This window comes from Musca vetustissima, unplaced genomic scaffold (assembly GCF_032173495.1).
Source record: "Musca vetustissima isolate MV318-11 ecotype Yass unplaced genomic scaffold, APGP_CSIRO_Mvet_v1 utg38036, whole genome shotgun sequence".
NCBI classification, from domain to species: domain Eukaryota; kingdom Metazoa; phylum Arthropoda; class Insecta; order Diptera; family Muscidae; genus Musca; species Musca vetustissima.
This window is the reverse complement of record NW_026874353.1, coordinates 1,172-145,350: the sequence shown is the minus strand read 5'-3', so window position 1 is coordinate 145,350 and position 144,179 is coordinate 1,172. Positions and strand designations below refer to the sequence as shown.

The window sequence follows — 144,179 nt, the reverse complement described above, 5'->3', positions numbered from 1 at the left end:
CTCATATGTACATCTACATGTGTGCTCTGCTCATCCTCAAAATGCGGGTTGGAGAAGAAGATGTTTTTAATGGTTGTGCTCAGCACAACAGAACGAGAGATAAATCCGCTTTTAAATATTCCGTTTGACAATTTAAATTTTAATCATGCACAACACATTTTTACTGTTGCTTATTTGCCATGTCTTCGTATTTGTCTATCCTTTGGATGTACATATGATTCTCGCTCTCGTTTTATGTGTATGTGTGTGTGTGAGCAGATGTTTGGTTGTAAATATACAAAGCCCAGTTTTCATATGCAAACACATGAGAGTATGTATGTGTGTCGTTTTAATGGCGTTTACTCAAGGGGTAAAATTTCGTTTTGGTGGAAACAAACACACATGCCCACACACACATGCACACACTCACTCAGCAACGTTTAAATGTCGTTTCCATTTCCTCGTTGTTTTAGCGCAATTCATGAATTAAACATACGCTTTCGCTCGTTGCCGAAGAATATACAAAAAAATCATCAACCCTTTTTGAATTGGTTTCCTTTCCTTTTGGTTTTCCATGCATCCATTCTTTTTTTGTCTTGTGTACAAAAAAGGATTTTTTTTTTAGCTGAACGAACGAACGAGCGACACCTTTCACCAAAAAAAAAATGATTCCCCCGCTTACTAAGTACTGCTGCTGGCGTACCAAACTTAACCATTGTCGTGGGTTTGTTCGGGGGATTTCCCCCACTTTCTTTCTGGGAACTGACATTAACATACTCAGCCTGAGACTGAGAACGTTTTTTTTTTTTTTTGGGCTGGCAGTGACAGTGATGCTCACGTTGAGATGGCATGGTGGAAGCGGAGATAATAATGGTGGTGGCGGTGGCGACGGTAGTGCCGGCGTTAACCGTTTCTGGTACTTTGCACAAAGTGTATATTTTAGCTTTGAAGTGTTGATGTAAAAGAGGGAATTCTCCACAGTTTTTCAAACCCCCCTTTCATTTACCCTTTTTCTATGCAACAAAGTCTGTCATTGCCAATGGCGTTTGTCGGTTCTGCTTGAAAGCAAAACACTAATATGTGTTTGTACGTGCGTCTGTTTTATGTGTGAAAGATAAAAATCTCAGAATTCATTTCATTTCTGAAAAAGACGACAAAAAACAAGAAATTATTGAATTAAATACAACATTAGTTTGGGGACTGTGCCATGCAAATAGCTGTGAACGTCATGGCATGCCTTAGCAGCAAGTGGCAGAAATGTTTCAACAAATTTTTATTTTCATTTTTTCACACACACACAAAGTAGAAAGGGAAAGGATTTAATGAAATGTCGGCAATTACATCAAAGGACCTAGAATTGTAACACAAAAAATAAAAAATCCTGGGAAGAAAATTAACTTAACTGTCTAGTCAAAATATTCTACAAATTTTCAAGTGAAAATCTCAAGAACTCTTAAGATATAGCCGATTTATCGTGTCAGCATCAAGTGACGGCTAAAGGGTTTCTCAAACTTTAAACGCGTTTTTCTCTTTTGCGAATGGCGGGCACGATAACTCAAAAACTAATAACCCAATCGATTCCAAATTTTTACACGTTTCTCTGTGAGTGTATAGCTATCGTATGAACTAGGATATAGCCAATCGGTGAAGATCTTCTTTAATTACAAAAAACAACAACAAAGCAATAACAAAATTGTTTTGTAAATTATTTTTCTTCTCTTGTAGATCTTCAAATATATATGTGCAAAGTTACAAACCTTAACAAGCTTTGGTATTGATTTACCAAATTTGAAAAATTAAAATCGAGAATGGGTGGGGATCCCTTAAAAAATATTTTTTGATATAAAAAAATGTGTTTTAAAGGTATCAAAAAAGCGTAGATTTTTAAAGAATATTTTTTCAAGGACTATATAAGACGTGGATTTTTAAAGACTATTTTGGGACAAGGACTATTTTGCAAGGACCAACACAAGGCGTGGATTTCGAAAATAATATATTTCAAAGACAAAAACAAGGCATGAAATTTGAAAATAATATTTTTCAAGGACCAAAACATAGCATGGATTCTGAAAATAATATTTTTCAAGGACCAACACAAGGCGTGGATTTTATAAAGAATATTTTTTTAAAGACCCAAACAAGGCGTGGATTTTTTAAAGAATATTTGTTCAAGGACTTTAACAGGCGTGGATATAAAATAATATATTTTCAAGGACTATACAAGGCGTGGATTTAGTAAAGAATATTATTTAGGGACCACAACAGGCGTGGATTTTTAAAGAATATTATTTAGGCACCACAACAGGCGTGGATTTTTTCTTAAAGAATATTTTTTAAGCACCACAACAGGCGTGGATTTTTAAAGAATATTTTTCCAAGGACCAAACATGGCGTGGATTTTTAAAGAATATTTTTTCAAGAACCAAATAAAGAATATTTTTTCAAGGACTCAAACAAGGCGTGAATTTTTTAAAGAATATTTTTTCAAGGACTCAAACAAGGCGTGGATTTTTTAAAGAATATTTTTTCAAGGACTCAAACAAGGCGTGAATTTTAAAAGAATATTTTTTCAAGGACTTAAACAAGTTTTGTATTTTTAAAGAATATTTTTTCAAGGACTCAAACAAGGCGTGGATTTTTAAAGAGAATTATTTCAAGGACTATACAAGGCGTGGTTTTTTAAGGACTCAAACAAGGCGTGGATTTTTAAAGAGAATTATTTCAAGGACTATACAAGGCGTGGTTTGTTTAAAGAAGATTTTTTCAGGGACTATACAAGGCGTGGATTTTTAAATAATATTTTTTCAAGGACTATACAAGGCGTGGATTTTTTAAATAATATTGTTTCAAGGACTATACAAGGCGGAATAACAAAATACTATTTTTTCAAGGACTATACAGGGCGGAATAATAAAATAATATTTTTTCAAGGACTATACAAGGCGTAATAATAAAATAATATTTTGTAAAGGACCATACAACTCGTGGATTTTTGAAAGAATATTTTTTCAAGGACTATAAAAGACGCGGATTAATAAAATAATATTTTTTAAAGGGCTACAGTTTTGTATAAGGAGTATACAAGGCGTGTACTAATAAAAAAATATATTTGAAAAGATTACAATGTTTTTCAAGGACAACATTTCATAGCTCCTTCTACAAAAATCCCTTTACTTCATATTAAATTGTGAATATTAATATTTTGCTGTCAGTAATTAACTATGGTTAATGATACTTGCTTACACTAATAAATGTCTTATCTGTCAATCATAATCTGTCAAACTGATGTCATTTTTGGTAGTTAATATAAAATCATATTAATATTCATATTTATCTTCGGAGAATTAATTGATAAACTTTTCGACTTTTAGATGAAATATTAAAAGTGATTTTGAAATGTTAATAAATTATTTTCACTGAAGTTTATTAAAAACATTTTGCAAATTCTAATAAGTTGTATTAAAGATTTTGATTGATAAGTTGTCTTACAAATGATTCCATAAATAACTTTTTCCGAAAAATTGAAGGAGTAATTAAAAAAAATTCGCTTTTATACAAAAATATTAACAAAATACATTTTTATGTAAATTTAAAGCCATTATTGTGCAAGGGCACTGGATTACGAAAATAAGAGTTAAAATCATATCTTCTTAATTTGTTTTAATTTAATTTATTACCACATTCCTTTAACGACTTATAAGTAATAATTTATTTTCTTTTTTATATTTTCAGGTAAGATTTCAAAATGAGAAGCTATTCGACTTAACGCCATATTAACGATGCCAAAGGATAAGTGAGTCATTTTTAAATATATGTACTAACTAAATTTTTAGGCATAAATAAAAAACAATTCATATATTTTTTGAAAGTACCATAATTTTTGTCTAGTTGTTTGTATCATTTCGAAATATTGGTCCCAGAAAATTATGGTGTAATTAAATGTAGCAAATTACTGAACCAAATATTTTCACTGATACTTCGGTTGAAAAATACGCTCTTGCATTTTAGCCATTCAAGAACCAAATCTAATCAGAATTTAAATTTCATGAGGATCCGATTTATATTTACACCCTCAGACTTAAGCCTAATCTGTTGTTAGGAACACAAAATACTTTCATACACTTTAGTATATATTCAGTCTGACTGGTGGGTACGATATAATTTTATTTCATTGAAATTATATCGTACCGATTTAATTCACACGCTACACATCCACATTTAAATCAAGTTCGGAGGTAGTGAATATAGATTTAAAAATTATCTACCTCTTCCACAAATGGGCCCTAGTTCGGTTGTAGGCCCCCAAGACAACGGCAGTACCAATTTTCGGCGTGTTGTGCACAATTTTCAACCGATTTTACTATGGTTTAATATTTTAAGTTTTCATTCGGTGTCAAATCTTCCTACCAAAAATATAAATATCGACCGGCGTTATGGTTAAGCCCTCCTACAATAGTACTTTCAAATTTCGGTATTTTTGGGAGAGATTGGAATCATTTTCGAACCAAATTGACCGTAATTTTAGATTCTTATTTGGTAGTAAATATCCCCATCAATAAGTATCAATATTGACACAAGTTTCGGTGTAGCCTTTATATACGTAATTGTATCCATTCGGTACTTTGAGGCATTCAGATATATGTTTCAACCGAATTGCCACAAATTTCAAATTTTCATTGAGTGCCAAATCCAATATCGGACCATGATCAGACACCCCTCATTTTCGTTATTTTGATAATTCCAGAAATGGTATCAATCTACTTGACTCTAAATTGATATTTTAAATCCTCATTGTCTGGCAATTTTCCATATCAATAATTAACAAGAGAAAAAGATATATTGACAGGTACTAGAAATTGACAGGTACATAGATATATTGACAGGTACTAGAAATGAAAATCTAGGGAACATACCAAAAAGTGGACCTATACCGACATTTCTAACAACGAAATATTTAAACCATAATACAAATTTTAGAAATTTTTAAAGGATATGGCTAATGAGGGTGTATACACTTTAGCACGGTGAAAATGTGCCTCATCGAAATATTGGTTCTAGACCCCATGTTTCTTTGGTCCAAATCCATTTCAGAAAATTTAGATTTCATCCGAACTTTGTCCATCTTATTATTTCTTCCAAGCTTAGTTCAAATTCGAAGATGAGGGAATATCGGTCCACTCCTTCTGGAACTTCCAATCGGGAGCTAGGACTAAATGCGGCTATAGTTCATTATCGAACCTTACGTTCTAATCTTTTATCTCTCTATCCTCCGCAGGTGAAATGATTACAAAAGAGTCTTAGAACCAAACTCAAAACGCGGAACAAATCAGATAACTATATATATATATATATATATATATTAATAATTTTTGGTAGGAAGATGTGTTTCCATATACGACTACAAAATACCAAATTGCAGCAACTTCGGTTGAAAATCGCGCTCAAGAACCCCAAATTACCGAAAATTGGGGGTACTCTTATATGGGGGATATCCAAAAAAATTGACCTATATTTATAATTTTATATGGAGAGATTTGGAAATACTAAATTGCAGCCAATTCGGTACAAAAATAGGATCAAAACCCCCAAAATACTGAAAATTAGGAGGTACGGTTATATGGGGGCTACTAGAAAAAGTGGACCCATATTTATAATTTTTTGTGGGAACATTTAGTACCCAATAAGAACCCAATGTACCAAATTTCAGCATATTCGGTTGAAAAACGCGCCCAAGAACCCCAAAATACTGTTATATGGAGCTATGATTAAACGTGGACCGATATATCCCATCTTCGAACTTGACCTGCCTGCAGACAAAAGACAACCCTATGTAAAATTTCAGCACCCTATCTCAATTCCTTCAGAAGATAGCGTGATTACAACATACGGACGGGCGGACATAGCTAGATCGTCTTAGAAATTTACCCTGATGAAGAATATGTACTTTATATGGTCGGAAATTAATATTTCGACGAGTTACAAACGGAATTATTAAATTAATATACCCTCCATACTATGGTGGAGGGTATAAAAATATCGGCTTAACTTTGGATATAGCCACCTATATTACCATTATAGGTATTTTGATGGTCCTAGACGCATTTTCCATATACTCATTCATTTATATGACAGTGACTATATTTGAGCATAAGGCAGGTTTGTAATTTGACATTCCGGGTAAACATAACATAACATTTTCAATATAAGGCAATGGTTCTACGTAGTTCCCATACAAATGCCACACATAATTTTGGATATGTGCAAGGACCTAGTCTATTTGCCCATTTTGAATGCCTGTAGTTTGGTATTTAGTTTTCCGGGCTACGATTGGTCGTATGTCCACCTAATAGTGGAGGGCCGAACATAATTTCCGCCCACGTCATTGATATTTGAAATTTCTCACTTAATTTTAAGGACAATACCGAATTCACTACCTACTTTCCTCAAGGCCTCCTTTTACTGCATATGAATTCATTATACTCCAGTTTAAAAATGCGTTTTACCAATCTTTATTACACCATCCAATAGCATTTATTTAGTTGTAAGGCTATTACCCCCCTTCAAAAACATATGAATATGTCATAAACAAAATTAATATTTATATGGTAAACATTTTTATGGTCAGACATAAAATTCATAAACAATTTTACATTAGAATGCACACACGCATAGGCTAGCATCCAGGCACACACACTCACACCCAAACAAACAAGCCAACTAAGGCAATTGTCCTGGCTTATACATATTTTGGTAATTTTAATGTCGGCATAAATAAATCTAAAATATTTTGGAGAAGATGTAAAATTTTTTTTTTGAAAGAAAAAGACATTAAAAGAAAACAGACTTTCCAAACACCACTTCACTCCCAGTTCCTGCATATAAAGAAAAATAAAGAAATAAGTCAACAAAAAGGAAACAGAAAAAAACATTAAAATAAACTTAAAAAATGTATTTGAAGCTTTATTATTATTCCACATGTAGACACACATACATACACGCAAAAGGCATACATGGCAAGCCACATGGCCAGACAACTCATGTCTATTTTTAGGAGGAAGACAACAACAACCTTTCATTTTTGGCAATAAAAAAATAACAAATACCGAGGAAAAACTTGTAAACTTCCTGCCATTTCCTTCATTTTAATGCTTACGTATAACAGTTACGTCGATGTTGTTGCTTTTATATTTTCCAAAAGAGTCTGATAAAATTTTGTTTCCATTTAAGCATTAAAACTTTAACACATTTTCCTTGGCTATAGCTCGAGTCTTCAAAAAAACATTATTTTATGCTTGTCACTGAGCCAGAGACGAATGGACGCCGTCGCCGCCCCCAATATAAACGCATTACTTCGTACTAAGCATACAATGTGTAATGCCTATATAATGGATTTGCTGTTACTGCATTTTTATAACATCGGCCAATCCATCCCCCTGCCACTTTACTTTATGACTGTGGCAGGACAATCATTTAAGAAGAGTTTATTCTTCCGTATTATTTTCTTTAAAAGCCACCACCCGCAATCTTACGAATTGGAAATGAGCCATATAAAAAGAAGTAAGGAGCAGGGAAACTGCGGAGAGAAAAACAAATATTTTTTGAAAGTAATATAAGTTTTGGAATAAATATTGGCTGCATTTTTTGATGAAGTTGAGGAGGAATTGTGGTGGTGTCAAATAAGTAGGAAAATATATTCTTTATGATTCTAAAGTTTTTTTTTTATGATACAACAAACATATATCCATCTGACAATACAATGCAAAAATCGAAAATTGTAACCCCAGACATATATGAAATTTAATACATACCCGATACTATATATCATGCAAAATTTGGTCTCAATCGGACAAACCTTATGAGTTCTGTGCACTATTTACATCAAATCGAAAATACATATGAAGCCAGTATGAAAAACTGAACCGATTTCAACGAAATTTAAACGCGTCATTGCAGTCCCTATTCGATAAGCTATGTAAACCGGAGCTTTATCTACTGGCAAAATTTTCAAAACGTTTTGGAGAAGACAATTTTGAAATTTGATATGGATTTGAGTACAGCATACGTAATTTCCAAATTGATTAATAAAAATAGCTTTTTTTGTCAAAACCCTAATGGTTTTGGATGGGTTTCCGACGTTTATAACGTATGTATGTCATTTACGTCACGGTTTCTGACGGACCATCTCTGCAGTATAGACTCAATTAGGTACGTTGTGCAAAATTTTTTGTTTAAATGGGATATATGAAGACTTGAAACTACCATATAATGGAGCTATTTCACCAATTTCAATAGGATTTGTCCCGGCGCCTAAAAAATGGAATATACCAAATTTCATCCTCAAAAGTAAATATGGGTATATTCTGATTCCTTATGTATTTTCAAACACATACCCTGTACCATAATGTGTTTAAAGGTATAAAACCATGTAGTATGCATAGCAAATTTGTTAAAAAGTTCATGACCCTAATGGAGAGACTACGGCATTGTAAATTGCTATCTGGTTGGTTATCTATTTGGAAAAATGAACCACTATCTTACAAGCACTTAGGTTCCATGCAAGGTAACGCAGCGAAGCCTTTGTATGGAAGTCATGTAAAAAAATGCACCTATATTTATAATATTCTTGAATGTAATTTTTTATTCAGCAGGGATTGGAATGCGAAATTGTTACCACTTCACGGCTAACTACTTCGAAGATAGGAGCGTGTGCTTCTTTATGAGGGCCTTGTCAAAACATAGCCCCGGAATGTCAAATTACAGCCACTTCGTTGGGAAAATTTTGAAAATATTAACAATTGCAAACATAGGTGTAGGCCTCCATGTGGTGGCTATATCGAAACAGGGTGCGGCACCTATGTAGAAAAATATCTGCAAAACTTTGTTTAAGATGATGCGACTAAAACATTCACAATACCGACAAGGGTGGTGCCTTTATGTGGGAGAATGTCGTATCATCCAAAATACTATGTCGAATCATCAAAAATATTGTGGCGGTCATTACAGGTGGTTATGTCAAAAAATACGAATGTCGCCCAAAAACGGCAGTTATACCACAGACCATTGATGCCATGCGTTGTATGATAAAGTGAGATTGTCATGTGAGAAAATGGATGCTTGTTTGCCCGGCAAAACTGGTCAGTGGCGACTTCTTTACTTGAGCGTTGTATGCTGGCCCATTCTGATTGGTACACAACAATTTGAGACGAATTATAGTGAACTTTGGTAATTCGAGATTTCAAATATAGGCTCAAACCAGCACCTTTTTGACCGGTCAAAACATGGAATTGAAAGGTCACCGGCCGCAAAGCCCTGACTTGGCCCCAATGATTTCTCTTCATTCTCGCACACCAAGAAAATAAATGTGTGGTCAGCGATTTTCTTTGACAGAAAAAAATCGTTGTTTTGGAGGTGTCTCGATCGGAGCACATAAAAAAGTTTATAAATACAGGGTAGCTGCTTTATAAAAGTCTACCCCTTAATTTCGGCAAAATTGTACCTCATCGAAATATTGCAATTTGGAGTCGATTTACAGATGTCCGTCCGTCTGTCTGACTGGCCGGCTGTTGAGCGGAATAACTCTCGAAGTTAGTAACCGATTTCATTTGTCCAAACTTACTTCAAATTCAAAGATGAAGAATATCGATTCACTCCTTCCGATACCTCCCCATATAAACGTCAAAATTGTGCAAAAAATACACCTATTACCTTTAGCAAACATAGATCAAGTACGGGATGGTACACTCTGGTATACTCCTTCTGGCACATTCCCCAAATAGGTCTACATTTTCAATATTTATAAATTCAATATTAGGCGAAGGGAATGTCCGATTTGAACCAAACTTTGTACAACATATAATATTTACCAATTCTAGATTAAGTCCGAAATGACATCCATTGGTCCATTCCTTTTGGTACCTTCCCTACAAAGGGTCAACATTTCCAATATTTATAAATTCAATACCAAGCCTAGATCAAGTTCGAATAGGAGACCTATTGGTCCACTCCTTTTGGTACCTTCCCCACAAAGGGTCAATATTTTATAAACTTCTAAAATTAATTTGAAACGAGTTGAATTACCGATTTGATCAACATTAAATCAGAAAACTTATATGAAGCGAATAATACAACTTGGGTGAAACTCTGAAGACCCCTACAAATCATAGGCAGAGGGTATATATCTGTCGGCTACACCGACTGATATTTTTATACCCTTCACCATACTGTGGTACAGGGTATTATGTCTTCGTGCATATGTTTGTAACAGGCAAACGGAATCGACATAGACCCATGGTTCCGTTTGAGAATATGCATAGACTCACTTTCTGAGTCGATTTATGCATGTCCGTCCGTCTGTTGATGTTAAATTGTAAACAAAGTACAGGTCGCATTTATAATCCGAATTGGATGAAACACAGGTGACTTATTCGGCCCAAGGACGAACCCTATTGAAATTGGGAAAAATCGGTTCAGATTTAGATATAGCTCCCATATATATTTTTGTCCGATTTTAGGTAAATAGTGCACCAAAGTCCCTATATATCCTTCGATTTGCACGAAACTTGGCATAGCGCACTGAATTAGGTCTTGAATGATGTGTGTTAAGTTTCGTGAAAATCGGGCCAGATTTAGATATAGCTCCCATATATATCTTCATCCGATTTTATATAAATGGTGCACCAAAGTCCCTATATATCCGTGGATTTACACGAAATTTGTCATAGCGTACTAAATTGTGTCGAGAATGATGTGTGGTAAGTTTTAGATCGGTTCAGATTTCTATTTAGATCCCACATATTCTTATATATTCCTCCGATTTTACACAAATGGCCCTCCAAACTCCTAATGTTTGTCCGATTAACACGAAATTTTGAAGAATGTATCAAATTGTGACTTGAATGACGTTATTGCGTTTTGTTGAAATTGGTGCAGATGCAGCCATAGCTTCCACATGTATTTCGAAATGATTGAAACAAAATTATTATCAGTGCGGCGTTCCGAGTAGCTTGTATAAATTTTTGCTCTAAAACGTTTTCCATAAATTTGTCCCATGGTACGCAGGCGACTCTAAATCTGCCCGAATGAAATTAAATTTATCATAGGTTGCAGAAGGACATGCGTATGTTCCTTCGAGACATGTTCCTTCCATTGACATGCAAATGTTAGGATACATATGCGCAATATATCCAAAGTGGTAAAGGGTATCATATAGTCGGCCCAGTCCGACTTTACCTCTTTCCTTACTGGTTTTACTTTATATTTCCATTGGGAAGGAAATCTTCATACCAACAATAATAAATATTTATCGGGTTAGCCCTCAAAATTTCCATATTTTGTAAGGTTTGGTTATCTTTTTCATCTATATCGGATGTAATTTGTTGTTTTGGTTACCATTGGTTAACAAATCTTCCTACCAAAAATTATCGATATCTATTCACATTTTGGTAAACCAGGTATACAACGATAACTCAAAGGTTTTGTATTTTCAGGGCTAATTTGACTTTACGAAACCTTAGAGGTTAGATAACTTCTTCATTATTTTTTAAATAGTCTTCAGAGAAAGTTCACTCGTCTTTTTCCGTGTGCCCAAGGTCCTAGCACAATTTTACAATTTACCATGGCATAGCCCCTGTACTAATATCCCTTAAAGTCTTTGTTGGATAGTCGGAGTTTTATGAAAATATTTTATTTTGTATAAAATACCTGTATATAGAACAAATCGAGCAGGAAGTCTATATATTTAAATCCTCTAGAAGATCTATACAGTATATTTTATCTGTAGAAAGTCTCTTGTGTGTAAAAAACCTTTAGAGTGTCTTGTGAATATAGAACACTATTTGAAAGATTTCTATCTACATAAGTGCTGTGAAAGACCTTTATAACATGCTATGTAGGTAAAAAATGTATAAATCTAATCTATATATTTCACACCTCTAACTATCTCCAGTAAAGATCATCATGCATTATTTAAGGTTGTTGTTTAATATCTACGGAACTGCCTATGCCATCATATACACGATTTTCTAGTAAATTTTCAAATCACATGTAAATAATATTCTCAAAAATATCCTTCAACAAACGCCCATTTTAAAAAGTGTCTATATTCCTTTCCATCCCAAAAAACAATTGATTCCCTTTGCAAAATATATATGTGTACAAGAAATAACAACGGCATTTGTTCATTGTATTTCCAAGAAAATTGGCTGATAACACTAAATGCTTTAAAAAAATACAAAAAGGAAATTTGCATTTAGAATTTTGCCAAACAATATACAGGAAATTACTTATATTTTAAACAAAACACAATACACTCACATAGAAAATAATAGCATCACTGATATTATATACACCTTCTTCGTTCACAATACCAATGACTTCTGGGGTCCCTCATTTTTTTCTTTTTTTTTATCGCACAGACAATGGTCCTTTGCCGTCGAGTCGGTCGCCTTTTGTTGATGTTGGCTTCCTAAAACAATTTTCTATTTTGGCATTGCTTATTTTTTTGTGTTATTTGATAATATTTTCGTTTAGATACAGTCAACTCTCCTCCGCATCCTTCTTTACCTCCCTTTTGGAAGGGAGATGATTGTTTTGTTTTCCATAAAGTTCATATATATATGGTATAAAACTGCCAGTCATTGGCCTGATATCATAAGAAGGAACGAACCTACAGAAACATATAGAATTTGAGATGTTTTCGTTTTTCTCCCTACTTCCTTTTCTTCTCTCTCGTTCGTTCATTCATAGATTTTATGGGAGTCATGGCATTATGTTTGGGTGTGTGTGTCTATATGTTGTGTGTTCTGTATGGTGTGTTAAATGTGCTTGTGTATAATACTGTCACACTTAATAATATTGCCAAAAGGCGCCCGCATGACTGTCTTCACAAAATGCCTGAACAACCTGAATTTTTTTGTCTGTCAGTTGTCTTGGTGTCGGTGGTGGTGTTTCTGGCGCTGTTGAAGAAGGTGTTGTCATTTTGGTAGATTTTTTAAGGGAAAATTGGTCGAAAAATGTTCTGCAAAGGAAATTGATAGGAGGATCGTTTGTATAATGAAGACCTGGATAATGTTTTTTGGTTATAACAAATCTCCGTATTAAGATTAGAGGTGTTTTGTAAATAGAAAAGTTATAGAAATCCGAATGGAAATCTTATGTCTGTAGAAAGCTCTCAAGGAATACCTACATCCTTGCATAGATGGTGTAAATATGTTACGTACAAATGCCATTCTATTTGTCTTTTATATATTAATTTCTGTAAAAGGAAGACCCGATCTTATTCAGGATTTCTAAAGAAGACTTCCACGAAGCCTTATTTAATTTTAGCAGGGTCTTTGGAGGGTCTATAGAAGGTCTGTAGAGTGTCTTCAGACCATAATATGTTTTCTGGAGGTACGCGATTCTGCAGAAAATCTTCCGAAAATGAATTTCTGAAAATAACAGACCTTTTTTGAATTATTGTAGAGAAATTTTGTCTATATTGGACGTGCAGAAGGTATTCTGTTCATAAATGACAAGTACAAGGTATATTATCTACTGAGGCTTCATAAACCGTGTTTCTGCAAAAAGAAGACACAAACTTACTCAGTTTTTTTTTTTTTTGAAAAAAGTCCTTTCGAGTCTTTATAAAGTCTCTAGAAAGTCTGCAGGAAGTCTCATGTCTAATTCAGTTCTTCTTAAAACGAATTTTTGAATAGAGAAAACCATGCTCAAAATCTCTGTCCATCATTATCAGGTATTTCGTCTATCCTCTATCCCTATTAAATCTTCTGTACACTTAATGTAAGTGTTCGGTCTCCAGAGGTCCAGAGAACCTCTTCAGAGAGGTCCAGAAGAACCTCTGGACCTCTCTCCATCCTATTTGAGATATTCCGACACCTGAAAAGAAATTTCAGTCCTAAAGAGAGTCTTTTTTCTTTAGAGGAACGGAAAATATCTCTATGGAAACGAATGATTAAAGCTCCCTCTACCTCTATCAAATCTTCTATATACTTATAAATGATTTCTACCTCCAGGACAGAACCTCAATCCACCTTTATGAGGTATTCCGTCTATAGGGCATCTGAAGAGATTTTTTCAGTGAAATGATTTCTTAAAGTCCTCTGTAAAACTATCAAATTTTCTATACAGGTATAGAAGATGTTATGTCTATGGAAATACTGTATAACATATTTTGCCTTTAGATTTTCTAAATAAGGTCTCTGTCTATAGTAGGGACATATGTACGATTTTTTTTCCATTTCTGGTGAAGGCCTCCATGTATCCTGCATATAAATCTTTCTGTGCGTTTTCAGGAAAACCTGAAAAATGTCCTTTGACTATAGTAGATATTTATGGAGCTTTGAAAAGGCCTCCAAAAGGTCATGCTATATGTATATTTGAAGATCTCATGTCTATTGAGGAACTAAAGATGACCCTCGGTCTGACAAGTAGGCGGTATTTTTGGAAATTTTCTAACTATAAATGACCCTCGGATTACCTTTAGACCTCTAGAGGCAGACGAGCGGAAATTAGGCCCTATAAACGAACAGTAGGGTAGTTCGTCGGTAGGGCTTCACATTTGTCACATCTTCTCATCTTTAGGGACTCACTTCTGCTCGCTATAGGCACTCACCTCAATACATATCTTCAGCTCGTATGTGGAGACAAATTGTGGTAAGTGCGTAAAAAAGACCCCTCCAATAGACTCCCTTCAATTTGTCGATAAAATCTGCATTTATCTCGTCGATAGAGACTTCCTTCAGCTGGTCTATAGAGATTCACTCCAGCTCGTCTATAGAGACTCACTTCGGCTCGTCTATAGAGACTCACTTCGACTCATCTTTACATATTTATTTCTGGTACAGTCTATTTATAAAATTCACTAGTCTTCCGAACAGGCCCCTATGGAGGATCTGCATATAGTCTTTTGCTGTTAGAAGACTTTCTCATTCTATATAGTATAACTGTATAGATCTATGAACGCCTACGAGGCCTTCTTTAGAAGATTTTTCTGCCTATGATTTTTCTCCCAAGTCGAAGGCTTTTTACTGGCTTTTATATTTTTTAACAGATCATCTATTAGTAAAAGACTGTTGGTAGGATGTAGGAGACCTATAAAAGGTCTGCGTTACATTGAAGGCCTCTTGGGAGGTGATCCATATATGAAAGGCTAACTTCATATTTAAGGCCTCACAAAAGTCCTCCATTTTTATTTTGTTCGATAATTCCAATTGTTGATGGCAACCCGCTTTGTCTGCGTCACCTTTGTTGTCGTCTTCCAATTTTCCATTTCCTTTGAATTTTCCACACTGATATTATGCTACTCATTGTTGTTGTTATTTTTCTTCTTCTTCTCAATTTAACTTTACTAAAAGTCTTCGAAATGTAAAGGGAATAGCAAATTCGTGAATATGTCAAACAGAAAAATAAAGATAACAAAGTTACAAAGTTGACTAGAATTTTTTGCCGAACATTTGGGGAATTAAAGTTCAGTTCAATGTGTGGATCGGTGGACAAATAACAGTTAGAATTGAAAAAATAGGTAAATAATGACAAATACTTACAGAAATTTAACTAGAGCGGAAATTGATCAGAGCAATGAAGTCAAATCTTCTCATATAATGTCTATCTTTAGTTCGCTCATAAAAACTCAATTTAGCTTGCCTATAAAGGCTTTATTCAGCTCGCCTATAAAGCTTTCCTTTACCTCTTATGAAAAGGCTTCCCTCAGGTTCTCTATAAAGGTTATAAAAGCTCCCTTAGGCTCACCTATAATGGCTTAATTCAGCCTCTATACATGCTCCCTTCAGCTCTCCTATAAAGGCTCTCTTCAGCATGCTTACTAAGTCTCCCTTCAGTACGCCTATAAAGGCTCCATTCAGCATATAAAAGCTTCCTTCAGCTCTCCTATAATGATTCTCTTGAGCTCGCCAATAAAGGCTGCCTTCAGCTCGCCTATAAAACCTCCTTCAACTCGCCCAGAAGGGCAATCTTCAATTTTATTTTCCTAATTAATTCCCTCATGTCCCTTCTCTCCTCAAATTGTCCTCGCAATAAATATTCAAAACTATGTCCATATTAAAAAATACCACTTGTCTTTTCGATTATCCTCAATATCCTTTAGATATTTTAAACTGATCATCAATTACGAATTTGTATTTTGCCGGTAAAAGTAATTTCCTGCTACTATTTTGTAGAAAATTTGGTAAAACATTTTCAGAGACCATCACCATGACAAGTCATTTGTTAACTTTGCCACATTCCATCCATGGCCATCACGGATATAACAATTGCTGAGAGAAACAAAAGGGAAAAATTCATTTGAGTCAAGCATCAAACTTGAGTCACAGCCCAAAAGATGCATTTAGCATTCCGGTATACAATCTGCCCTCATCCTCTTAGTGCTGCCAGCTATCCAATGATAGTGGCAATGGCAGGAGGAATACTACATTAGAAATGATTCTATTTCTAAATCACTTCATTAGTTAGGAAATCCTGATCAAAGCTGTCACAGAAATGAATCAAATGCAGCGACCACACAGCCAACGAATCAACCAACGAGGCAACCATTCGTTCGTCTGAGGTAAAAATCGAAATTTTTGGTTAGAATTGACAAAAACAAATGTCATGACAAAAACACACAACGTACAACACTGCCAACAAATTGATGCTGATGGCACTAACACCTTTACACACACAGACACAAATGGTACGGAAATCGAATCGAAAGGAACAAACGCATCGGACTGACCGGCCATCCGACAATCCCCATTGACTGGTTTTTTGGACATCCATTACCACTGTCATGGTCTCGACATCAACGACATTTGTGCGCAATGCCATAGACAGCAAATGGACATGATGGTTCACATCTAAGTATTAGGGGACTTCTGGTGGTGGAGGTGGTGGCGGTATGAATATGACAAATTTCACCTGATGTTTTTTTCTATTTTTTTAGGATAGGATAGGATTGGAAGCATATGTTGGGTTATGTGTGTATGTCTGAAAAAATGCAGATTTATCAATGACTGCAAAACCATCATGTTGCCGGAATATCGAAAAAGCTATGACAAATCTTTGATGACCCCAATGCCAATGTGGAGGGTGGAGGATTAAAATATGGGACACAGCATACATGAAGAAAACAAGATAGAAAGTAGTGAAGTATAAATTCTAGAAAAAAATAATAAGACCAAAATCCTCAAACAATCCATGCAAAATATTCAGCACGCCTATAGAGAGGCTCCCTTCAGCACGCCTATAAAGGCTCCCTTCAGCACGCCTATAAAAGCTCCCATCAGCACGCCTATTAGGGTTCCCTTCAGCTCGCCTATAAAGGCTCACTTCAGCTCGCCTATAAAGGCTCACTTCAGCTCGCCTATAAAGGCTCACTTCAGCTCGCCTATAAAGGCTCACTTCAGCTAGCCTATAAAGGCTCACTTCAGCTCGCCTATAAAGGCTCACTTCAGCCCGGCTATAAAGGCTCACTTCAGCTCGCATATAAAGGCTCACTTCAGCTAGCCTATAAAGGCTCACTTCAGCTAGCCTATAAAGGCTCACTTCAGCTAGCCTATAAAGGCTCACTTCATCTAGCCTATAAAGGCTCACTTCAGCTCATCTATAAAGGCTCCCAGCAACTCTTCCATAGAGACACCTTTCAGCTCGTCTATCGAGACTACCTGCATCTCTTCCATAGAGACGCCTTACAGGTCGTCTGTAAAAGCTTCATAGAGACTCCCTCTAGCTCGTCTATAAACGCCATCAGTTCAGTTGGAATTCTTCCTTCAGATGGCTTATAGAAGTTGCCTAGAGCCCGCCTATGAAAACTATTTTCATTTCGTCTGTAGATCCGATACTAGTCAAAAGAGGCACTGGTCTCCTTCATTAAAAAAACTTGGTCCTCATTAAGTGTATAAGGGTTCCTTATCTATAAAAATTGTCATGCTTGTCTATTACGCTACATGACATTGACTCCATAGTCATTGGAAACGTCCCATATATGTATATAGTTAACCAAAATCCATACAAATACACCCACACTTAACTGTACATATATGTCTATCCACCTGTCCATCAAAAGGATTTCGGCAATGAGCGGTTCGTCTGTGCGGCTTTGAGCAGTCTGATGAAATGTCAATGATTTCTGATATCTCGAATGAAAAGAAAAAAAATACATTTCAATACAGAGAACCTGCAGCAACAACAGCTCTTGTTTTTTTATTTTATTTTGGTGTTGGGTGTAACCATACCTCTGAAATGATTGCGAACAAATCAGTGTCCTCTATTTGGCTAAACGCCGGCAATGAGTTTATGTATGTGTGGTGTGGAAATTGTATGTTAGAGACGATTTTTATTTATATCGTTGTGTACATGTTTTGGGAATGGATTCGATTTTGTATGTGAATCAATTCATTGGAATGCTCTACTGTTGTCCACAAATGCAAATTAAGTTCGGAGCACAAAAACATGTTTGTATGACGCCTAGCAACCGGCCAGCCATTCTGACTGCTAATGGACAACCTCAAAACCCATCTCATTGGAAAATATCAAAGTCAGTTTTTTTTGTGTTAGTTAGATGGTTAACAACGGATAATATTTAATCATGGACCATGTGGAGCCGCAACATAACAAAAACTAAAACGAGTTTCCCTAGGCGAGCTGAAGGTTGTGACAGTAGACGAACTGAGTGGAAGTTTTACACAAGCTGAAGGGGTTCTTTATGGACGAGTCTATATATAGCTTGTCTATATATAGTTAGCTATAGGCAAGCTAAAGGAACTCGTTATAGACGAGCTGAATGAGTCTCTATAGTCGAGCTGAAGGGAGTCTCTATAGACGAGCTGAAGTGAGTCTCTATAGACGAGCTGAAGGGAGTCTACTATAGACGAGCTGAAGGGAGTCTCTATGGACGAGCTAAATGGTTTTCTATAGATATACTGTTGTAAGCCTCTAAAGGCCTTGTAGAGTCGTTGAAAAAATATTCTTTAAAAAATCCACGCCTTGTGGAGTCCTTGAAAAAATATTCTTTAAAAAATCCACGCCTTGTGGAGTCCTTGAAAAAATATTCTTTAAAAAATCCACCCCTTGTGGAGTCCTTGAAAAAATATTCTTTAAAAAATCCACGCCTTGTGGAGTCCTTGAAAAAATATTCTTTAAAAAATCCACGCCTTGTGGAGTCCTTGAAAAAATATTCTTTAAAAAATCCACGCCTTGTGGAGTCCTTGAAAAAATATTCTTTAAAAAATCCACGCCTTGTGGAGTCCTTGAAAAAATATTCTTTAAAAAATCCACGCCTTGTGGAGTCCTTGAAAAAATATTCTTTAAAAAATCCACGCCTTGTGGAGTCCTTGAAAAAATATTCTTTAAAAAATCCACGCCTTGTGGAGTCCTTGAAAAAATATTCTTTAAAAAATCCACGCCTTGTGGAGTCCTTGAAAAAATATTCTTTAAAAAATCCACGCCTTGTGGAGTCCTTGAAAAAATATTCTTTAAAAAATCCACGCCTTGTGGAGTCCTTGAAAAAATATTCTTTAAAAAATCCACGCCTTGTGGAGTCCTTGAAAAAATATTCTTTAAAAAATCCACGCCTTGTGGAGTCCTTGAAAAAATATTCTTTAAAAAATCCACGCCTTGTGGAGTCCTTGAAAAAATATTCTTTAAAAAATCCACGCCTTGTGGAGTCCTTGAAAAAATATTCTTTAAAAAATCCACGCCTTGATAAGGCCTTGAAAAAATATTCTTTAAAAAATCCACGCCTTGATAAGTCCTTGAAAAAATATTCTTTTAAAAATCCACGCCTTGTAGATTCCTTGAAAAAATATTCTTTAAAAAATCCACGCCTTTTAGAGTCCTTGAAAAAATATTCTTTAAAAAAGCAACGTCTTGTAGAGCCTTTTATAATCCTTGAAAAAAATATACTTAAAAAAAATTTTAAAAACTTTAAAAAAAATCCTAAAAAAATATTTTTTATGGAAACCTGAAAATGCATGTCTGGGTATAATTTTATACTATGCAAAATTAGTATTTAATCTGTCGTTAGTTAAGTCGTTTTAAACCTCTTGCAATAGAATATTGTAATAAGCTCATGGGGCGTATAATTGCTGTCACTACTTATACGTCCCTCATAGCCATGAATTTTAAATTAATTATTTGTAAAACTTCAAAATAGTTTTCCAATCTCTAAAATGTTTTAAAATGGGGTTACTACGGCAGATATTTTTCATTAGAAAGTAATACAAATTATAAAAACTTAGTTTATTTTGACAACCCTTGATTTCTAAGAAATCCCACACTGTAATAAATTTTATTAAAATTTTCTATTTTAATTTGTCAAATGTATACAGAATCTAAACACCAAATAATTTTAATTAAAAAATTGCAATAATAATGCCATGCTATACAACTCCCTCCTGTTCTGTGCTTTTCGCCAACCCTATGACAATTTAATTAAAATATAACAATTTCACCTAGATGGAAATCTAGAAAAGTTTATGACATGTTACAAATATCCAATAAACATTAAATTAAAAAACCGAGCATTTTTATCACAAAATACTAAACATTTAATCTAGAAAATTAAACACTCTTACGCACATTCTTACACACACACACACTCACCAATATACATATCCGTAAAAATTACAAGTAAAAAGTTCATAAGCAGAAGAAACAAAAATCCAGTAAAAGGATAAATAAAGACGTTAGCAAGAAACTTAATTAAAAACTTTTACCGCAAATGTGCGTTAGTGTGTGTGAGTGTTTGTGTGTCGACAACACAGCTATCAAAAATCCTTTTTGTTTAATTGAAATAATCCTTTAGCATACACACACACAAAATGTTATCATTCACACTACATCTATATTTTTAAGCAGTTTGAAAAACTTGTATGTATGTAAAAAACAACCTCCCACCATCATAAACAAGAACCCATCATTACACACACACACACACACACACAGATATACACAGTTTATATTCAAAGGCAGTCCATACGTTAAATTTCACATGCATACAAACGTGCACACAAAACACTCACACACACATTGACACTAAAACGGAATTTATGTTAAATGTTCTACGATGCTAGCATTGCCGTAGTAAAAACCCATAGAAATGAAAAAGAACGGAAAGAAATGTGGAAAAACACATGTGAAATTAGTAAAACCACAAACCGACAATAGGAATTACACTCTTACGGTTGTCGGGCTGTAGATGCTGCTGCTGTCGCTACCACTGCCTCTGCTTCAGCCATCATAAAACACTTTTAATGTCAACTCACACCAGAACCGAACACATAAACTTAGATATTCGCGACATAATACCATTGCACATTGAATTTTCTCACATCTCACTCCCATTCCTGCCGCAGCCAACCACCCACTACAATCAAAAGTTTTCCGCTACCATGAAATAGTGTTATCTGTTCGATAGTTTTTAATACGTTTTTGCCAACTCTCAACTCGAACAACGTACAAAAACTAAAGAGCCGTTAAACTTTTCTTGGCATTCATTAATGATATGATACGAAACAAGGCTCAATTTATAGAGGAGGGGTGGGTAGGTGGTTTATCGTGTACTGGTATAAAGAGATGACATTCAAAGTTTCTCATTGTGGTTTCAGATATCTTTATCACACGAACCTTTTTGTATTGTGTATAGATTTACTGTGGCATTGAAACCGCTAAAGCAAATTTATTGGTATTTATTTTTAGACGAATTCCCATGATGTGTGACTTAAAAATATTGGAGAAAAATGAAATGATAAAATACAATTAAGCAAATATAAAATCCACGCCTGTGGAAGGTCTTGAAAAAATATTCTTTAAAAAATCCACGCCTGGTTTAGGTCTTGAAAAAATATTCTTTAAAAAATCCACGCCTGGTTTAGGTCTTGAAAAAATATTCTTTAAAAAATCCACGCCTGGTTTAGGTCTTGAAAAAATATTCTTTAAAAAATCCACGCCTGTGCAAGGTCTTGAAAAAATATTCTTTAAAAAATCCACGCCTGTGCAAGGTCTTGAAAAAATATTCTTTAAAAAATCCACGCCTGTGCAAGGTCTTGAAAAAATATTCTTTAAAAAATCCACGCCTGTGCAAGGTCTTGAAAAAATATTCTTTAAAAAATCCACGCCTGTGCAAGGTCTTGAAAAAATATTCTTTAAAAAATCCACGCCTGTGCAAGGTCTTGAAAAAATATTCTTTAAAAAATCCACGCCTGTGCAAGGTCTTGAAAAAATATTCTTTAAAAAATCCACGCCTGTGCAAGGTCTTGAAAAAATATTCTTTAAAAAATCCACGCCTGTGCAAGGTCTTGAAAAAATCCACGCCTGTGCAAGGTCTTGAAAAAATCCACGCCTGTGCAAGGTCTTGAAAAAATATTCTTTAGAAAATCCACGCCTGTGCAAGGTCTTGAAAAAATATTCTTTAAAAAAATCCACGCCGTTGCTTGTGCAAGGTCTTGAAAATATTCTTTAAAAAATCCACGCCGTTGATTGTGCAAGGTCTTGAAAAAATATTTTTTAAAAAAAGTCGATTAATGCATGTCCATCCGTTCGTCTGTCAATGTTAAATAAATATCTTTCGATTTAGAAGCCTAGAATGATGTTTGATAAGTTTCGTGAAAATCGGTTCAGATTTAGATATAGCTAGCATAAATATGTTCGTCCGATTTAAGGTAAATGGTGCACCGAAGTCCGAACGTATCTTCCGATTTGCACGAAATTTGGCATAGTGTACTGAAATTAGTGTAGAATGATTTGTGCTAAGTTTCGTGAAGGTCGGTTCAGATTCAGATATAGCTCCCATATATATTTTATGTAAATGGTGCACCAAATTCCTAATGTTTGTCCGATAGGCACGACGTTATGCATTTTGTATAAATTGGTGCAGATGCAGACATAGCTTCCATATATGTTTCGCACGAGTGTCTTTTTGAGATTAAATTTTTAAAAGTGCGGCATACCGAATAGAGTGTATTAAGTTTTCTATAAATCGATTTAAATAAGTTTGTCCCATTGTCCGCAAACGACTCCAAATCTGCCCGTATGAAATGAAACTTAGTATAGGTTTCAGAATATATGTAGGTATTAATGTTTGTCGGTTCACATATAGATAAAGATCAGATATTTATGTCCGTTCAATTTCATGTTAACGTTCCTTCGAAAAGACGACGTCTATTAAATATATATGTAGAATATACCAAAATCGTGCGGGGTATGATATAGTCGGCCCAGTCCGACTTTACCACTTTCCTTAGTAGTTTTGTGAGAGTTTGAAAAAATTCTTATACCTTACACCATAAAATATTAGTTAGAATTAAAGATAAAAAAACTGGTGGCATGGACTCATTCCTCTTTGCTACCTCGATATCCTTATACTAAGCTAACTACGTAAGACCTATATTCTCCTATTTGTGTTATAAGCCAAACATCAATAATGTTATTTGTTTACGTCTGAGATATAATTGGTGTGTATGTGTTTTTCCTCGAGTTTATGCTAAGAAATAAGGATTTTCTCCAAAGAAACTACTTACAAACACATACGCGCGCAGACACATTCAAACACCCACACAGATTGCCCTATAAAATTCGCTTGGCAAAAGTTGTTGTTATTGAAATTTATCAGAAAAGTTTTTTTCTGCTAAGGACTTTATTGTTCTACCTTCGTTTAGTTACGTTATGCACTACAGGAAATGGCAAAAGGTTTTGGTAAACATGGTAATATGTGTGTGTGTGTCTGTGTGCACTTGGCTTCATATCCAAAGTAAAGTTTTCACATATATTAAAGGTGTATTGGTGGTTATCATTATTGCCCTGGCAACGAAGGAACTACATATATAGGAAAACAAAGAAGAACAAGAAATAGGAAAAATGATTAATGATTTTATGTTAAAATGGTTTTTGGCAAAGTTTTCATGTGCTGTGCTAAAACACACCCACATGCACTCATACATTTACATACATACGTATACATATATTTGTTTTCCTTTTTTTGTAAATTTCTTGTTAGACAAATCGAACCTTCTTAGTTAAGAAGAAACTTTTTATTTCTTTTTCTGTTTTGTTATTCTTTTGTCTTAGTCCTTGTCGTTTGGCTTTGTTTGCTTCTGTTCGTCTTTTGTGATTCTAATTTAGTTTCATCATCATCAACAACAACATCAATCCTTGGGGTATTTGTGGGTATTCCAAAGCCTAAGTATATTTGATAAAGGCCACTACTACAACTACTACTCGGATTGCTAGCAGTAGTATTAGTTAAGGATTTACCCTTGTTCTGATTAGTGTTATGTGACAATTTATCCTCAAATACTGAAACAGTTTCACTGGGTCATGTTTAGTTTGTGTGTGTATTTTTGTTACTCTCAATTTAATGTTTTTGTTTTTTGTTTCGTATTGTCAACTTTCAAGAGAGATTTTCGATGATTTGTAGTTGTCAAGTGTGTAGCAGATGAATGGGAGAAGGACCTGACGTGGACGAAGGCAGATAATCACGATCTCTCGGTCCTTGGAAAAATATTCTTTAAAAAATTATGCTCTGCTGGTCCTTGGAAAAATATTCTGTAAAAAATTGATGCTCTGTTGGTCCTTGGAAAAATATTCTGTAAAAAATTTATTCTTAAAAAATTTGATGCTCTGTTTTTCCTTGGAATATATTCCCTAAAAAATTGAAAAAATATTCTTTAAAAATCCACGTCTTGTATAGTCCTTGAAAAAATATTCTTTAAAAAATCCACGTCTTGTATAGTCCTTGAAAAAATATTCTTTAAAAAATCCACGCCTTGTATAGTCCTTGAAAAAATATTCTTTAAAAAATCCACGCCTTGTGTTGGTCCATGAAAAATATTCTTTAAAAATCCACGTCTTGTATAGTCCTTGAAAAAATATTCCTTAAAAATCCACGTCTTGTATAGTCCTTAAAAAAAATATTCTTTTAGAAATCCACGCCTTGTGTTGGTCCTTGAAAAAATATTCTTTAAAAAATCCACGCCTTGTGTTGGTCCTTGAAAAAATATTCTTTAAAAATGCACGCCTTGTGGTGGCCCTTGAAAAAATATTCTTTAAAAAATCCAAGCCTTGTGTTGGTCCTTGAAAAATATTCTTTTAAAAATTCTCGCCTTGTGTTGGTCCTTGAAAAAAATATTCTTTAAAAAATCCACGCCTTTTGTTGGTCCTTGAAAAAATATTCTTTAGAAAATCCACGCCTTGTGTTGGCCCTTGAAAAAATATTCTTTAAAAAATCCACGCCTTGTGTTGGCCCTTGAAAAAATATTCTTTAAAAAATCCACGCCTTGTGTTGGCCCTTAAAAAAATAATCTTAAAAAATCCTTGAAAAAATGATCTTAAAAAATCCACGCCTAGTGTTGATCTTTGAAAAAATTATCTTAAAAAATCCAAGCCTTGTGTTGGTCCTTGAAAAATATTCTTTTAAAAATTCTCGCCTTGTGTTGGTCCTTGAAAAAATATTCTTTAAAAATCATACTTTATTCTAGACCTAATTCAGTACGTTATGCCAAAATTCGTGAAAATCGAATGATTTTCAGGGACTTTGATCCACCATTTACCTAAAATTTACCCTGTACCACCACACTGTGGTGTGTTATGTGTTAGCCCTTGAAAAAATATTGTTTAAAAAATCCACGCCTTGTGTTAGCCCTTGAAAAAATATTGTATAAAAAATCCACGCCTTGTATAGTCCCTGAAAAAACATTCTTTAAAAAAGCCACGCCTTGTATAGTCCTTGAAAAAATATTCTTTAAAAAATCCACGCTTGGTATAGTCTTTGAAAAATTATTAAAAAAAACTTATTTTCCTATTTTTGTCTTTCTTATTCCAGATGACGCCGCTGCAATGAGGAAGATCCATTAGCGTTATTGGCTATGGGACCAGAGGCATGGGTATGTGTGCGGACCCTGGGTCTTACCGGCGGTGTCAGGCATTAAGCCGAACGCGTTCAACGTTCGCCACAAATAATATAGGCAACAGTAACAACATAAGAAATTCAAATATTAATATAACGTCTAATAACAATAACACCCTATTATCAAATAATACCACAGCAACAACAACAATTAATCAACAACAAAACCAAGAACACCAGCAGCTACTACCACAGCTGCAACATAACGATTATCAAATACCCTATCAATCATCAGCCCAAAGAACTAAAATCTCAGCTGCTGCTGCTGTTGCTACACTAAAAGCAGCAACACCAACATTACACCAACAACAAAACCGCTTAACCGAATTGTCACTAACCACAACGATACTGGAGACGTTAAAGTATTGTCGTTCCCCGGTCACAGTGACAACGTCTCAACTGCGATATCAAAGGCCGCCACCATCGCCAACATTATTACCTGCAGCGACGACGACAATAACAAAATCACAGCGACAGCGAAAAGTCGCTGCAGCAGCAGTAGCAGCACCAAATCGAACAGCAACAACCTCATCACCAACGTTAGTGACGACGACGACAGCGACGACGCCGTTTGTGGCGGAGTTCGCAGTGACGTCGTCCTATGGAAAATCAACGAATTCTACAATCACCTCAGCAGCAGCATCTTCGCCAGCATCGCAATCGTCACCACTAAGAACATCAGCATCGCCACTATCGTCAGCATCATTGCCAACAATCTCTCTGCGTTGTCCACAGTTGAAAGTTGATCAGCTGTGCTATTGGCTTAAGTCATCGTTTCATCTGACAATTGTATTCTTCATAATATTACTGTTGACAAAATCGGCATATGCCAATAATAATATACCAGGTAAGTGAGGATACCAGAAAAAAATTATCTTTTTTTTATCAAAATAGAGAATGTAGTTGAAAATCATCGATATCAATAGCACCCGGATTTTCAGGGTAATATATGTATACGTGTATCAGAGCCTCGAACTGATAAACTGACTAACAAATGTTTTATAAACACCATATAAAAAATATTTTTAAACAAGTAAAGAAAGTAGTAAAGTCGGACTGGGCCGACTATATAACACCCTTCACCACTTTTGGTATATTTTACATATGTATCCTAACATACGTCGCCTTTTCGAAGGAACGGTGACATGAAATTGAACAACAAAAAATGTGATCTTTATTTTTTTTTTGTAAGCCGACTAACATCAATCCCTACACATGCCTTTCTGCAACCTATGCTAAATTTTTTTAACACAAATAAGTCGAAATTATATATGGAAGCTGTGCTATATCTAAAGCTGAACCGATTTCAGGGAAACTTGCCGGAGATTAATTTATATTTATTAAAGTACGTTGTGGCAATCGGCTTAGCTAAGGGTCTTAAGTGCACTATTTACATAAACTCGGGGAAAATATATATAGGATCTATATTTAAATCTGAATCGATTTCAATAAGCCTAGACCCACTTAAGATTTTACTAACTTTAGTACATTGTACACAATTGTGTGATAATCGGCCGAACTTTAGGTCTTCAGTGCACAATTTACGTAAAATCGGAAGAGAATATATATGAGAGTTATATCTAAATCTGAACCAATTTCCACAAAACTTGACACACGTCATTCTAGACCTAATTCAGTACGCTATGCAAAAGTTCGTGCAAATCAAAATATTTCCAGGGACTTTAGTGGACTATTTACCTAAAATCGTGCGAAGCTATATATGGGAGCTATATCTAAATCTGAACTGATTTTCACGAAACTTTTCACATATCATTCTAGACTTAATTTAGTACGTTGTGCCAAATTTCGTGCAAATCAAAAGATTTCCAGGGACTTTAGTGGACTATCGAAGCTATATATGGGAGCTATATCTAAATCTGAACCGATTTTCACGAAACTTAACACACATCACTTTAGACCTACATCATTAGGCTGTGCCAAATTTCGTGCAAATCGAAAGATATATAGGGCCTTTGGTGCACCATTTACCTTAAATCGGAGTAAACTATCTAATGGAGCGATAACTAACTCTGAACCGATTTTCCCGAAACTTAGAACATATCATTCTAGACCTCATTTTGTACGCTATGCCAAAGTTTGTGCAAATCGAATGGTTTTTAGGGACTTTGGTGCACAATTTATCTAAAATCGGGGGAAACTATATATGGGAGCTATATCTAAATCTGAACCGATTTTAAAAAAAATTTAACGTACATAATTCCAGACCTAATTCAATTCGCTGTGCGAAATTTCCTGCAAATCGAAAGATATATAGGGAATTTGGTGCACCATTTAACTTAAATCGGACGAACATATATGTGGGAGCTATATCTAAATCTGAACCGATTTTCGGGAAACTAAACACATATCATTCTAGACTTAATTTAGTACGTTGTGCCAAATTTCGTGCAAATCGAAAGATATATAGGGACATTGGTGCACCATTTACCTTAAATCGGACGAAACTATATATGGGAGCTATATCTAAATCTAAACCGATTTCCTCGAAACTTGGCACACACATTTACTTAATTCCGCTATGCACTTCAAAAGATTTCCAGGGACTTTAGTGGACTATCAAGCTATATATGGGAGCATCGGATTTTCTTTGCCTAATCATTCGGCTTTGCCAAATGTCATGCAAATCGAAAGATATATAGGGCCTTTGGTGCACCATTTACCTTAAATCGGGCGAAAATATATATGAGAGCTATATCTAAATCTGAACCGATTTTCCCGAAACTTAGAACATATCATTCTAGACCTCATTTAGTACGCTATGCCAAAGTTTGTGCAGATCGAATGATTTTTAGGGACTTTGGTGCACAATTTATCTAAAATCGGGGGAAACTATATATGGGAGCTATATCTAAATTTGAACCGATTTTAAAGAAATTTAACGTACATAATTCCAGACCTAATTCAATTCGCTGTGCGAAATTTCCTGCAAATCGAAAGATATGTAGGGACTTTGGTGCAGCATTTAACTTAAATCGGAGGAACATATATGTGGGAGCTATATCTAAATCTGAACCGATTTTCCCGAAACATCATTCTAGGCCTCATATAGTACGCTATGCCAAATTTTGTGCAAATCGGAAGATATATGGGGACTTTGGTGGCCCATTTACCTTAAATCGAACGAAAAGATATATGTGAGCTATATCTAAATCTGACCTGATTTTCTCGAAACTTAACACACATCATTCCAGGCTTAATACAGTACGACATGCCAAATTTCGTACAAATCCTAATATATATATAGGGACTTTGGTGCCTATATCGGACGAAAATATATATTGGAGCTATATCTAAATCTGAACCGATGTTTCCCAATTTCAATAGGGTTCGTCCTTGTGCCAAACAAATGAGCTGTGCCAAATTTTATCCAAATCGGATCATAAATGCGACCTGTAGTTTGTTCACAAAAATACATGGACGGACTGACGGACATGCGAAAATCGACTCAGAAAGTGATTCTATGCATATTCTCAAAAGAAACCATGTGTCTATCTCGTTTCCTTTTGCCTGTTACAAACTTATGCACAAAGACGTAATACCCTGTACTACAGTGTGGTGATGGGTATAAAAATCCACGCCTTATTGGAGTCCTTGAAAAATTTTTTAAAAAAAATCCACACGTTATTGACGATTAAAAAAATAATAAAATAAATGTCCATGCTTTTAGCTTGTAGCTCCTCTAGTCCTCATGCTTAATTTGATAATGAGCGTTAAAAATTATGTTTCTTAATTAAATTCCCTAACTTCAAATACATCATCATAATAAAAATTCCCTCCGATGCCATCTATCTTAAAGCGAATGGGGAAAAAACAACATATTTACAAAACACCAAAACGAGTTGATGTAACGAGCTAATGGAAGGAGTTGACAAACACTAAAAATGTTCCACTTTAAAGTGACATTTCCTAATTAAGTGATTACAACGTGGGAGAAAAGGAAACGACGAGAAAACCAAACACCAGAGTCACCACCACAAGTGCTACAGTAGCACAGCACAGCATCAGTGGCTTAGGTAGATGCCTTGCCTTTACCCACTTGACTTATGCAAAAAAAAGCTTCAAGTTTCCCCAGTAAGCTAGAAATTCACATTAAAGTTCGTTGTCGTTCCTGCTTCCTACTTATGGTCTCGTTCATTATGTACTTCCTAGTTTCTATGTTTTTTTTTTCACCCACTGGTTCATTGTCTTCAAGTGGTTACATTTCAGCTGTTGCCATTAAGGGAGGTAGGTGGGTTGGTTGGTTGGATGTCCCTTGCAAATTATATTCTGAGAATATTTGCTATACTTAATCCTTAATTTACTTTAATGTAGCTTTTTTCACATTTACTTAACACTCATCTATCATTGCAACAGCAACAACAAACAAGAACAACAAGTTGATATGTAACACTTACTGGGGAATCCTGGGAAATGATGATGGCAACAACTGTGATGAACTCACAGGCACAGCGTGCACAAAATCAGTAACTGCGTTTGTGTGTGTGGGTGGTCGTTTTGTGTTTTTTTTTTTTTTTGTTTAAGGAGACCCCTTTTCCGTTTAAATTTTATGGAAACAAATTTTTTGAAAATTATTTTTAAGAAAAAAAATTTTTAGAAAGGGAATAGGGCTTGGATTTTTTAAAAATATTTTTTGAGAACTGCCACCTTTAAAACCTCTTTTCCTCCTTCCTAGCCTCTATATCACCAATCACCTTAAATGCACAACTTAAGCCCGCCATCCGTATAGTTTGTAAATACCCATACCACACAGCTAACTGATAATCTCCTGCATTTACGAAACCATTTGGATACTTTTGCACTCAGGGTACCCCTTTTGTGGCCATCTCTCACCCACACTATGGGTATCGCACCCCGTGAGCATAAGTGTACATACATACTTTAGAGTGATACACAATTGTTGACAAAGCATTATCAACATTATCCTTTTACATTATCTATTCTCGTCATCAGTATCAGCATCGTCGTCGTCGTCGGTGTTGTTGTTGCCTTGTTTAGACACCCAGACAATGGCATAGTTTAGATAGCGTTGCAGGATATCATAATAGTCCTTGCAACTACTTTGCAACAAAAACAACAACAGTGGCAGCAGCTGCTGCAGTGTAGATGTCGACTTTAACAACAAACACAACAAAAAAAATCAACAATAGCTTAAGCTTAAGTGCATTACATAGAACAATAAATGCAAGAAGAAAAAAAAATAATCATCAACTGTGTACATCATCATCGTGATTATTAACAGCAGCAGCAACAATAACAACAACAAAAAACTATGTGTATAAAAAATATAAAAATAATAGCATCAGGAGGATGAAGAGTCTATCAAGGGTTTAAATAATATTTTGTCTAGGGGTAACATAAATTAAGTGTAGTGAAATTAAGAAAAAAAAACAAGGGAAAAGCGTTAAGTCCGGCCGGGCCGAACTTTGGATACTCTCCACCATAGATATACTGGCAGGTACTTGAAATGAAACTATAGGGAACATACCAAAAATGAACCTATACCGACATTTCTACAAACCGATTATGAAAGCAATATTTTTTAATAGAAAATTATACCCTCAGCCTTATACCTAATTAGTGTGTATACACTTTCACACGTTGAAAATGTGCCTCAACGAAATATTGGTTCTAGACCCCATGTTTCTTTGGACCAAATCCGTTTCAGAAAAATTTGATTTCATCCCATCTTATTATTTCTTCCAAATTTAGTTCAAGTCCGAATTTGGGGAATATCGGTCCATGCCTTCTGGTACCTCCCACACAGGGGCTACGGCTAAGCCTAAATGAGGGCTATAGTTCACATATAGTTCATTATCGAACCGTACGTTCTAGTTTTTTTTTTTTATCTCGATATCCTTCGCAGGTGAAATGATTACAACAAAGTGTTAGAACCAAACCCAAAACGCGGAAAAATCAGATACTTATTTTAATACAAAAAATGGGGTTATATGGGGCCACATTTAAAAGGGGTTGACTATTAATAATTTTTAGTGGGGAGATTTGTTACCATATACGGCTACAAAATACCAAATTTCGAATTCGGTTGAAAAACGCGCTCAAGAACCCCAAAATACCGAAATTTGGGGGTACCCTATATGGGGGCTACCCAAAAAATGGACCTATGTTCATAATTTATTGTGGAGATATTAAGAACTCAAAATACTAAATTACAGACAATTCGGTGGTAAAATGCGATCAAAACCCCCGAAATACTGAAAATTAGGAGGTACCGTTATATGGGGGCTACCAGAAAAAGTGGACCTATATTTATAATTCTTTGTGTAGAAATTTAGTACCCAATAAGAACCCAATGTACCAAATTTCAGTGAATTCGGTTGAAAAACGCGCTCAAGAACCCCAAAATACCGAAAATTGAGGGGTACGCTTATATGGGAGCTATGCTTAAATGTGGACCGATATATCCCATCTTCGAACTTGACCTGCCTGCAGACATGCAAAATTTCAGCACCCTATCTCAATTCCTTCAAAAGATAGCGTGATTACAACAGACGGACAGACAGACGGACGGTCATGTCTAGATCGTCATAGAATTTTACCCTGATCAAGAATATATATATATATATACTTTATAGGGTCGGAAATGAATATTTCGATGAGTTACAAACGGAATGACAAAATTAATATACCCTCCATACTATTGTGGAGGGCATAAAAACAATAGGAAAAGGAGTGTGAATTAGAATTTTTCGACTTTCCGGGTTTTTAAAATTATTAATATTTCCAGAGTTAGTTGAAAGTAATCAAATCCTCTGAGTATTTGAAATACCCTTACAAGGTGTCAGGTTCCTTTAAAAAGAAAAATTTTGAAAACCTTGACTGGACAGCAAACAACATTTCAAATATCAGGACACCTATATCTATTTTCCTTTGAAGGTATTATTCCTTCAGAATTTATTCAGTCGTTCATAATAATATATGTTTTTTGTAGTAAAAAATACAATGAAATAAGTTCCATTTAGAGAGTTTTGTGTGTGTTCGAATAACGACAAATTCCGATAAGAAACTTGTTAACAAGTTGGAAGAGGTCACGCAATTAACAAATAATTAAAGTTTTTGCTACCAATCTTTGTACCCTGGAAGAATACATACAGTAGCTATTATTAAAGATATGAAGTTATCCCTTCAAGTATAATAGGGCCGTCGGCAAAAAAAAAATGATCACGCCATATCACCGAAATTTGACCTATGTAGAATTTTTCCTTTTGGAGTTTTCATATACTTACCAAGGTCTTTAATTTCCAATAGAACATTTCCACCATCAAAGTTGTGTCGCACACTGTTATCTGATGGTATAAGGATAATAGAAGGCGAATACCTTCATAGAACCAAATGGGAACTTCCGATCCAACAAATTTTCTAATTTGAGTACAAGAATGACCACTGTCGTGACCTAAACTAATTTGGGATGAGGGGATACCCATTATACTGCTGGGAATGGTCAAAGCCGAAAAAATAATTCCACCTTTTAACAGCTCAATGGTAACTAAATTGTGTAGGAAGGGACGTTAAGCATAGAGAGGAAAATAGATCCCGAAAAAACCTGCTCGTAAAAATCTCAATGGCTTCAAGGGAAATCAACACCACACAATCTAAAGAGTATGAGGTCTTCAGATGAACATTAAACGGAGTTTCCACGACAGAGGGGTCCACAATCCGACCCAAGTTTTATTCGGACAAAGTCTATTACCTCAGTACAATCAGTAGATCTACTAAAACACTATGTGTCCTACCAAGTGGCAAACCTTAACAGGAAACTCAAAATACCAAGCTGAAACTCGGTGAGCATAATTGCGAATCGATAGCTAGCAGAAGAGCATCATCCTCTCGGACGAAGTCAATCCACATAGCCTAAAGCTTGACCGGATTATTTAAGAAAATTCGGACAAAGTTTTAATAAGATAGGTCATGACTGAATTTCATTTATTGGCGGAGGCAAAAAACTTCCAGATGTGATATAGTACAGGCTGGAGAACTCATGGTCCATATCTCGTTTAAAAAACAGCAAATTACACATTTCTCATTAAAACCCAAGTATTTCCCAACCTATTATACCCTCCACAGCTATGTTGTACCAAGAGTAATACCGCGAAATATTGGTCCTAGACTCAACTTTTAGTACCCCGATCGTCATATCTCGTCTAGCTGAGTCGATCTAGACATGTATATCCTTCCATCCTTCCGATACCGGACACAGGTATGAACCAATCGCCACGAAATTTTCCATATAGGATGGGTTCTGACCAAATAAGACACTCATTGTTTTTGGTAATGATCCGTTTTGTCTGTTTCGGGCCGCACTAGAGGTCAAAATTATGACCCAAACATCACTAATTTAACACAGAGAGAGGGGTCTCGCCATGGAATAGGCATGATGAAGATCGGTCAATATTTAGCGGGTCAAATTGACCTAGATTTTTGTGTGAAAAAAAATTAATGGCGAATATATTTACTCTTGAAGGATATAGACCCAGAAGTTGATAGTATAGACTAGAGGAGTGTTTGAACCTTTAATTGATACAAATTATATTGTTGTATGTACTCGGATGTAGAAGTACTATGTAAAGAATTGCAGGTGTAGTCATATTCCAATATTGGTTATTATTACACATTACCACACTAGAGGGCGGAAATGCTGATGGGGGATGAAATGGACTTAAAACTTTATTTTTGTCTGATTTTTATAGTCGATCTAGAGATCACTATTACATATCACAAATTTTACACGGTAAAGAGGATTTGGCCAACTAATCAGAACCGTCAGTATTTATCGGGTCAAATGATCCAAGACCCAAAATATTGACCAGACAGAAAGTTAAAGTTCCATGGTAGTTGTGTAGGGTAGTAAAAGTTCGGCCACGTTCGACTATAATGCACCGCTCACTGGTTGTAGATTTTTTTTAAATTGAGTTTAATGTACTTTAAAGGTCCTATTTGTATTTTCCGACGAAGTGCCTCAAGATGAGTAAACTGTTGTCGCCGCATTTTTTTTTAATTTACATTTATTGTACTAAGAAGATACTAATGGTCCCGCTCCAGTTCTAGGTACTTGTAAGCTATCAATTGTATTTTCCATAGATAATTCGGGAGATCTCTTCACTTTTTAAAATAAATTCAATTGTACAAATTATTTAATGTGAACGCGGCAGTAAGCATAAGACCCGAGGCAAATTTTCTAACCTGAGAGGACTGAGACCATGACCATCATTGTCACGATATATTTTCGGTATTTTAAATATTCCCTCATGATGTATGGAAAGGTCGTCCTACCCAAACATAAGACCTTTTTATTTGTGTTTTTTAAGGTTTTCCAAATGATGCGGCTGTTATTAGGCACTTCGGGTTGTCAGAAATTATTATACCCTACACAACTATGTTGTCAGGGTATTATAGCTCTGTGCAGCCCCAAAAGTTTGTAACGCCGTGAAATATTGGTCCTAGACCCACCTTTAAGTATACCAATCGTCATATCTCGACTAGCTGAGTCGATCTAGACATGTGTGTCCTTCCATCCTTCCGTCTGTCCATTTTAATTTGTAAACACGATACAGGCCACAGTTATGGACCAATTTTGCATGTAATCTGGGTTCGGGCCAATGAAGACCCTTATTGTTTTTGAGAAAGATCGGTTAGTACTCAGGGGATGAAATGGACCAAATATTAAATTTTTGTCGGTTTTTCTGGTCGCTCCTGAGGCCGCAATAATGACACGAACATCATGAAATTTTACATGGAGAAGGAGATCGGGCCAAAGAATGAGCATGCCTGTTTTGATAAAGATCGGTCAATATTAAGCGGGTCAAATGGACCCTGACTTCTGTGTGAAAAAATGACAAAATTTCTATTCTATACCGTATATATTTACCCCTGAAGGACATATACCCGAGAAGTTGATATTATATCCAAGAGGGGTGGTTGACCTTCAAATTAATACCAATTATATTGTTGTATGTGCTCGGATGTGGGAGTTACACCTAAATATTTACAGGTATCTCCGTATTCGTATATTATTTACTAACCCATTATCACTCTAGAGATCGGAACTATAGCGCTGATTATCCATGAGGTATTTTCGAGTTAATCTATAGACCACAAATGAAAGCCGAACATCACAACCTACCCACGGTGAAGGGAATCAGGGCAATAGGTGTACTGAATACTCGTAATATTCAGAAAATATGTCAGCGTGAGGAAGAGGTGCTGTTTACCTCTAATCGGGCCAGAGGATGCAAATATCACGAAATATTGGCCAGCATTGGAATAAACCTCCGCAGAAAATTTGAGTTCCGTGGTAGTTGTGTAGGGTATCGTATGGTCGGCCCCGTCCGACTATACTGCTCCGCTCACTGGTTTCATATAGGTTTATGTTTTCATATAGCCGTAATATAATGGCCCGTCTCACAATAAGGAACTCAATTTTCTCTATGTTCGACCAAAAAGAGTTTAATTTGGAATTTCTGGTTATCAGAAGGAAATTAAGTTTATTTTTTATACCCTCCGCCATATGAAATCTTCCTACCAAAAATTATAGATATCCCCCCATAAGATAAGATTAAGATTGTCCACGTAGACAGGTACCAGACTTCCCAGCAAACACAGCTCTAATATAATTGTGTAGGCTATAAAATATCGACTTGGTCGGCTTCACTTAGTTTCACTATAAACTGATCCATACTTTAACTAAGCATTATTTTATTTAACTGCAAGGTCAGCCGTTGGACAAAAATGTAATTGTAAGAGTTGTAATAAATGATGGTTATGTACATTTTCGCCCCCAATCCCTGATTTCATCGGTGGAAGAAAACACAGATCATAAATCAAAATTTAATGTTACACTTGATAATGTAACAGTGCCGGTCGATGGATGGGCGATTGGTTAAAATAAAAGTTCATAAAACAGTAAAGAAATAGAAGCTAAGGGGTAGAGGCGATACCCTTACCAGAAAGTAAAAAAGGAAACAGATAAAAATGGAGGACATTGCGACAATTGCCAAGCAATAATAAAAAAACATGGAGGAATTGTAAGATGAGATATCATCATTTTTTCGTGCTACTCCTCTTTCATCATCATCCTCGTATCTTCCTTATAGCACTGATGACGACGTTCGGTGATGATGTTTCACTTGTGTTTCCTGGACGACGACAACAACGAACGGCGCTATCTTATCAATAATACACGTTTGGCGAACAAGTGATACAACACCACAACGAAATCGACATTATGATAAAATACAAGGAACGACAAACAACCAAACATCCAATGGTGTTCTCAGAAGCCATATCGTTATTAAGTATGAAAAACAAACAAAAAAAAAAAGAAATAACATTTTGTCATTACAACATTACAGTTGCCAGTTGGGTATTGTAGAGGTGGTGGTGGTGTTAGTGTTAGTGCGTTGTGTTGTCCTGTTTGCCATTTGCGAAAGTTGAAAATTGTCCACATTTTTGTTTCTTCGGTCGGTCGGTCGTTCGTTCGCTCCGTTTCGTCTCTCTCTTTTCGCCATTTTACAAAAATATTACGAGTAATTTGATAGTAATTTGAAATATAACATTGTTGTTGCTGTTGTTGATGATGTCCTCCTGCGTTTTGGCCAGGCATTATAGAGCGAAAGTGCGCGGGCTACACAGCGGAATTGTTAACGAGAAATGTCAATCATTGTCTTGGGAATTACAAGTATTTGTCTAGGATGACAATATTATTGGCAATTAAATGAAATTGGTTTTAATGGATTTGCTTTTGACATATAACTGATTGTTGTTGTTGTCGTCGGTGGTATTGGGTTTGGTGGGTGGTTTGGTTGTGAATATTGTTGGAGGATTTTTGGTTTTGAATAAAAAGGGAAACAATTTTGAAAATTAAATAACATTTTTAGATTACAAATGTCATGAATTTTAAGTCGGCGATTAATTTGGTGCAGGTTAATGTTCGTTTGGGGAAATTTTAAGGACACTGAATAGTAAATGGGGTATAGATATGCATTTTGAAAATATAACTCAGACTCAAGGGAAGTTGTCATATCAAGGGAAGTATTATTTAGAGGGAAAGTTGTCATATCAATGGAAGTATTATTTAGAGCGTCTGCAAAAGTCTATGTAAAATAAATATATATAAATATTATACATATTTTAAAACCGCTAGGAAAATAACAAAAAAAAAAATGTTGGACGGGTAGATCCTAAAACTCTCTAGCACTCTGTGTAAAATAAACTAACGCTGATTCAAAAATAATGCTTTATCGATACATTTGTTTTCCTTCGAATCAGGAAATGAGCCAGATAATTGTAAAACCAGAGGTTCAGAAGTATAGCGAGGAGGTTACTACTGGAAAAACGTTAGTTGGACCAAGTAGCAAGCCTTCATTGGAATTTTCAGAGGTCAATTAAAGTCTCGGCGAGTTAGCTACACTTTGGCAGTTTGGTGCATCATTTAAATGATTTCGAGATGTCGACAAAACTTAATACAAGTCGTTTACGGCTCAATTGGATACGATGTGGAAAAATGTTGTCTCAGTTGCACACACGATGGGTATTCCGTTTTATATGGAAGATGTTTGTCCGACAGGTGTATTATGTGGTCCTATGCGAAACATGTTACTACATCAGATACCGAATTCCAGACACTTCGATTGGGTAAGGGGGGCAGCCTGCAATATCGAATTCCAGACACTTCGATTGGGTAAGGGGGCTGACAGCTTAATTACCGACGTATATAACAATAATCAGCTCCGAACTTCTGTATACCCTAATGACAACACTTCAGTTGGGATCTCCTGTATATCTAATAACCTAAAATATCACTCGGGTTGGAAAATTCAATTAGAATTTAGAACCTTGATGGAAAACATAACTAAGACGATAGAGTGTACATACCGAAAGGCATCTTATCAACCAGTTCTGTTCAAATTTTGCAAGAATTTAATACATTGATAAGTAAGTGAGTAGATATCCTCCATATAATGTTTATACCATTCACCACTATGTGGTACAGGGTATTATGTCTTTGTGCATATATTTGTAACAGGCAAAAGGAAACGATATAGACACATGGTTCCTTTTGAGAATATGCATAGACTCACTTTTAAAGACGATCTATGCATGTCCGTCCGTCCGTCTGTCCGTCTGTCTATGTTAAATTGTGAACAAAGTACAGGTCGCATTTATGACCCGAATAGGATGAAATTTGGCAGAAGTCACTTATTTGGTCCAAGGACCAACCCTGTTGAAATTGGGAAAATCGGTTCAGATTTAGATATAGCTCCATATATTTTCGTCCGATTTAATGTATATGGTGTACCAAAGTCCATATATATCTTTCGATTTGCACGAAATTTGACACAGAGTACTGAATTAGGTCTAGAATGATGTGTGTTATGTTTCCTGAAAATCGGTCCAGATTTCGATATAGCTCCCATATATATTTTCGTCCGATTTTATGTAAATTGTGCACCAAAGTCCCTTTGTATCTTTCGATTTGCACGAAATTTCGCATAGCGTGCTGAATTAAGTCTAGAACGATGTGTGTTAAATTTCGACAAAATCGGTTCAGATTTAGATATAGTTCCCATATACATTTTCGTCCGATTTTAGGTAAGTAGTGCACCAAAGTCCCTTTATATAGTTCGATTTTCACGAAATTTGGCATAGCATTCTGAATTAAGCCTAGAACAATGAGTGTTAAATTTCGTGAAAATCGGTTCAGATTTATATATATTTTCGTCCGATTTTAGGTAAATAGTGCACAAAAGTCCCTATATATTCTTCGATTTGCACGAAATTTGGCACAGCGTAATGAATTAAGTCTAGAAAGATGTGTGTTAAATTTCGTGAAAATCGGTTCAGTGTAAATGGTGTCAGTCAGTTTTTGTGTAAGTGGTGCACCAAAGTCCCTATATATCTTTCCATTTGCACGAAATTTGGATTTATAAGTAAATAAAGAACTCAACATGTGGCCGAACATGTGACAAGTTTCGATAAAATCGGTTTATATCTCGATATTTTGCTTTAAATTTATTTGCATAATTTTGTCCCATTGTAAGAAGCAACTCTATATCTGAACAAAATTTAGTATAGGTTGCAGAATGACATGTTTAATTTCATGTTAATGGTCCTTCAAAAATGCGACGTCTGTTAGGATCCCATCTGTTGAATATACCCAATCATATCATATAGTAGGTATCATATAGTAGGCCCCGTCCAACTTTACTACTTTCCGTACTGGTTTTCTTTCGATATGCCTTTTTGTACAGTGCCTCTTGGGCTTAAGCTTAACCACTGAAATATTACATGGATTATATCCACTACAGGAAATTGTGCCCATTTACAATTGGACCATTTCAATTTTTTAGATGCAAAATATAATAGTGCATCGTGGTGAAATCACCCTCAATTTTAGTATTCGCCAAATATCGACAACTTGTCTTGTTATACTTATTGTTTAGTTAAGATATTTTTGATGGTATAGATTTTCTAGGCACATTTTCTCCTGCTCAAATAAATTTACAATATGGTAGTTCCCAAACCATAATTATTTTTGAGGTTGCGTGACCTCTTCCAAATCGTTAACAATTTTCTTATCGGCATTTGTCGTTATTGTGTGTGAGTGTTTTCTATAAATTCCATTCGAACACGCAAAATATTTACTAAAATGAGACATATTTCATTGTAAGTGGAATTTTTGATTACAAAGAAACATCGATTATTACAAAGAAACATCGAACGATTGAATGATTGCTGTTGAAGAAAACAAAAATTGCCTTCAAAGGAAACATTTTATTTGTCATGATGATGACGAAGATAAAATGACATGTTGTACTACATAAGGCACGTGGCAGCAATTAGCAAAAACGGGAATGTTTTTTAACTACAATAACTATATAAATGATTTTATACAACTTCGATTCAGAATATAAAAAAAACTGGTTGTAAATTAGAGGGACATTTATAATAAAACAACTCCCAGGTCCTGGGCAATGTAACAGTCGGAAAAAAAGTTGTACTCAAAACATATATGGGACTCGCTGCATATATATCGTTGTTTGTGGTGGATGCTACAAATAATTTCCCTCAGCATTAATAAATAATTCTCCAAGTACTTAAATAGATTAACTTTCGAATCAGGTTTTTATCTACTCAAAAGCACAGTAAAGTCTTGTGGCCCACCCCAGATTTACCAATATATGCCAGTTACCGGGGACTAGGTCGGGGAACTCTTTGATTATGGCTCTGTCCTTCCCGTTTCATATGTATATTTTTTGCGATCTGCCTATTAGGTTTATCATTAAGGATATTTATAATGTTTCCAGCCCTTAGAAGCTATTTATAAGTTAAACCAGTGAGCGGAGCAGTATAGTCGGACGGGGCCGACCATGCGATACCCTACACAACTACCACGAACTCTAACTTTCTGAGGATATTTATTCCGCTGAGTAATATTTCGTGATATTTGCCCCCTCTTGTCCGATTAGAGGTTAACAACACCTCTTCCTTACTTTTTTCGAATATTCAGTACAGTCCTTCTAATTACTTGTCCAGATTACCTTCACGGTGGGTTGTGTTGTGATTTTCGGATTATACTCTACTCGAAAACACACAAAAAATTATGTTTTCGGTCCATTTGTTCTTGACCATAACTGGAACCTCATAGAACATTTCAAAGCCATCAGCGCGATATTTCTCCCTCTAATGTGGTAATGGGTTACTAAATAATATCTGAATACGTAAGCACCTGTAAATATTTGACTGTAACTCCCACATCTGAGTAGATACATCACTATATTTGGTATCAATTTAAAGGCCAACCACTCTTCTTGGATATGCTATTAACTCCTGGGGTCTACATCCTCCAGGAGTAAATATATATGCCATAGAATACAAATTTTGTCATTTTTCACACAAAAGTCAGGGTCCATTTGACCCGCTAAATATTGACCGATCTTTATCAAAACATGCATGCTTATTCTCTGGCCCGATCCCCTTCTCCATGCAAAAATTCGCGGTGTTTGGGCCATAATTGCGGCCTCTGGAGCGACCAGAAAAACCGACAAAAATTTAGTATTTGGTCCATTTCATCCCCTAAATATTAACCGATCTTTTCCAAAAACAATAGGGGTCTTCATTGGCCAGAACCCATCCTACATGCAAAATTTCGTGAAGATTGGTCCATAACTGTGGCCTGTATCGTGTTTACAAATTATAATGGACAGACGGACGGACGGACGGACACACATGTCTAGATCGACTCAGCTAGTCGAGATATGACGATCGGTATACTTAAAGGTGGGTCTAGGACCAATATTTCGCGGCGTTACAAACATTTGGGGCTGCACAAAGCTATAATACCCTGACAACATAGTTGTGTAGGGTATAAAAATTCAATGCCTTAATTTCCTACGAAAATTTGTATCCTCTTTAAACCTTTTATAGCTTCTTCTTTTGAAGCTCTATTGAGTGAAAACTAAAACTTGTACATCAAACAGAGAATTCATTAACCAGTTCAAACTCCTCTAAAATACACATCAAAAATACACATAGAAACTTATCCATTGAATAGTTGCATTAGAGCTAAAGTAGATTGAACCGAACAAAATACTCATCATACTAGTGGGAGAATGCCACCACAGATGCTTAGCCAATACCCTTCACTTTTAAGACCAAGGATGCAACACGCACAGCAGGTGGCCATACAAAAATGTCTCTGTGCATTTCTATCTCCATGTAACACTCAACACAACCAGAACATGAGATATTTCCAGTACATAGACTTTACAAAATAATGTATATGTGCATGCATGCGGAGGGTAACATATTTAAGCCTGACCACCGGTAGGTACCAGCAGGAGCATGGCCATGGTAACCACTCGACAGAAGAAAACGGAAAAAAAACTGCAGGATGTAAGAAGTGCTCTTCACTTTGCGAATCTCTCTCTGTTAAACAAGGGCGACACTCGGATGCAGTGCTGTAATATGTGTTAGCCTTTTATAGCCAAGCCGAGGATAATCAGGATATGCCTGAATTCCAGTAGTTTTGTCGTTGGTAAGGTAAGGGTGTTTGCTTTTATTTATGTCATACACTGAACTGGACTTGATATGCTTTTTGTTGTTCGTCATCGTCATCGTCATCATCATCCTCGTCGTGGTGACTCAGCTGCGTATAATGATGAAGATGACAATAATGACAATGCGACTAACAATGATGAGTAGGCATAGTATACTCGGATGGAATGCAGTGTAAAGGATAACTGTAGCATAACTGTTATATAATGCACGCATCAGGGAACATTTAATAGAAGGTGGTGTAGATGTGTTGTGAAATGTTAAATGCGAATTGGGATAAGTTTTAAGGCATGGCAGGAGTATATCGAGCCATATTCGCCAAAAAAAAACGTAACCCTCAATTTGAAATTTTACAGGAAAAGGTTTTGTTTTAATAAATTCAGATTTAATAAAGCTATTATTTTGAAATTTAGAATTATAGTTTAAAACAAATCTAGTTTGTAACAAAACTATAGTTCTATATTTCAAAATAATAGCTTTATTAAATCTGAATTTATTAAAACAAAACCTTCTCCTGTAAAATTTCAAATTGAGGGTTACATTTTTTTGGCGAATATGGCTCGATATCATCACTTTTGTTTGCGGAATAATGGAGAAGTCCGTAAAATATTTATGTCTGGAAATTACACAGATTTTTGGTCGAATTGTAAAAAGCAGGATGTTTTCGGATTCATCTATATGAGGGCCATATCAAAACATTGATTTTCTCCAAGATTTTTTTACCCGGAGAAATCGGTAGGCCGACTAACAGTCACTAATATAAGATAATATGGCTAAATTCTTCAGAAAATATCATGGAAACCAATACACCCCTCCATTCACTTCCCAATTAAAACAAGTGAAAAAGCGTTAAGTTCGGTCAGGCCGAACTTTGGATACCCTCCACCATAGATATACTAACAGGTACTAAAAATGAAAATATAGGGAACATACCAAAAAGTGGACCTATACCGACATATCTAAAAACGGATTATGTAAACCATAATACAATTTTCAGAAATTTGTAATGGATAATTATACCCTCTGCCTTATGGCTAGTGTGGGTGTGTATCCGTTAACATGGTGAAAATGTGCCTCATCGACCGACATGGTGAAAATGTGTGTTCTAGACCCCATGTTTCTTTGGACCAAATCCGTTTCAGAAAATTAAAATTTCATCCAAACTTTGCACATCTTATTATTCTTCCAAACTAAGTTCAAATTCGAAGATGGGGAATATCGGTCCACTCCTTCTGAAACCTCCACACAGGGTCAAGGTCTAAATGCGGCTATAGTTCATTATCGAACCTTTCGTTCTAATTTTTTATCTCGCTATCCTCCACAGGTGAAATGATTACAACAGAGTCTTAGAACCAAACTCAAAACGCGGAACAAATCAGATAACTATTTTAATATAAAACGGGGGTTATATGGGGACTACCCCTAAAAGGGGGTGAATATTAATAATTTTTGGTACGGAGATTTGTTACCATATATGACTACAAAATACCAAATTTCAGTGAATTCTGTTGAAAACCGCGCTCAAGAACCTAAAAATATCGAAAATCGGGGGTACACTTATATGGGGGCTACCCGAAAAAATTTACCTCTATTTATAATTTTTTGTTGAGAGATTTGGTACCTATTAAGAACTCAAAATACTAAATTACAGCCAATTCGGTGGAAACAACCCTCAAAATACTGCAAATTAGGAGGTACTGTTATATGGGGGCTACCAGAAAAAATGGACTTATACTTATAATTTTTTGTGGATACATTCAGTACCCAATATGAACCCAATCTACCAAATGTCAGCTAATTCGGCTAAAAAACGCGCTCAAGAACCTTAAAAAACAGAAAATTTGGGGTACCCTTATATGGGGGCTACCCGGAAAAATTGACTTAAATTTTTAATTTTCAATATAGAGATTTGCTACCTAATAAGAACTCAAAGTACCGAATCTCAGCAAATTCGGTCGAAAAATTCGATCAAACCCCCAAGAATAGCGCAAAATTAGGGGTACCCTTATATGGGGGCTATCCCATAAATATGGACCATATTTATAATTTTTAGTGGAGAGATTTGCTACCAAATAAGAACTCAATGTACCAAATTTCAGCGAATTCAGTTGAAAAACTCGCTCAAGAACCTCAAAATATCGAAAATAGGGGGTACCCTTATATAGGAGCTATGCCTAAACGTGGACCGATATATCACATCTCCGAACTTCGAACCTGCCTGCAGACAAAAGACGACTCTATGCAAAATTTTGGCGATCTATATCATTTCGTTTAGACTCTAGAGTGATTACAACAGACAGACAGACGAACATGGCTAGATCGTCATACAATTTTACGCTGATCAAAAATATCTATACTTTATAGGGTCGGCAATGATTATTTCGATGAGCTACAAACGGAAAAACAAAATTAATATACCCTCCATACAATGGTGGAGGGTATAAAAATAATAATTCTGGGGAATACTAATATTTGGGGGTGTTTTCGACATTGTGGTTGTTATTTTTTGTTTTCCTTCTAGATCCTAACTCATATGCATATGTGACACCCTTCGCTTCCGCCCTCACTAAGTTGTTTCCTTAATATCAACATTATGCAAAGTGTATTAACTTTATTTTGTAATTTAGTAAAAAATGTCATCTTCATTGTTATGACATAAAGTGCACTTGGTGTTGTTGTTGTCGTCGCTGCAGTCATACGAAGGACGATGTCGGTGACGACTACGACGAATGTCATGCCGCCATACTGGCAAAACTTTGCATTTAATGTGGTTAACAATTTTTGTTGTTTTTGTTTTGCATTACACATATAACGAGACACTGCAACAGCTGGAACAGCATGCAGTGTTGCATGCCAGCCGCACAGTTGCTGATTATGCACAAAATGCTGGTTGTTGGTTTATTATCGCTGACATTGTTGTTGTTACAGTTGGGGTTTGATGGTGTTCTCGGTGGGCGAAAGGTGTATTTTATCATAGTTACACACATGTTGTAAAATTGATTGTTTTCCTAGTTTTAGCATTGGATGAAATAAGGAAGTACATTAGGTCCTTGTTACTATGAGGTCCTAAAAATACTGTTTTTGGAAAAAAGTAAAAAACAGCTAATCATCCAAATTGTGATCTTTGGACAATTGATTGATATATATAAATTAATATATAAATTCCTTGACAGTACTGGGCTTTTTTTAATCCATTTTTTGTCCTGGAAATAAATTATATAAAAATACACATACATAATTTGTTGTTGTGCTTCTTAAAAATAAATATATAATATGGACTCTTAAATTGTAGGAACGATTTCAATGTTCTGATCTGTCTTAAAGAAAATATAATTCTAAAAATTTTTATACTGAAACACAAAGGTTATAAATTATCGATAATTATGTCGGGAAACATACCTCTATTTTATGAGGCCTTTCCTACACAACATTTAGCAGACAAAGTTTCTACAAAAGCGAACGACGAGTTCAGTTCTGTTATAGCCTTGTAAACCTAGCCTTTTTGGTCTAAATTAACATAGAATCTTTCGGAATTTCAACAGGAAGAGATTCCGTTTAAAACGGCTTCAAATTTGGCTCCTTTTTATTTTTCTCTAAGTCGCATTGTAGACATAGATATCCGCTATCTTCTGAAATAATTGAGATAGGGTGCTGAAATTTTGCATAGGATTGTCTTTTGTCTGCAGGCAGGTCAAGTTCGAAGATGGGATATATCGGCCCACCTTTATGCATAGCTCCCATATAACAGTACCCCAATGTTCGGTATTTTGGGGTTCTTCAGCATGTTTTTCAACCGAATACGCATTGGGCTCTTATTGGGTACTAAATGTACTGCGGGAAATGTACTAAATTAATTAACCTTATATATATATATATATTCATATATATGAACTGTAGCCCGCATTTAGCCCGATATTCCTCATGTTCGAACTTGAAATAATTTTGGAAGAAATAATAAGATGGGATGAAATCAAACATTTTTTAAACAAATTTGATCGAAAGAAACATGGGGTCTAGGACCAATATTTAGAACCATAATAAGTTTGTAGAAATGTAGGTATAGGTAAACTTTTTGGTATATATTTCAAGTACCTGTTACTATATCTATGGTGGAGGGTATCCAAAGTTCGGCCCGGCCGAACTTAACGCTTTTCCACTTTTTTTGTTTTTGACAGTTGACATAAATTCTGTATATTGATGGACGACCCATTTAGGTTCTTTTATATTAACAACCATTTTATATTAACAAAAATTCTTTTTATAGATGGACAACCTCTTTCAGTTCTCTTATAGCCATAAGATGTTCCTTATGCCATTTATGGTGATTTTTACGTCGCTTTTATTACAAATACCTTACTCGGTATATCTATAAACACAGTTGTTTCATCAGTCCTTCAATCGTCCAGATTCAGTAATTTAATAGACGAAGGATATTTGCAGGCTACATATGACTAGATCACCTAAGTCTTTTTAAATGACTATAAAGACAAAAAAGATCTATTACTTACCGCTTCTGTAGGACCGCTTCCTGCTACAGTTTTCTTTTTCAGGACTTCTGAGAGCAACGAACTACATTTCACAATATTTTTTTTTTTTTTAATATGATGAAGTTTATCCCAAGGTATTTTATAACAGAAGACCTCATCCAAGCAGAGCGAAGAATATATTGGCATTCGTCGATAGATAAAACTTTTTCTGGAAGTCTTTATAGATATTATACATTCAGGGCGTCTATGGGCAGATGTCCTGGTTCAGCTTTCCTAAGTCTTTTAAGGTATAATATTTTATTCTGATCTTCAAGAGGGCTTCTTTACATGGGAAACTTTATCCAGTCCTTCCATAGACAAAACACCTTCTCTAGGATCCAACTTCCTTCAGCTGTTTTCATAGCAAACATACATAATTCAAGTTGTCTTTATACCATGGCTTTCTTTAGTTCTGTCTTATAAATAATATCTTCTTTCGGTCTTCTCTTCCATAGACTGAATACCTTTTGCAGGACTTCTTCAGCTGCGAGAACATCTCTAGCTCTTCTGAAAGCAAGAATTCCTTATTAAAGCATTCCTTAGATTTTTGCGTTTAGGTTTACCATATAAATAATATCTTCCGCAGGCATTCTCTTCTCAAAAGAACCTCATGAGGTCTATGGATTCTTCTATCCTTATCTGTGTCTTTGTTATAGCACCAATATTTATAATATTTGGTAAGAAGATTTTCGAGCTAGTGGGAACACAAAAATCGAGGTGAAGGTACCCTACAACAAAAAAATGAGAGATTTTTAAAATGGAATATTTTTGACTTTAGGAGAAATCAAAATGTCATGCTGTACTAAATTCGGTTGACAAATTTGCACAATTTTGAGAAATATAAAAAATATTATTGCTATAATAAAAATGTTCTTACAATTTTTTTCTGGAAAACTTGAGAGGTCAAGCAACTACTTATTTAAGGTCTTTGTTATTTTAGTTTAAGTAATACTTTCTGCAGGGCGACTTGTCTTCTTATTGTCCTCACATATCCTGCCAAGTTTGACCATATCGAATCTTAGCTTGATATATGACAGCTGGCCATCGACTTGTTTGTCAGAGGTAGTTACTTTCGACCCAAACACATTTGTTTGATAACCATAGCTCGGTCATCGTAATAAAATCAGCAGCATAGGCCAACATCAAAGTATTTTTTTCGATTGCGAGAGTTTCAAGATCGTGGGGTAAGAAATTTGCCACTTGTTTAGAATTTGCGTGAAGCAAACTACCAGAATTGATTAGTTATATATTCATGATTAAGTAAAATTCTATTCGATAGAGCTTTGAAATTTTGCACAAACATTGGCACTAATTCTAAATTTTTTTCTTAATTCTCAATTTTTGGTTCGTGGAAAATGTACCAAACTTTTTTCAATTGCAGACTTAAGTGTCTGCAGTTTGGTATTTAGTTCCCTACTGGATGCAATGTATCATGGCTTAATCCCATATTTATTTCAGAAGTGACCACTTCTGACTAATTTGTTTCCCGAAATTTAAGAGATTCTTATTATATGTATATGTTATTACCATTTCATGTGTTAGTGTTGGTGACAAATGTTGTCCATTGTCTGGTTGTTTTGTTCTAATAACAATAGTTGTTCGGGCTCGAGGAGCAATGCCAACGTTCTCTCCATGTGCATTTCAAGTTGTCTGCTGCAGTGTTTTTATTTTTGTTTTATTTTAATATTTTTTCGCGAACATGTCTTTCATATAATTATATGCAACAACAACAATAATAATATTATTATTTGAATTATGCGGTGCAATAAACGCATAAATTATCATAATAATAAAGACACTAACACCAGAGCATCGAATGAATGCTTGCTCGACACATAATTCAAACTAACAACAGATGCAGCAGAGTTTTGTTTTTTGCATGTATATTTCGCAGCTTCTATGCTATGCTGGTGATGTTGTTTCCTGCTGATAATTTTATTTTAGATTTTATTTGTTGAGTGCGTTTTTGTTTTGTGTTAGTATATAATGGGGTGGAACGGATGTAAATTTGCATTATTTACAGTTCCGTTAATGTTGCACTGCTAAGACCTAGAATGAAGGTATATTTTACCTTTTCTACAATTAAAATAATCTTTAAAAACTACACTTAATATATGCTTCGAAAACGATCTACGTCTATATACAATAGGTATTGAAAAAATATTATTCATATATTAATATAAATATTTTTCATATTATTAATATAGGGCTCCACAAAAATGATTTTAAAATCTGCGCACTACAAACTATATAGGTCTTGAAAAAAATTCTTCAAAAATTTGAGCTATAATTCCTAAAAAATCTATGATATATAGGGTTCGAAAAAAAATGATTCAAAATCTACGCTTACTATAGGCAAAATATACAGTTAACATAGGACTCGAATATCCTTTAAAAAAATACTCCTTATAAATTCTCACTCTTTATATGTTTAGAAAAATTGGATTATTTCAAAGTCTATGCTCTGTGTAGGTATATATAAAAAAATCTATTCAAAATCCTCACATCGCTTACTACAAATTCTCACTGTTTAAATGTTTACAAAAATTGGATTATTTCAAAGTCTATGCTCTGTGTAGGTAAAAAAAAAATTAAAAATCTTCAATCTGTAAAATATTTAAATTCTGTTAAGGTCTCTTTGGTCCTCAGAATATTAACATTTCCTTTAGTTCCTCTCACAGTTCAACAATTTACTTTAAAATCTGAAATATCATATTATTTTCCCACGTAATTTTCCGTACGCACCCAGTGTCCGCGCATAACCATTGCTGTGTTGATAACACAGTTTTTTATTAATCATAAAATCAGCAGGAAAAATATTTGCAATTTATGTCCTAACAACAGGAACACACACAAAAAAACGGCGATGAAAAAATATATATTAATAATAATAAATATGTTTAATTTTTAGAAAAGTTAAACATTAATAAATCACAACACCAATGGAGCGTATAACAGATAACAATATTTAAGTTAAATAAATTATTATTATTATTAATCATATACGGTATGTGTGGTTAACTCTATTTAAACATAAATATATTTCCACATGAATGCAGTCAAACAAAATATTTGTGATTATTTTTTTATGAAAGTAATTTAATGATTTCAAAATGCGTGATTTAAATTTCTAAATAAATATAACTGTTGATTATTATTATTTAAAATATAAAAATGTATAAATTTAACAGGGAAATTAAAGATTATAATTTCTGCAGTATTGGGCTTTACTAATTGTTCGAGGTAAAAATCTTTTATAAAGGAAATATTTCACAATGTTATAAAGGAAATATTTCATATTTTAACAGACCAATGACTTACAAACTATGCTCTCTATAAATGGTTCAGACATCGCACAATATAAATGATCTGTCTTACACACACAGATCCCCATATTTTTATATTGAGGCTATTTTTTTTATAAAAATGTGAAAGTAACCCATATTCAAGAGATAAATCTGTCAAAATGTTTACATCATATTAAAATTTTAAATGTATTATGTATTGAACCCCTAATATTAGTTAAGAAGTATTCCTTGTAAAAAATATATATATATATATAAATATTACAAAATTCCAATGTCATTTTTGCTATTTTTAGTTTCTTAATAATTCCATTGACCATTGCATTTGATATTTAAAATGGCATTTTCTTTGGAATTCTTAAATTATAACATTCATAATAATTGTACGCTCCAATAAGAATTCAAATATTCACTAACATTATATATGTAATAGAAATGCCAGTCACTGTCTTCAATTATCCAATTTTCATAACACAATTTTCTCAAGTATATTTGTGTTCAACACAGCTTTGGGGAATTTTCTATAAATATTTATGAAGAATAAAAATAATTTTTTTCCCCATCAAATTGAGACAAATTATTGTATTTTAAAGATTTTTTAAAGGTTTTAGCAGGTTTAAGCCGTTCATGATATTGGCGTGCTAAATAGCCTACTCAAATAGGACAAAAACTCAAACCATCAAAAAATAAAACCAATGCCGATTTTTAAAATCATATATGTTTTTGAAAATCGAATATAGATAAAGTGCAAATGGGTGGTATTCGCGGATATTTATTGCCGCACGAATTTTATTTTTAAAAAGTAAAAACAAAATTAAGTTCGGACAGACCAATTTTTTTCTACCCTTCACCCTTCAAATCGGTCGATACTTTCAAATAATATGTCATCGTGTTTTTAAATTACCGTTTTATACACTGAGCCACAAATGAAATACTAAATTATAGCAACGGTCTGCGTTTCGGCACACATGTACACTCACAGAAATCACGAGCGTAAACAACCACCAATCAGTCTCGTTTGTTTTTATGATTTTGATCATAGCAATGTATTATTGTCTGTGTGACCAAACAAATGCATATGTATATGTTGATATATAGAGATCTTTCTTATTTTTTAACATGGTTTGTGCCGCCATTTTCTTAATTGTTGTTCACAGGTTCACACCATAGCCAGAAATGTGCTATCTCTAATTGCATTGGAATTTTGAGATTCGGATGTCATTGTAAATGGTAATTATGCCTACACAAAAAAACAACAACATTATGGCAAATAATTTTCTAACCCTTTAACATCAAAGTAATGCACGCACATTTTCCGGCATTTTCCGGCATATGTTTTTCCGGAGTAAAAATATTCCGAGTCTCCATAATATTAATTCTTTTTAATTTTTATACAAAAAGTTTTGGTTCATTTGACCCATTTAATATTGACCTTCAATTCAGATATTCAAATTAATTGATCACATCGTCTCACCCATGGAGTCTAGAGAACCTGACAAAAATAAAGTTTTCGGTCCATTTCATCCCCAAAATATCATCGTATCATCATCGAAAGTTACAGGCGTTATCATTGTCCATAACAGGAACCTCAGTAACCTCTAGCCATCTTCTCGAAATGTATGTGTTTCTGATGTTAATACTAAACAATATGGGAATACATAGACACATGTAATTTTTTACGAATAACTCCAACGTCCAGCGACATACCCCAGTATATTTGGTATCAATTAAAATGTAAACATCTGGGGTCTATGTCAGGAATATATACCCCCCAATATATACGCCCCAAAATATAAATGTTCTCATCTTTCATACAAAAATCGGGGCCCATTTAAAGCGCTAAATCTTTACCGATGTTCATCAAAACAGTCATGCTTATTTTATGGCCAGACCCCTTTCTCTGTGATGTTCGGGTCATAATTGTGGGCTCTAGAGCGACCAGAAAAACAGACAAAAATAATGTTTTTGGTCTATTTGTCTATTTCATCCCATATATATATTAACCGATCATTACCAAAAATTTGAGTCTATATGGGTCATAGCGCGTTCTACATGCAAAATTTGGTGACGATTGGTCCATAACTGTGGCTAGTATCGTTTTTACAAGTTATACTGGACAGCAAGAGGAAACACATTTCTAGATTGTCTCAGCTAGTCGAGATATGACGATCAGTATACTTAACGGTGGGTCTACAAACATAATCATTTTGTTTGTGGTTACTATTTTGCAAGCTAAAACCAGTAAGGAAAGTAGTAAAGTCGGACGGGGCCGACTATATGATACCCTTCACCACTATGTGTATATTAAACAGGACCATTAACATAAAATTGGATGAAATAAAATATGTGATATTTATCTAAATGTGAATCTACCTAGATCTATCCATCAACATGCCACTCGTTTGTTACAATGTACTTCTAGAAAACGCACTACGTAATTCTATGCTCAATTTTGTGCGTTGTGAAAAATTTGATGTCAATCTGACTAACATGAGGAGTTTGACGTCCAATTAACTTAAAATCGGGCGAAAACCTATATGGAAACTATATCCAAATATGAACCGATTTCAACGAAACTTGTCACAGGTAAGGTTATACTAATTTCAGTACGTTTTGTTCCTATCAGCCATATATTGGTTCCTTGGTGCGCTAATTACTTAAATCAATCTTTAATATAAGGGAGCTATATCTAAATCTCAACCGATTTTCACGAAACTTGGCACACATCATTCCGGACCAAATTCGGTAAGCTATGCCAAATTTCGTGCAAATCGAAAGATATATATGAACTTTGGTGCACCATTTACATGAAATCGGACGAAACTATATATGGGAGCTATATCTAAATCTGAACCGATTTTCACGAAACTTGGCAGACATCACTCTAGGCTCAATTCAGTACGTTATACAAAATTTCGTGCAAATCGAGGGATATATAGGGACTTTGGTGCACCATTTACATGAAATCGGACGAGACTATATATGGGAGCTATATCTAAATCTCGACAGATTTTCACGAAAGTTGGCAAACATCATTCTAAACCTAAATGATTAGGCTGTACCAAATTTCGTGCAAATCGAAAGATATATAGGGACCGTTTACATTAAATCGGTTAAATATATATATGGGAGCTATGTCTAAATCTGACCCAATTTTTCCCAATTTCACTAGGGTTCGTCCTTGGGCCAAACAAATGAGCTGTGCCAAATTTCATCCAAATCGGATTATAAATGCGACCTGTACTTTCTTTACAATTTAACACCAACAGGCGGACGGACGGACGGACATGCATAAATCGACTCAGAAAGTGATTCTATGCATATTCTCAAAAGGAACCATGGGTCTATCTCGTTTCCTTTTGCCTGTTACAAAAATATGCACAAAGACAAAATACCCTGTACCACAGTGTGGTGAAGGGTATAATGAGGAGCATAATGCCTGAAGGCATTGATTTGAAAAATTAAAAAAAAATATTATAGCATAGATCGTATAAATAATATTTATCATACCATACGTCACATCGTAAAATGGATTTGTTCTCATTTGCAATATATATATAAAAATAAATTTTACTTTTCTAGATTCAGTTTGGCATTTGTTTGTAGGGATGTGTGTGTTTACTTTTTTAGGTAAGCCATCTTGATCCCTTTCTTGTTGTTTTAAAAATGAAAAGAAAAATATTTTTATTTTTAAAGTGGGTTATTGTCACATTGATTACTTTCGGGAAAGGCAGAGAAGACTATAGTTTCAGATTTCGCCACAAATCCTCGTCTGTTTTCTTAGTTGTTTTGCTTGGGATATTGTCCCAGGGAGTCATGCATAACTCCACTAAACAAAAAACCCTTCTTCGCCAATTTTGTTTCATCCACAACGTCAAGCCTAAGTACTTTTTTTATTCTTCAATTAGACCTAATGACCAAATAATATAATTCCAAAGTAATATAAACCTAAACACATCTGTTTTTCTCGAGTCAAAATTATATTCCAACATGGTATACGAAAATCTACTCTTATATGTTTTACACGCTTTCATACTAGCCATATGGGTAGGTTTTAATCCTAGGGACTTGCTAACGACCGTAGTACCATGGGACGTATGCAAATATATATTTTATAGTTTTTCTAAATCATACGCCCCATGGTCCAATAAACATTCTCACGATATTAACGGCAATATAGGCGTGTTAATTCCATAATTTTCTTTTAAACTGCAAAAAACTTCTGCAAATCTCCTTTAATATTCTTCAATTAAATCGTATGACCATGAAATGGCAATCTAAAAGAATCTAAAAGAAACATCAAAATATTTCATCTACCCAATTGGAATTTTCATTAATATTCTGCTAAAATAATAATAAAAAATCCACACCAAAAAATGTCATAAACAAATCCACCGTATTTTTGTGACACTTAGCAAAAATGCCAACATTCATTGCCGTTAGGCAATTTACGATGGCTATGACTGATGACGATGATGGATATATTTTGTGTGTGCTAACAATTTCTTTGCATTTTTTTATTAATTAAGCTTAACAAAATTCAAGTGACTAATGTCATTCATAACAAAAAACAGAAACAACAACAACAATAACTTATTCCACCTAACGAATGGTATTGAAGAATGGAGGACAAACACCAAACGAAAATGAAAAAAAAATAAACAAAAATGTTTGTTTCGTAACACAAAATTTTCATATTGACAAATGTCGCTAATGAATGCTACAGAAAACTTAATATTTTATGAACGTTAAACTCAACTCCAAGTAAAAGAATTTCGTTGATGTTTGTGAATAAAGGAATGGAAAATAAATTTTGTTGTAATTGTGTTTGGAGCAAATGCGACAACAGTTTGTCGTCATCTAATTTGGGCGGTTGCCATTTTAGGAGAGATGTTTTTTTATGTTTCAAATACAATTTGGTCGAATTTTTCTCTTTTGGAATGGTGGACAGACGAGGGCTTTCACAATAAACAAGGTATGTTTGGTTGGATGCACAGGACACCCTTAGAATCTGACAGAGTGTTGGTTAGTCCTGGTAAATGTATTTTTATGTACCCTTCATGTCCTGCCTTGAAAATTTGAATTTATTATTATTTATTTTTTTTTTAATATTTCCAGGTAAATTTTCCAAATCTGGCAACTCTTACCCCTTTCCCATTCCACCACACCAAAAATTCCCTCAAACTTCCTACGCTAATGGCATGAAAACTTCCATAAAATATTTTATTCACATTCACGAAACTGGTCATTACAAATTATTGTTGTATAAATGAAATTTGTTACTTTCCAGTTCTTCGCCAAATTAAATTTCCTCAAAATTTTTTTTTTGTGTCATGATTTTCTTATTCGGCCCTGTCTTGAAACGCCAAAAATGTTCATAATATTTTCTCATAACAACTGCTTGCTGTGTACAATTTGCATTACATTACTCAACATTACACAGAGAAGATTTGCATTAATATTTTCTTATTTACTCAAAAATGCTAATTAACAAATCAGGCAGATGAAGAGCAACAACAACAAATTAATATTAGTCATCATCGTAATTATAATAATTTTAATAACAAATGCTTAAAATGTGATTTTAATTAGAAAATTAATTTTGTATTTGTTGTTGTTGTCGTGTGCCTTCTTTTACAAACATTTCCTAATGGCCGAAATTACTTTCTTGGGGGCTTAATGGATGGATATATAAGAGGTATACTCGTAAAAGCTTTTCCTAAATTAAGATTGAATGACGTAAATAATTTGTAATGTGCATTAATAAGTGGCAAACATTTCTAAGCTTCGAATAATATTTTCATATTTACAATAATTGTGACCACTTCCTATCCCCTCACACTCTCTCTAGTTTGGTCACAGTCAATGAACTTTTACTGTCCCTCCTGCAATCCCTCCCCTCATGATTTCTTTGCCTACCCCGTTGTTTGCATTTTGGTTACTTTCCATCCACTTTTGTGGAAAGCAATACATTTATATTTACCCCACACAATTGCACTTGAGAAAGGACACACACATATTGTCACTATTTACAATAGTTCTTCGAACTGGCCTGTGTAAACAATTGGTTATTCTATTGAATATTTTACATATGATTTCAATCCATATTCAAAATATTTACAAATGACTTTTTGTTGTTCTTTTGCGTTGTCGTTACTGTTGAATTTCCATTGTCGTTGTTATTGTTGTTTCTGTTATGTTTGCTAGTTATTATGGAAGGATAGTAATAACAAGCTTTGAACACATGACATGCGGGAAAATAAAAATGCTTACTTATTACAATAACAAATTATGGACAACATAGAAAATTGCAATTACTTCTAGGATGTGTAGTTGTGCAAATGGGATATATCGTTCCATAATTTGGTATAGCTCCCAATAAGGGTAATTTTCGGTATTCTAAAGGGTGTAGATGCGTTATCCAACCGAAGATGTTTTAAATATGACATACCAGGTCTTTTGATATAAAACCCATTTAAATATCGGACCCAGTTTTCAGACAATTTAAAATTGTCTCCAAACATTTTTTGGGGAAAAGAGTATACAACATGGTGGATGGTATAAAAAGTTGGGCCAGGACGAAGTAAACTACATTTTTACCAATTTGGATTTATACAAAGTTGCAGAATTCGAAATATTTAGAATAATTTATTATTATTTTTAATCACTTCGTAGTTTTTATGCTTTTTTTTAAATAAAAGAACTTGGTCAGTGCGACAATAGAAAAGAAAATACATTTGAGACTATATCAAAACAAAAAACCTACATTGACAATTTCATGATCTATCCTCTGAAAACTCGAAACTAAATTAGAACTATTTTTGTATATGTGGGATAAGTCAAGTCATGTTATGAATATTGTGCCCTTCAATTCGAATAATTGTATCAACATTTAAAACTATTAAAATGCGGCGGAATCGTTAATTGGTTATTATGTTAAAACATGGAACTGTACTGAAAAGGTGGATGTGAAATTCGAAAGTAGAACGATTTCGGTTATATAATGTCGCTAGAACTTCCATGTACTCCTATTACATTGGAGCCATGTTTAAAAGTGGAATATTCCCAGTAATATCAATAAGTATTTAGTCTTATCATAACCCAAAACATACAATTATAGCCATTTCAGTTGGGAAATGCATATACGTCATTCAAAATATTGAAAAAACCAAAATTGAAAATTATTTTCCAGAACGTATTTATGCCCTTCACCACACTGTAATACAGGGTATTATGTATTTGTGCAAAATGAATCGCGATAGATCCATGGTTTTTATTTTGTGAATATGCATAAAATCACTTTCTGAGTCGATTTGTGCACGTCCGTCCATGTTTTTTGTGAGCAAAGTACAGGTCGCATTTATAATCCGAATTGGATGAAATTTGGCACAACTCATTTATTTGGCCCAATTACGAAACCTGTTGAATTTGGTTCAGATTTAGATATAGCTCCCATATATATTTTTTCCGATTTTATGTAAATTGTGCACCAAGCAACCAATATATGTTCGATTGAGACCAAATTTCGAATAGCGTACTGAACTACATATATATACCGATCTAGATATATGTTTTAAGTTTCGTTGAAATCGATCAAGATTTAGATATAACTCCGAAATCTATTTTCGTCCGGTTTTATACAAATGGTGCACGAAAGTCCCTGTATTACTTTTGATTTAGACGAAATTGTGTACAGCATATTGAATTGAGTCTAGAATGTCGTGTGTTTAGTTTCGTTGAAATCGGTTCAGATTTATATAAAGATCCTGTATATATGTTCTTCCGATTTTCTGTAAATGTTGCACTAAACTCCCATAGTTTATCCGATTCAGATCAAATTTGAAATACCGTACTGTATTGAGTCTAAAGCGGAGTGAGAAAAGTTTCAAGAAAATCAGTCGAAATTTTGATATAGCTCCCATATATAATTTCATCATATGTTAATACAACAATAAAACTTCGAAATTTTGCATTACTTATTGAATTGATATTGAATTGCGGTAATGTTTGTAGAAATCGGTTCATATATAGATATTGCGCCGATATTTTTTTCGTCCGATTTTATGTAAATTTTGCGCCAAACTCCCGCGTTTTTTCATGGTGTATTAATGTGAGTTTTGTTGATTATATTCGGAATTAGATATAGTTTCCATATCATATCGTCCGATCGTCTGACCTCTTTTGAATGAGTCACCAAATACCCAATGTTTGTCCGATTGCAAGGACATTTTGCACAGCGTATCTAATTGAGTCTAATGCCAATTATGCTTCGAATCGGTACAGATTTACATATGGCTCTCATACCTAGTTTTGCTCGATTTCATGCAAATGGTAAACCATAAACCTCGATTGGCATGAAATTTAGCATAGAACTCGGAATGATATTGTTACGAATATAGCTTTAGATTTAAGTTAATTTAGATGAATTCCGTTAATTTAAGATTTTGAATTGTAACGTAAATTTCTACTACGCAGTTTATTCGAATAACTTCACAACAACAACTACTGTATAGATTTTTCTACATCCTTCCATTTCCTCTTTCATTGTCTATTTTGTTGTTGACGTACAATTCTTGTTAAACGTCATCATTGATGATCGCTTAATTCCTCTTTCTTTGTTACCCCCTCGCCTGTATATGTGTTGTTGTTATTGTTCACTCAATGTAAGTTTGTATGTGTTTGTTGCATTGGTAGATTGTTCGTAATCTAGGTGTTACCAGATCGTCTAGAAACTTCTGTAACGACAGGCAAGGCTCATATAAATAGGGGAAATGGAAAGACAGTAGTCAGTTGTGAATCAGATCGCGAATTGAAACCGTCAAGTAAAGTAAAGTGCAAAGTAAAGTTGTGTCAATAAAATCATTGTAATAATCGTAATCAGTAAGAACCCGCGTTTTATTTAGTACGAACTGTATTGGGAAATAAAACAACGTCTACACGGGATTAAGTAAAATCTAAGAACGTAACAATATATTAATGGGTTGATTTAAATTAATGGTTGATGGTGCCAATGGTGCATTTTCTGCTCAAATTCCTTTTGAGTACCTTTATAAAAACTATTTCAATTAGTCCAGAAGAGAATTACGGAGCTGGATATTAGAATAATCACTCTAACATAAAAATTAGGTCAACAATTATTCTTCCCATTACATTTTAATTGAAATCTTCCACACTTAATTTCACGTGCAATAAACAAATATGCGATTGCTTCCATTACTTCAATTCTAGCGAAAAAAACTGAAAATACAATATAAATCTTTACGCATTACCAACCCCACACTCACAGTTCACACAAAAACCATCCCATACTCATTACTGAGAGTTTTAAAATTCAATACCAAAAGATGTTTTTTTTTTATTTTTCTCCTTAACAAACTTCCTTGAAAAGAAACAAAGGAAAAACTATAACCTGGCCTGAGTGCCATTCTAAAGATATACCATGCAAACCGGTTTTATATTCAATATTAAAAACAACAACCACAACATTTCATTACTATTTAATGCGGAACGCATATTTTTTTCATCTGTTTGTAAAATGTGTATAAATCCTCCGCCACACTCACACACATTTAAATTTTTTATTCTGAACGAAAAACAAAGCCGGTATACAATTTCGTTCATATTTTCCTTTTTTTGTTGCTGTTGTTTGTTTCAGATTTCCCCAAAGAAAATAAGTAGGCAGCGTGCAGGGGCAGCATAGCTACAATAAGTCTTTTGCAAGCACTTAAAAAATGTTCATTATGATAACTTATGTCTACTTTTAACGCATACAATTACTGCATTATATAAAGAGAAAAAAATGCAAATGCAAAAAGGTTGGATGGAAAAATAAGTAAAGGAAAACTGCGGATGGTCGTGACGAATGAGAGGTATCCTACACTATAAGAGGAACCTCCGCAGATAAATATAGGTAAATAGGTAGAAAAAAATTCCCTTCTCCCTTCATCTTGTATACAAATCCAAAAATAGTTCTTTCCGATCGTCTATGGAGACTTCCTTCGGAACGCTTACAAAGCCTCACGTCAGCTCGCCTTTAAAGGCTCCCATCAGCTCGACTATAGAAACTCCCTTAAGCTAAGTCTAAAAATACTCCCTTTAATTCGTCTGTAAGGACTCCCTTCAACTCGCCTAACAAGACTCCCTTCTATTGCTCTACAAAGACTCCCTTCAGGTCGTCTATAAAGGTCCTCTTCAGCTCTTCTATAAAGACTCCCTTCAGCTCGTCTATACAGACTCCCTTCAGCTCGTCTATACAGACTCCCTTCAGCTCGTCTATACAGACTCCCTTCAGCTCGTCTATACAGACTCCCTTCAGCTCGCCTATAGAGACTCCATTCAGCTCGTCTATACAGACTCCCTTCAGCTCGTCTATACAGACTCCCTTCAGCTCGTCTATACAGACTCCCTTCAGCTCGTCTATACAGACTCCCTTCAGCTCGTCTATACAGACTCCCTTCAGCTCGTCTATACAGACTCCCTTCAGCTCGTCTATACAGACTCCCTTCAGCTCGTCTATACAGACTCCCTTCAGCTCGTCTATACAGACTCTCTTCAGCTCGTCTATACAGACTCCCTTCAGCTCGTCTATACAGACTCCCTTCAGCTCGTCTATACAGACTCCCTTCAGCTCGTCTATACAGACTCCCTTCAGCTCGTCTATACAGACTCCCTTCAGCTCGTCTATACAGACTCCCTTCAGCTCGTCTATACAGACTCCCTTCAACTCCTCTATACAGACTCCCTTTATCTAGTCTATAAAGACTCCATTCAGCTCGTACATAGGAAATTCCTTCAACTCGCCTATAGAGACTCCATTCAGCTCGTCTATACAGACTTCCTTCAGCTCGTCTATACAGACTCCCTTCAGCTCGTCTATACAGACTCCCTTCAGCTCGCCTATAGAGACTCCATTCAGCTGGTCTATAGGGAATCCCTTCAGCTCCTCTAAATGATCAACGAAATGTTAAACTAATTTCATCTCTATAGCGAATACCAAAACATATTTTACCCTACACACACACTGCCACAGTTTCAACGCCTTTCAAATATGAATGGATAACGGGTTGCAGTGAAATGTATTAAAGCAAAATAAGATACCACACACACACAAATGCACACCTACACACATACACTGTCATACTTGCAATAAACTTTTTCTACAAACCCTAAAAGTATGCAATAAGAAGATATGAGAAGTGAAATGAAATGAAAAAAAAATCGACCGCACGACAAACCACATCCACCCGAATACACACATACATACACATTTACATGGCATTCACTACGACGATAGACAAAACACAGCGTTGACGACCGAGGACAACATAAAGACATCGTCGTATTTAAAATAAAACAAATATTCGTTGAATGTATAGATGTGTGTTGCTTGTGTGAGTGAGTGTATGTGTTTTACTGTAGTATTCGTTTTGACTGCAATAGTAATGTGCATTTGAATGGAAATCCAATGTACTAAATTCTGTCATATAACGGCAACGCCTACACACACACTCACACACAGAGAGATTTATTTCAACGAAAAATTAAAATATGACAGTTTATAGAAAATGTACGAGCTTTTGTAGGCGTATTTAATGCTCGTAACTGGCACAAGGGTTATTAAACGTTTTAGCTTTAGTGTGTGGGGACGCCTTTACAGTTTTGTGTCTTAAACAGGCAATACACTTCGTGGAAATGTACATTTTTTTAAAGCGTAAAATCTTTATTTTTATTTTTGTGGAATATTGGTTGGGATATAAATATTGTGGAAAATATATGAAAACTATGAAAGGAATTCTAAGAATAAATTAAATGAGGAGAAACAAAATGTAGTATATTTAGTAAAAAATTATAGAATAATTTAAAACGGTTTAATCCGACTTATTAGATTAAACTAAAAACCTTGCGGGATATGTCATTTCCATATTTTTTCATAAAACAAAACTATCCAAAAGACCAATAATTATTTTAATTAGAATATAGCCAGAAGGCCTATAGAACTTACTTGATAATTTCAAACTCGATCAGCGACTTGAGTACTACAGAGGCACTTACGTTTTTACGAACGCGCCCAGTCTGGATGGCATTGTTATTACAACTTTCATATTAAGAGTTGACGTAGGTCTATCACAGACGTGTGAACACGTTTCAAACAATTTTCGGTATATTGAAGGCTCAGCTTTTAAAAAATAATAATTATTATGTAGAGAGACAGGTGCAATAGGTCGTATAAGCTCTTTCAAATACAACTTCTTAAATTATACCTACATTATGATTGCGTTTAGAAATTTGTCGACAATATTTTGGTTATATCAGAAAATCGGACAAATTCTTTTTCTTCGCCGGGCTTCGATTGGGAACAGGGTGGCTGCGGGACGATTGATGTATGGTTTTAACCCATGTAGAAATATACATCAAATTATTTCGAGTCGATTTTGATGCTATTGCCATAATCCAATAATTGGCCTTGCTATCATAAACAAAACAACTTACAAGAGATAGGGTCTTATTGTAAGTTCATAATATTTCTTCAAAAAATCTCTATCAGCTACAAAAATAGAACTTATCCAGTTCATTCATTATTATTACTTTTGTTACGAACCTGCAAAAACTATTTTTTGACAAATATATAACTCGAATATCAATGTAAATTGTTTGTAGATATTCTCCTTATCACCAGGATGAATGTAATATAATCTGCAATTACTTTCCACCATAGTTAAATGGTCTAGAAGAAACAAAGTGCACATATAAAATAGACCACTTGAAATGTCATTTGCCTATCGAATAAAAACAATTTTTACCACTTTCACCTTCACCACCTTCTTTAGGGATCTGATAACAGTAAATAGTCGCTGACAATCAGATCTAAAGAATATGGTGGATGTAGAAGCAATTCGAAGCCCTATTCATATTTTTTTTTTAATATTCTATATGACATATGACACATCGTCATGTCCTGATGTCCTTCAAATCTTTTAATATTGCTGTACATAAGTCACCTAAATTTTCAGAATGGCGGACATTTTTTAACTCTTTTTCATGTATGGGAAACATTAATAAGTGAAAAATTCGTTAAGTTTTACCGGGCCGAACTTTGGATACCCTCCAACATAGCATTCCTATGTATGCTACAGTTGCAGTTACCTGCAATGAAAATATACGGAACATGCCAAAAAGTAGACCTATATCAACAATTCTACCAATCGCTTGATGCATACCAAATACAAATTTCAGCAATTTTTAATAGGATTTTTTCTAAAATCTTAAAAACATGGACCGATGTTGATAACGCCTTCATACTACTTTATAGGGGAAAGTAATATTAACCTATACCGAAAGCAGGACCAATATTGATTACATTCGTTAGAAATTAGCTAATATTTGTTATTTTCATTATATGAGGGGCTATTAGGTACCGATATAGCTCATTTTCGAATCAAATATTTTAGATTTTATCAAAATATCTTATGTGGGTTCTAAGCCTAAATTCGGGTCGATATATTTCATTTTCGACCGGCTCGAGATTATTATACCCTTTACCACACTGTGGTATATATTTTCGTCCGATTTAATGTAAATGGTATACCAAAGTCCCTATAAATTTTTCGATTTGCACGAATTTTTGGTATAGTGTACCGAATATAGTCTAGAATGATGTGTGCTAAGTTTCGTGAAAATCGGTTAAGATTTATATATAGCTCCCATATATAGTTTCCCCAGATTTTAGGTAAATGGTGCACTAAAGTCCCTATATGTCTTTCGTTTTGCACGAATTTTGGTATAGTGTACCGCCTCTGGCGTTGATGACGTATTGTGCACTTTTTGCTGTATTTTCCATCGTTTTTGCCAACATTTCGGCCGGAATAGCGTCTATTTCTTCACGAATGTTGTCCTTGAGCTCTTCTACGGTTCTTGGCTTGTTAACGTAAACCTTTGACTTCAAATATCCCCACAAGAAGAAGTCAGGCGGCGTCAAATCGGGCGAACGCGGTGGCTAGTCCAAATCACCACTTTTCGACATCAAACGGCCCGGAAACAAATTCATCAGAAAGCGACTTGTGTGCGGTCGAGCGCCGTCTTGTTGAAACCAGAACTGCCTCATACGCTTTCGACGAATAATTGGTCATCATGTCGCGATAACGCTCCTGGTTGATGATAACAGCATGGCCATTTTCATTTTGGAAGAAAAACGGCCCAATGACCGTTTTCGCACTAACGCCTCACCAAACTGTGACTATTTCGTCATGAAGAGGCACTTCTTGAATCTCCTGAGGATTTTCAGTGGCGTAGAACGGCAATTTTGCTTATTTACGGTCCCATTCAATGTGAAATGGGTTTCATCGGACATGATAATTTTTTTCCAAAATTGCTCGTCATCTTCGGCCATTTCGATGTCTCTTTGGGCCCATTCCAATCGACGAGGCTTGCCGATCGCCTTGGTCGACTTTTATATGGCCTATTCGGATTAGAAAGAGCCTTACCAGTCGAAAATTTGTCGTATAAACGCTTAATGGTGTTCTTAGAAGGCGCACGTCTCACATTTTTTAAAGTTTTAAAAGCACGTTGAGTTCTCACAATTGTCGTCTTCTGTTGAATGTAAATTTCAACTATTTCAGAGCGCTCGCGTGACGCCATTTTCAATAGAAGTTCCATCTTAAAATCATCGTGTTTTCAATTGAGGGACAGTCTTGTGTGGGGCCTCTGCTCAATATTGCAAGGTATCTGCAAACGGTTACAAATATACACACCACCTTTGCCGTCGTCCCTTGAGCTCTGCATGCAGGTTCAGCATGTGCAGTGCAATTGAATGACTAATAACACTTCTTTATGTATATTTTCCGGATTTCGTGTAAATGATACACCAAAACCCACTATTTGTCCTAGTGACACGAAATGCTGCATGAGGCATCCAATTGATTTAAAATGACTGTGTGGAATTTGTTTTAAATCGCTTAAGATTTAGAGCAGACTAGGGCCGACCAATAACCAACGATAACAGATCTTAAGCCACGACCTTGACCACTACTGAGCTTACCTCGGCCCAGGAGAAAAACCAATATAAGAGCATTAATATACAACTTCTATTGTGTATCAAATGCATTATATCCGATCCGATTTTCTGTATATCTTGTATCCAACAGGCAAACAAATCTGAAACATTTTTTCTGTCTGTCCAACTGACACCATAATTTTAATATAATTTCCGTTAGATATGTCTTTATGCTTCGTTCCTTTTCTGATTACATATAGATAGTTATCAATACCCAATATTAATTTAAATATGATATGTAATAGATTCCGGAAATTGCTCTTCTATATTCCGAATGTGATGGTTGACATTCCAGGTGTAATTTTGTACTTCCCGTTATCACCAATAAAAACCAGTAAGGAAAGTAGTAAAGTCGGACGGGGCCGACTATATGATATCCTTCACCACTTTGAGTATATTCAACAAATGAATCCTAACAGAAGTCGTATGTGTCAGTCTCGTTTCCTTCTGCCTGTTGCAAACATATGCACAAAAACATAATATCCTGTGCCAGAAAAAAAAATTGGTTCAAGAACCTCAAAACCTGGGGGCTACCAGAAAAAATTGACCAATATTTATAGTGTAGAGATGTGCTACCTAATAAGAACTCGACGTACTAAATTACAAAAAATTGGGGTACCGTTATATGGGGACTACCAGAAAAACTAGACCTATATTTATAATTTTTAGTGGAGTAATTTGGTACCCAGTATTCAGTATTCAGTTATAAAACAAGCCCAAGAACCCGAAAATACCGAAAATTGGGGGTACCTTATATGGGGGCTATCCGAAAAAATGGACACTTATTTTTAATTTTTGGTAGGGAGATTTGCTACCCAATGAGAACACAAAGTACCAAATTTCAGCAAATTCGGTCGAAAAATGCTATCAAAACCCCCAAAATACTGAAAATTGGGGGTAATCTTATATGGGGGCTATCCGAAAAAATGGACCTTTATTTATAATTTTTGGTAGGGAACTCAATGTACCAAATTTCAGCGAATTCAGTTAAAAAACGCGCTCAAGAACCGCAAAATACCGAAAATTTGGGGGTACCCTTATATGAGGGCTATCCGAAAAAATTTACCTTTATTTATAATTTTTGGTAGAGAGATTTGCCACCCAATAAGAACTCAAAGTACCAAATTTCAGCGAATTCAGTTAAAAAACGCGCTCAAGAACCTAAAAATACCGAAAAATTTGGGGTACCCTTATATGGGAGCTATGCCTAAAAGTGGACCGATTTTTTCCAATTTCAATAGGTTTCGTCCTTGGGCCATTTAAGTGACCTGTGCCAAATTTCATCCAAATCGGATCATAAATGCGACCTGTACTTTGTTAACAAAAATACATGGACGGACGGACGGACAGACAGACGGACATGCATAAATCACCTCAGAAAGTGATTCTATGCATATTCTCAAAAGGAACCATGGGTCTATCTCGATTATTTTTGCCTGTTACAAACATATGCACGAAGACATAATACCCTGTACCACAGTGTGGTGAAGGGTATAAAAATCCTGACACCCATGCCACACCTGAAGAAAATTTTCCACCATTGCGCTTACAACTATTATTGAAAAAATTTCAATAAATTCTCCTACAAAATTGAAATTTCAGTCACTTATTTTCAATAATTGAGTCACTTTGTGACTAAATTATTAATGACGTTAATGCACGAAAAAATTACTAAACGAACAACAAAACAAATGCCAAAAAAGAACACCATTACATTATCTATTCAATTTCAAGTGTAATGTGTTATTTTCGTGATTAAACTAATTACTGCACGAAACAAAGCAAAAAAAAGTACCGGACAACATTACAGTGACAACAACAGTGACAAACAAAAAAAACTAAAGTTAACTTTAATTGACATTTTTACAATTAACAATATGTTGTCCAGTTGTCAACACTCATTGACCCATTAGTTATGGAGGAGTCGCTGTGGTAGTAGTAGTACCAACGACATTACAACAGCTAAAGGATACAAAAAAATAGAGACACACACACACACATCCAGCAACAACAACTTATACAATATGGATGATGTCATCCAAACACTTTTCATCCATCCATCCAGTCAGTCATTCATCCACTCATCGATCTATCTAGTATGTAGCCATTTTCCCGTACCCCCACTTTTTGGTAAGGTGTGTGGGTGGACATATGACCATCCAGCGTTGAGCGGCGCTCAGTCAATGCTAATGAACGAAACGAAATGCTTTAACTAAGTTTCGAGTGGTTAACACTTCAAGCACACCAAAACAACAAAGACAGCAGTAACAACATCAGGGCAAATAGTGGTGAGAAGAGGGAAAGGAAACAAAAAATACCAACGTTACGGGAATATCAGGATACAGAATGTGAGGTTTACAGGAGGAAAAAGCGAACGAACGAATGAACGAAAAATAGACAACATGTCATGTAAATGCCTCAACAGTTAAATTGATGCACCAATACATTGGAATGCTTGGCTTTGCAAACACACACACAAATCCTATCACCCACTACCTCCCCTTGTGAAATACGCTAAGAAAGGAAGAAAACCAATAATTGAAGTGGGAAATAAAACTAAGATTCCTTACACAAGTTTTATCACTGCACTGTTGGAGCAACGGATATCCACAACAGCAGCAACAACAACAACATCGTCATGGCTAACGACAATGACATCAACAACAAGAACAACGGCAGTTGCGTTGTTGTCTTTCACGATTTGTGTAGAGTTTATTGCTGTTTGAGTTGATGTTGTTGTAGTTGTTTGCTGTCATCGTTATTGCTGCTGTTGTCATTATTGTTGTTGTTGTTGTATTGTACTGTGGCATGTTGCCGCTGTTCACTTGAACTGTTGTTAATTCTAACTTTGGATAACTAACTTATGAGTAAAGCACTCACTCACCATCTACCACCACCACCATTGCACCACTCACGTTTGTTGTATGTTGTCACTTGTTTTGGTTTTGGATTACTCTTTTCTATTTTCTTCACAGTAGTTATCATTGGCTTTATGGGCGGTAAACACCATGGTGTGTTGGTGGGGGTATGAATTTGGAATAAGGAAAACATTTTAAATGTTTTTCTTAATTTTTTCCTTAAGCTGGTTGCTTTTATTCGGAATGGAAAAAAATCTTTGTCGAAAGTTAAATATTTTTTACAAAAATTGTTGGTTCAGAAAAAATGGTTGATGTTTTAGAACACAGGGTTTTTTGGTAAAAAACAATATTTTTTGAAAATAACCATAGACATGGATTTCATTAAGAATTATTAGTTTTTTATATAGAACCATAGGCGTAGATTTTTTAAAGAAATATGAGCATTATTTTTTATGTACTTTTTTAATCATAAGAAATATTTTTGAAAAGAAATATTGTCGTAGATATAGGCGTAGATTTTTTTAAAGAAATATTTTTTATATATGTATGAAATCATATGTAGGCGTAGATTTCTTAAAGAATATTTTTTCAAGGCCTATGTTCATTTGAACCATATATAGGCGTGGATTTCTTAAAGAATATTTTTTCAAAGACTATGTTGGCTTGAACCATATTTTGGGGGGAATTCTTAAAGAATATTTTTCAAGGCCTATGTTCACTTGAACCATATTTTGGGGATGAGTTCTTAAAGAATATTTTTTCAAGGCCTATGTTCACTTGAACCACATATTCTTAAAGAATATTTTTTCATGGCCTATGTTCACTTGAACCATATGTAGGCGTGGATTTCTTTAAGAATATTTTTTTAAGGCCTATGTTCACTTGAACCATATGTAGGCGTTGATTTCTTAAAGAATATTTTTCCATGGCCTATGTTCACTTGAACCATATGTAGTCGTGGATTTCTTAAAGAATATTTTTTCAAGGCCTATGTTCACTTGAATTTGTTAAAGTATATTTTTTTAAGACCTATGTAAGTGTGTATTTTTTAAAGATTATAAAGAAAACTAAATCCATTATGCCGATCTTTGAAAACATCGTTAAAATCGGAGAAATGATCGAAGTTAAATCAGCACGTTAGCGGTCGTAACATCGCCCAGGTCCAAAAAATCGACAATAAAACTGTTTTGAACCATTTACACAAAACTGGATTCAAACAGAAGCTCGATGTTTGGGTGCAACACCAATTAACAAAAAAAAAAAAAAAAAAAAGGATGGATCGAATTTCCACCTGTGAAGCCTTGGCCAAACGGAATGAGATAGACCCATTTCTTAAACGGTTGGTGACTGGAGATAATTGTGTGGTCAAAGAGCGAAGAAGCTCATCAAACGGTAGCCAAACCCGTACTAACGGCCAGGAAGGTTCTGCTATGCATTTGGTGGGACCAGAAGATAATTATTTATTATGAGCTGCTTCCATATGGTCAAACGATACATTTTGATCTCTACTGTCAACAACTGGATCGTTTGGAGATTGACCAGATTGGCCAACAAGAGAGGAGTCGTGTTACACCAGGACAACGCTAGGCCACACACATCTACAGTGACTCCCCAGAAACTTTGTGAGCTTGGTTGGGAATTTTAAATGCAACCGATGGCACCAAGCAATTATCACCTTTTTATTTCATTGCAGTTTTTTTCCAAATACAGAGCAGGACTTCTATGAGTTACCTTTAAAATGGCAACAAATCAACAAAACTGTGCAAATTTGGCCCAAATAGGACATTCCGAAGCATTTTAAATAAAGTCATATAGTTCATATAAAAATAATGAATTTATTTTTCCCCAATCAATATATTTTTGTGATCCATCAAAGCGTTGATTTAAAAAAAAAATATGGTTCACCAAGGCATGGATTTAAAAAAAAATATTTTTCCGATGTTCCATTAGGGCATGTTTTTATTCCCTTCACCACACTGTGGTACAGGGTATTATGTCTTTGTACATATGTTGGTAACAGCAAAAGGAATCGAGAGAGATCCATGGTTCCTTTTGAGAATATGCGTAGAATCACTTCCTGAGTCGATTAATGCATGTCCGTCCATCCATCCATGTATTTCTGTGTACAAAGTACAGGTCGCATTTATGATTCGATTTGGATGAAATTTGGCACAGGTCACTTATTTGGCCCAAGGACGAACCCTATTGAACTTAGGAGAAAATCAGTTCAGATTTAGATATAGCTCCTCTATATAGTTTCTTCTGATTTTATGTAAATGGATCACCATACTGTCAATATTAGTCCGATTGAGACAAAATTTTGCACAGAATACTGAAATAGGTCAAGATTGATATATGTTGAAATCGGTTCAGATTAAGATATTTCTCCCATATATATTTTTGTCTAATTTTAAGTAATATTTCTATTTCTCCAATATTTCTCCGATTAAGACAAAATTCTGCACAGCTTACTGAATTATGTCCAGACTGATATATGCGAAGTTTTGTTGGAATCGGTTTAGTTTTTAGCACCATGCAGTCAATGTTTTCCCATTGAGAGAAACTTTTGAATGCCGTATTGAAGAACTACAGGTTGACATCCGTGACGTTTTTTTGACATAGGAACAGATTTAGATATAGCTCCCATAAACATTTCCGTCCGATTTTATGCAAAAGGCGCACCGAGGAGTCTATGTTTGTTCTATATTCATAAAATTTAGCAGCGAGTATGAAATTTTCATAAATTCATATTTAAATGTAGCTCACATATATACATTAGTCCCGTTTTATGTAAACGGCGCACCTTAGATCCTGTTCTATTTGCACGATATTTTGTTGTTGAAATCGATTCAGATGTATATATGAGTATGGATTGCTTTATTTCAGTTCAAATCTATTAAATTCGATTCCATCTCTTGTATGTAACCAAAGTTGTGAAGGGTATCATATAGTCGGCCCCGTCCGACTTTTAAACTTTCCTTACTGGTTTTAAAATATTTTAACATCAAGGCGTAGATTAAAACAAAATATTTTTCCATGGTCCATCAGGCCTGGAATTTGTTAGAAATATGTTGTCATGGTCTATCAATGTTTGCTAAAAATATTATTCTTATATTGTATTAAAAAATATATATTTGTCCATGGTCCATCAAGGTGAGGTTTTCTTTATAAATATTTTACCAAGGTCTATCAAAGATCCTCAGCTATATGCCACTTTGATACGGCAAAAATGTGCCTCATGGAAAAATTGGTCTTATACCCAATATTTCTTTGCATCAAATCCGTTTCACACAATTTGGAGTCGATTAACAAATGTCCGTCCGGCTGGCTGGTTGGCACGATAACTCTCGAAGGGAGTAAGCTTTTCCTCCAAACTTTGCTCATCGTAATATTTCTTCCAAGTCAATAGTTTACGTTCGATGATGGGGAATATTGATCCGCTCCTTCTGGTACCTACCCCACAAAATGGTAAGAAGTGTGCTAAAATTAATTTTATAATATTATTCGAACGGACTATCCGATTTGAATCAAACTTCCCCACAAATTGTAAAATTTTCCATAATTAAAAATCCAATATTAAGCAAAAGATTTGTCCCATTTGAAGCATAAATTTTTTAAGAGTTTTTTTTTTTTTTTTTTTGTTTAATACAAAACAACAATTTCCACGTATCCTTCTCATAGTATCTATTCTTCCAAAGGTACCATATCCTGCCATATACATATAACTTTCCAACTTCTTTTGGTATTAATTCGCTATACAATTTTTCTTTCTCGTGGGCCACTTTAATCCTTGACAGCAATGTTTTGTGTCGTGTTGATGACATGTCATGGCAGCTAAGTAGTAATTGTTGTCTATCAATGAGTGAATGTATGTGACACTGTGTGTAAACGGAAGTGCTAACAACACATACACGTAGATATAATAGTAGAGAACATGAACTCGAATAGAAACTACAAAATCAACAGGAATATGGTCATTTAAGACGACGATACATTGTCGACGACAACACAGACGTCCACTTGAGCATCAAAAACTCAAATAACAACAACAGCAACAACTCAAGTAGCAACTTTACAACTTTAAGAGCAAACGAAAGGATCAAAAAGGGACTACAACTGGCAGTTGTGTACAGTTTACACGTCGCATGTTTTTAGGTGTTTAGACGGTGTACGAAAAAAAAACTTTGTTTGTCTAAAATATTCAACTGCATGCCGGCTCAATGTCATCGTGTCATCATACGCCAATGATGATGGTGGTGATGGCGTCGATGATGGTCGTGTCTCATCAACACATTCACCAAAGAATTGTCTGATGTCTACACTTCCTGCAAATAACTTCTTCTATGTATTTCTTTGTAAAGTTTTTTCTCTTTTCTCGAAAGAGGAGAATTGTCAAAGAGGAAATGAAAATTATCGTATGTTACATGTCATGTCACGTTATCGTTGAAATCTCCGAACGTATTTGAAGTTTGCTTCGCAAAACAAGCACTTTTGTACTTTTATCCTGGTGTGTGTGTTGGCGTCGCATTTGACAGTTTTCTGGCTTATGTGCGAAGAAAATTTAGTTTTCATGGTGGTTTCAGGTTTTTCAGGTATTGGTAGGTGGATGGGGGAGAGAATGGGTTGGCATTAATAAGTCTGGCAACTATTTGTATATTTTACTTCCGCTGTAACTTTTGGGCTGAGAGTTATGTTGGAGGGAGTATATGAGGGAAATATTATTTAGGTATAAACAAATTTCAGAAATTCCGAAACGTAAGACCCCTCTATAATCTAAAGGGGTATTATGTGTTATTATAAGCGTGTATTTTTTAAATCAGAATCAGATTTTTAAAATAATATTTTTTAATATTATTGCAGGAAAAATTATTCTTTAAAACATTCATCCTTAAAGAATTGTTTAAGAAATTTACGCCTCCTATACAAACATGTGTTCATTATTTTGTATTCCTTTTTAAAATCTGACATTTATTCTAATATTAATTTTTTCAACAATTGTTTTTTTCGCTCTTTGCAGAAGATGCTGTCCATATCACAGCCATACTCGGTGAAGGTGTCATCTTCAATTGTCACGTTGAATTCCCCAATGATCATCCAGTCCCGTACGTCCTACAGTGGGACAAGAAGGTGAGCGAAACGGTACGATATCACAAGATAATATTTCTTCTCTAAACTCTCTTTTTTAGTATTGTTAAAGCGTCAGTACAAGAAAACATAAAAACAGAAACAATAGTTTTGATATTAAAAAAAGAAAAACATACAAAGCAAAATAAAATATAACAAACTAAAAAACGTATAAGAAACACCCCCAACGCGATCCCCCCATCACCCACCAACGAATGAAGTGTAACCAGGAATAAAAAAATAAGAAATGAAAACGTTTGTGTTCCAAGGAAAGCAAAAAATTAATAATTAAAAAAAATAAAATAATGAAAAAAAAAATTTTTAAAGTTAATCTTGGGTGCTGCTGGGCAGTGGGAGTTTTCTGGATTAAATTTAGAAATATGTTTCATGGTAGTTAAGTCCATCATTCCATCCTCACGACTTACTTTCGACATCCGATTTTTAGTACGAATTTTCGTTAACCCAATAAAAACTAACTCTTCCAGCAAGTGTTGCCATTTTGGACTACATTTGGATTGAAACACTTCTCAATTTCAACCATTGAACCAAACTTCATTTTGTCCAATTCTTCTTAAGGGAGTCTTTATAGACGAGCGAAAGGGTATCTTTATAGACGAGCTGAAGCGGGTTAAATGGAATCTTTACAGACGGGTTGAAGAGAGTCTTTATAGACGGGTTGAAGGGAGTTTTTCATATACGAGCTGAAAGAGAGTATCTATAGACGAGCTGAAAGGGAGTATCTATAGACGTACTGAAGGGTGTCTCTATAGACTAGCTAAAGGAATCATTATAGACGAGCGAATGGGAGTCTTTATAGAAGAGCGAAAGGAAATATTTATAGACGAGCTGATGCGGGTTGAAGGGAGTCTTTATAGACGGGTTGAAGAGAGTCTTTATAGACGGGCTGAAGGGAGTTTTTAATAGACGAGCTGAAGGAAGTATCTACAGACGAGCTGAAAGGGTGTATCTATAGACGTACTGAAGGGTGTATCTATAGACTAGCTAATGGGAATCTTTAAAGACGAGCTGAAGAGAGTCTTTATAAACGAGCTGCTAGGAGCCTTTATAGACCAGCTACCATCAACCATCGAACAAATTTGTCCATTTTCGGTCAAATTTTCAATATTGGTCTACAAATCTGATTTGGCCCCATTTGTACGTTCATTTTGGTCCTATTCTTTTTTCGAACCGCAACACTGTTTCCAGTGACTCGAAATAAATCTTTGCATTATCAGACCTACACTAGAACTGTGAGCCTCGTTCCAAATCGTTCCAATATTAATATTTATACCCTTCACCACACTGTGTTACAGGGTATTATGTCTTTGTGCATATGTTTGTAAGAGGCAAAAGGAAACGAGATAGACACATGGTTTCTTTTGCGAATATGCATAGAATCACTTTTTAAGTCGATTTATGCATGTCCGTCTGTCTGTCCATGTTAAATTGTAAACAAAGTACAGACGCATCTATGATCCGAATTGGATGAAATTTGGCACAGTACATTTATTTGGCACAAGGACGAACCCTATTGAAATTGGGAAAAATCGGTTCAGATTTAGATATAGCTTCCATATATATTTCCGTCCGGTTTAAGTAAATGGTGCATCAAAGTCCCTAAATAGCTTTCGATTTGCACGAAATTTGGTACAGCGTACTGAATTAAGCCTAGAATGACGTGTTCTATGTTTCGTGAAAATCGGTTCAGATTTAGATATAACTCCCATATATATTTTTGTCCGATTTAATGTAAATGGTGTACCAAAGTCCCTATATATCTTTCGATTTGCACGAAATTTAGCACAGCGTAATGAATAAGGTGTAGAATGATGTGCGTTGAGTTTCGTGAAAATCGGTTCAGATTTAGCTATAGCTCCCATATATAGTTTCGCCTGATTTTAGGTAAATAGTCCACTAAAGTCCCTGGAAATCTTTTGATTTGCACGAAATTTGGCACAGAGTTATGAATTAGGTCTATAATGAAGTGTGCTACGTTTCGTGAAAATCGGTTCTGATTTAGGTATAGCTCCCATATATATTTTCGTCAGATTTAAGGTAAATGGTGCACAAAGTCTCTGAATATCTTTGGATTTGCACGAAATTTGGCACAGCGTACTACATTAAGTATAGAATAATGTGTGCAAAGTTTCGTGAAAATCGGTTCAGATTTAGATATAGCTCCCATATATAGCTTCGCCCGATTTTAGGTAAATAATCCACTAAAGTCCCTGGAAATCATTTGATGTACACGAAATTTGGCACAGAGTTATGAATAAGATCGAGAATGATGTCTGCCAAGTATCGTAAAAATCGGTACAGATTAAGATATAGCTCCCATACATATCTTCGTCCGATTTTAGATAATTAGTCCACTAAAGTCCTTGGAAATCTTTTGATGTGCACGAAATTTGGCACAGAGTTATGAATAAGATCGAGAATGATGTCTGCCAAGTTTCGTAAAAATACAGATTTACGGTACAGATTTAGATATAGCTCCCATATATATTTTCGTCCTATTTTATGTAATTGGTACACCAAAGTCTCTATATACCATTCGATTTGCACGAATTTTGGCATAGAGTACTGAATTAAGTCTAGAATGATGTTGCTAGGCCGATTGACACAACGTACTGAAGTAATATAAATTAGTCTCTGGCAAGTTTCCCTGAAATCGGTTCAGATATAGATATATAACAAGTACGCTACGTTTGTTAGGATACATATGTAGAATATACCCAAAGTGGTGAAGGGTATCATATAGTAGGCCCAGTCCGACTTTACTGTTTTCCTTACTGGTTTCATATATTTTAGTAGTTTTCTGGCCGCATGTATAAATTCAAAAAAATTAGAATGTACCTGAATATTGCCAGATTTCAATATTCTATATTCAGCCGATTTATCTGGTTATCATTTATTTTTAATTTATGTCCAAGAAGCTCCCAATGACTAGTACCACCCATATGAAAACCATATTGATGTTTCCTTCACTTTAGAAGTCCTACGAATTAACCAAAAACAATCCTTCTTCAATCCAACGGAACACAAACGTTTTGAATGCACTTTTTCACAACAAGAAAAAAAAAAGAAACTCCTACATTTAATTTTCATTTAACCCAGATACTGCAGTGAGTATTTGAGAAATAACAGAAAACCAAACAACAAGAATTTATTTTTAAAAAAAAAATTAATAAAGACAAATTATTATTTGTTATTCAGAAACAATATTTAGTTATTTGCCTTGAATTGGTTGTAGAGTAATTTTTTTTTTGAAAAGAAACCCGAATTTTATGTTGCTTTTTTGAATTGGTTGTAGTTGTGAAAACAAAAAATTAGATGCCTTGAATTTGAAGATGAAAAAAATCAAATAAAAAGAAAAATAATTATTGGCTGTGTAAAAAATATTTGTTGTTTAAAAATAAATATTGTTTTAATTAATTATGATTTTCAACAGAAGAAACGAATACAAAAACATTACAAAAAATACTATTATTAACAATTTTAAAAACCCCCTAAGACAAAATATATTCTTTTTTAAAAAAATTCCTTTGAACAATTACTTTGTTTAAAAAACAAACGCCTGTCTAATTAAGTTTGATAATTTATTTTTTCAAACGGCTTTGTTTATGTTTTTATTTTCGTTTTCTTTTTCTAAGAAACAAACTGCAATAAAATGTTGCAACACTTTATAAAAATATTTTAGATAGCTTTAAATTAACAACAAACAAGAAACATTTAGGCTTTTGAATAGCAGGACATGAAAGCTTTTTTAAAACAAAAAAACAAACACAAAGGAATAAATGAAATATTTCTTTAGACAACCAATTACACCAAACACTCACACACAAAATGCAAATGCTTAAGCCAAAGGTTTTTGAGAAGTTGATGCAAAAAGTATTTAGTTTAGTCTTCTTCTTAATTTATTTATTTAAATTGTTTCAGTTTGTTTTTATTTTAAAGAAATAATTTATTTTTTGATGTTTGTTGGGACGAAGTCTTCATAGAGAGTCTTTTAAAACGAGCTAAAGGGAGCCTTTCATAGATGAGCTGAAGGAGTCTTTCATTGACGAGACGAAGTGAGTCTCTATAGACTAGCGGGAGGGAGACTTTATAGATTAGTGAAAGATAGTTTTAAAAGACGAGCTAAAGGGGACGATCGAAATAGAGTCTTTTTAGACGAGCTGATGGGAGTATCTTATGGAGGAACTAAACGGAGTCTTAGACACGAGCTGAAGGGGGCCTTTACATTTGAGAAGTAGAAAGACTTTATATTCGAGCAGAAGAGAGTACATAAAAGATGAGCTGAACACAGGAAGTTTTTATAGAAATTGATGTCAGGGTTTTATATTTTCATTTTAGTTGTCAACATAAATATAGTCATGAAATCTACTAAAGATGAACAAATTTTTGGATACTAGACGATAGCCGAGGAATCTATAAACAGCGAGTCTTGGTAGATTCTTTGCTCACTAGGGTACTTACAACAATTGAAGATGATCTAAGTACTAATAAATCTATAGACGAGCAGAAGATTAGGGCTACTTTCAAAGAAAAACTGTATATCTAAGATTATTTATATGAAATCTGAAGATCAGTAAATGTGGACGTGGATTATTACGATAATAGGGCATTCATTAACATAAATCATTGTGGGGCGTGGGACCACTATATTTAATAATAATTAATGCTGACCCAATGACGAAGGACATGAAGATCGTTCACAAACGGTTGTAGTGCCATCGAACATTGACGCATAATCTCAACAGATAATACTGAGGCATCCTCGGACATTACCCGCCACTGCATAGATACGACATCGCTCAAATAAAAAATACTATCGCAGGGATTCAGAATATCGTTACTTGAGATTTTTCATCGATTTTTTGGTATGCTCCTGTAACAAAAAAAGGTCGACTTCGAGGACCCACATCTAAAAAGGTGTTCGTGGAAGGAACGCTACGAATCCAATGCTCGACGCCAGTTTCTTTGGTACTGCTGGTCATGAGTTGCCCGTTGCTCAGGACATGAAGATCGTTCACAAACGGTTGTAGTGCCATCGAACATTGACGCATAATCTTAAGATCGTTCACAAACGGTTATAGTGCCATCGAACATTGACGCATAATCTGAACTGATAATGCTGATGCATCATCGGACATTACCCGCAACTGCATAGATACGACATCGATCAAATAAAAAATACTATCGCAGGAATCCAGAATATCGTTACTTGAGATTTATCATCGATCTTTTGGTATGATCCTGTAACAAAAAAAGGTCGACTTCGGGGACCCACGTCTAAAAATGTGTTCGTGGAAGGAACGCTACGAATCCAATGCTCGACGCCAGTTTCGTTGGTACTGCTGGTCATGAGTTGCCAGTTGCTCAGGCGGAACATCGCGCTTGAGCAACTGGCATAACGATCAAGTTTGAGTTGTAAACCACATTTTGTTTGCCTACATTCTTCGGCGGAATTCCAGTAAATCCATCAAGAGTAGACCAATCATAGTGCACCATGATAATGCATGCTTTCACACATCGGCTCAAACCAGCAACATTTTGACGGCCAAATGAGGAATTGATGGGTCATCCGTCGTACTGGCCAAATTTGGCGCTCAACGGCATATATGACTACTAAAAGCTAGCGAATCATTTTGGATGCACTGAACGCCAGAGCATTTTGTAGGTGTACCCAAGATCAAGTAATTTTATAGTCCAGCTGAAGGCTAAGGTGTTTTTTTTCAAATGCATGAAGTGCCAGGAATCTTAATATTCAGGCTGACGGCTAGATAGTCTGTAGGGCCGACATTTTGAAGACTAGAAAGACAATGGAAATCTGGAAGATTATATGTCGATTAACGGAAATTCAAACGTTCAGGACCTCTTCCTTATTTATTATATGGAGATCAGGGAATCGTTCGAGCTGAAAGATAAGGAATTTTTGTGCATGATCTGAAACCAGATAAACCTGATAGCATGGGATTCTTTTCAATTTTGCTGAATACAAATCTATATATACGACCTGGAGAGTCGGTTTTCTTAAGATCCGATTTTTGATCCCCACAAGCCGAAAAGTTTTTAAATGAAATCCTTCCATGGAGGGAAGGGTACATTGTTAATGTAGCTTATTAGTATTTACCTCCAATCTTCAGTAGAAACGTGATTATTTTCCGTCAAACTGAACTTTTTATACCAAAAATCAAAATACCAAAAATCGATCATGACTTTTACATGGACTTTTACATAACCAATTGGTGCCTGGAAAAATCGATACTACAGACACTATAGTTGACAAATTGGGCCCAGGCTTCGAACATACCGAAATTTACTTATGAATTTTGGATATGTTTCTGCGAATAAAGTCTTTGTTTTGAAAATGCACCCAATTCCATCAAAATACTTTTAATAAGTGTGGTCTTTTATACAATGAGAACTCAAAGTTTCAAATTACTGCCAGCTCGGTTGAAAATCGAAAATAAGGTAACGTCAAATTATATGGGAACTATAGTTTATAATGAGTCGGATAATGCTAATGTTTAGTACGATCAATGCAAACCAAAAGTATATATCTAAGCTATGGCTAATTCTGTTGAAAAGCATCATTGAAATCCTTAAACCACCAAAAATTTGGCATGGAAGAAGGTACCGTCGTATCGGGGTATTGCACCAACCCGTTGACGAAATTGACCATTTTTTACATCGACAATTTCTACACGACGAGAGCCAGTAATATAAAATTACAGAATAAATGGTGAAAGACGTTTAGGTAATTCTCAAGATACCAAAATGCTAAATATCGTGTAGGCTATACCAAAATATAGACCGATATTTTAAAACAATGATAAGCAAATTCGATGCCCAGATGTCTTAAAAATTTCACTTTGATAGAAAAACATTCCTTAAACACCTATAATACCAAATAATAGGAATTCCATTATATGAGGGTTATCCCGAAGTATGGATCAATATTCATAATTTTTTTGTATAAAAGTTTGCTACTCAATGGGAATCCAAATTAAAGCCAATTCCGGTTAAAAAGCACGCCTGAAATACCGAATATTGTAGACCTGAACGTAGACAGATATATCCCATTTTAACAGTCACAAAAGACAGACATATAGTTTTGTTCTGCTCAAGAATATGAATACTTTATAGACCCTCCGGTGAATATTTCGAAAATGGTGCAAACTGAATGATAATTTTAACCTTATTGTGGATTTATTCAAAAGTCATGGAATTATTGACCTTATTGGGACATTCACTGGATATTCGGTAAAGCCAACCCTATTTGTTTTATAAATTTAAGATTTTTTTTTACTTTTCTATACATTAAGAATACATATTGGTATATTGTATAAAAATAAGAGGTACTGGCTTGACGTATGAAAAATATATATTAATATCATTTATTTAATGAGGACCGATAGCAATTTTTTATTGAGCTCGAACTCGCGGTATCCTATAACATCAAAAAATAATTATTTCTTTATTTAATTATATTTTATAATTTCAACACTTCGAAAACCCCCAAACATGACAAATAATATTTTCAAAAAACCACAACGCTTAACAAAATTTTATAACAAAAAAATATTACAAAAGAATTTCTTCAAAAAATTTCTAAAAATACAGAAAGGAATGTAAGAAATTAACCTATACTTATAATTATATAGAGAGAGTGAGAGAAGAAAAATTTCCATTGAAAAAAAAATCCACCTCAACCCACCCAACCACCTACCCATTAACTATTCAAGAATTTAATTCGTATTTTGTCCATTAAAAACCCAAATAATCATAGACTAGTCGTTAATCGAATCGAATTCGCAACAATGCATATATAATCCATCCACCAATCAAATGAACAATTTTGCAAAGCAAAACTATTTCCCCATTTGTCGATCAAAAGAACACACACACACAATTCACAAAAAAAAAATCATTTTTGTGTTGTAGTCCACATATTCTCTCTTTACTAATAAATAACAAAACACAAAAACTAAAAATTTATTAACAATTATTGTACAGCAGTAATTAAAACAGAACACATTAAAGAAACTTTTGCACATAAAAATCACGTACTAAAATAGAAAAAAATAATATATATTTTTTTTCATTTTCAACACAAATCACTAAAAATGTTAATACTTATGTTTTTTTCCTATAAACTATCCTACCAACCGACACGATTCTAGTCAACGTTAGACCAATATTTATATTATTTTTATATAACAAAGCACAGGTGCAATGACTCAAAAATGAAATTAAAATTGTTTATATAAATTTCATTTCTATACCGTATGTGTATGTGTGTGCGTGCGTGCCAACACTGTTTATTTAAATTTAATTAAATCTATCAACAGTGAATAAATCACGACAAATACCGAAAAAAAAACAATAAAATTATTTATGCAAAATTTGTTCACAACACAGCAAAAATTAAATTTCGTTTAACTTTCCTCTAATTTGAATCTCCTCACTCTATTTTTGAAAAAAACACAAATTTTCAATAGCACCCCTTCAACCACCACCAACCCTTTCGATTCCACCTTTTTTGATTATCCAAAAACCGTTTTGCTGATATCAGCAAACAAACAAACTTTTTTTAGCTAAATTCTATATCAAAAATTAATTTAATATTCCTTCCACAAAAGAGACAGTTTTAGAATATTTCACCGTCTATTTAAAAATAATAAAATAATATAACACTAAAAATTAAAACACAGAAAAAAAACTTCTACTGCACATGGCAACACATATAAATTAATAATTACACAATTTTCATTTTTTGGTTACATATTTAAATATTTATTGCCCAGTTTTGTTGTAGTTTTTTTGGATAATTTATTCCAGTCATTTATTATAAAATATTTTGTCGTTTTTTCCTGGACATTATTGTTTATGCATGGAAAAGTTGTGAGCATGAACAAACAACCTAATTAAAATTAAAAATTAAATTTGGAAAATGTTTATTAAAATTCATATTATATTAATATTAATTCATTGTTATTTAAATGTTTAATATTTAAGTAAGGTTTTTAATATTTTTTGGTTTTTAAATTGAAGAAGCCCCAATTTATTTATCGAAAAATAATTGACCTCGAATCCTAAGAAATTAACTGCTCATACTTTAAGGAACGAGGTTTGATAAAAAAACTTGAGTTTTCATCAAAAACATTGTTATCCCTTGAGAACATAGAAAATTAAAATTAAGTGGGAACAAAATTGACATATGATCCCTGTGTGGTGAAGGGTTTAATTATTAATCTCTTTTGGTCTGCAAGTGTTATACATCAGTAATTATGTTCTCACCTTCAAAGTAATCTTCCTCCACTATAATACACTTACGCCAACGTTTTTCCAATCCTCGAAACACTTCTAAAAACAATCTTCCTCCGCCTCCAAAGTAATTTTTTCCACTTTAATACACTTACACCAGCGTTTTTCTAGTCCCCGAAACACTTTTGAAATGCAATTTTGGATGCGCTCTTTTTATATTTTTAACAATAGTAAAAATCGCTCATTGATCCATTGTCTTCGGTACTAAGAGGATAATGTCAGCAGGTGTTAAAACCCATGATTAAAGGCATGATAACGGTCAAAAACTCGCAAGAAAGCTCCTATATATGAGCTGATACATTATCACTGTGCAAAATCCATGCATGCTTGGTTTTGTACAATTCTGTACGTTTCTGACGAATTACTTCGCTTTAACGGTACATAACTTCAATGCCAATGCAGTCGAAGAAAGCAGAGGCATTGACAAGTTTTTAATTTAAGTCGCAGATGCCATTTCGCATCAACTGCGACATAAATACAAGTTATTTGTAAAGTCACATAGTCCAGTATGTCTGATCAGCCGCTCTACGAAACGGTTATTCTCCTGGCTTTCCTTCTTTTTCGCATAACTTAATCTCGACTCGAAAGAGAAAAATCTGAGCAAAACCTTCACATTTGACCAAACTTGGCCGAATAGAGCTCGGCATAGCCTCTTCTGTACCTACTTTATTGGATTGGGTTTTGATTTAAAGTTCATAGCCACCCGAAAAACGAACATACGCAACGATATTTTCTTGATGTACTTAAGTAAACGAGTCATTGGGACTCGGCAACCAAGGCTGTATGGCGAATCCACCAATTCCACATTCTGATCGATCAAAAAGCCTTAAGTTTACGGCGATGTGTGAGGGCTCATTGTGTGAGATCTTTCTAGTCTAGTACATTTCACAAATTTTGCCGAAGGATCCAAGCACACAATTTGTGGTGAACCACTCGAACTTGATCTTCCTACGTTTCTCAAGCGGAACAGTTATTAAGTGACCGATTTTACCAAAAACAAAGGCAACCATTTGCTTTAAAGTTCTACTTCCACGAAACAACTTTCGTAGCATTCGTTCTGCCTCTGTATTCTGTCACTTAACAACATTCGATATTGTCTATTTTACAACAATTTCATTTGTTAGTTTTATTGTTTTTACAATAACAAAAGAAATTTAAGCAATATCGAATGTTGTTAAAAATTTACAGAATAGACCTACTGAAGTATTTTCAAGTTGTAAGGGATTCAGTGAAAATGTTCATGTGTTATCATACTTTATTATTTACCCTACTGTAGTAAGGTAAACATGGCATGCGCTACAAAACGTATCATATTAAATAGTGTTACAAATTACCGTTCAATGTCGCTGGTTGTGTTTGTATCGTAGGCAAAAACCATTATTGGTGAATTGTAGAAACAACCCTGTGATCGATATCAATTTTCTGATTTTTGTCTGTGCTAGTGATCCCTGAGTTGTAACAAACAATTCATCACCAAAAGGGTTTCTGTTTATGGTGCAAGCACTGGCACGAACCATCAGTTGTGAATTGTATGATTGTATTGTTCCGAAGGTTGACCTACAATGTAAATTGATATGATTTAAACCGAGTGTCCATTATTACCCTACTCATCTTTTTGTGATAGTTGTGAAAAATGATAAGCGAACTTAAAACAAGATTTCCAGTCGCGTCGGTCTTGCGTGCAGCTCTTCCAATTTGAAAGACCATGTTTCGAAATCTTTCCATCTAATTCGTGGCCTTCCCTTTCTGCGAGAACCATCAGTAGTCTCGCTTTTATATGCCTTTTGGGCTGGGGCATCCTCATCCATTCTCACAACATGACCTAGCCAACGTAGTCCATGTCCGAGAAAAGTTGGTACAGGTTATGGTTCATCCTTCTCCGAATTTCAAAACTGATATCATTACTTTTATTTATGACAACACCGAGGTATATAAAATCTTTGACTAACTCGAAGCTGTAGTTTTCTATTTATGACAACACCGAGGTATATAAAATCTTTGACTAACTCGAAGCTGTAGTTTTCTAGTTCCACAGTTGGTCCGAGTCTACGCCATTTACTACCCGACCCACTTTGGAATACTCCTTCTCAATTTGTTCATTATGTCGATGTCATCGGGGTAGGCGAATGCCATTGTCGTTTACCTTTGCTCTAGTATGACCTTTTCCAGTAGGATGTTAAAACGGCCACACGACAAACTGTGACCTTTTCTGAACCCTGGTTCGGTATTGAAGGGACCCGAGAGATCCTTTTCGACTTTAATTGCTGACCTTGGGCCAGTTAGCGTATGTCGTTAAGCACCTCTGAACGAATAGGGCTGTGAAATACGGTTTTATAGTCGACGAACAGGCCGCATTGCTATGGAGCAATAATATCATTGACCATTGGCTTCAGTCGTTCACAAAGTACGCTGGATAGCACTTTATATGCTAATGGAAGGAGATTAAATCCTATATAGTATGTGCCAATTGTCTTGTCACAAGATGCTGAAGTTCCAATCATTGGGCATGCATTCATTTAGCCAAATTGTACTAATGAGTTGGTGCGTGCTCCTGACAAGCATCTGACAACCGGTGTAGAATAATTCGGTAACCCATCAGATCTGCTGCTTTATTATTCTTCAGCCGATTGATTGCTATTCTGACCTCATATTGGCTAGGTGGTATACACTCTGTCATCTCTTATTGGTTCTTGGGTATCTTATTCACCGACATTTGAAGCTTTGCAAAATTCTCTCCCGGATTTCATGCTTACTCCTGTACATCTCGATTTGCTCACGTTTTCGTGTTCTTTCTTCTTTTTTTCTGAAAATACGTTATTCCTCTCTCCTTTTACCCCGATAATTCTCGCTCGTATTACGTGTTGCTACTGTCTACAGGATTGCCCTATACGCTGTGTTTGGCAAACTTCGAAGTAATCACTGGGAACTCCATAAAATGCTATATTCGAGGTGAGAATGAGATGCAATGTAGACGTAGCCTTATCCGCCTGTCTGTTCGCCTTTCACTTAAAACCACGAAGGAGCGGTAATATAATATTATAGATTGCGATTTGCATGGGATGTTTTATATTGGATTTGGGATATATCGATGCACTTTTGGTATGGTTTCAATACAGAAGTATAGTACCGCTTTGGAAGGTAAATGTATATTTAAACAAATTCAATATCGATCCCCGATTTGACATGACCTCTATATACAGGTCCCCTTTAAGACATTTTGGTGGTCCTGAGAGCATTTTCCAAATAATTGGATTAAAGTGGATAAAAACCGTATTCGCAGAAAATGTTCGATGTAGTAGAATAACCTAAAAATCCACTGGATAGATAATTTGTTGTGTACGTCTATATTTTTATATATAAATAGGTCATGACTGATTCTAAGTGATTTGAATTTGCACTTTAAAGAAAAACCGCAACTTTGGCTTGTGAAATTTTTATTTTTGATATTTAAGGGAAAAATTAAAGACATTTTTTGTTAAGGTCTAAAAACTGTCAAAAATTTTTAAAGTATTTTTTGAAGATACACATATTTTCTATTATTTTTTGAAAAGCCGCAAATCAGGTCTATTTTTTTCAACCTGAAATTTGTGAGTTTTTTGACACCAAAATTCTATTCTCTATAGCATGTAGATCGACTAACGGACTAAGAGCTCTATTAAGTTCAATAATTCAGATTTCACAGTCGACATACTTAAATGTAAATGTGAAATAGTTTATAATATGAAATTAATATACGGTCGGTAGTTATGGACCTATGATCGCTTCTGTAATATTACAATTTAAAAAGTCGTTGAAAGACCTAAGTAACTTAGATAGTCATATATTATTTGCAGGAATACCCTGGTTAATAATATTTAGTAATATATCAAAAATCATCTATTACTCAACGTTTTCTACAAATGGGGAACATTATTAAACGTCATATGTTGAAAATTTGGATTAAAAGATTATTTTGATATAAAACTTTTCACATATCCACATTTTCACACACACATAAATCTCAGTAGGTGTTATCCATATAAACTTCCAAAAACAGTGTACCTATAAATTTGCCTATATTATGTCGAGTCCCTTACCTCAAACCATAACCACACTCCCGCTGGTTTGTTTTAATTAATGTCATTAATTTTAACATAAGATAAACGCATAAATTAGAAAAACCACATGACACCTTTGCTGTATAACAAAAACAAAAGGAGTAACACAAAAAATTATATTAAATGAAATGAGTAAACAACTTAGTGAAAGGGATAACAAACAATGGGATAACCTGGACAAGGTACCAAGTTACGTTTGCCAGCCAACAGCAGCAACAACACTACCAACAAAAAGTCTAATGAATTAAGTATTTTTGCTGGTGAAAGAAAACTTTTTTAATTTTATTTTTAATCAGCAAAGGAAAAAACAAACAGAAAAAATGAATGCTCACACCTTGTTAAACCGCAAAATCATGTGGTATGCGAGAAAAAGGTGGAGCGAGAAAGCTTTCGATGTTAGTTAACTTTTTATGGCCAAGTAAACACACATCCACATACACACACTAATGCTTTTTATGGGAGTACAATATGGACATAATTTACACAAACTGTTGTAAGTCAACATATAGTATATGTATGTAATGAATACATATGTTGACTTTTTTTATGCCATTTCCCGTTAAATTATATATTATAGTGCATATGTGTGAGTGTAGATATCCTTGTGTATGTTTATCAACGATAAGAGCTTTAACTCAAACAAACGCAATTACAGAATTTCAACACACATACACAATCGCCAACCGTACACCTACATTTATGAGGTACGCTGGTTTTGTGTGCCAACAACACCACAACAAACAAAGGACAAAAATCCACCCAACTATTATAAATACAATTTAATATCCCAACCAAAATTAAAAGGATTATGTTGCATTATCCTCTAATTTATTTATTTGATAAAGTTTTTTTTTTGGTTTTTGTTCTTGTTTTTTTTCCAATTTGTTTGCCACACTTAACTTTCACACATGTCTAAGTTGCCATATGTGTTTTTGTGGTACAACGAATGTGTGTGCGTTTTTGTTCCTGTGTGGCATTTATGGTTTGGTTTTTCATTTATTTGTAGCCCCCCACCCTGCCTGCCATCAACTATTCTATTTTTCGTAATGCCTTATCTCCACCTATAATCTGGTAATCTGTGGTTTTTTGTTTTTGTATTTTTCGCACTTAGGATGACGTTTTTTTTATCCATTTAAATGCACATGTGGTTATGGGTAACAAACAAACAGCAAACAGACCGGGAGAAGAAAAAAAAAACACAAACGTCAAAACTTTTCCATTTGGCTTAGAATTGTTTGGAGATTTTTGCCCCCTCTAGCAGTGGGGAATGATTTTTAATGGATACCTTGCCCACACTTATTGTGTCTAACTTTGGCGTGGAAGAGGCGATGTTGATTTTTTTTAATAGGGGTACAATATAGTTTTTGTGGCCTTTTAAAGTGCAAATTGGATCACATTTCTTCAAAATCAACGATAAGACATTTAAAACCAGTGAGCGGAGCAGTATAGCCGGACGGGGCCGACCATACGATATCCTTCACTACTATCATGGAACTCTAACTTACGGCGAAGTTTTATTCCGAGCCTGAGCAACAGTTCGTTAGAGTTGCGCCCTCTTTCCCGATAAGAGGCCAACAGCACCTCTTCCTTACACTGACATATTTTCCGAATATTACTAATATTCAGTACAGTTCATCTAACTACTTGTCTATATTCTCTTCACCGTGGGCTGTGTTCTAATGTTCGGCTTATAATTGTGGCCTATAGATCGACTAGAAGAAAAAAAAAAACACAGAAAAATATGTCCACTTCATCCGAAAATTATTATCTGATCATCGTCGAAAATTATAGGCGTTGTCCTTGACCATGACGGGAACCTCATGAACAATTTTAAAGTTCTCAGCGGTATATTTTCGCCCTACAGTGTGGTAGTGGGTTACTAAATAATATCTGAGTACGTAAGCACCTGTAAATATTTAACTTCCACATCCGATCGCATACAACAATATAGTTGGTATCAATTTAAAGGCCTACCACTCCTCTTAGATATACTATCAATTTCTTGGGTCTATGTCCTTCAGGAGTAAATATATACGCCATAGAATACAAATGTTGTGATTTTTCACACAAAAGCATTAGTCCACATGACCCGCTATTCTCTGGCCCGACCGCCCTCTCCATGTAAAATTTCACGATGTTCGGACCATAACTGCGGCATCTGGAGAGCCCAGAAAACCCGTCAAAAATTAAGTATTTGGTCCATTTCATCCCCTAAATATTAACCGATCTTTGCCAAAAACTATAGGGGTCTTCATTGACCACAACCCATCCTACATGCAAAATTTCGTGAAGATTGGCCCATAACTGTGGCCTGTATCGTGTTTACAAATTATAATGGACAGACGGACGGACACACATGTCTAGATCAACTCAGCTAGTCGGGATATGACGATCAGTATACTTAAAGGTATACTGATCAGTATACTTTTGGGGCTGCACAAAGCTATAATATCCTGACAAGGCTCTGAAAAATCAATTTTAAAAAATCTTCGCTTATCCAAGGCTCTGAAAAACCAATCTTAAAAAATCTACGCCTGTCCAAGGCTCTGAAAAATCAAATTTAAAAAATCTACGCCTGTCCAAGGTTCTGAAAAATCAAGTTTAAAAAATCTACGCATGTCCAAGGCTCTGAAAAATCAAGTTTTAAGGCTCTGAAAAATCAATTTTACAAAAAGTACGCCTATCTAAGGCCTAGAAAAAATTATTTTTAAAAAATCTGCGCCTGTCCAAGGATCTGAAAAATCAATTTTACAAAATGTACGCCTATCTAAGGCCTAGAAAAAATTATTTTTCATAAATCAACGCCTTCGTAAGACCTTCAATAATTATTTTTATAAAAAATTACGCCTTTCTCAGACCTTCAAAAATTATTTTGAAAAAATCGATGTATATCTAGTATAACCTTGAATTTTTTAAAAATATGGCCTTCAAAACTTGATTTAAAAAAAAATCTGCGCTTTCCTAAGTCCATTAAAAATATTTTAAAACCCCTGCCGTACATAATTTGAAAAAATTAAATAATACAAAGGTCCATTTATTTCATATATTCAAATGTTTTTGTTTTAAATATCCACATCCTTCAATTACAAGAATATAAACATATATATTCCGAACATCTTACCACTAGAAAATATTTTTAATTTAAATAACTCCTAATTAGGTTCGTAACTTCATTAATTGACCACGGCAACAAAAAACAAACAACGCTCTAAACTAAAAAAAGTTCAATAACCACAATACTTTCGTGGAAAAATAAAAACAAAATTGAAATCTAATCAACTCCAATTTTTTTTATTCACTAAATTAACAACTATGTTTTGGGTCAATTTATTCTACAAAAAAATTGTTGAAATTAACTTTTCATTGACCTTTTTCTATTGTGCGTAGGTGTCTTTCTCTCCATCCCTCTTTGCCTGTCAGAGTTATCTACGTCAATAAGTAATTGAAAAAGTTTGTTTTTGTTAAAAAATTTAGATAACCGCAGGGTGGGATTAAACTGAAATTATACACAATTTGAAATGTTTAATAGATATTTGGGTGAGAGAGAGAGACAGAGTAAAAAAATAAATCAATATTTAAAACTAATTAAAAATATTTATTAAAAGTAGACGGATGTTCTGTTACCCTACTCAAATAGTGGGAAAACATTTCAAATGTATATAAGGATAATCGAAAACAACTTTGATTAGTAGAAAATTCTTGCAGGTTCTAAAACAGGCCAAGTATTGGTTTTAAATATCATATTTTGATGTACGTTTCAATTAATAAAAAAAATAATAATTAACAACTATTATAAGAAAGGCATTATATATGATGACCATCTTTATTTTTAATTATTCCGTATTTTTATATTTTTTCCAAAAACTCCAATTAATTATAAATACGTCTCCTTACAATGATTTATGACGACTCACCTCATACAAATGTCAATATTACTGCAAAAAACTGCACTACCATCCTAATAACTGATTACTAATTATTCTCTTATTAATCATGGCAATTTTCTTATAAGTAAATTTTTAGCGAACTTATTTTTTGTTCTGTTTCTTCACGACAATTAAGACTATGACACACCACGACGCACATTTCCCATTGTTTTCCTGTGCATACGCCCCTTTGTGTTCTAAGTTGTGCATAATGATGCGCTTTTTCCTTAATCATGGCGTTGGCTAAGTGGCTGTTGTTGCTGGCACACCGTCATGACATGATAAAGTTTACATAATGACAATTTAATTGCCCTCATGTTTTTAATGGCTTGTGAAAACTTTAGCAGGAATTCATAAAAACGTTCAGAGGAATAGTATTGAAATTATGGTAGAGTAAATATTTATATAAAAAACCAGTAAGGAAAGAAGTAAAGTCGGACGGGGCCGACTATATGATACCCTTCATCATTTTGCGTATATTCAACAAATGAATCCCAACAGACGTCGCATTTTTAAAGGACCAGTAAAATGAAATTGGATCCATAAACATGTCATTCTGCAACCGATACTAAATTTTTCATTTGGTCAGATATAGAAGCTATATCTAAATCTGAACCGATTTTCAGGAAACCCAACACACATCATTCTAGACCTGTGCCAAATTTCGTGCAAATCGAAAGATATTAAGGGACTTTGGTACACCATTTACCTTAAATCGGACGAAAATATATATGGGAGCTTTATCTAAATCTGAACCGATTTTTCCCAATTACAATAGGGTTCGTCCTTGGGCCAAATAAGTGACCTATGCCAAATTTCATCCAAATCAGGTGACAAATGCGACTTGTACTTTGTTCACAAATGCATATTCTCAAAAGGAACCATGGGTGTATCTCGTTTCCTTTTGCCTGTTACAAACATATGCACAAAGACATAATACCCTGTACCACAGTGTGGTGAACCGATTATTCCGAAACTCACCACTCATCATTCTAGACTCAATTCAGTTTGCTGTGTTAAATTTCGTGCCAATCGAAAGACATATAGAGCTTTGGTGCACTATTTACCTAAAATCGGACGAAAATATATATGAGAGCTATATCTAAATCTGAACCGATTTTCACGAAACTTAGCACACATTATTCTAGGCTCAACTCAGTAGGCTGTGCTAAATTTCGTACAAATCGAAAGCTATTTAGGGACTTTGATGTGCCATTTACTTAAAATCGGACGAAAATATATATGGGAGCTATATCTAAATCTGAACCGATTTTTCCCAATTTCAATAAGGTTCGTCATTGCGGCAAATAAATGAGCTGTGCCAAATTTCATGCAATTCGAATCATAAATGCGACCTGTACTTTGTTTACAATTTAACATGGACAGACGGACGGACGGACGGACAGGCAGGCGTACATGCATAAATCGACTCAGAAAGTGATTCTATGCATATTCTCAAAAGTAACCATGGGCCCATCTCGATTATTTTTTCTTGTTATAAACATATGCACAAAGACATAATACCCTGTACCACAGGCTGGTGAAGGGTATAAAAATATACGTCTACAAAAAATATTTAAGGCCATCAAATAATATTTGTTTTTAAAGCATTGACTATTTACGGCCTTCAAAAATTATTTTTAAAAAATCTAGGCCCATTTAAAATCTTCAAAAATTATTTTTAAAAAATCTACGCCTCCCATCCTGGCCTCGCTCCTAAGACTTCAAAAAATATTTTTAAAAAATCCACGCCTTGTAGAAGACTTCAAAAAATATTTTTAAAAAATCCACGCCTTGTAGAAGACTTCAAAAAATATTTTTAAAAAATCCACGCCTTGTAGAAGACTTCAAAAAATATTTTTAAAAAATCTACGCCCATTTAAAATCTTCAAAAAATACCTTTAAAATCTACGCCTATTTGAGGCCTTCAAAAAATATTTGAGGCCATCAAAAAAATATATATTTTAATACATCTTCTCTTTTAGGCCCTCAAAAAATTACGGACCTAAATTTAAACGATGTTGATTTGAGGCTCAAAACAATGCTTTATCTTCCTAAGAATATCCGATTTTAATCAATAAATAGTTTAAAATATTTGCGACTGATTTTCAGATACGTTTATACTGAAAAATTTATTTTTTTATGGCTTTGTGTTAAGTAATAAATGTCTTCATTTAACCCTTATCGAAAGTATTATATACGCAAGCAGATCTTTTTTATTTCATTGTAGCTAATATTTTGAAATGTATGTTATTATATTGTACAATATATGTCTCCCCTTCATTAGTCTATATAGATGTGTATATTTTAAATTACGCATGCAATTAATTATATATTTTCCACATTTTTTTCATTTTCTAAATTTTATAGATTTTGCCATTAATATTTGAAATATTTATAAAGCTATTGAACACTCACACAATATTTATAGAAAGGATATTGAAAAAATATAAATATGTTTATTGTTTTATTCAAATTAATACCTAAACAAAATTTAGTGTTCTCTTTGTTTAACTGAATGATTTTTGAAGAACTATATTTGTTTAAATAATTATAAATATAAACACACTGTGCTACAAAATTGTAAGCAATATATAATACATGTATATTTGTCGTGGACCCATTACAATGTATGGTATTTATAGAAGTCTTATGAATGTTATAGAACATATTTATTATACTAAATGTACCTTAACTACACAATATTTCAAAAAAATTTCCTATACATGAAACAATTTTCAAGGCGACCTTTAAGGTATCCACTTTCTGAAGGACTTACAATTATGTCAGTCATCAGAAAGCAATTCCTTCTATAAAAGTCCTCCCAATGAACTGGAGATCCAAATAACAGTGCAAAAACATATCAACATGAGTCCAGTTTCAAACTACAGTCTTCATATAATGCCCTCATGCACCTTCTGCTATTTCATAGAAATACTTCGAAAGATATGTCTTATTTAGAGGTTATTTTTTTAAATAATTTTTTTCAAAAATATCAGTGTAATTATGAGAAAAATATATTCTCAGAATTGTACAAAAAACATCTACAAAGTCTTTAATTTATCGAAGTCCTAAAAGCCTTTATAAATAAGTCCTTTGGAAGATTATTACTACACCAGTTATCTTGAGAGTTTTCCGCATAAGGGCTTCTTATTAGATACAGACTCCTCTAGTTGGCATTCTAACTCTAGAAGTTTTCCAAAACAGTTGATCAAGAAATTAGCTAATTATTTTTTTAAAAAGTCCCCTGCAAAGCCATCCTTCTATTTTATTATTAATAGGTATGATTTAGATCTCCCATAATGCCTTCCGTTCGTCTGGCCATAATTCCACCTACGAAGATCACATTATTTTAACCTATTTTACAAAGAACTTCAAGGCTCTCAGCTTCTCTAAGCGGGCCAAAGACTATTTTCACCTCATCTATAAAAACACTTTGATCCAGACTTAAAATGCCCTGAATTTGTAATAATCTACTATGACCTCCAGGCCATTTAGTACGACTATAAAGTCACAAATCTGCTTGTCTATAAAGGGAATCAAGTTGTCTAAATATATCCCCGTCCCCTTTATCTTATATAAAGACATCCTGAATTTAAAATATACATAGATACAGATATACACAGATCTTCCAGACCTTAATCTCAAATATAAAAAGCTTCTTTCAGCACGTCTAAATAGTTTTCCTTCAGCCAGTCTATAAAGTTTCGCTATAACTCCTCTACAAAGGGATCACTTCAAGTCTTATTCAACTCTTCCCTTCAGCTTGTCTATAGAGACTCCCTTCAGCTCGTCTATTAAGACTCCCTTCAGCTCGTCTATAAAGACTCCCTTCAGCTCGTCTATAAAGACTCCCTTCAGCTCGTCTATAAAGACTCCCTTCAGCTCGTCTATAAAGACTCCCTTCAGCTCGTCTATAACGACTCCCTTCACCTCGTCTATAAATACTCCCTTCAGCTCGTCTATAAAGACTCAGCTCGTCTATAAAGACTCCCTTCAGCTCGTCTATAAAGACTCCCTTCAGCTCGTCTATAAAGACTCCCTTCAGCTCGTCTTAAAGACTCCCTTCAGCTCGTCTATAAAGACTCCCTTCAGCTCGTCTATAAAGACTCCCTTTAGCTCGTCTATAGAGACTCCCTTCAGCTCGTCTATAGAGACTCCCTTCAGCTCGTCTATAGAGACTCCCTTCAGCTCGTCTATAGAGACTCCCTTCAGCTCGTCTATAGAGACTCCCTTCAGCTCGTCTATAGAGACTCCCTTCAGCTCGTCTATAGAGACTCCCTTCAGCTCGTCCATAGAGACTCCCTTCAGCTCGTCCATAGAGACTCCCTTCAGCTCGTCTATAGAGACTACCTTCAGCTCGTCTATATCAACTACCTTCAGCTCGTCTATAAAAATTCGCTTCAGCTCGTCTATAGAGACTCCTTTCAGCTCGTCTACAGAGACTCCCTTCAGCTCGTCTACAGAGACTCTCTTCACCTCGTCTACAGAGACTCTCTTCACCTCGTCTACAGAGACTCCCTTCAGCTCGTCTATAGGGACTCCCTTCAGCTCGTCTATAGAGATTCCCTTCAGGTCGTCTATAGAGACTCCCTTCAGGTCGTCTATAGAGACTCCCTTCAGCTCGTCCATAGACACTCCCTTCAGCTCGTCTATAGAGACTACCTTCAGCTCGTCTATAGAAATTCGCTTCAGCTCGTCTATAGAGACTCCTTTCAGCGCGTCTACAGAGACTCCCTTCAGCTCGTCTACATAGACTCTCTTCACCTCGTCTACAGAGACTCCCTTCAGCTCATCTATAGAGACTCCCTTCAGGTCGTCTATAATGACTCCCTTCAGCTCGTCTATAGAGACTCCCTTCAGGTCGTCTATAATGACTCCCTTCAGCTCGTCTATAGAGACTCCCTTCAGGTCGTCTATAATGACTCCCTTCAGCTCGTCTATAGAGACTCCCTTCAGCTCGTCTATAGAGACTCCCTTCAGCTCGCCTATAAAGACTCCCTTCAGCTCGCCTATAAAGACTCCCTTCAACACGTCTATAGAGACTCCCTTCAACACGTCTATAGAGACTCCCTTCAGCTCGTCTATAGAAACTCCGTTCAGCTCGTCTATAAAGACTCCCTTCAGCTCGTCTATTAAGACTACCTTCAGCTCGGCCATAGAGACTTCCTTCAGCTCGTCTATAGAGACTCCCTTCAGCTCGTCTATAGAGACTACCTTCAGCTCGTCTATAGAGACTACCTTCAGCTCGTCTATAGAAATTCGCTTCAGCTCGTCTATAGAGACTCCTTTCAGCTCGTCTATAGAGACTCCTTTCAGCTCGTCTATAGAGACTCCTTTCAGCTCGTCTACAGAGACTCTCTTCACCTCGTCTACAGAGACTCCCTTCAGCTCGTCTATAGAGACTCCCTTCATGTCGTCCATAATGACTCCCTTCAGCTCGTCTATAGAGACTCCCTTCATGTCGTCCATAATGACTCCCTTCAGCTCGTCTATAGAGACTCCCTTCAGCTCGTCTATAGAGACTCCCTTCAGCTCGTCCATAGAGACTCACTTCAGCTCGTCTATAGAGACTCCATTCAGCTCGTCTACAGAGGCTCCCTTTAGCTAGTATATAAAAACTACCTTCAGCTTGTCTATAGATACTCCCTTCAACTTCAGCATCTATAAGAACTTTCATGTGCTCGCATATAAAATCCATTCAACTGACCTATAAGGTATCCATTCGGCACGTCTATAACAATTCCCTCCCACTCGTCTATAAAGACCTCCTTCCGCTCGCCTCTAAAGACTCTCCTGAACTTCCATAAATTTTTTTTTAGGTTTTCTATAAATATTCCCTTCAGCACGTCAACAAAAACGTAATTTGTCTCGTCTATAAAAAATGTATTCAACCCTTCCTTTCAGCTTCTCTATGTAGACTTCCATCAGCGCGTCTAAAAACACCTGATTCAGCTCACATCACCTCATTTACAAAGACTCCCTCGTTTCTTCACGTCGCCTTACTCTATTAATTCCCCTTTCAGTCCAGCTATAAATACCCCCCATAAATTTTTATACAAAGGACCATATGCCTTTAGCTATTCTATAAAGACCGCATTGAGTCCGTCTAAGAAATACTCCTATTAGCTCGTTTATAAATACGAAAGCTTTCTACAGCAAATTTATTAGTCCGCCTATATATGTCCGTTCACAGAGATTCGCTTCAAGTCGTCTTTATCTTCCTCCAGCTCGTCTACACAGGCTTTAGATGAAGTCACACGTTTGTAACGACTCTTTATAGATGAGCTGAGCATCTATAAATACTTCCTGAACTTCAGCTTGACTAAAAATGTCCTCCAGTAATTTTTATAAACTCCCTGCTTCACAATTCCTCTGAAATACTCTAGAAGTATGATATTCATTTTACAAAAATGCTCTAAACAGGCCTCTAGCTATCGTATCTATATTTATGGAAGAAGTCCTAATCATCTCAAATATATGTATAAATCAAGTCAACTTTATAAATTATTTCCAATGATGTATTTTTCTATATTTGTAGCATAGTGTAATATACAATTCTCCCCCTAATTTATTAGAATGCTATTCTACACATTCACACACACATATAATGTCCACCCGCCACCACTATTAGCCATTGTAAAAATGTTTGCATTGATATTTTAATTTCTATATACAAATGTATTTTGTTTTTTGTGTTTAGCAATTATTTAACAAAATTTTTGAAAAATATTTAACTAACTTTTCAACTAATATCCACAGAGAACAACATAACCAACCAATATAACTATACTATGCTCACAACATATATATGGTATTCATAAACATTAAAACAAACATTTTAATTATTATTAATAATTTTTCTTTTTGGTCTGTCAACATCACATTTTTGATAACAGAAACCAACAACAAAAATATCCATCAAAACAAAATCAAAAACATCATTTAAGTAATTAGTGATTATTATTTACGTTATATATTCGTCGTCGTTGTTGTTGTCATTTAACGTCAATTCATTATTTTTTATTTTTTTAATTCATACAAATTGAAACAACATTTCACAAAAATCAATAACATTCAAACAATTATGACATAATTATTTCTTCATTTCTATTTTTTTAATCATACAAATTTTATATATGAAAACATAAATGCATTTTCAAATGAAAATTAATTAATTGTATTTTCTATTTTTGTTTCATTTTTATTTCACCCCCTTACCTTCTTCTTTTGTTTTTTTTTTCTACGGGCACTTACTTTCGTGCCGTTTGCTGGTGTACAATAAATAGGGTTCCGATCTACCCATCTATATATGGTATGAAAGCTATCCCGAACACATTGAAGACGGCTATAAGGGACGCGTCTCACGTGTGGCACCGGACTCACCGTTCGGTTCGGCTTCACTTAATTTGACCAACATCAAAGAATCGGATCAAGGCTGGTACGAGTGTAAAGTTGTATTTTTAAATCGTGATCCGAAACAGCATAAGAACGGTACATGGTTCCATTTAGATGTACATGCACCGCCCCGTTTTAGTGTAACACCAGACGATATAATATATGTTAATTTAGGTAAGTTGAATGGAAATTTGTATATTAATTGTTATTTTTAAATTTATAATTAGAAATAATTTATATGAGAAATAAGATACGAAAGTAGGTTAAAAAAAAGGCCAGCATAAACTCGTATTTTCATTTTAAAACTTCTTAAGGCAAAATTCGATTTTAAGTGCTTCTAAAAAACCTTCAGATGTATAATGGAAGGCATTTATTGTTAAGAGTCTGCAATAAGCCTAAATAATATTTCAAAGTATTGTTTTAACAAAATTGAGACTTCTTACATAAATAACTTTCAAAACGACCCTTCTCTAAAATACCTTCGGAAAGACTACGCCAATTGTGTTGGTGTTTCCAACACATGGGGTCAGTTATATTTCATTTTCACATTTAAGGCTTTGTGTTTTGGATCGTTGTCTTCATGGAAGGAGATATTATCAACAATAACCATTTTTTTGAGCTAAATCTCTTAAATTATTGTTAAGGATATCAAAATACATTTATTGATCCATAATTTCCTCAATAATACAAAGATTTTCAGGTCCATCAGCGGACATGCAACCCGATATCATATCGATGCATCACCATGCTTAACAATAGCTCGTAAATTATATTCTCTAAACTCTTCATTTGGTCTTCTCCAGACATTTAAGCGTCCATCAGATGGAAAAAAGTTGAATTTGCTTTCATCAGCAAATAAAACTTTCTCCCAAAATGACAAATGGTTTTTTTTCGAGACACCCTTTCATGAAATTTATCTCTCCTTAGCTCTCATATAAAGTTTCAGCCCAAATTCCGAAGTAGCTGTTATTGAGCATTTCGAGTTCTTGGAGGTTGTAAATCATTTTTCTGAAAATAGATTCATGTTTTGACATAGCTCTCATAATTAAAATTCTTCCCCATATTCGATATTCTGAAGATTTTTACTTCATATTCCAACCAATATATCTGTCTAAACAACTTATTTCCAGGCCCAAGGTGTGATGTAGCCACTATACAAGTATCTCAGTCAGGTTTTTCTATTTATTTTTTTTTTAATGTTCTCAGAACACGAACAAACTATTAGCCGACAAGTTGCAGTGACATAACCTCCACATGAAGGTCCTGACTTTATGAAGAAATTTCAAAGCGCACAAAACGTTCGGTCCAGGCGAAAAACTCTTTGCTTCAGCTCATGGCTTTCAGATTTTCTTGAAAAGACCCAAGGACTTCGGCAAGTCTATGCAAGTAAGAAAAGTAGTAAAGTCGGACGGGGCCGACTATATGATACCCTTCACCACTTTCGGTATATCCAACAGATGGAACCTAAAAGACGTCGAATTTTTTAAGGACAAGGGACAAAATTATGAAAGCTATATCAACATCTAATCCGATTTGGACTAAACTTGTCACACGTTATGTTATAGTAACTTCAATACGTAGAGTAAAATTTTGTGCCGATTGGACCCACCATGGTAAAGCATTTAAAGCCAACTTCTAGGTTATTCTAACTCCAGTAAGTTGTGAAAAGTTTGTGTCAGTTTTGTGTAAAATCGGACGAAAATATATATGGGAGCTATATCTAAATCTGGACCGATTTTCAGAAAACTTAACACACATCATTCTAGAGCAAATTCATTACGCTATGCCAAATTTCGTGCAAATCGAAAGATATATAGGGACTTTGGTACACCATATACATTAAATCGGACGAAAATATATATGGGAGCTATATCTAAATCTGGACCGATTTTCCGGAAACTTAACACACATAATTCTAGAGCTAATTCAATACGGTATACCAAATTTCGTGCAAATCGAAAGATATATAGGGACTTTGGTACACCATTTACCTTAAATCGGACGAAAATTTATATGGGAGCTATATCTAAATCTGAACCGATTTTTTTCCAAATTTCAATAGGGCAAAAAAAAATGAGCTGTGCCAAATTTCATCCATTTAGAATCAAAAATGCGACCTGAACTTTGTTTACAATTTAACATGGACAGACAGACGGACGGAAGGACATGCATATATCGTCTTAAAAAGTGATTCTATGCATTTCCTTTTGCCTGTTACAAACATATGCACAAAGACATAATACCCTGTACCACAGAGTAGTGAAGGGTATAAAAAGTCATCTGAAGTCAGTTGATTTTTTAATACTTCCTGCCCACAGCTTCTCTAGGATGTGATACTGGTATTCAATTATTCCATAAAAACCCGGACTAGTCTACAAAAAACTGGGAACGTAAACTGATATCTCAGAAAAAAATCCTAGGTCTTCAGTTCTTCTATAAACACTCTATCTTAGGTCCTAAGACCTTCTTTAGTCTATGTAAACCCTGGGAACGTCTGCTCATCTTTATATACGCTCTGGTCTTCATCTCGTCTAGGGTACCTATGTTATTTCTTCAGTTCAGTTATTCTTAAAAAGTTATTTCAGTTATTTCTTAAAAACTCCTCTACTTCTGGACTAAACTTGTCTAGAAAGAAACCTAGATTTTCAGTTCTTCTAAAAACTCTCTGCCTAAGACCCATATACCTTCGGCTAGTCCATAAAAACCCCGGTCCTCATGTCGTTGAAAAAGAAAACATGGTCTTCAGTGGACGTAGGCACTATTGGCCTCAATTCCTCTAGAAGGAAACCTTGGTGTTCAGTTCTTCTCAAAAAAAAAAAAAAAAAAAATACAAAAAAACGCCAACGACCCGTCGAACTATTTATGAAAACCGTTGGATTGTCAGTTTATCTTTAACTGCTGTCCGGTCTTCATATTGTCAAAAAAGAAACCTTAGTCTTCACTGGACTCAGCTTGTCTAGAGAGAATCCTTGGTTTCAGATCATCTAGAAAGAAAGCTTGGTCTTCTATAAATACTCCGTCTACTCTTGGGCCTCCATTCATCTAGAAAGAATCGTGGGTCTTCAGTTCTACTAAAACTCCCCTAAGACTCGAAAACGTCGACTTCTTTATAAAAAAAAACCCTTGTAAGGTTTGTTTACTTTTACATGCTGCCTAGTGCTCAGATCGCCTATTCTTTTATAAAAGCTCAGTCTTCTATCTATGTATCAGTATGTCTAGAAAGAAATATTTATCTTCAGTTCTTCTATAAAAATTCCGTCAGCTCATCTCAGACCTTAAACTCGTTTAAAAATATTCTCCGGCCACTAGGTCATCTATACAGACAACCTGACTTTCAGATCAGTCTACTCCCTGGGACTCAGCTTGTCTAAAAACAAACAATTGTCGTCACTTCCTTTAAAACAACTCCGTCAGCATATCTCAGACCATAAACTCGTTTAGAAATATTCTCTGATCTTCAGGTTATCTAAAAAAACTCACTACTCATCAGAACCCCCTGTTTCAGCTCCATACCCTTCAATTCTAGAAAAAAAAACGATTATCCCTTACGTCGACATTTTTTCTATAGAGTGGCTCTGGTCCCGTCTAGAAAGACAGTATTTGTTAAAAAAAAAAAACTATCTTCAAATCGTGTATTCATCCAGACAGCTCCTGCATCTTATCTATAAAGACACTCCGTTCCGGACCTTCAACTCGCCCACAAGGACTACATAACTTTCAGTTCATTCTGTAAAGACTCTCATTCAGGTTCACTATAGTCCCAATTTAGATACCCTATAGATACACCACTGTGTTTGTCTATTAATACTTCCTTCGACTCGTTTATATAGACTCTCATCATATTTTCAATAAAAATATAGATATCCTTCAGCACGCCTAAAAATGTTCCAATAAGCTCACTATAAAATATCCCTATAGGCCATATATATACAAATTCTCTTAACTACCCTCAGCTTGCCCATAAAGACTCCATTCAGCTCTCCTAAAAAAACTCCATTTAGCTCATCTATAAAGACATCATCACTCCCCCGGTCATGTATAAAGACTCATTTCAGGTCATCTATAAAGACTTTACAATTTGTCTATATAGACTCTTCCATTAATACTCTTTTCAACTCGACTACAAAGACTACCTTCAGCTGCTCTTCAGATATTCCAAAGTTCATCTATAAATACTCCCTCCAGCTAGTCTGTGATGATTATCCTCAGTTCGCCCAAGCAAAGGTCTCCCTTCGCACTCACATTGCGTGTTCTTCCAACTCCACGCAATTTTTCATTCCATTTCTCATTTTGATTTTATTAATATCCTCCAGCATTACCATTTCCTTAACTATTTGCTCTCATATTTTTCTTTTTTTCCTGCTACTTCAAATAGTTAATAAAGTAAATTTTTGCTGCTGAAGTTGTTTTATATTTTTCAATTTATTATTTTCTCACAGCGTTCGAAGGACTTTTATTTTTGATTAATAGCAAAATTGCGTTTGATAACGCAAACAATTTTGACATATATTTTTCATAATTCACGCAAAAAAAAAATGTGCGGCAAAAATCTCAGACCACCCACCAATGTTCAGATTACACAACTTAACTATTACTACTTGAATTTGAGACGAAACCAATTTTCCATGAAAAGAAGAAAAAACACCGGAAAATAATCACACAAGGTTGAAACATAGAACTTCGAAGAACGGGCAAGAGGTTACTTCACAACAACAAAAAAGAAGAAAAATCTCGTGGGTGCAAAATGAACGAATGAACGGAAAAATGTTACGTTCAATTACTTGGGAAAAGTAATGTTTTCATATTCATCATAATGACACTTTTTTCACACGTTTGCCTCATAAATATTTATGGAATTGTGAGCTGAATACTTCATTCATTCATGCATACATACAAACAAACACCGAGGAGACATACATATACAATATAGCTGTAGGTGTCTATTTTAGTTATTCAGGTAGGCTAATGTATCAGGAAAGAAGGAAGAGGGTTGGAGGGATGGTCATAAAACATATTTTTACGGAAGGACTTGGTAGAAGAAAAAGGGCCAGGTAGAGAAGATGAATGATGACGAGCGCATCACTGCCAGGATGACAATCTTTTGCTTACATTCAATAACTTCCTTCGTTGCTTGTTTTCATCTTTATCATACAGGTTCAAGTGGGGCTATGTATACACATGTAGGGATATGAGCTACTCCAGAAGAAATGGCTAAACATTTTCAATTCTGAAATAATAGGGTCGGTGTGAAGAATGATAGGAGATCCAAATCAGCATTATATATACATAACAGAGGTATTGAAATCTTAAATTCTGTTAACGATATTAGAAATTATTTAATATGACCTTAACCATTCCTGGTCATAAGCTGGACTCACTTGTCTGGTCTTTGCCGATCCATTCGCCTTTATAAAATCTATAATGACTTATTGACTTTAGGTCGTCATGGTCTCCAGCTGGACTGTACAGGGTTGCCCATATTCGACGGACCCATGCTTTTTTTAATCAAAGCAAAAAATAAAAATTTGGCAGTTGGCAATGTTAATCATTTAATTTGTTCCAAGTAGATTTGTTTACATCAATTTTTGAATATGATATCTTCTCTCAAATGGCCGCCTCTGCCCTTTTTCCTGCATTTTCCATCGTTTTTGCCAACATTTCGGCCGGAATAGCGGCTATTTCTTCACGAATGTTGTCCTTGAGCTTTGACCTTTGACTTCAAATATCCCCACAAGAAGAAGTCAGGCGGCGTCAAATCGGGAGAACGCGGTGGTCAGTCCAAATCACCACTTTTCTACATCAAACGGCCCGGAAACAAATTCTTCAGAAAATCGATTGTTATGCGACTTGTGTGCGGTGGAGCGCCGTCTTGTTGAAACCAGAACTGCCTCATACGCTTTCGACTAATAATTGGCATCACAAAATTGGTCATCATGTCGCGATAACGCTCCTGGTTGATGATAACAGCATGGCCATTTTCATTTTGGAAGAAAAACGGCCCAATGACCGTTTTCGCCTAACGCCGCACCAAACTGTGACTTTTTCGTCATGAAGAGGCACTTCTTGAATCTCCTGAAGATTTTCAGTGGCGTAAAAACGGCAATTCAATGTGAAATGGGCTTCATCGGACATGATAATTTTGTTCCAAAATTACTCGTCATCTTCGGCCATTTCGATGACTCTTTGGACCCATTCCAATCGACGAAGCTTGTACGCAGGCAACATTCTTTGCGTCAATTGAATTTCGTACGGGAACAAATGCAAACAAATGCTACTTTTTCGTCATAAAGAGGCACTTCTTGAATTTCCTGAGGATTTTCAGTTGCGTAAAAACGGCAATTTTGCTTATTTACGGTCCCATTCTATGTGAAATGGGCTTCATCGGACATGATAATTTTGTTCCAAAATTGCTCGTCATCTTCGGCCATTTCGATGACTCTTTGGGCCCATTCCAATCGACGAGGCTTGTACGCAGGCAACATTCTTTGCGTCAATTGAATTTTGTGCGTGAACAAATGCAAATCAATGCGAATAATCCGTTGTAAAGTGGACCATGCCATGCCCATGTTCTTGGGGACCTCTCAACACTGGCTCGTACGGCAGCGATATTCTCGGCCGATCGCCTTGGTCGACTTTTATATGGCCTCTTCGGATTAGAAAGAGCCTTACCAGTCGAAAAATGTTCGTATAAACGCTTAATGGTGTTCTTAGAAGGCGCACTTCTCACCACGTTGAGTTTTCACAATTGACTTCTTCTGTTGAATGTAAATTTCAACTATTTCAGAGCGCTCGCGTGGCGTGTATTGGTTCATGTAAAAATCTGCTTGGACTGACGCTTCAAACGCGGTATGTCATTAAGTGATGTGACATCTCTGTCAAAAGTTATGGCGTTGCCAGATGGGTCCGTCGAATATGGACAACCCTGTAAATACTTCCTGGTCTTTAAGTCGAATAGACAATCTGTATGGGCTTCAGGTGGTTTAAGAGGACTCCCTTGTGGCCTTGTCGATATCAATGTTTACCCAGTTGTTTCACTAGCCAGTAAGAACTCACTAGCCTTCATTTGGTCTTTACCAGATCACTTTCCTTCCTGGCCTTCAAGTCGAATAGAAAATCCACATGGTATTCAGATGGTGAACGAGGACTGCCATGTGGCCTTTCCCAGTTTTGTTCACTATGAGGTAAGGACTAACTGGCCTTCAACTGGTCTTTACTGATCTATTCGCTTTTATCAGATCTGTAGGGACATAACTGGTATTTAGCTGGCCTTTGGAAAATCGTTGACAGTAATCTGGACTCCAAATAATTCCTGACCTCTAAATTGAATATAAACCACCGAGGTATTTAGCTGGTCTATAAAGATGCCCTTATTGAAATCTTAAATACTATTACCAATCTTTGAACTTATTTAGTGTGAACTTGCCCATATCCATATTTTACCCTGTTTCTTTTTTCGAAGTCCAGGTGAAAATTTTTTTTCTTGGATGATTGATTTTTTTCGGAAAGAATAAAACAAGGAGACACAAAGAAAATGGCGAACATTTATGTAACTTATGGGAAAAATGTCAATTTTTCGGGTTTCATTTTTTAGCTCTTTGTGCCAGCTTTTGTGGCCATTGACAACAACAATAATTCTTCACAATTCTACATCTTCTTATGTAGGTGTAAAAGGCGTTTCTCATATTTGAGGAAAGGTATTTCTCATATTGTGATGATTTGTCGGGAGGTGGTGTGGGTGTAATACTTATGATGTGTTACATATATATTTGTCATTCTTTTTCCACAATCTTCTTCTTAGTTGAGTTCCACTGAACCCCAGCCCGCCTGTTTTCCTTCCTCTTCTATTTTGAACTACTAGTTAGTTTACTTGTATAATGCTTGGCAGAAATAATAAATGTTTTGCCATAAATTCTATTTATAAATCTTGATAAATGTTGTCTTGTTGTTTTTCCAAGACACTTCTCTACATTTCCGACTCTATTCTAGGTTATGAAAAATATTACCCTAGCACTTTATTTATTTTGCCAAAAAATAACTATAAAGGTATGTGTCTGAGGCAGTTGTAGTGCTGTATTTACAAATGTTTTGTAATATATTTTGCAAAGTCCTTAACAGAACATTACAATTTTGTTATATTCTATTAAGAATTTGGTAGAAGAGGTGTAGTACATTTATATTTTTCAAAAAAAAAAAAAAAAAAAAAAATAGTTGTGACAGTTGGATATAAGAAATGGGTTAAAAAATAAGAAACGCCAATGTGTATTGGTCATCTACGAGGGCTACACGATTTATACAAGTTTTCATCCTCTCAGACCATTTGTAGAAGGACTCTATCGACTCCAATTAAGACACCTTCAAAACATGGGTTTTGAACGCATCAACATAATCATCTGGCAACAAACATCGTAGAATAGGTGTATTTTGTTGGTTTCCGGGAGTGAACAGAAGTCACGGATTGTCACATCAGGGCTACATGGCGACTTTCTCATCAGTTTTACGTTTTGCCACTCCAAAAGCACTGGTTTAAACCGATGAGTGAAATATCGCATTGTGGGCAATAACTCTTTTCTTGTTTTTTCGAATTTTTCCGAAAATTTCAGGGAACAAAGATTGTTACGAAATCAGGAAATCAATTCAATAATACTTCTCATTTGTTTTTATTTACGTCAATCTGTTCCTTTTTAGCACACCTTCTTTGTACAAAAATCTAAATTCATCAATGCACTCTAATAGGGTATATATGGACATTCAGTTAAAATCCAATCAAATTGCAAATTGATGCTTGATGGCGCTGTTGGTGTTTATAGCGTAGATACAAACCATCAGTGGTGAATTGTAGGAGCAACCCTGTGATCGCAAATATTTATTTGGATTTTGACTGTGCTATCGATCCAACTCCGTTGGTTGGTGTATATGCTACAAATACAAGCAGCTCCATCTACCGTAAAATTTCGAAAGTATTTAATTATAACATTAAATAGTTCCGAATGCCCAATTCTACCCTACTTATGTTTGTCGTGATATTAAACATAGTTGTGAAAATAAAGCACTATTTCAGTTTTTGGAACATTGATTTTTCAAGTCACTGTGAGCAACACAATATATGGTCATATGTCGAAGCGTACTGCCATAGACTATAACTTTGCAAATGGAAATATCAGAAACTCGTCTACATACTCTTATAGAATGTTCCGCGAATTTTATTAGATCACCTTCACAACTTATACCTCTAAGAAGCTCATGAAGCCGGACTTCATGGCCTTCTTCTAGATTGTGCCGACTCCCTGGACTTGACATTTAAAATTATATTAAATACCATGTAATTCAGCTCGTCTATAAAGCTGTGCCTGGTCTTTAGCTGGTCTGTGAGGGCTCAGTTGACGTCAGCTGTTCTGTACAGTCCCACCAGGTCTCCAATAGAACTGTAGAGACTCCCTAGACAAAAACTCGCCTATATGGCCTCCTTGACAATTTGCTGGGTCATAAAAAGTGTCACATGTCTATAAATCATCCTTAAAATTCAGCCCCCCTGAACTTCAGGACGTCTTTAGAATACTCTGGCCTCCATTTAGAACAACTCTCTGTCCTTTACCAAATATATAAAGACTCACTCCCGTCTTCACCTGTTCTATGAAGATTCCCTGGACTTCAGCTGTTCCATTAACTCGCCCTAGCCTCCAAATGGACTGTATAGATTCCCAGGACTTTACCTCGTGTATAAAGACTCTGTTTTTTATAAAGCCCAAGTTTGATCTGATCCATAAAGACTTTGACCCATACTGCAAGATTCAATGGAGTTCTGCTAGTCTATAGCTACTCCCTAGTCTTCAAAAAAAGACAAATGTCGGTCAATGTAGGATACAAAGATTCTCTGGTCTTCAAATCAACTCTAAAATTCCCTGAGCCCTAGTTTTGGCAAAACGACCATCTGGTCTACAAAGAGACCTGGACTTCAGCTGAGCAAAAAAAAAAGACCTCGTCTATTGAGACTCCATCCAACTGTGATCTATAGAGTCTCACTTCAGCTCGTCTGTAAAGGACTCTCTTCAGCTCGTCTATAGAGTGTCCCTTCAGCTCGTCTATAAAGACTCCCTTCAGCTCGTCTACAGAGACTATATTCAGATCATCTTTATATACTTCCTTCAGCTCGTCTATAGAAACTATCTTCAGCTCATATTTATATACTCTCATCAGTTCTTTAAGCTCGTCTCATTTTTAAAAAACACTTCTACACCTTTAAAAACTTCTCCAGCTCCATGAAGGTCTTGCATCCATTTAGAATATTATCTCTAATGAATTTTGAATTATCACCTTACTTCCATATTCATACCCTCTCTCTTTACGTATAAATTTCTAAGTATTTTTGTTCATTTGTGGTATGGGTTATTATTTGACGCCCCTAAATGGAGAACTATGCGAAAATCTTTAAACATTGTCCATTGTTAAAAAGAGAAATGGACAAAAGGTACTGCTGCTGTCATTCAACTGTTCTGAAATTACCTTTTTGTGGTTATGTCAAAGTGTTCAACATTTCATTCTTTCGTTCGTTCGTTCGTTCGCTGGCTTTTTTAAGTTTTATTATTACTTCAACAACTTCTGCTGTTCGCTGCCAAAGACTACTACAATAAGTGGGAGGAATTCTTTTTTCTCTTCATTTTTATTATTTTATGTCCTTTTCTAGGGTCTTCTTGCCCTTGTGTGCGAGTGTGTGTGTTTGTTCATAGAGGTAACTGGGTTTGTGTGTAGTAGCATTGGTGTAATCTCTGAAAGATAAATGGTCAAATAGACATTTTAAATAGACAGTTCCTTGACAGCTTCCAACCGAACTCTGCTGTTAAATGGAGAATTCCGCACAAACACATACACACATAAAAATACATTGCAAAAAAAAAAAACAAAGATTACTTGTCTGTCAGTACTAAAAAGCGGGCGGACGTACATATAAACTTGTTCATAAGCAGCTATAACTGCAGCATCTGAGAAAAAAGCCAATTTAGCTAAAAAAAAGAAAAGCCAAAACGAAAAACAAACTAAATAAAATTAAAAGCAAAAGAAGATTAAAGGGAATTGAATTCTCTCAAAAAAAGAGTAGCCTTTAGTATGGAAGTAAGAAGTACGAAAGAAACGAAAAAAAAACTAGACATATTAAACATTGAACGGAAGAACAATATGTTCTTCGAACTTCGAACAGATAAGAGGTATTTAAAAGAAATTAACAGAAAAAACAGAAATCGTAATAATAAAGTAAAACAGCGGAAGTTTCAAAGGATCACATTAAAAAATGGCGAAGAGACGTTTTTGTTTAAATTTACTTGTCGATAACATTTGATAGCCCGCAGGGAGTAATAATGTCCAGTATTGCAAAATGGGTAATTAATTAGTGGCAGTATTGGGAAAAATCTAAACCGTACTGTGTTATATTTAACTAATTGTCCCTCAGAAAAATATTAAATTCTTCAAATTAAAATAAGTGTCGTTTAAATTGAAGACTTCCAAATATAAAGTCCCGTGAGATATCATTAATTTTATTTAGATATATTTTTATACCATGGCCAACCATATAGTGAGGGTATTACGGTGACCACTATTGCATACGGTGATAATAAAATAATAAAAATTACATTTTATTCTCTATCATGATTTATACACTTATTATGCACCCAAACCAATATTAGAAATAGATTTTCCACTCCTATCTAGAAACCTCCAAAATATGGACTTAAAACGATACGACAGGAACTTTTGGCAACGAAAATGTAAACCAAGCATTTTTTCCCAAGCAGGAATGATAATAAATCAGTAACAACCAAGTCAAGAATGTATGGTAGTTGACTAATCAATTCCACATTTTGACCTTTCAACAAGAGCCTGGTTTTACCCGAAACGAGAGAGCTCGCAATGTTATGCTACACTATGATTCGTCTTCTTTATATCGATTTTCGAATTTAGGCGAAGACTTGAAGCGATATCTTGAAGTGTACTACTCAGAATTTCATACCTTGTTCTAGTGGAACATTGGCCACTTTAATCTTATTAATAAAGAAAGAAGAAATTTATTTGGAAATGCTTCTTGGGTTAGGCTCATTTTCAAAGCCCCACACTGTCGATTGTTACTTTTTTACCAGCTCATTTACCACAATTCATCACCTGTGAGTCATAAACATTACATTTGAAGCACAGCAATGGTATTTTTTTCAAAATTTTTTTGCAAGAATCAACACGAGCTTCTTCTTGTGCGATTGTAACATTGTGCGGGATCCAATGAGAGCAAATGTATGCTGTTACAAGAAATGTCTAAGAGTGCTTCTATCTTACAGTACGGCAGCATTGTTTTGTAGCTTTTTTTGGGACATTCATCTTTGTGCGAACGGCGGCTATGATTAAACCCAATGACTACGTTTTTTAGAGTCATATCCAACAGAATGGTGCTTGAAATATATTTAACATTTTCCACTTCTGAACAATTTAGATTAAATCTTCATGTTATTTGGGACGTAATAGGCTACTTCGGTAAATCTGAACCGATTTCAACAAAACCTCATGGACGTCAACCTGTAGTAATATGGAGTTTCGGACGAAACTTTATATATGAGAGCTATATCTAAATCTGGGACTGGGTATATTCTACATATGTATCCTAAAGGACGTCGCCTTTTCTAAGGAACATTGACTTGAAATTGAACGAACTTAAATATGTGATCTTTATCTATATCTATATCTAAACCGACTAACATCAATCCCTACACATGTCATTCTGCAACCTATGCTAAATTTTGTTTATAGATTTGAAGCAAACTTGACACACGTTATTCGGTATGCTGCACTGTTTAAAATTTAATCTCAATCAGACGCCCATTGATTATTTAGTGTACAATTAATATGAATTATATATGGAAGCTATGCTATATATATCTGAACCGATTTTAAGGAAGCTTGCCAGAGATAAATTTATATTAACTTCAGTACGTTGCCTAGCTATGGATCTTTAGTGCACTATTTACATAAAATCGGACGAAAATATATATAGGAGGTGCATGTAAATCTGAACCGATTTTCGCGAAATTTTGCACACATCATTCTAGACTTTATTCAGTACGCTATACCAAAATCGAAAAATATATGGGGACTTTGGTGCATAATTTACATAAAATCGGACGAAAATATATAAGGGAGCTATATCTAAATCTGAACCGATTTTCACGAAATTTAGGACTAAATACATTCTGGACTAAATTCAGTACGCTGTCCCATAATTCGTGCAAATCGAATGATATATAGGGACTTTGGTGCGCCATTTATCTAAAATCGGGCGACACTATATATGGGTGCTATATCTCAATCTGAACCGATTTTCACGAAACTTAGCACATGTCATTCTAGACTTTGTGCAAAATTCTCTATGCAAAATGTGGGCAAATCGAATGATTTTCAGGGACTTTTTTGCACCATTTATTTAAAATCGGGCGAAACTGTATATAGGAGCTATATTTAAATCTGCACCGATTTATCACGAAACTTAGCATACATCATTCTAAACATCATTCATTACTCTATGCCAAATTTCCTGCAAATCGAATAATTTTCAGGGACTTTGGTGCACCATTTACCTAAAATCAGACGAAAATATATATGGGAGCTATATCTTAATCTGAACAGATTTTCTCCAATTTCAATAGGGTTCGTCCCGCGGCCAAATAAGTGACTTGTGCCAAATTTCATCCAAATCGGACTATAAATGCTACCTGTCTGTCCGTCTGTTGATGTTAAATTGTAAACAAAGTTACAATTTAACATCAACAGACGGACTGACGGGCAGACGGACGGACATGCATAAATCGACTCAGAAAGTGATTCTATGTATATTTTAAAAAGGAACCATGGGTCTATCTCGATTCCTTTTGCCTGTTACAAACATATGCACAAAGACATAATGCCCTGTACCACAGTGCGGTGAAGGGTATAAAAACTTCGCGGACATCAAACTGGACTTAAATATTGAAACCGATTTTCACAAAACTTCAATATGGACATATTCGAACACGCTGTGCAAAATTTTGTTGGAAACGGAGTTATATCTAAATCTGAACCGATTTCCACATAATATTATGGACCTATTTCAATACGCTGTGTAAAATTATATCAATCGGACAATCCTTGGGAGTTTGGTACACAACTTTCATTAAATCAGACGAACTATATATGGGAGCAATATCTAAATCTGAAACGATTTTCTCCAATTTCAAAAGTGTTCATATTTGTGTTAAATCGGACTATAAATTATACCTGCACTTTGTTCAGAAAAATACATGGACGAACGGGTGAACGGACGGACCTAGATCGAGTTAAAACGACATTAAGTTTGACAAGGCCGATCTGTTAGGAGAAAACGTTGTATTCCATTTTCAATACCAATCTTCCTGGGAATAGAAGCAGTGCATGTTAAAAATTTCGTAGCTATATCATAAATAATGCGAGCTCTATCGTTAACATGGCTAAACCGACAAAGAATTTTATTCTGTATATAAATATACTTGATGCGTCAATATTATGATGGGTAATCGGGTGGAGGATATAAAAATCGAAATTCGTCATGTCAAGAAACACTTTTAATTTTAAATTTTTCGTAAAAGTGGCGAATAGTCAAACTATCTATCCACAGAAAAAAATTTCCGGAAACTGACAGCTGTTACATGGTTTCAGACTGGAGTCATTGGTGCAGTATCCCAAACCAGATTCGGTATCAAAGTGAAAACGTCCATAGTTAGTTCGAACAGGTTCAACATAATCCTGCTATCTGAAAAGATAAACCTGGATTGAAATGGAAAAGACCGTCGAAGTGTATTATTTTTGGCGTAAAGCATCAGGTCATGCTTATTGCCTACTTGTCAGAAAATCAAACTATATTTAGCAAATTCGCTATATTTTGAGGGGCTCTTATATAACGATACTCCGTGACAAATTTTTCTTTATATTTAAGTTATTGGTTGACCCCACGTAAACAACGTTGTATTTCATACGAATACGAAGGAAGTTGTAAAATTACCTAAAATTATGATTTTGTATAAACATATAAGTCAAAAAGTTTTCAGCATATTTGTTCACAATATCTATCCTCTTCTCTGAACTTTCCTAACTTCACTTAAAAACTGTTATTACCAAGAACTAGTCTTCTCTAATATCTGATTCTTTTCAACAATGTAGATTTAAAATAATATCTGGATTTATATTGAAACCCAAAAAGAATATGCAACTTATACTACTTCGACTTCCCCTTCTTGCCATTCAAGTTTCAAAATCTTTGTTCGCAAATCCAGGGGTAGAAATAAAGATGGGAACACTTTAAAGTTAATTGTGGTTAAGTATTAAATGAAACCAAAAACAAAGACCATAGTTCGCAAACGATGACGACGACAACAATAACAACGGCAACAACAAATAACATTTTCCATTAAGTAAAATACTCCAAAAGAAAATAATAACAACAACAACTACATAAACAATAAAAAACAACAGAAAACAGTTATGGTAAAAGTAAAATTGCTATATTTAGATGAGGGTGAGATAAATATAAAGTGCCAGATATTTTTTGACAGTGGGTGAAAAATTTGGAGAAAATCAAGAAATTTACAAAAAATAGATACATAGTCAGTAGGGAAAATGGTGCCTTATTTTCTATACATTGAAGTTTATAGCCGCATTTTCCCAGCGAATTTATTGTACATTAGAATTCAGGTTTCTTGAAGGATGAAAACATCATTGCAGAACATTTTGGGTATAGGTCTATGGTTTGGCATATCCCTCATACAAAGGCCCTGCTCCGTTTTTCGTATTTTGAAAGTTTTGGCTGCATTTTCCCTCCTAAGTCGCTGTAAATTGTCATATCGGATTCCGGCTAAACAAAATACTTCTTCTCTGAAAGCCTCCATAAAAAGCATAATCCAAGAAAGTGCTAGAAGAGAAGTCCCAGTATAAAAGTCTCGACCGATTTATGGAACTTTGAAGGCACACCACACTCAGAAGGGTTAACCAATTCATTCGGGCCAAACTTTAAGTGGTTATTATTAGCCCTGTAGAACAAAACAGTTACAGTTTCAAACATCAGCAATGTGTTGTAAAATTTCTGACTAATATCCTCTGGAATTTCAAATCCTGTCCTTTATAAAAATCTATTTGAAAGAAATCGCCCACTGTTCATAATATTCATAATGTTGATATGGTGATGTTGTACAGCAAAACAATCAACTCTAAGGTCCTTATTAAAGATGCAAAAACAACACAGCACAACAGTAGCAGCAACTACAATAACAAAAAAAACTTAACCACACTTAATGTCTAACAATAACAATAACGCAACAAATACACAATGCCAGGATTTTTAAGCTCCTGTTATTCACCCGGTTGGGTATCAAGAAAATGTATTTGTTTTTAACCAAACAGTTGGGGATAAAACCAACAACCATGGTACCCTCTGGAGTATACGTACACTTTTAGATGGAAGAGGATAGGCGAGAGAGAGAGTGTGTGTGAGTTGATAATGTTGTTTTAGGTGCCATCATTTGTTTACCCATGGAAATTCTTTTAAAAGCTTGCTAAAGTGTTTCTCCGAACTATGGGAGGGAGGGAGTGAGGAAGAGTAAGAACTTTTGCATAAAATGGATGAATATACAAAAAGGCAAGTTCTACATAGTTTCCTGTCGAATTGTGTGTGAGGAATGGGTTTGGAAAAAAAAATGTATTAGTGTGGATGGAAGAGGTGTTATGAAAGGGGATAAGGCTGGGAAGAGCTATGATTTCTTTAATATATTATTATATATTAAAGAAATCATATCAAGGAATTCGAAATGTATGTATAACAATAATGGTGGCCTCAGTAAGCGATTCATTTATAAAAAACCATTTATTTCTGCAACAATTCTCAGAATTTGAGAATTTTTCTCCTGCAGAAATAATTAAGCAATCAGCCGTCTAGGCCTTCGAAATCCGATCTAAATCCAACGAATTTTTTTAACATGGAAATAAATTGTCTTCCGGTCGAAACATATTTATTACATCAACATATTCGTCGGATACTCCGTTAAGTATTGATATTCCGATTTCACCAAAACCGCCTGTCTATCCGTCTGTTGAAATCAATATAGAGAAACCAGTGAGCGGAGCAGTATAGTCGGACGGGGCCGACCATATGATACCCTACACGAAAAATTCAACGAAAAAATAACTTTCTATGGATTTATATTCTGAGCAATATTTCGCGATATTTGAACCATCTGGATTAACTAGAGGCCGACAATTATTACTAATGTTCAGTACAGCCATTCTAATTACTTGTCCAGATTCCCATTCGTGTGTTCTGATCTTCTTATTTCCATTGGAGCCTATAGATCGACTCGAAAAGACTCAAAAAAAACTAAGTTTCAGGTCCACTTCATCACAATATAATTATCTGATCGTTACCGAACTTCATGGAACATTTTAAAGCGATCAGCGCTATATTTCCGCCCTCTAGTGTAGTAAAGGGTTACTAAATAATATATGAATTAATAAGCACCTGTAAATGTTTAAGTATAACTCTCTGTTCTGAGTACATACGACCATATAATTGCTATCAATTTAAAGGACAACCACTGGCCTTGGATATACCAAAAACTTTTCGGGTCTATGTTCTTCAGGTGTGAATCTATACGCTTTAGAATAACAATTTTGTAATTTTTCACACAAAAGTCAGGGTCCATTTGACCCGCTAAATATTGACCGATCCTTATCAAAACAGGTATGCTTAATCTTTGGCCCGATCCCCTTCTCTACGTAAAAATTCGCGATGTTTGGGTCATAATTGCGGCATCTGGAGCGACCAGAAAAACCGACAAAAATTTAATATTTGGTCCATTTCATCCCCTAAATATTAACCGATCTTTTCCAAAAACAATAGGGGTCTTCATCCTACATGCAAAATTTCGTAAAAATAATTCACGTTGAGCTTCGACATTTTGCACAGGCAGTGGTACTTTTCCTAGAATGTTTGATATTGCCGAATGGGTATATCGGTCAAAATTTCTAATATACGAGTTTATAATATACACAATTTAAAAGCACCGTCCCATTTTTCAACCGAAGTGGCTGCAATTTGACAATCCTTGTACTTGGAGAATTCAAAATATATTTGCAGATAATTTTTTATATATAACTGAACCATCCCATTTTCCCATTCTTCAAGTTTTTGACGCATTTTCATGCACAATGGACTATAGGCCTATGGTTTGGCATTGTTATAAGAAGTTCGCCAACGATTTTAGGTATTTTAAGGTCATATGCTCATTTTCCGACAGAAGTGGCTTTAATTTAGCATTCCGGTTTCTTGGAAGGTGAATTATATTTTACTGAAATTGCTGAATGTAGTCCATGGATGATAAAAAACACTTGACAGAAGCTTTATAATGTTTACTAATAATTTGGCATACCCCCATATTTTAGTTTCGCAACACTTCGTATATAGTTTCTTATATGCCCGGACAGATTTAAGGTATTTTCAATGCGCAAACTATGATGGAGCGTATACAAAGGAATTTCCTGTAAGATGTTAGTTCTCAGGAACCTCGGAATCTTTTATATCATTGACAATGCAGAAAAAATCTGATTTTAGACTGTAATAATATTGGATTTTATAGAAAAAATCCTCAAATACTGTGAACCGCCTTGTTTATATTATATAGGCTATAATAACAGATTTATTATATTATAAAGGTACCTCAGGCATTGTTAACAGATTTGTTTCTGCATAAGTTTGGGTTTCTACAGAAAAAAAAATGTCTGTCATTAAGGACATGTTTTTTTCCATGGAAACAAATCTAAGACAATCAGAACAGATTATAACCCTAAGGATAAATTCATTATGTAGGAAAAACAATCCTAATATCCTGACTATTTCGGGTACATGTTTTTCTATCGAATAAAACCTCTTCCTTCCGATACTATGGACAGATTTCTGAGATGCAATGGAATAATTTTGTTATTCAATGTAAAAAATGCTAAGATTCTGAGAACCAATTTTTGTATACCCTCAGCGTTATGGCTAATGGTATATCCCAAAAATGTGCGTCATCGAAATATTGGTTTTATATCGTTTCAGACATATTGTAGTCAATTTACAAATATCCGTCCGTCTGTCGTGGCACCATAACCATCAAAGGGAGTAACCGATTTCACCTAAACTTTGCACATCGTAATATTTCTTCCAAACTTAGTTTAAGTTCGTAGATAGGGAATATCGGCCCACTCTTTCTGGTACCTCAAATATTTATTTTTTAAAAATATATTTTCAAAGACCAACGGAGGCGTGGATTTTTTAAAAATATGTTCTCAAAGACTAACAGAGGCGGAACTGTTGGAACTGTTTTTAACAAAAAATCCATAGTTGGTAATGTTGTTTTAGGATATATTTTTTCCGTAGAACAAAATTCCCAGGACCCTGAGGACAAATTCTTTGTGTAGAAAGTATTGTCAGCCACTTCTTCTCCGCTTAATTATACCCTTCACCACACTGTTGTACAAGGTATTATGTCTTTGTGCATATGTTTGTAACAGGCAAAAGGAACGAGATAGATACATGGTTCCTTTTGAGAATATGCATAGAATCACTTTTGAGTCGATATATGCATGTCCGTCCGTCCGTCCGTCCGTCCGTCTGTAGATGTTAAATTGTAAACAAAGTTAGATCGCATTTATGATCCGATTTTGATGGCACGATAGGCACAGCTCACTTATTTGGCCCAAGGACGAACCCGTATATAGTTTCGTCCGATTAAAGGTAAATGGGGCACCAAAGTCCCTATATATCTTTCGATTTGCATAAAATTTGGCATCGAGTTCTGAATTATTCCAGAATGGTGTGTTTCGTGAAAATCGGTTTAGATTTAGATATAGCTCCCATATATAGTATTGTCCAATTTCTGTAAATGGTGCACCAAAGCCCCTATATATCTTTCGATTTGCACGAAATTTGCCACAGCGTACTAATTTGAATCCAGAATGATGTGTGCAAAGTTTCGTGAAAATCGGTTCAGATTTCGATATAGCTCCCGTATAAATTTTCGTCCGGTTTTATGTAAATGGTGCACGAATGTCGTTATATATATCATTCGATTTGCACGAAATTTGACATAGCGTAATGAATTAGGTGGTAAGTTTCCTGAAAATAGGTTCAGATTTAGAAATAGCTCCCATATTTATCGTCGTCCGATTTAAGGTAAATGGTGTACCAAAGTCCCTATATATCTTTCGATTTGCACGAAATTTGACATAGCGTAATGAAATAGGTCTAAAATGATGTGTGTTAAGTTTCCTGAAAATCGGTTCAGATTTAGATATAGCTCCCATATACAGTTTCGCCCGATTTTAGGTAAATGGTGCACCAAAGTCCCTGAAAATCATTCGATTTGCAGGAAATTTGGCACAGCGTATTGAATTAGGTACAGAATGATGTGTGTTATGTTTCCTGAAAATCATTTCAGATTTAGATATAGCTCGCATATATGTTTTCGTCCGATTTAATGTAAATGATGCACCAAAGTCCCTAAATATCTTTCGATTTGCACGAAATTTGGCACAGCATAAGGAATTAGGTCTAGAATGATGTGTGTTAAGTTTCCTGAAAATCTGTTCAGATTTAGATATAGCCTCTATATCTGACCAAATGAGAAATTTAGTATCGGTTGCAGAATGACATGTTAATGGATCCAATTTCATTTTACTGGTCTTTTAAAAATGCGACGTCTGTTAGGATTCATCTGTTGAATATACCTAAAGTGGTGAAGGGTATTATATATGTTTTTTCTATTTTTCACTGTTTTTTTCTATAGAAAAATTGTCCTCTTTATATATTAGAAACTTTTGTATTCCAAGTATTATCACCGAATTTCTTAAATATACTAAAATCCTGCAATAATTTTCCAATTTATTTTTAAATCATGTAAGAACAAAAAAATCTTATAATAAATGACCCCAGACATCATAGGTCTTTATTTGTCTGACAATACTTGGATTGACTTAAAAATATCTCAAATGGTTGCAAAATGATAATGAGTTTATGGAAAACAAAGTACGCCAACACCAATTCCAGCACCAAAATAATCGTATCAGGTCTCTTGTCTATTGTCTTATGCCAAAAAATGAATAAAAACGTCCATGACCAAAGACAAGGAAGATTAAATCGTTAAATCTACATTTAATGTTTATGCTAAATGTTCGCCTTGTCCGCTACGTTTGTTTACTTGTTTACTTAACTACTGTATTCTTTAAATTTTATTGTTGTTCTCCTTGTTATTATTGCTATACCAAAAGCTAAACAATTCTCTCTTGTTCTTTATTTCAGGTGATTCAATTATATTAAATTGCCAGGCAGATGGCACACCCACACCCGAAATTCTATGGTACAAAGATGCTAATCCCGTTGATCCCTCGCCTACTGTTGGCATCTTTAATGATGGCACCGAATTACGGATCTCCACCATACGGCACGAGGATATTGGAGAATATACTTGCATTGCACGCAATGGTGAGGGACAAGTCTCCCATACGGCCCGTGTTATAATAGCGGGCGGCGCTGTAATCATGGTAAAATTTTTGTTTTTGAACATGACTAACCCATTACTCATCAACAAACCCCCCTGTCCACAACCGAGAAAAAAATTTAACCTAAATCCCTACTAAAAATATAACCTTTTCCCATTCCTACCCCCACCTTTGAATGTGTGGTAAAAATACCACAGCAAAAAAATAAGTTAAAACATTAACATTAAGATGTCTAAGGAATTTGCGTGCTTTTTTTATGCCAAATTATGAATATTAGTTAAAATGTCTTCTGAGCTACGACTACAAAGGGTGTAGTCTCTGTTGTCGATTGTTTGTTTGCCCTTGTAATCCAGTTGGTTTAGGCCATTGTAAATATCGGGTAATAAAGACATGTTATAAAGATGCGATTTACTTTAAGACCACAGCGACAAGGTCAACATTTGAATAATTATTTAGAGCTCGAGGGGAGGGGATTTATTTGTGTTTGTGTCTTAGGTGTTAAAATTTAAACAAAACACCTTAAATATTGACGGGGATGTAATCAAGACATATTCATTAAAAGGTGAGAAGGATAAAAAAATAAGAGAGTTGTTCTATAGAAAAACAATGCTCATATCAAAATAGTATATATAAAAAATTCTTTCTCTATAGCAAAAAATCAGCAATATTTTATGTGTTTTATATAGAAATTCCTAACATGAATTGAGAGGTCTGAGTAATTTCTACAGCTAAAACCCCTTTCCTCGGAATCTTTGGAATTTTTTCTATAAAAATCTTTTTCACAATAGATACAAATCTGTCATCAACAGATTTTTATAGAAATGTCTCAAATACTGATTTTTATACCCTTCACCACTCTGTGGTACAGGATATTATGTCTTTGTGCATATGTTTGTAACAGAAAAAAAAAACGAGATACACACATGTCCGTCCGTCTGTCGGTCGATGTTAAATTGTAAACAAAGTACAGGTCGCATTTATAATCCGAATTGGATGAAATTTGGCATAGGTCACTTATTTGGCCCAAGGACGAACCCTATTGAAATTGGGAAAAATCGGTTCAGATTTAGATATAGCTACCATATATATTTTCGTACGATTTAATGTAAACAGTCGCTATATATCTTTCAATTTGCACGAAATTTGGTACAGCGTAATGAATTAGGTCTAGAATGATGTGTGTAAAGCTTCGTGAAAATCGGTTCAGATTTGGATATAGCTCCCATATATATTTTCGTCCGATTTAAGGTAAATGGTGTACCAAAGTCCCTATATATCTTTCGATTTGCACAAAATTTGGCTTAGCGTACTAAATTTAGTCTAGAATTATGAGTGGTGAGTTTCGGGAAAATCGGTCGAGATTTCGATATATCTCCCATATATATATGTTAATCCGATTTTATGTAAATGATGCACCAACGTCCCTATATATCCTTCGATTTGCACGAAATTTGGCACAGCGTACTGAATTAAGTCTAGAACGAGGTGTGTTGAATTTCGTGATAATCGGTTGAGATTTGGATACAGGTCTCATATATATTTTCGTCCGATTTTCGGTAAATAGTGCACCAAAGTCCCTTTGTATCCTTCGATTTGCACGAATTTTGGCATAGCGTACTGAATTTAGTCTAGAATGATGTTTGCTATGTTTCGTGAAAATCGGTTCAGATTTAGATATAGCTCCCATATATAGTTTCGCCCGATTTTAGGTAAATGGTGCACCAAAGTTCCTGAAATCATTAGATTTGCACGAACTTTGGCATAGCGCACTGAATAAAGTCTAGAATGAGATGTGCAAAGTTTCGTTAAAATCCGGTTCAGATTTAGATATAGATCCCATATATAGTTTCGCCCGATTTTATGTAAATAGTGCACCAAAGTCCCTGCAAATTTCTCGATTTTCACGAATTTTGGCATTGCGTACTCAATTAATCCTAAAATGACGTGTGCTAAGTTTCGTTAAAATCGGTTCAGATTTAGATATAGATCCCATATATATTTTGCGTACGATTTTAGGTAAATAGTGGACCAAAGTCCCTATATATTCTTCGATTTGCACGAAATTTGACACAGCATTCTGAATTAAGCCTATAACGACGTGTGTTAAATTTCCTGAAAATCGGTTCAGATTTAGATATAGCTCCCATATATATTTTCGTCCGATTTTAGGTAAACAGTGGACCAAAGTCCCTATATATCCTTCGATTTGCACCTAATTTGGCGCAGCGTACTAAATTAAGTCTGGAGTTATGTGTGTTAAGTTTCGTGAAAATCGGTTCAGAATTAGGTATAGCTCCCATATATATTTCTCTCTTTTATGTAAAAAATCAGTCAAATTTATATATCCTTTGATGTGCACGATATTTGGAAAATGCCTGAGATATTGAGAGGTCTGAGAAATTTATACAGCTAAAACCCTTTCCTCGGGGTCTGCAGAATTTTTTCTATAAAAATCTGCATCAATGTCTAAGATTTTTTTCCAATTTATACAAATCTGTCATCAACTGCTTGCCCTCTATCCTCCTGATTTTCAGAACAATTAATTTGTATAGAAAAAAAATGGTCATCTGTCTCAGAGAATTTTTCCTAAGAATTTTTTTCGATAGAAAAAAAACATCAATTTAGATTTTGTTTTTTAATTTTTTTAACTCCTAGAAATCTAATTTCTCTTCTCCATTTTTTATAACATTTTTATTTAAATTTTCTCGGTGTGGTAAAGATTTGCATGGGACGTAGGCTATATTTTCTTTATAGAGAAACATATATTTTTTGACACGGAAAATTTTGTCTACAAACATATTCTGTTTTAAACCCCCAAGTTAATATTTATTTTCCACATATAACTCCTAATGAAGACCTCCGAAAAATTCTGCGCCCCAAACGATTCCCCTAGCAAATTAACCCCCACAAGACCTTGAGCCATTTATAGTTGCTGATAAATTCCCAAGCAAAAAAGAACAGACACACAAAATAACAAAGTAATCCTTGCGAAAAAAAAACCCCAACCACTCACTTGTTCCAAACAAACTTGCAATACAATAGCCCGCTACTCATATGAATTCAATAGCTCAGTTTACCCCTCCACTATTCTCCATACACCCCCACACACACAAAGTAAATACACGAACTTAGTTTGCCAAAGGCTTTTTGCTGTTTGACGTAAATGTTGCATGAAGAACGAAAGAAAAAAATAACTAACTCTCGTGTTATAAATCAAAATAAGAAGAAGGAGAAACAACTGTTTTCAAAACAACAACAGCGGCAGCACCAATAAAAAACTATTTTTTTTCTAACAATATCAAGTACAGAACTATAACCGTAAAAAAGAGAAAATTATTATATATTATTGTGGAGGCAAAAAAATAAAAACAGAACAAAAAACAACTTCAATGTTGTTTGTGAAAACTTCGATGAACTTCGTAGTACTAATATGTGTGTTTTCATATTTATATTAGCTGCTCAAAATGGGAAGTGGGTTATCAGATAAATTACAAATTAAAAGGAGACTGACGAGAATTTTATGGGAAGTAGTCTCTGGCAATACAGTTTCCACTTGAAATGAAGCCCAGAAAATCATTTCAATGTAAAAAAATAACAATAATCTCACTTTGGGCGCCATTTCTAACTATAGCATAATATGACATTTAAAACAATGTCCAGTCATCCCAATAGAAACGTCCCGGAGAGTCAAGTTAGATCAGGTGTGAAGGTTTGCTTATAGCTTCCTTCGACTGCAATGGTGTTACTGCAATTGGCGGTCAATTAGGAATACTACCTTCCATTTATGCTCTGTTCGCTCAAAGCAATTTGTAAGAAGCGTTCAGAATTGTGTTAAGGCCCGTTACTGATTTTGCAACATGCTAACACACCAGCTCACGTATCGGTGATTCACCGGACTTGGCCCACGATGATTGTTTTCTCTTCCAAACCTCTAACATATGGGGTGCATTCATAATCCTTTAAAGCGGTCGGTACCAACATAGATGGACTATGTTCTTGTTGGTTGTAGGTTAATATGGAATTTTAACAGCAGCCATACCAAACAACACATTTCAGATCAGGAACAATATAATTACTTTGAACTATATTCTTAGACCCATGTTGGGCGTTTATTTTGAAGCATATAAATACGTATTTTTATTCGATCGTTCCGAATTTTTTATACCCTTCAACATTTGGTGTTATTCCGACGTGTGCTACTAGATTGTTTATGCTATATATTATATATAGAGCGGGACCTACATCAAACCTTGGACTTATAATGAAAACTTCCTGCAAAAATGTTTATTACCTTCAAAATTCCAAAAAGACAAAATTACAATCAATTCGAAGTAAAAATACCCAAACTGATGCAGTACGGTTGCTTTGCATAGGTTAAGGACTGTATTTTCAATATTTTGAAGATATGTTTTTTAACCTTCAAGAACCCTTTGAGGCAGGACATTTTTAATGTAAACCTGCGACTAAATATTAACTTCTGCTTAAAAAAATAACTCGAAATAAGGCTTCTTCGTTGGAAAAATGCGATTAAAACCTTAAAAATAACGGAAATTTGCAAAAAAATATGGACGACCTGTATGCATTATTTGTTTTTCTGCAAAAATATATCTCCGACAAATACGGCTATTTCTTTGGGGAAATGAAGCTAACCTTAAAAATGTCAAAAATGAGCTGAAGCTTCATATTTGGGGGCCTAGACAAAACAATGACCTGTAGGGATCATTTTCTGTGCAAATGTGTGCCAACCTCCAAAACCTCGAAATGTCAAATTAAAGCCTTTTCGATTAGAAAATACGCCTGAAACCATCATAACATCGAAAAAGGGTCAGAATCATTTCATAATTAATCACAACTCTTTCCGGTGGATAAATGCGGTCAAAACCTCTAAAATGCCGAAAATTAGGCCTTAAATTACTTCTTAAATCAGAAGTTGTTCAGATTCCTTTGTGATGTTCGGCTTACAATAGAGGCCTCTACAGCAACTAGGTAACCATATAATAATAAGGCTATAGATCAATCCCATTTCCTAAATATTATCTGATCATCACCAAAATTTGTAGGTGTCGCCCTTGACTAAACCGTGAACTTCTTTCATATTTCTATAGCGATCCGCGCAACATCAATTTCAATTTCTAATCTGGTAATGGAAATATTTATCATATCAAAATAGGTAGACACCTGTGTGATTCCCACATCGGAGTACACATAATTGGTATAAATTTAAAAATCAACAACTCCTCTTGGATATACTATAAACTGCTCGGATATATGTCCTCCAGGAGTAAATATATACGCCATAGAATGCAAATTTTTTCGCACAGAAATCTGGGTCCATTTTACCCGCTAAATATTGACCGATTTTCATCAAAACCGTCTTGCTAATTCTGTGAGCAGATCCCTTTCTCTGTGTAAAATTTCGTGATGTTCGGGTAATAATTGTGGCTTCTAGATCGACTAAAAACATTTCATATTTCATATTAACCGAATATTACCAAAAAAAAATAGGGTCTTCATTGGTCAGAATCAGTCCTTCATGCTAAATTTCGTGAAGATTGGCCCATAACTATTGCCTTTATCGTGTTTACAAATCATAATTGACAGTTGGACGGACACACATGGCCAGATAGACTCAGCTAGTTGATATATTACGATCAGTAAACCAAAATTTGGGTCTAGTACATAGACATTGATGTGTAGACTATTAAAATTGTGGTAGGACCTTCAACACTGAAATACAAATAATGGATATACAAAAATGTGATTCGATTGTAATAATTTTTGTGGTAGAATGATTTGACAAACACAAAGAACTTAAAATGCATAATTAGAACCAATTCGGTAGCCAAACGTCCCAAAATCCCTAAACTGATGCCAATTTATATGGGGGCTACGCCGACACTTGGACCAAGGAGGATTTTTTGCTCAATGAGAATCAAAAATTACAGTCAATTGGTTGTAACCCCCACCAAATACGACATTTGGGAGGAACTGTAGTATGTGGGATACCCTTAAAATTTATTCTCTACAAAGATAAATAATAGAGTATTGTATACGTATATGTATATTTTTTGATCCATCTGAAAGTCTCAATACGCGCTTCTTTTTTCTGTCTAGTGCTTTTCAAATAAGTCTCCCTGTTGATAAGATGTATCTGAAATAGACAATTTAGAAACAACTGAAGATAGAAGTCCTACATAATGTCCTTTTTGTTATCGAAAACTTGCCTAGAGAACATCGGTAGTCTTGGACATTTAATGATGCGTTGAGGAACTCTATTGAGCGATACCTCTTCCCGTTTTGCTGTTAAATGTTTACAGAATTTGTATTGCTTATGTATGCTCTCAATCTGTGGGGCCTTCTGAAAGGTCGATATCTATAGAAAATCTGGAAATGAAGCCTGTAGAAGGATTACATTGGTCTGTAATGTGTTACAATATCAAAACATACCTCTGATATATCATCTGTATTTCGTTCGGATATTGATTTTTATTCATTTTTGAAGAAAACATCGACATTTGCTTTTAAAATTCCGAAAATTACAAAAAAGTCTAAACAAATGACAAAGCAATTGTTCTGTTTTGTTTTGCCTTCGAGAAATTATTTTGAAGAGAGGAATATTGATTGTTAATATTTCCACCGGTAATCTATAAAATAGTCAATTCATTACCCTCTGCATTACCAGTAACTACTGAATTGGTATGTTATGCCTAGATAACTTTTTCAATCGACAAATGAATCCAATAGTCTATTTTGTGTTCCTTTTTGGAGTATAAAGTAACTAGATCACTAAGTAACTAGCTATATAACTATATAAAAGCAGATAATTCATATTTTTTGAACAACTGGGAAATTATAATCAATGCAGTTGAAAAAACCTGACGAAAATTTCCAAAATCCCTAATATTTGGAGGTGTTTTAAAACCGATATAGAATTTTATTTTGTTTAAGAATATATACTTTATTCGGTCTCCACTGAATATTTCGTTCTACAATTCATTCTGTAATGTATTATTATGGAATATACCACATGTTGGGCGGCACATTTCCGATTTATATCTACAATATCATATTGCATGGTAGTGTATTTGTTCCATAGTAACATCAACCAAATCGTGCTTAGATCGACACAGAAGTTTATTATGCTCAAAAACCTATATGCTTTACTGGGTCTCCAGTGAAAATGTCTGTCTAAAATGCATTATTTATAAGTAAATCCCTATAAAACATCATCCGAATGTTGGACACCATATTTCATATCAACGCAATTTTAAAACTCTATATTCCTGCTGAAAACTGCCCGAGGAAAAAAATTACCTTAGAATATATTCCAATAGGCATTGGCCCTGATAAAATTTTTAAGATTCACTTTTTTCAAGTCTAATCCTTTTTTGGATACTCTATGTCTAGAATTTATTTTATATAAGCAAATCTCTAAACTGCGTTAGTCTCAAGTTGGGCGCCATATTTTATATCAAAGCAATTTAATAGCTCTAAATTCCTACTGATATCCACCTTAGAAATAAATCGCCCTAAAATATAATTCAATCCATATTGTTCACTACAGCTCTTAAAGTAAAATTTTTAAGATTTACTTCTTCAGATCACATCTCCAATTATGTTGCGTTTAGAAAAATTCTATTAATGAACCACCACTGATTCACACACCCCCTCCTAATTCCATGTATTGTTTACAAAAATACCACATGTTGGGCGCCACGCTTCCTATCAAAACAGATGATTGTAATGGTTTCATAGCAACATCCGAAAAAAATGTTACTTATGTCCTTTTCCAATTCACCCATATTATTTACATTACCATGCTAACAGCCTTAAATTGTGAATATTAATGCTTATCCCTAGTAACAAAAAACACACACACGCGTACGCAACTAAATCAAAAGCTCACCCCCTACATATAGGTATAGAAAAATACATACATATATTAACTCTGTATGTATGTGTTTGTGCGCGCTTGTTTGTAATTGTGTGGAGACCTTTAACAAACATGAGGAGTTAAGCTTAATTTTCTTTGTGGTTCGAAAAAAACAAACTTTGTTTCATAACACTAGATAGAGAGAGAGAAGAGTGGAGGGAAGTGGGCCAGAGTTGAGGCCAATGTTACAAGTCACTTAGAGTTGCTATGTTTGCATGTGTGTGTATGTTTTCTTTGGTTTGTTCCCCTAATCCCTGCCATACATAAATAATGTAGCCCTTTTTGGTTGCTGTAGTTGTTTTTGTTGGGCGCGAATATCACTAAAAAAGCCCCCCTCTAACTAATACTGATGCATTATACAAACAAAATTAGTTAAGCGCAAAATATGCACGTAACGAGCAAACGAATGAATAAACGAGCGAGCAAACAAGCCAACGACAGAACGGAAGTTACATGAATTTTGATGGGCCAATCTGTGCTAAGCATATCAAACACATTTTTACCATAAATACACAAACATACACACACATATATGTGTGTGTGTCTATAGCTAACTGTGTATGTCTATGTGTGTGCGACACACATTCAAATATAAATAAGACTATTAGTTGTGGCGGCTTTATGCAAAGCAATGACATTAAGCGCATTTATATTGGTATGTGTATGTTGGCATGTATGTTTGTTTGTATGTGTGTCGGTTGTTTCTATATCATACCATATATATTAGGATAACCTTTTGGGGTAATATTTCACACATGAAAAAGCTAAATTTGCTTAAACTCGCTCTCACACCAACAAACAACTGACAAATCCCACTAATAGCAAACAACAACAGCAGTAGCAGAACCAACAACAACGCCAATTCTTTACATAAACCTATTTATAATTTAAAACATTTTCTGACAGAAATTGTTTGTTTTGTGCTGTTATGGCATTTGCTTTGTGCTCTAATTTATTTTTACCATTTGTACGAAACACGCTGTGCGATTGAGTGTGTAGCGTGAGCCTGTCATTCGTGTCTTATAATGATTTTGTTATTTGTTGTGGGATGGGCATTACATCAGCTGCTGCTAATGCCGGAAACGGAGGCATACTTTATATACATAATACAAATAACTGTCAAAAAATTCAAGCAACAGCCTGAAGATTATTTTCAAAATGTGTATATTTTTATACTTCCTGTTTGTGTTGTTTTGCTAATTTAATGTGCTTAACTTAAATTCAAAGAGAGAGAGAGAGAGAGAGGTGGAAAGGGTAAAAGAGGCTGTAGAGGCATTTGTTGTTTATAAATTATATGTTTAAAAAATTAGCAAGGGTCAAGACTTTTCCCTCCTCTTTAATAAAATCTAAAATGAAACGCTCTGAAACGCAAAAAAAAAATATTTAAAAAAAATCTATTAATTTACAAATTCGGAAGGTGCCAGGAAACTTTAAATGAATGTTAAATTTCCAACTCTAATACAAAATAATTTGGTTGTAAGCTTAGGACTATATGCAAGTTTGAAACACATATGATTCATCAATCGATTTATAAAATGTGGACGTTTTAATCCAACAGTTAGCAATCTGTGGTGTACCAGTGACTTTGATGACTTTACCGACGAAATGAATTTAGGTTTGGATGAAATATTTCGAAGGTTATTATGCGTGCCACCATACCAGGCGGATATTGCCAATTCGACTCCAAATTTTCTGAAATGGATTTGGTCAAAAGAAATTTGGAATCTAAAATCAATATTTCGATTAGGCACATTTTATTGTACCAAATTGTATAAACCCCCTTTAGAGTTACGGCTGATGGTAACTTATTCAGTTGTTAGCTTTAATAATTTTACAGGAAGACTTAATTTATTGGTCAATAAATTATTCTATACAAAATACATTAAACGTTAGCCCCACGATAGGCGCCAGATTTAATATTTAATCAGTATGTATATTGCCTTCAATTTGTTGGAATCGGAGACAAAGTGATTATACCATACAACCTTAATCACACGATGGACAAAATGTTGTTAAGACTTAAGCGACAATTATAAATACAACATGAGAAACCCACTACAAAACGTTAGCCCAACATTGGGAACCGCATTTCACATTAAAAAACGGAAGCTATGTGATCCTTTTTGAAACTAAATATTAAACAAATATTTTGAACACCAAACTGTTTCCGCTGTTTCTTCAAAAATATTATTTAAAATTCATTTGGAGGACGTCAATATTCTTTATAAATTCCCTTCCGTTACAAAGACATAAGAAATCAGAATATGGAAATTAATCGATGCATGCACTCCAACTCTACCGCTTTGGCAAAAATGACGTTAAGGCCATTACATCGGTAGGGGTCGTGAAATTAATGCATGTATTTTGTTTCTAATTTGAGTAAATTAAATACTAAATTACAACTAATTAATTGCAAAAAAATAAATTACAATTAATTAATTTACTTATATACATTTTGGATCTCTCGTGGATTCGACATGAATCCGAAATACCAAATAACAGCCACTTTCTTACGAAAAACAAACCTTCGTTAAGTTCGAACAAATCAGAAATTGGTACCTCCAAGGCAATACGAGTTTTGAAACTCCCTGAATCCGAAACACCAAATTACAGCTACTTTAGTGAAAACATGTGAAAACGTCTTTAAGTTCGACCGAGCCGAATTATTTATGTCCTCAAAATTTTAATATGGACTATGTTATGGTGTTATGTGATAGTAGGTTGTTCATGACCTGTTTCAAATTACTGACACCCTACTTGCAAAATTTAACGGGACTTTTTAAATTTATGTTTTATTTGCCAGGAATCCGACATATCAAATTATTGCCACTTCCATGAGAAAATTTGGCTAAAAATTTTTCAATATCGAAAAAGAATCGAAGCTTATATGTTTGGTTATATCAAAGCTTAGACCTATATATGCAATGCACAGATTTGCCTATATGACAGCCTTCCAAAACCATTACTACCAAATTGCAGCCCCATCGTTGGAAATGTGTCTAAAGTCTTCAAAATATCAGAAACGGGATGGCACCGTTCTTTTGTAAAATCAAATTGATCATTTTTGTTAACAAGATACCCCATAAGAAATTGGTAAATTAAATTAGAGCGAATTCAGTTGACAAACATGCCCAAAAAAATCGAATAGGGAGGGTTGCCATTAGATGGGGGCTACCTGAAACATGAAATTGCTCCCAAATGACCGATCTTTGGGTTGTAGTGTTATATGGGGGCTTCCCTAAAATGTGAACCTATATCGATAATTTTAGTAGGAGGTTTTACTACCATACCATAACCCAAAATAATAAATTAAGTAGAAACATGTGCCCAAACCCATCAAAATACAGAATATAGGGATTTTGATAAACCATTATATGGGGGCTATCCCGAAACATATATAAGAAGGCAAATTTGTTAGAAAAGGTAAATCAAAAATACCAAATTACAACTGATTCTGTTGAAAAACATCTAAACACCCAAAATACCGAAAAATGAGAGCTACCCTAAAAAGTTGACCAATATTGACAATTTCCGATAGGAAGATTTGACACCCAATATTCGGATTAAAAATCTCCACAATACCGAATATTTGGGGATACCGTTACATGGGGGCTATACCAAAACGTTGGCTGATATACCTTATTTCCAATGCCAACTATTCTAGGAGTATAGCAATGCCAGAGCAAAACTTATATATATATTTATATTATATACAGAAAATTGCAAATTACAGTCCCGTCGGTAGAAAACCTTCAAAATGGATTACACTCCAATAACTCAAAATGCCAGATAACAGTCCGATTTATGGAAAATTGTGTCAGAAACTTTCAAAATACAAAAAATATGTATGTCAGCCTCCAAAACCCCGAAATGTCAAATTACAACTAGGGATACGTAGTCGAGCGCAATTTTTTGACTTTTCGATCTTTGCCTTTGACTAAAAAGTCGACTTTTCGATCTTTCGATTTTGTCAAAACTGTTCAAAATCGACTTTCGTCTTTTACTGACTTCTGCAAAATCGACTAAAAATTTGATTTTTTTTATATAAACTATTGTGAACAGATAATGGATATATTGATCATTTTTTGAATAGATATGTCACCATCTGAAAACCAGAATTCACATCTACAGACCTTTCTGTCGAAAATTCGAATAATACCTTAAAATACACAAAAATTGGGATTACCATTTTATGGGGGCTATAGCATTTTCAATATAAAACATCCTAGTTATATGTTTAATATTGCGAGCTCTCTTGTGATTATAAGATATCTTATATTATAAGAATATTTCAGGGAGTTTCAATCACGATGAAAAATTTAATAAACTTTCCTCCCTACGGTATAAAAATCCTTTAATATTGTTTAGGTCTAAACTAATTTCTTTTTTGGTACCTACAGTGGCCAATATTGTGCCTTCTCTCTTTCCGAAAACGAACAGGCGAGAAGAATAAAATAATGTGTCTGAAATATTACACAATGATTTATTCGGAAGGCTTCAAAATAAGTTATGCGTTTCGGGTTGAAGCTCAATAATGGTCCATGAGTTTTAAGATGTCGGATAATCATCCAAAATAATGCGTCATACGCAACTTATGTGGAGTCTATAAAGTCAACAAAATCCTAAAGCATTTGAATATTTCATATGGAAGGAACTTCTTTACAAACACTAAAATTAAAAAATAAGCTTTGGATTTTAAGTTATCAAACAAACTTTATAATATTAACAATAGATTTACATATTGCCCGTTTTTGCACTAATTCTATAAATTTGTAATAAAAAAACTCTTAACTTTAATGAAAGTTCATTATGTTAAGAAAAAAATTTAACGAATTGGATAAAAACTAATTTATATTTGATAATCACATTATTTGAAAGAAAAACAAAACTAAAAACAATACAGCCATTAAATAATTCCATTGAACAGATACCAAGAAACGAGTACGCACACACACACATGTACTCTTTACCTATACAAAGTTATCACATTAAATTAACGTTCTACTATGTAAGGATAATTTTATGACTACAAGCAGGACGAAGAAAACAAAACGAGAATGAAACACATGTTTCCTGTTCACAACAATGAGACAACTTAGCTCAGCCACTTATTGTGTGTGTGTGTAGATGGATGTGAGTGCGTGTATGTCTGTATGTATTATCACCAAGGATCTCTCACTTACGTTTATGGGAAGTGAAAGTATGTTGTTGTTTTTGTTGTTAGCTTACACATATACATACATTGTTGTGATACATTGTTTTTCGTTTGTAACACTCTTGCATTCTCTCTCCCACCTCTTCCCCACCGAGAAACAATAGACAAAATCCAAATGACAAAACAACAACGGCAACAAAAACACAAAATGGAAAGTTTTCCTTTTGTTTCATTATATAAATTTTGCAGCTGAGTTAAACGCAAAGTTAAAAGGGGGGTAATCGCTCTTAAATAGCAGCAACGGCAGCAACAACAATAAAGGAAAATTTGATAAAAATTTCCGCATAACAACAATGACACAACAATGTTGTATTACCTTTTGTTGTTGGTGGTGGTGTTTGCTGCTGCTGTTGCAGCTATTTTGTGAAACTAAAGAACATAGTTGCTGCTGTTAAAGTTGACGTTTTTTGTCATAAATTGTTGAGCCATTATGCATCATCATTTGGTATTTTCGTCGTTGTCATCTTCTTCTTGTTCTCCGTGTTCAGTATTTTGTTTTTGTGTAAAACTACTACATAAAGAGATAATCCCATTTGATTTCCTCTTGTGCCACACAGGGCACCATTTGTACAACAGATAAAAAAGAAGAATGTTTCTTCTATTTCCCCAAACAACATATGTTGCAGTAATTTATATAATCTTTTTGTAAAAAAGCGCACACACATTTAGGTAGGAGATACATGAAAAACTAGAACAAAAATACTGCAATTTTCTATAAGGATAACTAATATAAAATTGAAGAAAAAACTCAAACGTTTGGTTCTGTGTGTGTGTGTGATTGTGCTCTTTAATTCATATTTGATTTAATGGTTATATGAAACGGCAATTACTTTGCAAAAATTCAGAATGTTGCAAGGGGACGTAAATTACACTATGTAACAAAATTTAGATCAATTTCTGGCCATTATAGGGATCGATTATGATCAGAACATCACAGAAAAAGTTGGTTTTTTATTTTTATACCCTTCACCACACTGTGGTACCGGGTATTGTGCATATGTTTGTAACAGGCAAAAGGAAACGAAATAGACACATGGTTCCTTTTGAGAATATGTATAGAATCACTTTCTGAGTCGATATATGCATGTCCGTCCGCCTGTCTGTCTGTTTGTTTGTCCGACTGTAGATGTTAAATTGTAAACAAAGTACAGGTCGTAGTTATGATCCGATGTGGATGAAATTTGGCACCAGTCACTTATTTGGCCCAAGGACGAACCGTATTGAAATTGGGAAAAATCGGTTCAGATTTAGATATAGCTCCCATATATATTTTCGTCCAATTTTTTTGGCATAGTATACTGAATTGGGTGCAGCATGATGTGCGCCAAGTTTCGAGAAAATCGGTTCAGATTTAGATATAGCTTCCATATATAGTTTCGTCCGATTTAAGGTAAATTGTGTATCAAAGTCGCTATATATCATTTGATTTGCACGAAATTTGCCACAGTGTACTTAATTAGGTCCAGCATGATGTGTGCCAAGTTTCGAGATTATCGTATAAGATTTAGATATATCTCCCATATATAGTTTCGTCCGATTTAAGATAAATGGTGCAGTCCCTATATATCATTCGATTTGCATGAAATTTGGCATAGAGTACTGAATTAGGCCCAGAATGATGTGTGCTAAGTTTCGTAAAAATCGGTTCAGATTTAGATATAGCTTCCATGTATAGTTTTGTCTGATTTTATGTAAATGGTCAGATTCCATATATATTTTCGTCCGTTTTAAGGTAAATAGGTCTCCAAGGTCCTTATATATCTATCGATTTTCACGAAATTTGGCATAGGGTACTGAATGGGGTCCAGAATGATGTGTGCTAAGTTTCGTGAAAATCGGTTCATATTTAGATATAACTCGAATATATATTTTTGTCTGATGTAATGCATATTGTGGACTAAAGACCCAAAGATTGGCCGACCCGCACACAATTTTGTACAATGAACTGAAGCTATAACTATAACCTTTCGTTTGTCAAGTTTTCTTGAAATTGGTTCAGATTTACATATAAGTAAATGGTGCACTAAAGACCCATAGCTAGGCCGATTGGCAAAACGTACTGAAATTAATATAAATTAATCTAGCTTATTATTATAACTAATCATAGCTTCCATATATAATTTCGACCTATTCATGTTGCAGAATGGCATGTGTAAGGACTGATGTTAGTTGGTTTACTTATAGATTTAGATCGCATTTTTAATTTCATGTCAATGTTCCGAAAAGACGGTAGCATTAAAGTTATATAAGTCGAATATTCCCTAAATGGCGAAGGGTTGCATATAGTCGGCCCAGTCCGACTTTACTACTTTCCTTACTGGTTATTAAATAACTTAAATTTGTTTAGACTCACAGTCGTTGGTTCAACTCGCGTCGATCTTTTGCGCAGTATTTCCAATTTGTTTTTCACTTGCTTGTTCTATCTAATTCGTGGTCTTCCCCTTCTGCGTGAACCCTTAGATGGGCCCCTTTTATATTCCTTATGAGCTGGGGCATCTTTATCCATTCGCATAACACGACCTAGCCAACGTAGTCGCTGCAGCTCGATACGTCAGACAATACCGAGAATAGATAGTAAAGCTCATGATTCATTTGACGGCAATATACACCGTCAACGCTGATCGGCCATAGGTGTTTCAGAGAAATTTTCTCTCAAACACTCCAAGACCTGTCTCATCTGCTTGCGTAAGTACTCATGCTTCAGATCCATACACCAGCACATGTATTATCAGCGTTTTGTAGAGTATGAGTTTGGTCTGGCGGGAGCTGGCCTTGTTTTTAAACTACCTACATCTTCTCCGGATTTCAAAACTGGTGTCATTAGTTTTATGTATGGCGGTACCAAGGTATATAAAATCTTTGACTACCTCGAATATGTAGTTTTCAAGTTCCCCAGTTGGTACGAGTTTTGCGAGTTGATACCATCAGCTTGGTCTTCTCGCCATTTACTGTCAGACCCAATTTGGCAGACTACTCAATTTGTTCAAAGTGAACTGTTACCGCTCGCAATGTTCGACCCATTATATTATACAGAATGCTATTTCTGTTCACATTTGCCTCTCGTATGACCTTTTCCTTGTTCGATATAAAAGGGCTACGAGAGGTCCTTTTCGAATTTAACTATTAATCTTGTGCCAGTTAAAGTTATACTGCATAGCCGTATTATTGTGGCAGGAATGCCGAACGCAGATATGGCTTTAAAAACTCTGAACGGATAAGGCTGTCGAAGGCGGCTTTATAGTCGACGAATATGTGGGTCTTTACCAGGATTTGGCGCAGAGTGAAAATCTGATCAATGGTGGATTTGCGAAGTCTGAAGCCGCATTGGTATGGTCCAATAATGTCATTGACCATTGTCTTCAGTCGTTCACACAGCACTCTGGATAGCACTTTATATGCGATGGGAAGGAGACTTATTCTTACATAGTTGGCACATATCGTCTGGTATATTTTCTGTGCAAGGGACACAGGATGCTGAGGTTCCAATCATTGGACCCGCATTCCTGCTCCGCTTACTCCTTAAAATTTCTCCCTTCGGAAAGTATGTTCAACTTATTTCTGATAAATAATTTGAAATGTAGTGGATTTTATGAAGCATTTGGAAAGAAACTTATCTGAAGCAAACATTTTGTAAAAAAATATAAGATAAAAAGATTTCTTAGATGAATTATAACATTCACGGTATACCCTCAACATTAATATTAATATGTGGATATACAATGAAAATGTGTCTCGACGATATGACGATTTATGTCCAGATGTTTCTTTGACCCAAATTCATTTCAGACAATAAGGAATCGCATAAGAAGTGTCATTCCGTTTGTCTGTTTCTCTAGTGCATGACATCTGTCGAAATGCGTAACTATTTTTATCCAAATTTTGCATATCGTAATATTTCTTCCAAAATGTAAACAAACGCAAAATTTGATGGATTTGTATTCGTTTTTATGCAAACTTAAGACAGCGTACCAAATGCCATGTTGGGTATGTGGGCCAATGGGTCCACATCTTGTGATACCTCTCAAACAATGTGTCAAAATTTTACAAATCGAAATAGTACAAATTCGGCTCCTAGGAGAAAACTCACGCAATGACAGGATCTTGAATAAACCGAAAAATACGTGAAACCAAGATTATATATATGCTCAAAATATCTACCATTATATGGGACTATAATAAAGTCGACAGTGATATTTTTTGGCAGTGAAGTTTGACAGCTCATGAGACTACAAAACACCAAACTAGTAATTCGGTAGAAAAACTTGTCCAAAATGTGCTATACAATGAGAGGTTTAAAAACGTGTACAAAATACTCGAAATATCGAATACTGGGGTTTCAGTTATATTTTTGGTATGAATATGTGTTATTCAATAAGAATCGAAAAATCGAATCGAACCAAAAATTACAGCCAATCCCCAAAATACCGAATATTGGGGGGTAACGTTATATACCCCATTGGGCCCAATTCAACAATTTATTTACAGATATGTATTATTCACGCAAAATACTAAATTACAGGCAATTCGGTTGGAAAATGTTTCAAAAATCCACAGAATACCAAATATAGAGGGCCTCCGGTGGGGCCTCCGATGAACATTTCGGGATGTTGCGAACGGAATGAAAAAATTTATATACCCTCGACCTTATGGTCGAACTTTTATATGGTGACTAGTATATATAATTTTTTCTGTTAGCCTCCAAAACCCAGAAATTACAACCTTGTTTGTGTATAGCTAAATTCATGGTTTTAGGCCCATTTTATTAATCAGCACATAGCAATTTTTGACAATCATACAAATTTCCCGAAAAGGCTTTTAATTAATTGGGGTTCATGATTGGTAAAAAATCTAATTTGCAAAAAAAAAAAAAATCAAAATAAATCTATGTTTTGACATGGCCTCATCCTGAAACTTTTTATGCTCCTTAACTCATATCCGACAGAAGTGATTTTTTTTTTATATTTTGGGTTCTTGGTATGTGAAAAAATTGACTGTAGTAGAAATATTTTCATATTCCGTTGCTAGTGCCGGATTCTAAGTAGAATATTGATACAAATTATAAAATATACTAGTCTGGAATAAACGCTCGTGTAAGAAACTCTTACTCTTTCTATATGAGATTTATTTTTGTCTACTTATTCTGATTCTCTTATATATAAAATATGTTTTTGTTGGTCTATTGTCAAAATTCCAAAATTAAAAAAAAACTTAAATCGGTTGTAAAATTGATTGGCTTCTGAATAAAATTCCTGGTTGTTGTTGAATATCAAATAAACCAAAAATACTCCCTTTAACTCCTTTAAAATATCATTGAATTTAATTTAATTCTCATTTCAATATCAGACAATGCAATTAAGCGAATTTATTTTGCCATTTCATTTAATGACAAATAAAAACGACAAAAAATGAATACCAAATTTCGTAACGAAATTCTAATTCAATTTTCTCTTATATTTTTGTTCTTCTATTTCTTTTAATATTTTTATTCCCAATGAAAAAAAAAACGAAAAACTACAACAAAAATATTCCCCCCTTTACCCACAAAATCGAAAACGACCAACCAATCAACTAACCTAACAACCAATAAACGCTTCAAATTTTGCACCGAACGAAACAATTTTCAATTATATAACAATGGTGAAATAAAAAAACCAATAAACTAAAATTGTAATTCTTGTGAAATACACACGAAAAAAAAATAACTACAACTTCAAATGGTTGGGGGAAAAAATTACAACAACACCTTGACATATTCAACCAACCAAAAAACAAACAAAAACTAAAAACTCAACTGGCAACAATGCTTAAATCGTTTTGAAAAAAACACACAAAATTGTTTTTGCTTACATCTTGGTTTTTTGGAAACAAAAATCACCTTTATATCCTTGGGAAAAACACGATGGGGTTGTTGCAAATATTGGCGCATTGCTTGGGCACAATCAAACCGCTTGATGCCAACCAACGAACCAAACAAACAACAACAACATCATGCTGCGGGTGGGGAAACAATTTTCACAATGGAAAAACAATAAACCTTTTTGCAACTACGATGGCGGTGTAACAATCACCATCCTTCTCCAAACCAACCGACCAAACGTCAACAACCCCATGGCGAAAAAAATAAAAATACCTTCACATTTCGTCGTCGACATCGTCCTTCTAACATTGTAATGAAATGTTCGTTACAATTTTGTAACAAATTTTTTTGTTATTTTTCTGTTTCACGGGGCTCTTGTGTATTTCCCCAAAAAATACCCCCCAAAAAATCAACAAATAACAACACCAACAAAAACAAAAAATTTTGGGAAACAAAATATAAACGTTGAACGTTTATAAAACTATAAACTGGCAGCCGGATAACGGAAATGCTAAAAACATAAAAACCACCAACATCGAACAACGACAAGAAAAACAACTCCAACCAAAATCCAACAAGAGCGCTGGTGGTTCAAATGTTAAGTCCACCGCCATCTCCACAACTGCTGCGAGCATCGTTCCCCCGGCAACTCAGGCTCCGGCTTCGGTGAACAGTCAAAAAAACAAGAAAACCAAAACCAACACGGCCCGGAAACTTCTAAAAGCCAATGATAAGAAAAGTAGAATTTTTATAAAAGTAAGTTTTGTATATTTTTTTTCAGTTCAGTTTAGTTACGTTTTCGGTTTCAAATTTTTTCTCTACTTATTTCTTGTTCTACTTTCATTTCTTGTTTTGTGCTCTGCAATTGGCCCCCGTTGGGGTTATTATTGCGTAGGTTAACGTTTTTTGAAAGTTTTAACATTTCGTTAACGCTCGCACGTTCGCCAAAATTTCATCGCCACCAGAAAGGAAGAAGAAGAAAAATAACAATATCATTGAGCTAAACATTGTTCGTTCGTTTTCATGAAAGAAACTAACACACACACTCTGACATATATTCTCAATTGTCATATATATATGAGGGAGGACGAGGTCACCTTATTCGTATCCCAAATAAAATAAAAAGTCCATATTAAATACTAATATCATTCTAAAATTTTATAATTTGCTTTCGAATTGGTTTTCACAGGAAAGCAAGCATGAATGCCATTCCGCTTCATAGTAGCAATATTTGCTGGAAATTCAGCAATCATCACTTCTTTGAAATATATTTTTGAAAAATCAGATAGTTTGCAATATCGAATTTGCCAACAAAGTTGTGGTCGTCCACGTTTTACCATTATCTTGCTAAATGTATGTACAATTATAGGCTTATATATTGATGGGAAAATGGTTTGCATAAACCCCACTTTCTTATCCTGACATATTTTCCAAATCTCGTTTTCCCGAGGTAAATATTTACGCAATAAAATTCAAATTTGGTCACTTTAAGTTTTGGTTGATTTGACCCTCGGAATAAACAGCCATTCAAAGTATTTGGTCAGATCCCCTTCGCCGTGTAAAAAATGTTTAATAATGGCCCATAGAACGAATAGAAAATCTGACAAAAATGAAGTTTTGGGTTCATTGCACTACCTAAATATCATCTCAACATCTCCGAAACTTAAAGTTTCGTCCTTGAACATAACCGGAACTTCATGTGAAATTTCAAAGCGATCAGCGTAGATGCTATTAAATATTTACGTATAACTCAACCACGCCTCGTGGATATAATATCGACTTCTCCGGTCTACTAAAGTCTGGGTGTAAATATTGACCGATTATCTTGAAAAGAGCCATGCGTGTTTCTTGGTCAGATCCCTCTTTCTCTCATAAAGTTCGGGTCATAATTATGGTATCTAGAGCGTCCAAAAACGAAAATATTTATGGTCCATATTTATATTAACCGAAAACAATAGGGATCTTCTCTGGCCAGAACCCGTCTTACATGCACAAATTCGTGACTATTGGTCCATAACTGTGGCTTTTACAACATATTTGTATATGGTTTAAATAGGGTTACAACTTCTGAAATATTTAAAATTCCTGTGACAACCTGAATGCCTAATTATAGCCCTAACGGTTGAAGACGGTGAATAGGACCATCGAAGTACCAAAAATGTAGCGGGACTTTTATATAAAAAAAACTGACAAAGGAAGAAATCCTTTACCCTTTAGGAATCCTCTGAACATAAAATACTTAAGCGGGATCCTTATTTGGGTTGTAAACAACCTGTGGCAAGTCGAAATAAAAACCATATCAGTTGCAAATGTGATTAGTGCCTTAAAAATATCTGCAATGGGACAGAAGACTTGCAGATAAAGTGTGCCAAACTACCGCCACTTCAGTTGAAAAAGGTGGCGAAAAATATTGGAAATGGGATGATTGAGGCTTAAAGGTTTTCTATATTACTTACTTACATACTTAGCTGGCTAGAGACAGAATATTTGTTCCATAAGCCGAGCTTAACAAATATTTCAGGGCGCGTCGCAGCTTTTCCAAATGTTGTCTTTCACTTGATCTTTCCATCGAATTTGTGGCCTTCCCTTCGGAGATTTTTTCACTCAAACACTGTGTTTATTATAAACTTTTTCTCTTTATAACATTGAACCTCAAATAAAGGATAACTTTAGATGAAAATCTTTTATAAACAGAAACATCTTTAAAAGCTATTCCGTGTATGAGTATGGATCCTCTGCGGATTTTCCCTATATAGAAGACCAATAACTCTTCTTAAGATAGAATCTCTCTTATAAATATTCGATAGTTATAGGCTTTTCATAAATTGAAAACTTCCTAAAAGTCTTTTATAAATAACGGGCCTTCTGCAATAAATAAAATACCCTTTTCAGAGAGATTCAATATGAAGAATATATTTAAGAGGCTGTTTTTGAAATACAACCACCTACATAGGATACCTGTCAATTAAAGGCTTTGCATATGTCTTCTACAGGTCTTAAGTTTAACGACTTTCTACAGATTTAATACTTTTTTTTTGGATCTTCCACCTCTTATAAATCTTCTACTGTTTGAAGGCCTTTTATAAAATGGAAACATTATAAAAATTTTTCTGTAAGATTTATAGGGTTTTCTGTAATAAATATAAGACCTTTTTCAGGTCTTTCTTGGTCAGACAGACAGATAGAATACCTTTTATTGGTGTCCTGTAGGTAGCATACAGCCTAAAGTACTTCAAAGGCTTGAAGCTTTTTGTTCTACTAACTACCATAACATATATGACAAAATCTCCTTCAAAGGAAACCCCAAAATTTCCGTGTTTAAATAAGTAAGAGACGTTATTTGAACATTTGTAAATCCCAAAAATGCGTCCGGAGTGCCCGGATTTATCCATAGTTTGCGTATCGCATTATTTTTCCAAAACCTGCATCCGAAAATGGGATCCATCGGTCATAGATTTGAGCACCTCCCTCTCAAGAGGGCAACATGAACACTAATTCTATTTGATTTTATTCAAAATCAAGTGCACTACTTTTATATAACCTAGAAAATGTCGGGTTAATTCACTATACTTAATGTATATACCACGAAAAATGTATCTGAGATGGAAATAAAAAATCAACCTTTCTAAATAATGTAAAAAAAGCTAGCTGCATTTAATCTAAGCTCATTTCTGCCATGTTTAGTTTATACCAGGATTCCGACCCATCTAATCTTGATTACATCCAAAATCGCATTCTTATCGATCACATTATTCAAACACCATTTTAATGACATTCTTGTAACACAAACGCACTTATATTTCTTGCAATGGTGGAAGACATATTATTCCGTCGTCATTATTGTCATATTGCTTTTAATGTTGTGATTGTTAATTATAAAAATTGAATTTAATTTCTATATTTAAAAAATTGTTTTATTGCATGATTGGTTTCCAATGCAATCATAAATTCATGGCCAAATTTCGTTGCATGTATTTGTATACTATATGAATTTTATGATTCAAGGATTCACATATGGTAAAAAATTAGACTAGGTGATCCTCCAACGGTAACTAGCCTTGATTGTAATCTCTAATAACTTTATACATTAAATAAATTCTCTCTTGACCACAATAACTAGTGTGGATGTGTCCTAGCAAAATATTATGCATACTACTTCAAAAGTATCGAATAATAAACTTGAAATCCTAAAATTACATACCCTTCACCACTACGGATATATTAAACAGGACTATTAACATAAAATTGGATGAAATAAAATATATGATATTTATCTAAATGTGAATCTACCTAGATCTATCCATAAAGCATGTAAATCGACTTGAATCAAATATAAATAGACCATCCGTTGGGGTATGTCTGTACTTCTACAAAACGCAACTACGTAATTCTATGCTCAATTTTGTAAGTTGTGCAAAATTTGATGTCAATCTGACTAACATGAGGAGTTTGATGCCCAATTTACTTGAAATCGGGCGAAAATATATATGGAAGACCCTATCCAAATATTGAGCGATTTCAAAAAAAATTGTCACAGGTCAGGTTATACTAATTTCAGAACGTTTTGTTCCTATCAGCCTATTGGTTCATTGGTGTGTCAATTACTTAAAATCAATCTATAATAAAAGGGAGTTATATCTAAATCTTGACCGATTTTCACGAAACAAGGCAGACATCACTCTAGGCTCAATTCAGTACGTTATGCCAAATTTCGTGCAAATCGAAAGATATATAGCGACTTTGTTGCACCATTTACATGAAATCGGACGAAACTATATATGTGAGCTATATCTAAATCTGGACCGATTTTCACGAAACTTTGCAGAGATAATTCTAGGCTCAATTCAGTACGTTATGCCAAATTTGGTGCAAATCAAAAAATATATAGGGACTTTGGTGCGCCATTTACATGAAACCAGACGAACTATATATGGGAGCTATATCTAAATCTGGACCGATTTTCACGAAACTTGGCGGACATCATTCTAGACCTAAATTATTAGGCTCTACAAAATTTCGTGCAAATC

General features: G+C 34.8%; 1 protein-coding gene across 1 annotated transcript; it reads left to right on the top strand.

Annotated features, from left to right (window-relative positions):
* Window positions 1-25,846: 25,846 nt before the first annotated feature.
* On the top strand, window positions 25,847-139,908 carry LOC133333077 (protein turtle-like; the record flags this gene model as incomplete). Its single annotated transcript, XM_061541412.1, has 6 exons — window positions 25,847-25,850; window positions 25,932-26,720; window positions 73,720-73,829; window positions 98,472-98,754; window positions 119,948-120,189; window positions 139,648-139,908. Coding segments are annotated over exons 1-6 (1,689 nt in total), but the record flags the coding sequence as incomplete, so codon positions are not given.
* Window positions 139,909-144,179: the final 4,271 nt, after the last annotated feature.